The sequence below is a fragment of the Colossoma macropomum genome, unplaced genomic scaffold, assembly GCF_904425465.1.
Source record: "Colossoma macropomum unplaced genomic scaffold, Colossoma_macropomum, whole genome shotgun sequence".
NCBI classification, from domain to species: Eukaryota; Metazoa; Chordata; class Actinopteri; order Characiformes; family Serrasalmidae; genus Colossoma; species Colossoma macropomum.
In genome coordinates, this window is record NW_023494804.1 from 11,890,534 (window position 1) to 12,034,712 (window position 144,179).

Sequence of the window (144,179 nt, forward strand, 5' to 3'; positions counted from 1 at the left end):
TGGATCCTGCACACCAACAATGCAAAATATCGCTAAAAATGGTCATTTGGTATTCATCCACAATCATACTCGACAAGCAGTGCTCTATTTGACAGCAGCAGCTCAAATTTCTAAACTTAATGTTACACAGCACACTATTTAGCAAGGGAGTACGGAGCTGTTTGGGATTCAGCCTGGGTTTGATGCTACTTCTGACTGAAACACAGGCATTTAAAGCATGTAAGCTATTCATGTGACATTCTTTGGAATTTTAACTATATTGCCGTTTTTCAGTTAATCACATCCTTAGTATTTTAATTCAAGCCTGTGATATTAATGTTGGAGTTGTTTAGCATGTTTGCTATCTTTTAGCCTGTTGGCTCGGCACTCCGTGGGATCAGCAATAGAGTCAAAGATTAATCCATTAACAGTAGAGGGGTCTTTCGTACCGTGGCGCAGTAATACAGAGTTCAGTTGTTGTGAGGTGGTCATAACTGTGGTATATCGTGGATTTTACAACGGCTTTGAACACGGCTCAGCCATTCAGATTTTAGGACCGGAACTATCCGTTTTATATACCCATATATTTCCACAAAAGTTGCCATAGTAGGAAAAATGTAAATAAAAAAAGACATCACCGATTTGCAAATGCTTTTTTTACCTTTTTAAAACAGTACAAAGACAAGATGTTTGATGTTTCAAATAATTATGTTTATTATTATTTGTATATACACTTATTCTAAATTTGATGCCTGCAACATGTTCCAAAAAATTTGGGAAAGGGGCATGTTTACCACTTTACCACGTACATGATTTTTCCTTTTAACAGTGTTCAATGATCATTTGGGAACAGAGTACAACTATTCTTGTAGTTGTAAATGTAGAATTCTTGCTTGATATAACATTTCAGCTGCTCAACAGTCCAGGAGATTTGGTATCTTATATTGCACTTTATAATGCACCACATGCTTTTAAATGGAGACAGGTCTGGATTGCAGGCAGGCCAGTCTAGCACCTGCGCTCTTGCAATGAAGCCACACTTGTTGAAAAAAGCAGACGTTGAAACAGCCATTATCTAGATGGCATCATGCGCCAAAATGCATATGTACTCCTCAGCATTAATGGAGACTTCACAGATGTACAAGGTAACCATGCCATTGTCACTTACACTCCCCTATACCATGACAGACTGGCTTTTGAACGTTGCATTAGTAACAGTCGGGGCGGTTCTTTTCCTCTCTGGCCCGGAGAACATGACATTCATTATTTCCAAAAACAAACAAAACTGGACTTGTCAGACCACAGCACATTTCCACTTTGCATCAGTCCATGTCAGATGAGCTTTAGAATAGAGAAGCCTGTAGCATTTCTGTTTGTTGTTGATATAAGGCTTCCGCTTTGTGTAATAGGATCTTAACTTGTGGTTAGCCTATGTGGTTATATTCATTACCGAAGCATGTCAGTTTTTAATGCAGTGCCGTTGTGGATCGAAGGTCACCCACATTCAGTATTTGTTTTCAGCCTTGCCCTATACACACATCTTTTAATAACAATATGGACTATAAATGCTTAAATCCTAAAATCTTTGCAATCATGCATTGAGAACTGCTTGCGCAGTTTTTTCGCAAAGTGGCAAGTGAGCCTTTGTGAATGCTCCTTTTATGCACAATCTTGATCGCATCATCTATTTGCAGGCCTCAAATTTGGAATTTATCAAGTTGATCAGGTAAAATATTAAATATTTCTTCTTTGTGCTGTTTTCAGTTAAGTACTTGTAAAAGATGGTTTACAAATCACTGCTTGCTGTTTTTAAGTGCATTTTACCTACTATTCCATTTTTTTGGAAATAGGTTCGTATTGGCATTAGTTTTGTATAACGGAAGCCTTCTAACTGATAATCCCAAACTGGTCTATAAGGAAATGCAGCACAATTGTGGTTTAATATTACAGAATGTTGTATATTTTTGATCTTGTAAGGCAGTGTTTGCCAACCTTGGTCCAGTAGGCCCACTGCCCTGTACATTTTAATTTTTCCTTGCTCCCAGCGCATCTGATCCAACTGAGTTTCTCCAAAAGCATCTAAGTACAAAGATGATTCTTAAATGGTGGAGTGTGCATCACAGTAAACATTCTTTCTACTAATTATGATGATGTTTACACTAAGATGATTTTGGGAAACTGGTTAACAGATTTTCCTTTATTCACCTTTTTTCTTTTAATGTATTTTTCTTGATATAAGTACATTACATGTATTTGAATTGGTCTGAATGACTCAGTATATCAATAAAAATTGTACTGTCAAAATATTTCCCCCTCTGGGGTAACACGGTTTGGACCTGCCCTATTCTGCATTGGCTCCACTTTGGCTTCCACCTCTGGAGACTCAGCACTTGGACTCTCTCATTTTCACCTCTCTGTCTAAACTCTTGGGATATTGGGTGTCTGATTTTTAGGTTCCACACACAATGTTGTGCCATTTTATAAAGTTCTGAAAGATTCTCAGAGGTATCTGGACCTTAATACACTTTCTGAGCTACAATTGGACAGTCAGTGTTTAGGGGACTATTATCTTTTTTTGAAGGGTGGGGTGTGTGTCGGGGGAGCCTAAGCCATGACTAACAGTCCTTAGCAAAGTGATGTGCTTACAGAGCATACTGACTGGGAGCTTGATAATATGACTAATTCTCTGGGATCATATTACGGATAAGTGGGAGAATAACTCTTACATTTGGCCCCTGTGCTTGCAGTGGCTTCTTACCCAATGTTCCTTGAGGTACAGGCTAGCACCTTTTAGGGTGTGTTTACAACAAGTTTACAAGATGTAAGGCATGAGTTCAGGCATGAATTTAGATGCATTTCTTAAATGGTTTAACTTGTCATTAAGCTGCAGTCTATAGCAGACCAGATGTACCATGAAAAATGAATAAAATAATAAATTACTTAATAAAATAAGTGTGTCAGTAAAATATCTTTGAGACCGGGCCGCTGTGTCAGTAAAATATCTTTGAGACCGGTCGTGTGCAGCATAGCGCGAAAGCCCTGTTTCGCAACGACTGAGAACCGACAGACTGCAGGTCGCCTAGCAACGATGTGTTATTCGCATTTATAAGCAGCGCAGTTGATTCCTGGTAAGTTAACTCTGCAACGAGAGACTGTCAAACACAAAAGTTGTGAGGATGACGTCAGCTTCTCTTTCGAATTGTCCCGTTCCACTTTAAATGGTGCCGCATTTACATTCGGCGCCTCAGGCAGAATTTAAGGTGGAACGGGAAAATTCGAACAAGAAGCTGGAGAATGAGAAGCGACTTCAGCCTCGGAAAACAGTTGAACGTTGAAAGACATTTTACGAGAAACTGATCTACTTCTGAAGAAAAGTTTTCTGGCGGAGATGGGAGGAACGCGGCTATAGCTAAAGCTTAAAGCAGAACAGAGTAAGTCCGCGTTTTCGTTTATATTTTTTTAACCTAACTTATACTAGGACATTCGCACGTACTGAGACATACTGGACATAAATGTTGTGGCTGCCAAGGTGATCTGATTTTTGTTGAAAGGACAAAATGGCTCTTCTTAACATTTGGGCTGTGACTCCTGATTTAACCTGGCTTTTAGAGGGTGCTGGTCGGATTTCTCACTCATCCATGTGTCTTTCTGTTATGTACCGCCACAGACTGTCCGGGCACTGCACTTCCGCACTTCCGAGTTCCGCCTTTTGCGTTCTGCCAACATTACGTTATAAATTAAATATTTAGAAAATCGATTTTTGACATTTGTGAATCGATTCAGAATCGTTTACGTCCGCATCGCGATGCATCTAAGAATCGATTTTTTCCGCACCCCTGGTATTTAGCAAAGTAGACTTTTTAGGACCCTTCTCAAGAACAAATTTAGGAAAACTAATTTTGGTGAATGATGCCCATTGTTCTCTTTCTTGGAGAGGCAACAATTAAAAACATATGGTTGCATCTTATTCCACATATTAACTTGGACACAGTCCTATGTTAATGTTGAGAATATATCTACCCTTTGTGAAAGACAGAAAAACAACTTCTGACCAGTGGTACAGAATACAGCTTTGTATACGTATGCTACAGGTGTTAGTAACATTTAATAACACATCTGTAGCATACATATACACAGCTGTGTTCTGTACTACTGGTCAGAAGTTGTTTTTCTTTCACAAAGGGTAGATATAATTAGGTTCATTACAAATGCTGATTTGTCTTATGAGTACATTTATTCCTAAGGATTCCAAAATCATGATAGCTGAAAAGAAATACTGAATCTGAAAATGATTTGCTCTGAAGAAGTGTAGTTTCTTCAAATATGTCTTGTAAAACCTTATTCAGCCAGGTAGCAACAAGACAACAGCAACAAAAACTGGATTGCCAGTAATTGTGGATAATCATGTTATGAACCTAAAAAGATTTAATTCAAGTTTATTTGTATAGATTTTTTTTAACAATGTGTCATCACAAAGCAGCTTTACAGAAATCTAAGCCCCACTGAGCAAGCCAATTATGACAAGGAAAGAGCAAAACAAAAAACCTTGAAAGGAGTCAGACTCAAAAGGGGAACCTGTCCTTCTTTGGTCGACACCAGACAGCAAACAATAACACAACACAATAAAATATTAATATTTTTAAACTGATAAACTAATATTTTTATGGATTATCAGTAAGTTTTCTGTTTGTAAAAGTATTACCGGTTAAATACATAAATGCCAAATTAATGTGAACATTTTTCACATGGGTTCTAACAGTCTTTTCTATAAAAGGTTTGTAACAAAGTCAAGAGGAAAATTAACATTCAGTATCCTGTATTTGGCGAAGGATTGTACAATTGATGAAAGATCCGTTACTGAAATGCAAACTGATGCTTACTTTTTCTACCAATGCTTTAATGTGCTGCAATATACAGCAGCAGAGCATACATTTAGAGTCATGGGAACAGAAAACTTTTAGAAACATTGTAGGCATCATTCCTTTTTTGTGCTAGGGCCGACCAATGCTTTTTCTAGATTTGTTGAAGAAATAGTCCATTGTTTCCCTTTATAATGGGCTTTAATGATAGCACAGGCTTCAACAACTGCCTGGAGATAGCCAGCAGATGGCCTCACATCCCAGAGTACAATGAACAGTTTCAGTTACATGAGGACAATTGAGCTTCACTCTTCACTCTGAGCTTCAAGAAAAGGAAAAGTTTGGTTAGTGGTTTAATAAAGCCACAAAATGCAATACAACTTTTTTAGTTTCCTCCTGTCTGATAAGATATGCACAGTATATATAAAAATTTTATATGGAGGGTCCAACATAGACAACTGTGTGAAACCTTAATAAGTTAAGCTAATGTCTCCAATTTTCTTAAAGAAGAAAAATACTCAGGAGAACCAGTAAAGGGCTCAGCGTCACAGATGATATAAGCCTGTGAAGCCTCCAAGCTCACTGCCAGTTTTGCTTTCTTTCTTGTGCTGCTTCTCTAGTTAACCCCCTTTGAGTTTCTAGCCCATGCATATGGTTTTCATTAGAGCCTCGGTCTAAGCTGAACTGTATGAGCCCTTTCAGTACTTGAGCATTTGGTTCACCTGGCTGACATGAGACAAAGAGCAAGAAATGCTTCAAAATTATCCCTAAATCCATTACACAGAATTTTATCTAGAACAACTTTCAAAATCTGTCGGAGGGGCAGTCGTTGTAATTGCTGTGTTCACAAATTGCTGTATTTAAGATACACATTTAAGAATTCACACTAGTGCCTGTCATTAGTGTGCTCAGTTACCCTCTCTGGTCAGTCTTCCACAAAGCATCTCTGTATGTGTTTAGAGAGCCTTATACTGGTTTTGCTAAAATGCCCCCTTAGGTTTGGCTCACTTCAATGGAAGTAGTCCCATATGGTGTTAATCAGTGCCTAGAGGAGCTGACAGAAGCCTTGCTTGACAGAACGAGTTTAAGAAGTGTACATGTGGAGAACACCTCAGATGGACTACCCCTACACTCTTAAAGTAATGCTTTGGTAAAAAAAATATACTTTTCCCTTACCTCAAAAATGTAGTCAGTTTTTATAAATAACTAGAGATACAAACTGGGCACGAAATGTCCTTGCTGACTGGCCACATTTAGGATCATGACATTTTTAAATAACAGTTAATCAGAACCTGATGCAGTGAACAGTGAATGTAGATACAAGGGCCAGCTGGTATATATATGGACTCACCGAGCACTTTATTAGGAAAACTATACTAATACTGGGTAGGGCCTTCTTTTGCTCTCAAAACAATTCTTTGTGTCATGGGTCCCACAAGATGTTGGAAACATTCCTTTGAGATTCTGTCCATGTTAACTGCATCATGCAGCTCAGATTTTTCAGGTGCACTTTCATGCTGCGAATCACCAATTCTACAACCCCACTTCCAAAAAAGTTGGGACGCTATGCAGAATGTAAATAAAAATAGGATGCAATGACATGCAAATCATGTAGACCATATTTTTAAAAGAAAATACTACAAAGACAACATATCAAACGTTGAAACTGAGAAATCTTCTTGTTTTCTGAAAAATATATGCCCATTTTTAATTTGATGCAAACAACATGTTCCAAAAAAATTGGGACAGGGGCATGTTTACCACTGTGTTTCATCACCTCTTCTATTAACAGCACTCTGTAAGTGTTTGGGAACTAAGGAGACCGTCTGCTGTAGTTTTGAAAGTGAAACGTTTTTCTGTTCTTGTTTGATATAGGATTTCAGCTGCTCAACAGTTCAGGGTCTCCTTTGCCATATTTTTCATTTCATAATGCGCCAAATGTTATCAGTTGTGACAGGTCTGGACTTCAAGCAGGTCAGTTTAGCACCCTGACTCTTTTAATACAGAGCAAAGCTGTTATAATACATGCAGAATGTGGTCTTACATTGTCTTACTGAAATTATCAAGGCCTTCCCTGAAAAAGACGTCATCTAGATGGCAGTATATGTTGCCAAAACATGTATATATTGTTCAGCATTAATATTGCATTCACAGATGTGCACGTGACCCATGCCATGTGCACTAATGCAGCTCTATACCATCATGATTACTGGCTTTTGAACTGTGCACTGATAACAAGCTGAGTGGTCTTTAGCCCGGAGGACACAGTGTCTATGATTTCCAAAAAGAAATTCAAATGTTGATTCATCAGACCACAGGACACTTTTCCACTTCCCCTCAGTCCATTTTAAATGAGCTCGTGTCCAGAGAAGGAGGCAGCGTTTCTAGATCCTGTTTATGTATGGTTTCTTCTTTGTGTTTTAGAGTTTTAACTTGCATTTGTGGATGCAGTGACGAACTGTTTTCACAGACAGTAGTTTTCAGAAGTGTTCCTGAGCCCATACAGTGATTTCCACTACAGAATCATGTCTGTTTTTGAAGCAGTGCTGCCTGAGGGCCCAAAGATCATGGCCATCAAATACTGGTTTTCAGCCTTGGCCCTTGCATTTAGAGATTTCTACAGATTCTCTGAATCTTTTGATGTCATTATGTACCGTAGATGATCAAAAGTTCTTCGCTATTTTATGTTGAGAAACGTTACTCTTGAATTGTTGCACTATTTGATTGTGCAGTCTTTTACAGAGTGGTGAACCCCTCCTCATCAGTCTCTGCTTTTTAATACCCAATCATGTTACTGACTTCACCACCAGGTGTTTTTTTTTAGCTTTACACAACTTTACCAGTCTTTTGTTGCCCCTGTCCCAACTTGTTTGGAACGTGTTGTTGGCATCAAATTCGAAATGTGCAAATATTTTTCAAAAAACAATAAAATCTCTCGGTTTCTACATTTGATATGTTGTCTTTGTACTATTTTCAATGAAATATAGAGTTTAAAATGATTTGCACATCATTGCATTTTGTTTTTGTTTACGTTTTTCACAGTGTCCCAACTTTTTTTGGAAATGGGGTTGTGCTCCATCTCAAAGATGTTTTATTGGATTCGGATCCATTGACTGGGAAGGCCACTGAAAAACATTGAATTCATTGTTATGCTCATGAAACCTATTTGAGATGACTTTTGCTTTGTGACATGTTGCATAAACATGTCACAAAGCAAAAGTGGAAAATGGAAGTGTCTATAAGCAGCAATAGCTCAGCCACAAAACAGTAGACAACACAAACTCACAGAATGGGGCCGCCACATGCTGAAGCATATAGTGCGTAAAAATCTAATATCCTCTATTGCGTCACTCATTACAGCGTTCCAAACTGCCTCCAGAAGCAATACCAGCACAAGAAATAGGCATTGAGAGCTTCATGAAATGGGTTTCTGTGGCCGAATAGCCACACACAAGCCTAAGAGCACTGTGTGCAATGCCAAGCATTAGCTGGAGTGATGTAAAACATACCACCACTGGACACTGGAGCAGTGGAAATGTAGTCTCTGGAGTGATGACTCACAGTTCACTATATGGCTGTCTGATTCACAAATCTGGGTTAGGCAGATGCCACAAGAACGCCACCGACTGATAGGCATAGTGGCAAGAGAAAAGTTTGGTGGAGAAGGTATAATAGCCCGGGGCTGTTTTTCAGTATTTGGGCTTGGCCCCTTTGTTCCAAGTAAGGGTAATGTTAATGCTACAGCATACGAAGACATTTTAGACAGTTATATACTTCCAACTTCGTAGCAGCAGTTTGGGGAAGGCCCTTTCCTGTTCCAGTATGCCTGTGTCTTCATTTAGACGTGACCAGTTTAGTATGTAGAACTCCAGTGGCCTGCACAGTACCATGACCTCAACAACACTGAAAACTTTTGGGATGAACTGGAATGTCAGTTGTAAAGCAAAAGTAAAAATTGTTGCCAAGCCTTGTTGTCTAATGTCAGTGCCTGACCTCACAAATGCTCTTTAGACTGAATGTGCACAAATTCCCACAGACACACTCCAAAATCTCATGGAAAGCATTCCTAGAAGAGTGGAGTGTTATAGCTGCAAAGAGTAGCAACTCCATATAAATGCCCATGGTTTTGAAATGGGATAGCTAACAAGCGTGTGATGGTCATGTGTCCACACACTGTTCACCATATAGTGTGTGTGCATGTGTGTATATGTGTGTGTGTGTGTGTGTGTGTGTGTGTGTGTGTATGTAGCCCAGCATTCATTGTAACTATCATCCAACACCTGGTTTGGCTAATTAATCAGTTCTTCATAATCCTGCTTCCCATTGAGTAGTAGTATGGTTTGCTTGTTTCTGTGAAAGGTAAAATGCCAACAGTTAAACTTTACAGTCTGTTTCCAAGAGCCTTGCTTCCAAGTTTCTCTAACGATGAGTCATTTAAAATACAAGCTGAGTCACAGATGTGGCACCTCACCTCTAAAATCCTCAAATTTGGCCTGCTGTTTGCTGTTTTTTTAATGCATATTTGTACCACATAGCTGCCCACTAAGCGACATCCAGCCACCCCTGCACATGAAGCCCCAGGCTGAGTAAAACTCCTGGAATGTGTGGAAAAAAACTTGCTTTTCACGAATTTAGCCAACTGGCTAGTGAGCTACCTAAATTTGCTGGCTGGCTAGCTAAAATGTTGGTGAGGTAGCTCCTACCAGTGTTAGGTAAAAGTCTGAAGCACAAAAAAATTTCAGAGAAGTCATGGAGTTACACAATAACATTGTTAGAAAACTTAATGTCACCCTTAGATAAAATAAAAAAATACAAATATGAAAAATAAAAACTCCAATATTTATTGAACATTGGTGTATTTTAGAAGGTAGTATTTTTCCATTAATAAACCATTCAAGAGCACATTTACAGTGCTATAAAATACAAGACAAGTGTATTATTATCATAAAGATGACAAAATAGCCAGTAGCCCTGTCCTCAAGAGTTTGCACAGTCAACACTCAGTAATAGAACAACAATAATACAACCCCATTTCCAAACAAGTTAGGGCGCTGTGAAGAATGGAAATAAAAAATAGAATGCAATGATATGCAAATCAGGTAAACCATATTTTTAAAGTATTTTACTTAGGATATTTATATAAATACTACAAAGACAACATATCAAATGTTGAAACTGAGAAAGTTTTTTGAAAAATATATGCCCATTTTGAATTTGATGCCAACAACATGTTCCAAAAAAGTTGGGGAGGGGGTATGTTTACCACCGTGTTTCATCACCTCTTCTTTTAACAACACACTGTAAGCATTTGGGAACTAAGTAGACCAATTGCTATAGTTTTGAAAGTGGAATGTATGTAGTTCTTGCTTGATATAGGATTTCAGTGGCTCAACAGTTCAGGGTCTCCTTTGTTGTATTTTTCATTTCATAATGCGCCAAATGTTATCAGTGGGTGACAGGTCTGGACTGGAGACAGGCAAGTTTAGCACCCAAACTCTTTTACTAAGGAGCAATGCAGAATGTGGTTTGGCACTGTCTTGCTGAAATAAACAAGGCCTTCCCTGAAAACGACATCATCTGGATGGCAGCATATGTTGCCAAAACATGTACATATCGTGCAGCATTAATAGTACCTTTAACAGATGTGCACATCACCCATGCCATGTGCACCAAGGCACACCTATACTATCATGGATGCTGGATTTTGAACTGTGCACTGAAAACATACTGGATGGTCTTTAGCCCAGAGGACGCAGTGTTCATGATTTCCAAAAAGAATTTTAAATGTTGATTTTCCCAGTCCATTTTAAATGAGCTCAGACCCAGAGAAGGTGGCGGCATTTCTGGATCCTGTTTATGTACAGGTTTCTTCTTTGTGTTTTAGAGTTTTAACTAGCATTTGTGGAGACAGCGACAAACTGTTTTCACAGACAGTGGTTTTCAGAAGTGTTCCTGAGCCCATTCAGTGATTTCTACTACAAAATCATGTGTTTTAATGCAGTGCTGCCTGAGGGCCCAAAGCAAATACTGTTTTTTGGCCTTGTCCCTCGCATACAGAGATTTCTCTGGATCCCATCCCAACTTTTTTGGAATGTGTTGTTGGCATCAAATTCAAAATGGGCATATATTTTTCAAAAAACAATAAAATGTCTCAGTTTCAACATTTGATATGTTGTCTTTGTACTATTTTCAATTAAATTTAGGGTTTAAATGATATGCACATCATTGCATTTTGTTTTTATTTGAACAGCGTCGCAGCTTTTTTGGAAATGGAGTTGTAGAATACATCTATTTTTTGCAAAGGCAGCAGTATGTCACCATTAGAAACATTTCACTTTGCCACAGGCACAAATTCAGCTCTTAAAGAGACTGAGGGTAGCTGATTAGAATATTGCTGCAGCACACCTAACCACGCCAGAGCACCATCATTTTCCTCTGATACATCCAAATACATTTGCCTGTCCCACTTCTGACATTAGTGAGATGACCTCATTGAAGAGGCAGGACCTGGAAGCATTCTGGAAAATGTGCAATGCTCTTTATTTCCTGTACACACACTTAGGCCCTGGGTTTCCGTGAGTACGTGGAGTAATGCCAGTTTACTTCAGGACGTCTGTAATGTTTATTAAGAAATCTTGGTGTAAATGACAGAGATGGGAGTGGCTACTTGATTTACATGCTGCCTTCACTTTAGAAAAGAGTAAAAAAGATGTCACATTTAATTTAGCTGTTATTTTGTTTACACTAAGCATTTACCTTTCTGTTTGACTGTGTCATTAGCATCGCCATTAGCTTGGGAATTCACAACAAACAGTGAACCTCACTGCATAAAAAAAACTTTTTTTTGTAATTTTTCATATTCTGTGTTGTACACGTAAGAAAGGACAGTAACATTACTTAACGTACATTGTTACATCGGCATGATTTTAACCACAGAGCATAACAAGGCTGAAGTTGGCTTCATATTCACCAGCTTTTTAATTGATTTTTCCCATTCCACCTTAAATGGTGTAGCAGTTACCTTCTCGCGCCTCAGGCATTATAACTGCTGCACCATTTAAGGTGGAATGGGAAAATTCCCTAAACGGCCCTAGTCAAGCAGAATTAGTATTACCTGGGGACATGTGTAATTTGAGTAATTACTGACAAGGTCCATGATTGAAATCATGCACTGACAAGCGGAAGTCTTACAAACTTATTGCATTATTATTATTTTGTTTGTGTTACCAGTATACGATATCGTACTCCATACATAGTCTAGGCTAGACTAATACAGTTATAGTCTTTGTAGCATTTGTTTTTGATCCCTGTATTGAAAACAAATGCTACAAATGCTCCCTGTATGTTAGTGTTTTGTAAGCTTAGAATTATGCTCTAGAGACTGTGATATTAAATTAAATGTAACATTTAGTTTTGTGATATTTCATATAAAGACATTGATAAGAGTGAATAGTTTAAAAAAAAAAAACACAGTGTCAAGTAGCCTGTTTACGCCTTTGCCAAATTTAGAATTCATTCATGTACGTTAATCATTCCATAAATCATAAATTTTTCAGTAAATAAAATTTGCATAGATATTATGTTGTGGTCACTTATATAAACTGAGTTTTTTTGTCCAGAAAACAATTTCATTGGTATCTGAAAAGCAATGCCATTAAGAAGTAATTTTGTTCTTATATGTTTAACGGTAATTGGTCAGTTTGTGAATAAGAAGGAAAGATGTAATAAAATAATGACTTAACAGAAGCTACTATTAGTAGAAAAAAACAAGTTTAGAAAATGATATTTTAATAATATGTAAGGCAGTGGGGAACCCTTCAGAGAAGGCCTAATGATTTCTGGGGACTAAAAAAATACATTGTAATTTTTAGTTCACTATTATTTAGTATAATCATGTTTGTATGTAAACATGTTGAGCCAAAATTATTCACTGCCATTATCATATATAACCCTAGCAGTGTTAGCAAAAACTAGCATTATAATAGGAGTGTTTTTTAGTAAGTTTTGATAGTTTTGGCCCACAGTGAGGGCCTAGCTCTAACTGTCATAGTCACTACTGACGTAAGGAGATAGTGATAGCCTAACGATGCCACCTAATCACAGGTTGAAAACGTCATTCCTTCAGAATTTAGCGTTCCAAGAAAAAGGAGGCTGATAAGAAAAGACCAATTAAAGAACTGCCAAGAGTAGTATCTGAAAGTGGATTGCAGGTGCCCCAGCCAATGTGCAGTTTCTCAAATTGCTATGACTTTCAGCATTACTATAAAACAGGGGTGTTTAATCTTATCCACAAAGAGATGGTGTTGCTCCAGGATTTTATTCCAAATACCGTAGCACACCTGACTTTCCTCATAAAATCAATTGGTTTCAGTCATTAAACAATTGATCATGTGTGCACTCTTGCTTTGTTTGAATGAAAACCTATAGCCACATCTGGCTTTATAGATAAGACTGAACACCCCTGCAATAAAACTTCAGTGTTTGTTAATGCAGTAAACCACTCAATACAATTTAATACTATATGATATCTTCACGCAGTGTCTCAAAAATATATTTGTGTCTTTGAAACACTTTACAGGACTGTAAAGGACAAAAATGTTTTGTTGAAATGACATTAAATATTAAAAAATATAATAACATCATTAAAATGACAATAACAGAGAGGGGAAACAGAAAATCAATATAGGGAGTGGTAGGAGAGCAAAGGGCAATGGCAGTAGCTTTGTGTTAAACATAAAAAGCTCTCACAGTGACAGTCTTATGTCATTTAACCCTGTATGCTCCCTTATCTTACACAGTGCTGTGCTGCAGTTCTGCAAAGCACACGGTGCTGTGCTGGTAAAAACACACACACACACACACACACACATACACACATACACATACACACACACACACACACATATCATCTAAACCGCTTATCCTTCTGGGTCGCGGTGGGGTGCTGGAGCCTATCCCAGCTGTTATTGGGCGGAAGGCAGGATTGTGCTGGTAAACAATGCTGTGCTAAATGTCTGCAAAACACACGGTCTAGTTCTGGTACATCATGCTGTTCTGGAACACTGCAAAGCCCATGACGCAGTTCTGGAAGTCTGCAAGCATATGGTGTTGTGCTACTACACAGTGCTGTGCTGGAGGCCTGCAAAGCATGTGGTGCTGTTATGGTACATGGTTCCTGGCTTGCAAAGCACACTGTGCTGTACATTGTGCTGTTCTGGAAGTCCACAAAGCGCATCTTACAGTTCTGGTACACGATGCTCTTCTGGAAATCTGCAAAGCACATGGTGTTGTGCTACCATACAGTGCTGTGCTGGAGGTCTGCAAAGCACATGGTGCTGTTTTAGTGGCCTGCAAAGCACAAGGTACTGCTCTGGTGACCCACAAAGCACACAGTGCTGTTTTGGTTCACAGTGCTGTCCTGGGGGGTCAGTGAAGTACACAGTGCTGGGTTACATCCTAACAGTCTTTTATAAGATTTTACAACCTGTGAAGCAAAGTCAACAATTTACATGACAAACTTAAGGCATTTTAGAATACGTTTAAGGCAACTCTTAAATCACAATATTATGTAAATTACAAAAAGGGAGAATGTTATGAAAACAGATAATAAAACACATTTCACAAATTACTTTTATGGTTAATAGCAAACTATTCAAAGGTCTCTATTCCTGCTTCAAATTTGTCACTTGTAGCTACGTGTTTGGGCCCACACAAATTGGTTCAAATGAAACATCCAAGTGTTTACATTTACACATGATCTCTTCAACAATTAACCAAAAGACACTTTCCAGCTAAAACATCATATGTTAACACTAATTTAATATCAACACAAATCAGTCCTAAACTTTACCCACATTAATAGCAGCATTTTCATAAAAATGTTCAAAGCACATTTATGAAGAAAACACTGAAATGACACAGCAGGTCAAATAAAACTGAATGATGCCTAATGTTAATTTGTCAGCTAACTAACTCCAAGGACATCTGATCATGAATTCTACCTCTTTTGAGGATAATTCAGTGAATGTTACACCAATAAACAAAGGTTAGACTCCTCCCACCCAGTGCTGTGATTGAAGAATTTCATTACAAAGCAGAAGCACACCTTTTCAAAACTAATCAGGTATGTGAAGACTGAGACAAGCTGAACAAACAAATAGAATCCGGTGTGTTTGATTAGAACTTCTTATCTCACCAAAAATCCCTTAACTCTATCTTGAAAAAAATAAGTAATGGGCATGTCTTGTACTATTGCAGGACACAGACAGACCCCTCTCGAAGTTGCTTTTCTATAAATTGCTGAAGTCGTGTCTAATTTTCTAAGCGGCACCATGCTCTTATGCCCATATAAGGAATTCTGAGTCTAAAAGGAATTTCTGTTAAAGAATGGAGTTTTGAAAATTGCCTCTTTCGCATCCTGTGATAATAAAAAAGTTCCAAAGCTGATACATTTTGTCCTACGAACATTCTTCTTTCGAGTATCACTGGATCCTCTGAATTACGAGGTCGTTAAAAAGTCGAAATATGAATATTGCTAGATGTAAGCTAATGCTACTGTGCACTGATAGCATAAAATGGTTTTACTTGTTATACCCTTCTGGCAGCATGCACACAGCAATCTTCAAACAGCTGGTTGGCTGATTGCCCAAAGAGTACTACTCAAATATGCCCACTACAGACAATACACACTTCTGTACTGATGTGTGCCCATGTGTGCAAACTGCACCACACTGAAATAAATGTAAAAGGCAGCTGACATCTTAGACAGCTCAGATCTATGTGATGTTAATTATGCAATTTTGCAAATATTAAATCTGCAGGGGGTACGATTACATAACAAAGGCACAGAAGATCCATTCATAGCAGCATGCTTTACCAAATACACTGTTTTCAGTATAGCACAAAGGAGGTTTTGTATCCATAATGACTCCTGTACAGCCACTTGTTTTGCTTATATTTCTTATTTTCTTGTGACCTCAATCTTGAAAGATATTTTTCACAAATTTTTAACATGACACCCTGTTTGAGTCTGGTCAATAGTTTGATGACAGGAGGGGCAATTTATGTACTTGCAAGACTGCTACCAAGAACATTTCTGAACAGACAGGCAGTTCACAGCAGCTTACTTGGTAAGTTGTCTGAACCTTGAACCTCTTCTACTTTATTAGTATCTGGAACCCATCCACCATAGTGAGGGCCCCTGGGCACATACAAGACATTTACTAGAAAGAGTATGCTTTTAACAAGCACATACAACATGTGAGACAGTTGATGAAGTGGATCTGCTAAAATGTTGGCTTCTTTTATTTCTGTTTAAAGTAGTACAGTATTTCACCTTATTTTCAGTAAAATCTGTCAATGGGAAAATCAAGAAACAGTGATTGTAGTCCTTCCAGTTCTTTGATCCAAAGTGCATCACTGAGTTAGGTCTCAGCACCTCCAGGAAGCCAAGGTAACATAAGAACATTTATTTTAACATTTTTAGATTGGTTTTATTATTTTAATTTTGTCTTCACTCAATATTTCACTTAATAACATTTCCGATGTAATTTTTGACAGATCTTGTAATAAATGTTTTCTTGTTTTTATCATAATAGTAGTCTTTATTTTGTCATGGTTGAATATTTCCTAATACTGCTGATTTTATAGTTCCCATGATAAATGGTGAGCATGAAGTTTTAAAAAGATCAGGTGAGATAATGCCCAGCACTGCAGTTGCTCATGAGTGGCCTGTACCATCTTCCTTTCATTTGAAACTAGGAGGGCACATCCTAGCCTGTTCTCAACAATGACACAAGCTGTCAAGAAAAAGGCCCTGCCACAATACTGTATTTCTACTATACTTTTTACGGCAGCTCAACTGCTTTTGTATGTTTGCTGGATTATAGACATAAAATTTCTCTCTCATTTGACAAGAACACATCTGGGGCCTAAATGAAAATGGTTCATAGTGTGCTTTTTTGTAGACTTCTCACAAACATTCATGTGAGCTACATCAATTATTGTGTTCTAATGGTTGGTTCCAAAATAACATCAAGAGGACATCTTTCAGAGAATCAATTCATTTTCATGTTAATCTCACAGTGAAGAAGGGTCTAGATATACAGACATCTCAAAACAAACTTGAGTGTCCTTCAGAGATTGGTCCTATAAAACGTTAAAATATTTAGCAAATCAATGCTTATGAGTATGGTTGCTTTTTAGGGTTAGGATCCCATCTGGCAATATTAAGTGCATTTACAGCAAATACTACAGGAGGGGCCTGGTGAACGGCTAATTGGGATTTCTATATCCTCCTGAGACTACTACTCTTAAAAACACTAGCTTTCTCTGCAATTTGTTGGAGGATAAAGACAGATTTATATGCAAGTTAGACCACTTCTTGGAAGCCTTATGTATGAAAACTTAGTTTGAACAAAAACACTAATGACATCTTTTGCTAACTGCTTAAAGTGGTGAGGTTAATACTTCATGTTAATAAAACAAGCTTCTTGTATTCAAACATTACTATGATAAGAAAGAAGGTTCAAACCGGATACTGTTTAATTATTTACAATCTCCAGAGGGGTTTAATTTACTGCTTTAATTTTGGAATTCAAGACAATAATCCCAAATTTTCAGTGCATTTCTTGTATTGTATTCTGATGTGCAAATTAACTTGTGACTGATTGCAAAACCTCTAAACAAGAGGTACTGGTAGCAGGTCATAGATACAACCATAACTAGGGTGGTCTTCCTTAAAAATGTACAGCATGCCCACTAATGGTATATGGCAGAAATCATAACAGAAATAAATTAAAGGTTTAGATGATAAGGGTATGGTTCTTTTAATATAATATAATATTTATATAATATTTAATATAAGTCTCAACTTATATTTGAAAAAGATATTTTAATTTTTTAGAGTACAACCAAGGTAAACCTGAATGGATTCAAATGAATACATTCACAAGAATGATCACAAAGGAAGGCACATATGTGCAACAACATGGTCCACATGCCTTGTACTGAAACACAAATCCCACAGACATTTTGTTATAAGCAAAATGGTTCCGGTGGCCTGTGATGATGAGAGCATTAGGGCCCAAACAACAGCAATTGATGTTTACAAAAAAAAAAAGTTTGGGAGGCAGAGAAGTGTATAATTTGTACGTCAAAAGCAGTTCATGTCCCCATGCCTAAAAACTGTGCTTTAACAAAATGCCAGCACTGTCGGACAGTTGAGAAATCCAATCCAAATGCTGAGAAATTACAGATTCCTTGGTGCAGAGACATCTTCTTAGATAATGCCATTTCCAATTTGCCCTCTACCAAAGTTCTCTCACAGTTACTCTGAAAACAAAATGGTAAAAGCCATGATGATACAGCAAAAAGCCACATACGGGCTTTTTCGTTCACCTGGAAGACAAAACAAAAACAATTATATTAATCATAATGCAGAACTATTAAATAAAAAAAAAACAAAACAAAAAAAAAAAACAAACAAAAAACTCCACTACCATTGTATGCTGTAACTCACAGAGCATAACATACCTATTCTTGCACATTTCCAGAATATACCCAGAAATCTGTAGGGCAAAGAAGAGAAAAGTTTGTGAGACTGCTTTTTATGTAAGGTTATGATTAGGGTTATAAACTAACAGGCAAAAAAAAAATCATAACATTGCAGTTATTAATTGTAAGTATGAATATTCATACTTTAAACACATGGTCATTTATCTCTACTCTAATTACATGGAAACTGACTATGAATAAAAGCCTTAGGTATCTCACAGCAAATAATTAAAGACCTCAAGCTTTCTCGCTCACTTCTGTCCTTTAGTGAATGAATGTTTAGACTTTGAGAAGATCTCTAAACACCTTTTAAATTGTGATGGCAAAGGGAAAGCAAAGACAGCAAACAAAGAAGTACACTACAGAACAACTGGTTCATGACTACTTGCCAATGCACAAGTAAGCACTCTTTCAGCCATCTTCCTGAACAAAGATGACAGGTAGCAGGACCCTGGGATGTGGCATGAACAGAAACAACAAAACCCTATAGTCCTTTTTTTTGTTGGCAGGCTGGGGTTAAACAGTTGTTGGCTAAACAGAATTAAACAGTTGTCGGTTTCACTAAAATTAAACAAACATTTAAAATATTTTTGTCTTTATGTTTTGTGTAAATAACACGGTTTAAGCCGACAAAAATATTCATTACATTATTGTATTACTTGCAGGCACGGGACATCTATGCTTTCCGTAGCAAAACTTCTCGACAAATGTCCGAACAGATAGCAGTAGGACAGTGGGAACTGTGCAGTGCTGAAAACGAAAACTGTGAAACCGACACCAAGGCTAATTTTTGAGAGTTTCAGTGGGTACTAAAGTCTTTACAATAATACCCTACAATTCTAGATAAGCCATTTTAGAGAGAGCATTTGTTTGCGGAGATTATATCACTTGATTAAAATTAATGATAATTTCCATTTCAGGCCTAATATGTATGGGAGGCAAATCCAGCCAAAAAAGAAATTAAAATTAAAACAGTAAAATGTAAATGCAAACCTCTTTTTGCTGTTTCTTTTTCCAAACATCTGCGCAAATATCCTGCCAAAATTGAAAATGAAATGAAATACCTACGTTTGCAATTTAAATTTCTCACATGAGCACAAGTAATTTGTGACAAAAAATATATATATATACAAAAAATTAAAACAGCTATTTGTCATTTCATTTTAGTTGTTATTCTGGTATTTCATGGCCATATCTAAAATGAAAAAGCTAATAGAGAAAAGAAAATATGAGCTTCACTTCGGCTTTTCCTCATGAATTGCACAATACGTGTCAAAACTAAAATCAAAATGCAATGTTTGTGTTCTTATTTCTTTTTCATAGCAATAGGCTGCATATCTGACATATAAATAAGAACATAAACATTGCATTTTGATTTTAGTTTATACACGTATTGTGCATTTCATGAGGAAAAGCCAAAGTGAAGCTTAGATTTTCTTTTCTGTATTAGCTTTTTCATTTTAGATATGGCCATGAAATACCAGAATAACGACTAAAATGAAATGACAAATAGCTGTTTTAATTTTTTTTTGTCACAAATTACTCGTGCTCATGTGAGAAATGAAATTGCAAACGTAGGTATTTCATTTCATTTTCAATTTTGGCAGGATATTTGCGCAGATGTTTGGAAAAAGAAACAGCAAAAAGAGGTTTGCATTTACATTTTACTGTTTTAATTTTAATTTCTTTTTTGGCTGGATTTGCCTCCCATATAATAATATGTGGCAGGCATCTTGTTTCCTTTGCCTCAAACTGGAAGAAACATTTTCTTTTAGGAATTCTCCAGAGAAAATGAGTCTAGTGAAATACAGGGAGATTCACTTGAAAGAGGCCCCAAATATTTTATAATAACTCTCACTAGGATGAAGCAATCTGAACGAAACGACGTGCAATGTGCTCCTCAGGAGGAGCTTCGAACACGCTGGGATGCCCCTGCGTTGGAGCGATGATGTAGGCGCCAGTCAGTCATCGCGACATTTAACCTCCATTTGCAACTTCCGGGTGCATACCCCCATTTTTCTTGTGTCTGGCAGAAAACGGAGATCACTTCCAGCATCACATGTAATGCAATCAATTACACATACGTCAAGGTATGTAGCGTATTTTTTGGTTCAGATTGCTTCATCCTAACAGGAGTTACAACAGAATATTCGGGGCCTCTTTTGAGTGAATCTCCCTGTATATCTTGGGCAAAAGAAAATAAAGCCAGCAATAAACAAAGGCATTTGCTGACCTATCACATTTAATTAAATAAAGTCACATCTTCAATTTTAAAGCACTCAAAATATTGGGTATACTGACACAAATACTTTCTACTACCGTTTTCAGGCCATCACAAAAAAATGTAATCATCAACAGAAACCAAGATGTTTTCTTGATGCATAATTATTGCCTTCATGTCAGCGACGCATTTATCATCTTTTGAGTGAAATATACACTTAAAGTAAAACTTCAAGTGTATATTTAAACTTACATCTTAAAGTATGTGGATGCGTATGTGTAGCCATGCAAGCTCCGTAAACACTGACGGTAGAATTGGTTGTACTGAAGAGCTTAGTTACTAAATGTGGCAGCCATAGGACATGTCCGCTTGTGAAATTTCTGCTCTGCTAGATCTGCTCCGTTCAACTGTAAGTGTTATTATTGTGAAATATAAGTGTCTTAGAGCAACAACAGCTTAGCCATGAAGTGGTCATATCTGAAAAGTAAGATCTGAATCTGACTTCCACAAAAATGGTTCACTGACCACAAAACTTAACATAAAAAAAAAAGAAGTGCAGTACAATGTTTTACATATGTGCAAAAACATTTGAGCTGATAATGTAAAAAAAAAAATCTTGTTTTTATTTGTGGCTAATAACAAAGACATTTCTTCATACCCTTCTTGCTCATACTTATCAAAAGGACCAAATCAAAACATGTCACTAAAAAGGCGATTTTCAAACAAAATTGTAAGCAGTGTGAGCCTTTGGCAAATTCTGTCAGGAGTGGTTAACGGTGGTTTGTTCCAAAAATCACTTTGAAGACGGCTAACAACAAAGCATTCTACAATATTTCAGGTACATACCCTGTTTTATTCTTATCAAGCAGACTTGGTGCTAGTGCTCTGATGTATGCACAAGTACAGATGAGCAGTAAGATGACAGTGAGTAAGCTCTGGAAATTGAATATGGCAGACTGCAAAAAAGTACAAAGATATATGTGATTACTGACAATGTATGAAAATATCAAATCACATCTCCTTTAATTTCAGAGTAACCTTCTTTTAACTCTTTTTATATGGGTCAATTAATACAGCCTCTACACTATTTCATGAAAAAGCACTGGAAGGCAATATTTCGACTTGGACAAATACACTGTCTGTGGCAGTCACACCACCTAATAAATCTAGACACTAACCATTGCCTGACTAACACTACATAATCCCTGCGTCATGTCTTTGAAGAATCCGAACTCGGAAGAGTCTGCATGTTTGAACAACCGATCCTGGCAAAATGCGATACTTCAAATCTCAGTTACTCACCTAACGTTAGCTATCTAGCTAGTTAGGCGGCTAATTTATGATTAAATTTTACTCCGTTAGCTAAGCTAACTAGATACGTCCGCTTGTGTACTAGCCCATCCAATTTGTGCTATATTACGGAAGAACACATCAAATAAGCTAAGTAAAGACAGTAAATATATATTAGCTACAAACGACGACCGAGATTCCCAAATGAGCTTGTTAAACAAAGAAAAAAACTGTACGATTGTCTTACCATTTTGATAGCTCTAACAAGCCACCTCACACTTCCTGATACGGAGGAAATGACGATAGAGGAAATGACATGCGTCGCGGGAATAAAAGTTGTATGTTACTGAAAAAGAGGAAAAAGACATAGTTAGCTACGAGTGCAGTTACATTGAAACTTATCAAAATTATGTATTCAGTTAAACAATTCATGCCATAGACAGTCGAGATTAAGTGATGAAGTGAGACGATACAGCAGCGTGCGTAATCAGTAATTCGCTCATGGTATGTTTGCGGTACTTTTAAAATACATTTGTTTTGCTTGCTAGCTGGCGTTTGCTATTTGGCAAGCACGTTATTTCCTCAAAAATATTTAGTTTGATTTGCTAATTGTTTTATTACCTGTAGAGACAGAATTGAATAGATGCTGGACAGTCTGTAAACACTATGCATTTTCCTTGAATAACTGAATAAGATTTACACAAATTATGTAATCATGTATTAGGTATGAATTAACTGCATCATGGTGACACATCAGTGCTTTAAGCGTGAGGGTAGTCTTGTTTTATTAAGGGGTCGTGGTTAAAAGAAAAAAAGCATTCCTTTGTAAATGTTCTGCATTACGATGCAAACGTTTTGCAATCGCTTGCAAAAGCTGTGTTTTGCTTAAGCTCAGAGATGGAGCAGCTCATTAAATTTACATTGATCCTGGATTGAAATATAAGGACATAGTGTCGCTTTCAAAATCAAACATGATCATGCTATTAGCGAGCGCAAACTGAAACTGAGATCGAGTGTCCTCATACAGTGCTGAATAAACTCAACATAGACTGGCGAAGCTGGGAAAACAGCTTTTAACGTTAGCTATGCTAAACGCAAAGTTCTAATGTAAGCAGTGTCGTTGGGCACCTCTTGGTCCTACGTTTGCTTGCTGTCTGACAAGCATATGTTTTGCGAGGGTACGCAATGTAATTAACCTAACTTTTTTTAACCACGGCCCCTTAGGGGCTCCATAGTTTGCGGCACACGGGTTTGCACCCCTTTTTTGATAGACTGTGGTTCACGCTGTTACAAAAACATGGATTTGGACTGACACAAACATGACTCATACAGTCGCAAGTACCCTTATTTCCAACACATATTAAATGAAATAAAAGTAGTAGTAGGTACTATTACTATTACTTACAAATTTTGCTATAACTTAATTCAAGTAAAAGAAAACTTCCCTGAAATATATATGAAGATAAAAAGTGCCTTGTTTAAAAGTATTCATAACAGAGCTAATTTGTTAGCTGCAGCTAACTTGTAGTGTGTTTCTGGGGGTAAATGATATAGCTAGCCAACATAAATGTCTTCTTCATGAAAATGTACACAACTATTTTTATGTCACAGAGTTCACACTTTAGATAAGTGATTGACAACTGGTGAATCTCCTAATAGTAGTATGGAACATCTGACTTAAAAAAGGAATCACTGTCTGGTTATCACTGTCAAAGTCTGGTTATTTAACATTGCTGGAAATTATAATGTTCACAGATTTTAATTTTATTTATTTTACTTTATTTGATTTAGTTTGATGGGCTGTGTAAAATGAGTAGTGGAAAGCAGAACTATGTCATTCAAAGGCAGTGAAAATGCTGCCATTTTAAACTACTTCAAAAAGTATGGTTAATGGAGCAAGTAAGTAAAATAATGAGAGTATTTGTGATTTACTTCTTAGCATTGTGTAGTTTACAAATGTGTACACAGGAAAACAAGTGAAGTGCTGATACTCTGCATTGCTTCTGGCTGGATTCCCCCTCAACTCTTACACACTGGCTTATTTTTTTAATGAAGAAAGCTTCAATAACTGATGGTAGTTATTCCTACAAAAAAACAAAAAAAACAAAAAAACATTAAAGCTCTCACAAATGACAGGCCAGAGAATTGGTTTTCTATCTCAAAACTAATCTGATGACAGATGATTGTCTAATTTTAAAAAGTCAGCAGGGCTATACAAATTAAAGTTAACAGTTTCCTGTGCTATTTGGGTTTGTGCTTGTATAATTTGTGCTTATGTTCATCTCTTGTTTCTTGTTCTAATGTAGAAATAATGCTGCCGTTATATTTGCATTTTAGGTTTGTACACCTTCAGTTAGCTATGAAGGTCACTGTGCGTCAGATACCTATTGTCTCTAAACCTGAATGCACATTCTACCTCAAGTTAGAGTGGGCCAAAGACCTAGGAGCTGGCTTTGTTGTTCTGCTCTGTGATGGCATTTCTGCATGGAGTGGTGAAGGTAGGCCTTGATTGTTTTACTGACAGTGTCCAGTTAGGCATGTCAAAAGAGCTGAATTCCTCATTTTTTTCAGCCTCATTCATTCATCTTTAACTTTGTGTGTTGTCGTTAGTTTCTGAGGATGATGTAACCAGGGAGGCCCAGGAGATGGAGATGGCAAGGGAGAAGTATGTTTATGACCTGCAGCTGGCTCTAACAGGGGAGGGCCAGGAAGCCCAGAGCTACAGCTTCCATCTAGCACCTGAGAAAGCTGGTGGCCCTATGCTCCAGCTGTCTTATGAGAAAGTGCAGAGTGACGTCTCGGTGAGTGGCATGTTCTAGCTTGGTGCTTAAAAGCTGTCAAAAAGGGAGGCAGTTAATAAGCTGAGAGAGGATCAAGATGGTATAAAATGGGATTATTTACTATAAATTAAACTATTCATGTATCTCATGGCTCAGAGAGGACTTACTTAGACTCAGCTTCAAAGGATCCTCAGGCCTGAATGGCCAAGGAGCGCTTATTTCAGTCAGCGATGCTTTTTGTGTTTTGTATTTACTGGTGAACCTAAACCCTAATATGCAACATATAGACATTTAAAATTATGTACACACCAATAGTTTGATGTTCGTCTAACTTACACTCCTAATCTATTCTAAGACACGGTTTCTCACCCTGTGGACCACAGGCCTGTACTTAGAGGGATGCAGTAATTTGGGCAAGTCATAAAAACACAAGTGGAATAATGATCAACTTAATAATTAAAAATCTAAGAATTAAATGTTTTCACAGAACAACTAATATAAATATTTATAGAGATGTACAAATAAAAACGTTGCAGTACTGGGCAAATTAAACATCATCAGTCTGAGGCAACACAGCTGCAGGCACGCAATGCAGACAGCTAGATGAAGAGGCTTCTCAGGGGGCTTTCTTTGGTGTGGACTTACCACACCTTTTTCATTAGTTTGTTCGTTTTGACATGTCTGAACACTACATGGGTATTTGGGTCTGCGGCAAGCGGTTGAACAGGTCCGGCAGAAACCCGTGGGTCTTGGTGAACTTCAGACAAACCCTGTTCAGTTCACTGCTGATGAAAACGCCCTCTGTGATCAAACAAGGGAGTTCATCAGCAGTGCTGGCTTTCCTTCTCTTCTAGAGGCACGTCGACGCTGTACAGTCAGCATAATGACTGTTTTAACGACTGACTTTTCAGACACTGAGAACAAGCTGCTGTTAAAAACAATAGACAAGCCAAGAAATAATAGTCTAAAGTCTATTGTCTATTGCAGACAAGTTTCTGGAGGTGTACCAGTAAACTGACTTGTTGGTTTGGCTGAGCTTTTAAGCACTGTCATGCTCAGGGAATACTGAGCACAATTAAAAGCCTGTTTAATGATGCTGACCAAACAAATCCTAACTGGTGGCAAAACAAAGTCAGTGCCTTTGGGACAGACATGGGTGCCACAGGTGGAATAGGTGCATTCTTTAGAAGTGAGATAGAAAAACATGTTCTGTCATTTCACCACAGACTGGAACTGGCAATGCCAAACACTCAAAAGTCTCTTCCAATGATTGAAAAAGTCCATGACCTGCTACAGCTGGTAGGGAAAACGTAACACTTTAGCCCCAAAAGCAAGCATGAGCTAAGGGCAGTTGGTGTGGAGTTAGGGTGTACTCACCCCATACGCACACCTTCTGCAGTGAAGACTCGGAGGTGGTTTTCCGAGCGCTGTCCATTTTTCTGATCATGCCACAGGACAGGGCCAGTATACAGCTGTTCACCATCATATGGAGCATCTTTCTGACATACATCATCTAAACCGCTTATCCTTCTGGGTCGCGGTGGGGTGCTGGAGCCTATCCCAGCTGTCATTGGGCGGAAGGCAGGATACACCCTGGACAGGTCGCCAGTCCATCGCAGGGCAGACAGACAGACATACACAATCACACACTCACTCACACCTAGGGGCAATTTTAGCACGTCCAATCAGCCTGACTGCATGTTTTTGGACTGTGGGAGGAAACCGGAGTACCCGGAGGAAACCCACGCAGACACGGGGAGAACAGGCAAACTCCACACAGAAAGGACCCTGGTCGCCCAGCTGGGAATCGAACCCAGGCCATTCTTGCTGTGAGGCAACAGCGCTACCCACTGCGCCACCGTGCTGCATCTTTCTGAGACGTACAAAAATACTGATATTAGAGGGAGAGCACAGCATATTGCACAGCAAATGGAGAGTTTGCTCTTTGTTGGATTTTGTCACTTTCTCAATGATCTGTGAAAAGTTAAAAAATTTTGAAATACATTTCTGGCCAATTATTTTAACAGCCATTTGCATGTTCCAAGCTTTCATTGCAAGCATGCACAGCTTTGCTGTTTTGGCTAAGACCCCCCTCGAGTATGTCAGTAAAGGTTTGTACATACTAGGGGTGGGAATCTCTAGGCACCTCACGATTCGATTCGATTACGATTCAGAGGGCTGCGATGCGATTATAAAACGATTATCGATGCATCTCGATGCATCTTTTTTTTTTCTATACAGGATTTCTATTTTCTTACTGTGTCAGGACTTGGTACGTTTAAAGCAAAGTATTTGTAATGATCTATAATGCATTTACGTCCAATATGTTTTATTAATAAATCAAATGGAAGTGATGTGGCAAGTGAACTAGAAGGCTCTCATTCACTGCTATTGCTTGGAGCACATGAGACTTTTTAACTGTTCTTTGACACTGCAGCCTTGTTCTTCTATAGCCGCGTTTGGCCATTTCTTTCTAAGTCTCTTCAAACACGGAGGGTGTTGGATAAGTTGGCTCATTTTTTGTACAGAAACACCACAAATGTTTATGATGTCTCAGCAGCGTGAAATTATGACAAATAAGGCATGTGAATTCCAGTCTGGCTGTTCAGGCTGAGTCATGTTGCCGCATAACAGATGCATATCAGATTTCAGTGCTACTTATTAAAGCATCTCAAATCAGAATTGAAAATGTCAGATTTAATGTGTTTTTCGCTGTTTGCACTGCCACACAGATAACACATCTGTGTCACATGTGGAGAAAAAGATTGGATTCTGGCCACTTTTACCTGCTGTGTGAACAAAGTCTAAATGAACTGATTTGGTAACTTTGGCTGCGAGTTACTTAAAAATGTAGTATATGAAATGACTGCATATTTGGAGTATCATCTGATACACTTTAAACGAGAATCTTCTTTTTTTTTGTCTATTTATTAGCATTGGTTATATTATGGTGTGTTGAATTTGGCTCATGGATCACTTGGATGGAGTGCAACTTACTAAGTTAATGAACTGCTTTGGTAATTTTGGCTGCCTTTTATAGTATAATTCTGCAGTAAATGGACTTCATCTTTCATATGTTCATAGTATGACAGACTTGACAACAAAATGTGGTGTTTTTTTTTGGTCTGCTTATTGGAAATTTTTGTATTTGTTTTATAATTTTTGTAAGTTTTAAATTTGGCTTTTAAGACCATCAGTTTGGGATTCAAGTGAGCTGATTTGGTAACTTTGGCTGCCAATTACTTAAAAATGCTGCAGTAATTGGTCTTTATCTTTGACATGTTCATAGTATGACGTTCATAGTATTTGACATGTTCATAGTATGAAAGACATTAAACCAAAGGTTGCTGTTTTTGTAGTCTACTTATTGATAATTGGTAATTGGCATTGTATAAATTGCTTAATTAGACTTATGATAGACTGACAGACAGACAGACAGATCACTTTATTAATCACAGAGGGAAATTTTTCTTTTGCAGCAGTACAAAGCAAAGTAAAGAGCAAACAAGAGCAAAATGAACAGGAGCAAAGTATTTATAGACATATAAAAAGAAAGTAGAGATAAATAATAGAATAAAATATACTAAACAATAAACAAACAATAATAAGTCAGTTAGTTAGGGTGCAAATATACTAAAACAATTTTGCAACTTTGGCAGTAAATGACTTACATGCTACAGTAGAGTGACTTTTTAGTTTGTGCACAGTACGACAGACACAAATAATATCTGCTGTTTATGCTGTGAATACATATATGAAATTATTGTTTTAAAATGTAGTGAATTTGCGAATATGTTCAACATGTGGGATGATTGTTTTAAAACCCCCTATTATTATATCTTTGCATCTTGTTCCAATATTAGGCTTTGAACAAGTGTGCCAAGGTTGGTGTGAATCAGAAAATGCCTTATTATCATTGCTCTGTTGTTGTGAAAATGTATGTAAATCACCATCTTCGATTACCTGTACAATTTAGTCAAATACATCAGCAACCCTGATTCCAAAAAACTTGGGACGCTGTGTTAAATGTAAATAAATGTAAATGAAAGCAGACTGCAATGATTTGCAAATCTCATAGACCCATATTTTATTCACAATAGAACATAGAACACATATCAGATGTTGAAAGTGAGACATTTTACAATTTCATGAAAGAAATTAACTCATTTAGAACTTGATGGCAGCAGCACATCTCAAAATAGTTGGAACAGGGGCAACAAGAGACTGAAATGTAAGTGGTACTAATAAAAAAAACACTGCATGGGTTGCATTAGTGCATACGGCATGGACAGCTTACACATCTGGAAAGCTGAACAATATATAGAGGTTTTAAAACAACATATGCTCCACACAAGGTCTCTTTCAGGGAAGGCCTTGCATATTTCAGCAAAACAATGCTAAACCATATACTGCATCCATCACAACGGAAGAAGAGTCCAGGTGCTGTAGTCCAGACCATTCACGAATAGAAAACATCATCTGGCAAAGAAGACCCAGGACTGTTGAGCAGTGAGAATCCTATAGCAGACAAGAATGGGACAACATTCCTCTCCCAAAAGTCCAGCAATTGGTCTCCTCAATTCCCAGAGGTTTACAGACTGTTGTTAAAAGAAGAGGGGATGCTACACAATGGTAGACATGGCCCTGTCCTAAGTTTTTTGAGATGCGATGTTGCCATCAAGTTCTAAATGAGTTAATGTTTTTCATGAAATGATAAAATATCTCACTTTCAACATCTGATATGTGTTCTATGTTCTGTTGTGAATAAAATAAGGGTCTATTAGATTTGCAAATCATTGCATCCTGTTTTTATTTACATTTGTTCATATTTTACACAGTGTCCCAAGTTTTTTGGAATTGGAGTTGCATAAACAAAGTTGTTTAGACTAAAGACTTGAGTATTTTTGTCACCATTTGCATTTCTTTAATTTAAAGTCAGCAAGAGATTTGTTCATGTTAAATAATTTATATATGATTACATGTTGTAGTGCCCCCTGGAGGTCGATTTAGACCATAATTGGCATGCTTCCTCAGAGTATGTGGACATATACAGCTTAGTATTGGTACATCTGTACCAATTTTGGTCTCAATAAGACAATGTATGTGTGAAGTGCAGATAATGGAGTCATAAAAACTCAAAAAGCCCAGATGGATTCATTGACAAGCTGCAGAAATGCTGTGTAAAACTTTTTGCTTGTTATATCGCCAGCTAGCTATGCAGTTGCACCAAACTGTGAAGATTGTGTTCGACTCCCCTAGGGTACAGGCCTGTGGCTGTGCATGATTTTTGCAAAATGAGCTCCACCCTTATTTCTGGGTGGGGCCTACATGCTACACAGTGTCGAAATTCCAACATTTTTTCTCGTAGGATTCTTTTGACACCAGATTTGTGCGTATTAAGTGAAAACCCAGAGACTAGTTTGCGCTCAAAAATGTGTACAATTTTGCATGAAATGTAAATTATCTGAAAATGTGGGTGGAGCTGTATTTTTGAGGCTTTTTATGGGCCATTTCAGAACTAACTACTTCAGTAGAAAAAAAAAGAATTTTGTTTTTATGGCATGGTGCAGAAGATATGATCCACAACGTTTGAAGCTTCGCTGTAGTGCCACCATCTGGCCAATCAGACTGAGCTTTAGCGCTTGAGTAGTTGGAAGGGATTACCACTGTTGACTAAGTGTCATGTCTGTACGACTTACAAGTTGGTCTGCATGATTTGTTTTAGCAGAGGAAAAGAAGAAAAAAAAGAGAAGGTAAAACAAAATTATAACAGTTACAATAGGGTTCCAGAACTTGGTACTTAGACCCCTCAATATAGCCGCAAGCAGCAGTCTGCAGGTTCAAGCACGAACTGGCACAATGAGGCCTTCTGCCATTTTGACCAGTGCGGCCTGACAAAGTCTAATGCAGTTTACAGAGAGATGATGAAAAATGCAGTGAAGTCAGAGCTTATCCAAAGGCCTTCATTTGCCATAGTTGTTAAGCAGTGTTCTTTAAGCATGATACATGCTTGATTTCATATGTACTAATTTAATGAGCTTTGTTCAACATTACAAAGATTGCCAAGATGTAAAAAGTAAGCGAACAATGGTAAAATGTCTGACATTTTTGTGTTTGCAAAGTGGTTTGGTTTTCTAAAGTTTTATTACCATTTGCATGCCATAGTGAGACCCAATGCACTCAAAAGGCACCTTTTTGGCATACAGGAGCTAAGTGAAAAGTGAGTCAGAATTTGTCAAAAGTCTCCATATTATCATACATCAGGGGCCTTCAACAAAGATGCTCACCATTTTTTTTAATTTTATTTATTTATTTTTTTCCTTTTCCAGATTGACCTTTTGATCTTGGTATAATAAGCTTTGAATAAATAAGCCAAAATACCACAGAATGGGTTCAATTTCACATTATTGCGAAGTTATTCAGAGAACTGAATCAAATGGCACAAATAGTTTATCTGTCTTTTTAATGATTTTAAGTGCTTTTGTGCATTAAAGCACTCCTTTAAGGCCAATCTGGATCAAACTTTGCACAGCTCATCAGTCTCAATATGAAACTGCATTTACATTTTGTGATGATCAGACCAACTGCTGATGAGTTATAGCAATTTAAGCTAGCAATGCTATGGCTACAGCGATTAATTAATAGAGGAAGATCATAATGAGTAAAAAAAAAGTCAACAATTGTTGTTTTAAACTAGAGGCTACAGAGTATTTTAAGACCAATTTTGAAAAGTTAGGATCAAAATCCAGGGACTGATTTGAAATGTATAGATTTAAAACAAACAAAACAGTGATGCAATTTATTACACCTGCAATTGCAAAGTTGTTTGGAACACTGTACTAGATGATCTGAAATGAGTTGTCTGACAATATGTAGCTATTTGTATAAAATATACGTTTTATATTACTTTGTATATTTAAAATATGCTTTATAAATGTTATAAAAAAAGCACCCCCTAGTGGTCAAATCTTTTAACACTTTACTGGTTGTTAGAAAGTGCCTATCTAGTGCATATCTAATTTTTTTTATGCCAGTTGCGTGAGGTTTGAGTTAATACTATTCAAGTTTCATGATGACTGGGCAACGTTTAGCCTTCCTAATGCTAGCTAAAAGCTGATTGGCTGATGGCAGCCATAAATTTCAGTTGATCAACACATCCTTAGAAACTCACTTTTAATCTATCAAAAAGATGCAGCATGCAAAATTTCAGCATGATCAGAGATGCTAAGAAACAGTTATTTAAAATTTACAGTGCCCCTTAGGGATATACATGCACCACAATTGATAGACTACCTTGGAATCATGTAATTCTTCAAGACTTCAGTTTGTTTTTTTCAATGAAGGGTCCTCGAGTTATAAAATTTTTATTATTTATGACATTTTTCAAAAGGCTTTATTAGCAAATGGCAGCTGTATTGCTTAAAAAAGTCATGTTTTGAAATAATTATTTCAGGGTCAGGGTCTTCTGAATTTTTTTGATACCTGTTACATGAGGATGAAATAAAAACCTTAGGACTAGTTCACAAAAGTAGGTTATGCATATTTTGCAAATTAGCAAAAAATCTAAATAGGCAGAGCTGAATGATCCAGATTGCAAGTTAGTTTGTCTTGCGCTAAGGAATCAGGAAAATATGGATTTTGTCCTTGCATAGGGCTTTTTTAAACAAGGACACTGAACTTGTGTTATGAACTCTTTGGAGTGAAACCTGACTGTTTACGATTCAAAGTATGTGTCCAGCGGTGTTGTGTTTGCATTTTTGGCCTGTGTTGGCAGTCCATATGAATTTGCCGTGCATATTGGGTATCTGTGTGCTTTCACATTTAGACAGTGTCGAAAGGTGGATTCTGCCAAGAAAATGTCAAAATGCTAGCTTAAAACTGTTTCAGAAGAATTCCTCTTTGACAGGATAATGGCTTAAGCTTAACTGGTATATGTTTTTTTGGAATTCTGTAACTTTTGGAACATACTGAGAGTGGATTGGGTTGCTTTTACTTCATGTATTTTTTTGAATTGGTAATTAAAGTTTGTGTTGAGATAAATGTCAAATGATGAAAACAGTGGAGGGTGTGCATTGGAGAATTATTTTATGTCAAAAAATGGAACATGATTCGTTTCTGAAATGTATTAGCAAATAGCAAAACAAACTTTGCATGTTATGCCTTTGTTGTTCAAAAGTAAATTTACTTATCTTTGTTCACTTTAAATTGGACTTTAAGCACAGTCACTAACTGAACTTGAACACAACTATGCTTTTTGCAATGTAACAGCTGAAGAAGGGCCACTAAGGGGGGACATTTGCAAATGGAAAAGTTCAAAATCTGAAAATCTGGTGTTTGCCCTGCCCAGACAGCTCCTATTGCAGCTCAGATTAGATGATATGAAGTGTTTCAAGATGCTGTCTTTTATTATTCTAGCATTTCGCGTGACGTCAAACTGTATAGTCGGTGGCATTTTGAGGACCAAATCAGGGAGTGACTGTGCTAGCACAATGCCTTCAATTCGCTGCGCTTTGTGAATGATTGACCTGCAAGACACTACAGAAGACGAGAATGACGAGAGACTACACAGACCTTTAATTCAGTGTTATCAAACTCCAGGCTTGGAGGCCCCCCTGCACTGTATAGTTTTTGTTCTGCTGTACATGCCTCATTCAGCTCAAGAAGGGATTAATTAACTAATAATATAAGGTATTTTAACCAGGGAAACCACAATTATGCAGTGCAGGAGTTTCAGGATTGGAGCTGGGGAACTCTGAACTAACTGCACTAGCAAACTTACAAAATCACATCTGTTGAACCACGACGAACATTTCCAACCCACATGGGTGGTGCCACAATTCCAAAAGTGTTGGGGCACACATATTGTTTAAAAAAAAACAAACAAACAAAAAAAAAAGCTGGCTGAGTGCTAATTGATGCAATGCAATTAGGCCACTTACGAAAACTGCTGATGGTCGCTGATGCTTGGCCAAAAGTGTGCTCCACAGTCATTAATCAAACGCATAACATTATTGCTTGTCTTTTGTTATTTACAGCAGCTTGCAGTGCAGGAACCAGCACTGCAAATGTTCTGATCAGTAAACAAACACTGAATGTGTGAACGTTTGTAAAAAGTGAATGTTAAAGCAGGATATTGTGCAGACAGCACAGTGAAAATGTGCAGTGAAAAAAAAACATGCTCTGGTGTTCAAATCCCTTGAGAATTAGCGAGGTTCAGTTGTTTGGTGCTGCCTTTATTCAGGTGGAGTTTTACACGTCTAAACTGAACTAAAGAAAAAGTTGGACAGGTTCGCACATCCAAGACAGGTCTGAAAATGCCTCCCAGCCAAAACAGAAATTCTGTTTAGCTCTGCCGCTTAGTTTTACTCTGCCTCTTCGTGCTGATCAGTGCTTCATGCAGTTCAGGGAAAGCAGACGTTGTAAAAGGCATGTCCTGATCTCAGAAAGTAGTGGGGCGAATGCCTGCTCGCCACCGTGGTTCTGGAAGCCCTGCCCACCCATACGACATTCAGTCTTATATTTAACGTTTATGTTTCTCCATTGAAACATCATTTAAATCTCCAGAAGCAGAGAACTAAAGTTACACCCGGCTGTTTGCTAGCTTCATTAGGGGGACAACCATTTATCCCTTGGCTGATAACATTAGCAAAAATTATCTAAAGGCTGGCATTGTTCACATCTGTGTTAATTAGCTGATGTTGCCTTACCCTTTCTATAATGACGGAGTTCTTTCTCCTCTTTATGCAACACAATTACATCCTTTACCCACCCTGATGTGAAGAGCTGGTGGGCTTCTGTGTTTGTAAATGCTTAAAAATGTAAGACTCTCCAGAATAGGGAAAGGGGTTGTGTGTGAGGTAAATATAAACATCAGGAAAACACAAATTTGGTAGCTTTTCCGCCAGTTTAAGTGGGACCTGGAGCTCAGGGGAAACTGTATAAGGATTGTAGCCTGTTTTATCAACTTTGTCGAGGTAATGTTTTCTTCTTCCCCAAAGTAAAGTGAGTAATTTTAGCCATGTTTCACCTCTAGTTACGTTTGTGTGGAGCAGTGAAGCCAGAAATGCGGTCACAACAGAAAAATCATGACTGAAACCACAGACCTCAACTTTAACGTGGCTGTTTTAAAGATTTTGCAATATCATCTTCTGTTTCCACAAACCCTCTTTAGTGATGTCCCATCCCACAAAAATGAGCAGTCAGTAGTAAAACATGCATACCTAAAGCCAAAGATGTTCATTGCAATGCTGCTGGGCGGTTATAGGCCATTTTTACAAGAAGCAGAAGTGCGTAAATGCTGGGTAAAACAAATTCCGCTATTGTCTCATGGACAATTACCCTCAGAAATACCGGCATCGCATCACTTTATCTTCCCATGGAAATCATCCTACCATCACTAGTGTCACTAGTTGCCAAGATTGAAATTGAGGAATATTCAGAATTGTTGGAGAACACCAAACACACAACAATATGAGAGACCAAGCTAAACATAGGATATAAACTCTTTGTGGAACAATTTCTTCACAGCTGTCAAGGAATTACTGTGAGTACGGTAACATTCGCTAACATCTCCAGAGTGATAAAATCATGGAAGGGTGCAAATAACTACAACCAAAAAATAGATTAGCCATGTTAGCTGGGGATGTTGAAACCACTTGTTGATAGTAAACTAGTTGGCAAAAAGATACACATGCATGCTGGTAGTGGGCTGTGTCATGTCGTCATGGTCTGTAGTGCTACTGTAAACGTTTTCCAAGCAGCGGCTCCAGTGAATGAAAAGCTGTTCTTCTGAAAGCAGCTGTGAACAGCACCAACTTTAAAGAACAAACAGCCTTAAGTGTAAAGTTAGTCAGCGGCAGTGTCATAAAGGTACTTTCCCTCCAAAAGACAAGGTAATTGTTTCGTCCCTACCAAGCTGTGAATGTGGCATGGCTGGTTGGCTGATTGGCTCTTTTTCTTGAAAGGTTGGATTTTCTGTGGACACAGATGCCATGTTGAGCGTTACAAGCTTTCTTATTCATATTTCAACCAGTGACCAAACTCCTTCTTTATAGTGTCTCTGCTAGGCCAGTTCTTACCAGATGCGACGCAACACAGATTTGTAATTCAGAACAACTATACGATACTTCTTATTTCACACCGGACGCGACATACATCTCGCGAAGCAAAAGCGGTTTCAGTTTATAATGCATTGTTCACATAATACAGATGTCTGCATTGTTGTTGATTGCTCAAATAAAAATAATAAAATTGTGTAGATGACCTAAAGAGATAAACAACAGTAAAAACCTGACTCGCTGCTTTGACTGTTGCTAGCTTTTTCACCATGTGATGTATAGCTGTACAAAGAAGGGGAGATGCACAAAAAATATTAATATCCACTTTTTCCTCCGGGTGCTCCGGTTTCCTCCCACAGTCCAAAGACATGCAGTCAGGCCAATTGGACACGCTAAAGTGTCTCTAGGTGTGAGTGTGTGTGTGTGTGTGTGTGTGTGTGTGTGTGTGTGTGTGTGTGAATGTATATGTCTGTCTGCCCTGCGATGGACTGGCGACCTGTCCAGGGTGTACTCTGCCTTCCGCCCAATGACTGCTGGGATTGACTCCAGCTTCCCCCCGCGACCCAGAAGGATAAGCGGCTTAGAAAGTGTGTGTGTGTGTGTGTGTGTGTTACATTTGAATTAAGAAAATGTCACATATTGCAAATACGTTTTAATCTTATCTACTGAGCTAAGGATTGGCTGTATTACAGGTGATTTGAACATTGCCATTGTCTTATGTAAAATATGTATTTTGAAGAACTGTAACATTCTTTATAAATAGATATTTTGTTGCCTTTTCAAAGGCCAATGCAAAACAGTTCATTATAAAAAAGAGGCTGTAATTGCAATCATATTACCAAGTGGAAAGAAATCCTGGTGTTTTGTTTTTTTCACTTTTAATTATTGAGCATAAGGGTGAAGAATTGGGCTATGATATACAGGCATGCTGCTGGTAGTAAGAAGTATTGCAGGGCTAAACTGCTTTGACAGTGATGCTCTGATGTTCAGGGGCCTGTTTTGCAAAACATATACAAAATTGCAAAACATATGTACAAGATTTGTACAAGAATTGTTCCAACAGCTAAACAGTTTTCCGTGCAGTGTTGCGGTTTATAAGATCATAACATAAGAGGAACAATGGGCATGTGCATTTAAAAGGATAACAAAGAGCTTGTTAATTTCCTTTTCTTCATATGTAATGCAATAGCTATGCTGATTCAGGTCATATTGATTTTGTTGTATGGACAAATACAATTTATGAATTAAGATCTGAGAATTTCCAAGTTTAAACACATTAAATGTAATTGAAATGTTTTTAAAAGCAAATAAATAAAAGTGCACTCTGAATGCTGTTCTACACTGCTTGCAGTATAACACAAAACCAGAACAATATGATACTGTTTGAGGAAACCCTTAGCAGTGAACTACTGAGCTTAAATTAGAGGTAACTTAACCCAGATTGTACTGCATTCTGTGTGGCACAGCTGTTTTGTGCACAGTTGTTCCCACAGGACAAACTGAGATTGGTTCCCAGCACCCTTGCCGGGTATGATAGCTGCAGAAAGTTGCTGGTTGGTTGATTGATTGCAGAGTTGTAACTGACTAATGCTTTCCAGACCAGCTATGTAAAGAAACAATGCTTGTTCTGTAGAGCGGTCTACGTGCAGATCTTGGTTTGTTGTAATGTGGCACTTGATCTGGTGGTGTGTTCCATATACTTCTTTTGTTGCAGCTTCCTTTCTTTTTTCATTTTTTTTTGTCCTTTTCCTTTTTTCATGAGTGAAGGATTGAGATATATAGAATATAATATAATATAATTTAACTGCCGAAACTCGTGAACATATTTTGCAGATTTTTTTTTTTTTTTGGTAGGTCATAATCTGAGCTCATGGATCCTGAAACACATTGGGCCAGATTAATAAAAATGCAGCTTTACCAGAAGCTGAGAAAGTGACCAGATTTAAGAGCAAATAGCATGGCAGACATATGACACAGTCCTGCACAAAATAATGCCTGAACCACTCTGGAGATAATTTGCCTGGTAAGAGGGTGTGCGACAAATCATACATATGCACACAAATGATTAGCCAGCCAGCCAGCCAGCCAGCCAGTTAGCCAGTCAGCCAGTCATTTTGACTCTGAAGTACATTGAGAGTGGCCCTCATTTACACTGTAGCCAAGCAAATTACACAGGGATTGAAAAAGTTGAAATGAGATTTATCAACTAAAACAAATGAAAATCAGCAAGACAAGAAAACTTGAAAAAAATGAAAAAAAAGAAAATAACAGCTCAAATAGGAAACTATAAAATGTTATAAAATGTCAATATAACATATAATTAAAACAAATAAACTAAAATTTCAAAAAAATGAATTATTTACTAGAACAGTAAATGAATTAACATCAAACAGCTGCAATAAAATAGTGAGATAAAATAAAAAATGAAAAACAAAAATTAACTAAACTGAAACAATTACAGGCTATGTAAAGGTGGTTAGAGACTAAAGGTTTTAACTTTTAATAGTAAAAATGTGTTTCTCACAAATAAAAACAAACCAAAAAAAGTAAAACAAGTAAAAATTCAGTTATTAAGTGGTTGAGGGTGTAGTGGCTGCAAAGAAACAGGGGGTCTCTTAAAAGCAAGGCTCCAGACTAATGTCTTCCTCGTTTACCAGAGACAATAAAGTAAAGTACAGGATGATGGTTAAAGAGGCCCATTTTCATTGTTTATAATTTTAGTTTTGGGATCTACTAAAATAGAATATCATTTTTCTTATACTGTACATCTCTGTTCACCCTCTGTCTAAAACGCTCTGTTACAGCTCCTGTGTCTTTAAGCCAGTGTGCTCTGATTGGTTAGCTTGACCACTTTGTTGTGATTGGATATCCGCCAAAGCGGTTGAAAGGGTTGGTAGCATCCTCCTACAAGTTCCGCCCCTATACAAGTTTCACCTCTTGCAGGCTGACTTGCAGTCTGCAGACAGACCCTTCTTTCTTGAGTAACTGTAAACACTGTGCTGTGTTCTGCCATATCAGTTTGAGCCAGAGTGTGATATGAACAAACTGAAAATAAGGATTTTGTTACAATATTGCATTATCTTGTAACAAAGGAAAAGGGCTGAAATTCCAACAAGGCGTTTTAGGAAGCTGAGAAAATGGTTTCTGTGGGAGAGAGTTACTCCCCTCTGGTGTGTCCTTTGGGTTTTGTAACTTTTCAGAGCGTTTACATCCACATGAAGCTATATAAGATGCTAAAGGAAAGGGAAAAACCAGAAAAGCATAATAGGTCCCTAATAGGTTTAAGCTGCTTTGGGACCCTTCAGGGACAATTAACTTACATGCATTAACACTTATTAACAGTGTTTAATTTGTTTCATAAGTGAATTTTATTCTTCATTTTATTAATCAAATTTCTACTTCTGGCATTAGCTTGTCAATGGGAATTCCTATGTAACATTAGCATCAAGCTAACAATTGATACTCAAATAACATTTTTACTTTGTGTGTTGTAACTGTAAAATTTCATCGTACAAAGTAAAAATGTTACTTAAATGTCTATTCATGGAAAGTGCCCACTATACAAAAGTACTGGGCAATAGTGGGCACTTTCCATGAATAGAGTTTGACTTATGTGATTTTCCTGCTCAAACACACCTGCTATGTTATGTATGTATGTATGTATGTATGTATGTATGTATGTTGATTGATTGATTGCTTTTTCAGTTCAGACTTGGCATGGTGGGACTGCTGCCTGTGCCAGGGTCCACTGAAGTCATAAGGGATCTTATTAGCCATGGCCTAGAGCGCAGTGCATGTTTCAGGGCTAAGAACCACCACCTGCTTGAGGAGAACCAGAGACTTAGGAATGAGCAGGAACACATCACAGCAGAGTAAGTCATCCTGACACAGATTTCACTTTGAGACTGGTCCTTACATAGTCTTAAAGATGTTATATTGCCTTAGGCAAAAAGGCTCTCACTCAGGAATGTGCATTTCACTTTGATATTTAAATGAAAAAATGATATTTCATAAATAAAAACAGGTTGTATGAATTAGGCAGAAAAATGAGCTGCACATTATCAAATCTGAAATGTTATTTTGTTAAATATTTTCAGCATTAACCTTATTAGTTCATTATAATGGTTCTTGTTTTTTGGCAAGACAAAAATTTGAAATACATTTGCATTCAGCACAAATGTGAATCTACAACCATTGCACTCCTACATTGTGTCTAAGGATGAAACAGACAAATTATTATTAAATAATAACAGTAAATAATGATTATTCAAATGATGATGTGTGTGTCTGTGTGTGTGTGTGTGTGTGTATATATATATATATATATATATATATATATATATATATATATATATATATATATATATATATACACACAGTGCCTCCAAGTAGTATTCAACCCCCTGCAGATTTTGCAAATTCAACAAGTTGCAAATAAGTTAGAGCCTTCAAACTTTGAACAAGAGTAGCATTTATTACAAACAAAAAATACAAGTTGCTCAATTAAATTATAATACATTTTAAACATAAAAAATAGGATCAATTATTATTCAACCCCTAGGTTTAATATTTTGTGGAATAACCCTTGTTTGCAATTACAGCTATTAATTGTTTTTTAGGCACAGGTCTCTGGAATAATCTTGGCCCACTCCTCCATGCAGATCTTCTCCAAGTTGTCTAGGTTCTTTAGGCATCTGTTGTGGACTTTGATCTTGAGCTCCTTCCACAAGTTTTCAATTGGGTTAAGATCAGGAGACTGACTAGGCCACTGCAACACCTTGATCTTTTCCCTCTTAAACCAGGCCTTGGTTTTTCTTGGCTGTGTGCTTGGGGTCATTGTCCTTTTGGAAGATGAAATGACGACCCATCTTAAGATCCTTGATGGAGGAGCGGAGGTTTTTGGCCAAAATCTCCAGGTAGGCTGTGCTATCCATCTTCCCATGGATGCGGGCCAGATGGCCAGGCCCCTTGGCTGAGAAGCAGCCCCACAGCATGATGCTGTCACCACCATGCTTGACTGTAGGGATGGTATTCTTGGGTCGTATGCAGTGCCATCCTCTTGCCAAACGCCCCGGGTGTGGTTGGCACCAAAGACCTCGATTTTGGTCTTATCAGACCAGAGAACCTTGAACCAGTCTGCCTCAGAGTCCTTCAAGTGATCATGAGCAAACTTTAGATGGGCCTTGACATGACGCTTTGAAAGTAAAGGTACCTTACGGGCTCACCTGGAACGGAGACCATTGCGGTGGAGTATGTTACTTATGGTATTTATTGAAACCAATGTCCCCACCGCCATGAGATCTTCCCAGGGCTCCCTCCTTGTTGTCCTTGGTTCAGCCTTGACCGTTCGGACAAGGCTGGCCTCGGCATGGGAGGAAACTTTGAAAGGCTGTCCAGGCCGTGGAAGGTTAACAGTAGTTCCATAAGCCTTCCACCTCCGGGTTGTTGCTCTCAACGGTGGAAACAGGTAGGCCCAACTTCTTGGAAAAGATTTTGTACCCCTTGCCAGCCTTCTGACCCTCCACGATTTTGTCTCTGATGGCCTTGGAATGCTCTTTCCCATGTTGCCCATGCATGAAAGCTGTTCACTTGATTGGGGAGGGGCTTTTATAGTCAGAAAAGGCGGGAAAAAACAGATAATTAATCCAAGCATGTGAAGCTCATTGTTCTTAATACCTTAATTACTTCTTAATACTTGAGGGAGCCAAACAGAATTCTGGTGGTTTGAGGGGTTGAATAATAATTGACCCTCTGGTAAACTTTGCAAAATTTTTAAAAATTAACGAGGAATAACATTCTTTTTGCTGCAGTGCATTTCACATGTCCAGGCCCATCTACAGTCCAAATTTCACAATGCTAAGTTAACTCCAAATGTGTAAACCTGCAAAATCTGCAGGGGGTTGAATACTACTTGGAGGCACTGTGTGTGTGTGTGTGTGTGTGTGTGTGTGTGTGTGTGTGTGTGTATGTATGTATGTATATATATATATATATATATAAAACAAAAGCTTAGACAAATTGGATTTTTTTCCTGTGTGTTTGTTAGACCTTTGAAAAATATTTTTTTATAGTCATTATGGGTATACCCTACTTTATGTCTCACCCATCCTATCCTAGAAGCTCAACAAGTTTATTGCAAATGTATGACAGTGGATCAAGCCCAGTTATTACAACCCCATTTAGAAAAAAGTTGGGACGCTGTGCACAATGTAAATAAAAATAGAATGCAATGATCTGCAAATCATATAAACCATATTTTTAAAGGAGAATACTACAAAGACAACATATCAAATGTTGAAACTGAGAAATTGTATTGTTTTTTTGAAAAATGTCTGCCCATTTAGAATTTGATGCCAACAACACGTCCCAAAAATGTTGGGATGTGGCATGTTTACTGCTGTGTTTCATCACCTGTTCTTTTATCAACACTCTGTAAGTGCTTGGGAACTGAGGAGACTGACTACTGTAGTTTTGAAAGTGAAATGCTTTCCCATTCTTTTTTGATATAGGATTTCAGCCTTCCAACTGTTCAGGTGGTGAACCCCTCCTCATCTTTACTTTTGGAAGACTCAGCCTTCCTGGGAGGATCTTTTATACCCACTCATGTTACTGACCTATGGCTAAGTAACCACTAGGGTTTTACAAAAAACTGTACCAGCCTTTTGTTGCCCCCGTCTGGAACGTGGTGTTGGTATCAAATTCAAAATGGGCATAGATTTTCAAAGACCTTTGATATGTTGCCTTTGTACTGTTTTCAATGAAATATAGGATTTAAATGATTTGTTTTTTTGTTTGTTTTTTCAAGATACATTGTTTAGCCTTGAACCATACAGAATGACACTCATTCAAAGAAACTGTTTTGTCTTACCTAAAGGTTGGAAAAACAGTGTTCAGTAACGTGTCAGGCATGTACCCATGCTTCTGTAACACAATTGTTTTTTTAGTTTGTTTTATGCAGCTTTGGTCAATTTGTATAGTCATATACTGAAATCAAACAAGAACTCAGGTAAATTAGGAAGTGTAAATGCTTCATCTGTTTTGTTAAGGTAATATGTAGTATGATGATCTGAATACCAGTATAAACTGGTTCTTTCATCTTGTCTTTTTCTTATTTTTTGCATTGCTTCTTTGGCAGAAGAGCTCTTTTTTTGCAATAGTTAAAAAAAAAAGGTAAAGAAGGACTTTTGCCACTGTAAGATAATTGCTGACTACAATTTCAGAATTAAAGCTGCTGTTCTCAATACATTTTAATAATTACTTACAGCTTTCACTACACTATAGCACCTTCTTACAACTTCTTATGCTTCATGGTCACTGGTATCATTCATAACATATTCCATGTCCTCACTGTACATAATGATTTCACATAAGAAGCAACTTTTTCCTGCAACTGTTGTTGCTAGGGAATTCTAAGCACATGAGACACAAGGTTCCTATTGTTCCATGGTGAGTCATAATGTTTGAAGAACTCAAGATCAGTGAGAAAGATATATTTTTCCCAGAAAAGGGGAAATTTCTTTTCCCTTTTTTAGAAAAGACATGTGCCAGCACATGAGGTAATGTCACATTATGACCCAAAGAGGAGTAATCCTTGGCTGTGTTTTATATGTGTGTAGCTATTATGGTAGTGTCTTATTTGCCTGATGCTACTGGATGATAACAGTGACAACACCACCCAGAGCATAGACTTATTGAACAGGCTTTGAAATCCACTATTGCTGAACGTAGTAATCTGCTATTTTGATCAGAATCTGGTAGTGATACTTTAAAGCCAGTCAAAACATTTTAATGTCACCTATTTAAAGAAAATAAAATATATGTAACTCTAGACCTTCATAACCAGGCTTTTTTCATCTTTAACACATTCCTTCACAGAATGGAGAGGTATGTCCAGGGAAAGGAAACTTTGGAAAAAGATCTATACAGTCGCTTTGTGCTGGTCCTCAATGAGAAGAAAGCCAAGATCCGTGCCTTACAGACGAGGATCAAACAACTGCAAGACACTGTTGAGAAAGAAAAGCAGAGGTACGGAAGAATAAGATCAAGGTTTGAATTGAGGGAGGCCTTGGGGGGGTTCGCAGACATGCCATAGAAGTAAAGGGACCCTACACAAGAGATGCAAAATTAAACTTGGCTTCTAAAGGCTTAAAGGGTTTCATTTAGCACTGTTATGGCAAAAAATGAGAGGTGAAAAATAGTGAACAATTATAGGGGCAAACCACAAAAAATATATTGTGAAAATAGTATGCATCGGTACGTGGCAGGGTGGCTTCCTGTCTTTTTTTTCTATACTTAATATTGTTTTATTATTTTCTATGTGTTCGCACTAGATAGTTTTTATGAACCTAGGAAGTTTTTGAAGATCTTTGTTGGAGGAACAGCGGTTCTCTGGGGGACATGGAGGAGATACAGATGGGAAAGCGCGCTGATGCAGATGTGAAGCTCCGCCAGCGAGCTTTTCAACCTACGCTCCTGACAATTCTTTTGGCAAATCTCTGCTCTTTATTGCCCAATAAAATGGATGGCCTGCTTCTCCTCAATGGGATGAGCAAGAACTTTCGCACACTGCTGCCCTTTGCTCTACTGAGACCTGACAAAGTAAATCCATCCCTGACAGCGGATTACTTCTGCCGGGATTTCATCCACACTGAGCAGATTGTGTAACAGAGCTGTCAGGGAAAGCAAAAAGTGGCAGAATTTGCTTCTACATTAACAAAGGTTGGTGTAAAGATATCACAGTGCTGAATAAATACTGCAGCCCAAACTTGGACGTTTCACCGCGTGGGTTTTTCTCCTTCATTCTGGTCGATGTTTACACACCACCCCAAGCCAGTGTGAATGACGCTGCAAGCCCTGGCCAACCAGAAAACTGGTATGGAACAAAAATTTACAGACTCACTCTTTATAATCCTTGGGGATTTTAACAGAGCAAAATTAAACCACAAAAATATAGGCAGCATATTAATTGTCCCACCAGGGATAATAACACACGGGACCTCTGCTACACCATTGCTAAAGACTCTGTCCCCTGGGCAGCTTTGGGGCACTCTCATCACTGCTTGCTTCATTTTTTCCACCTTGCAGGCAGAAATTAAACTCTGCAAAGCTTGTAGTAAAAACAGTGAAGAAATGGACCAGAGAGGCAAAGCAAGAACCACAAGTTTGCTTTGAATGTACCAATTAGAGTGTTTTTGAAGCTGTAACCTGCCAAACTGACACTGTGACCTCTTACACCAGTGTTTGCGAAGAAATGTGTGTGCCAACCAAGACCTTGTACACATACAATAATAACAAGCCATGGTTAATGGCCAAACTAAGACAACTTTGTCAGGCCAAGACTGATGCCTCCAGGAGTAGAAAGAGGGCCCTGTACAAACAAGCCAGAAAGAAAGGAGATCAGAGTGGCTAAAAACTACATGCAAAAGCTGAAAAACAGGTTTTCAGCCAATGACCCTGCATCAGACCCTCAGGCTGCACTTAAGATTTGTAAAGTGGATGTGAGCCGGCTCTTCCAGAGACAGAAGATCAGAAAAGCACCAGGTCCAGTAGGTGTTTCCCCTTCCTGGCTCCAGTCTTCACACATATATTCAACAGATCCCTGGAGCTGTGTGAAGTCCCCTCCTGCTTCAAACACTCCACCATTGTCCCAGTCACCAAGAAGCTCTCACAGGACGAAGTGAGTACAGGCCTATCGCTCTGTCTGTGGTCATGAAGTCCTTTAAACAACTGGTGTTGACCCACCTGAACGATGTCACAAAACACCTGCTGTATCCTCTGCAGCTTGTGTACTGGGCAGATAGATCAGTGGATGAGTCAACATGAGACTGCACTACATGCTGCAACACCTTGATTGCCCAGGGTCCTATTTGTGGGCTTCAGCTAGGTTTTCAACACTGTCATCGCAGAAATCCTCTCCTCCTAAGTCTCCCAGCTTACTGTGTCCCCAACCATCTGTCAGTGGATCACCAGCTTCCTGACGACAGGAAACAGCAACTGGTGCAGTCAGAACAAATTGGAGCTGAACATGCTCGAATGCAGACACCCCTCAGCACTGCTCCTTCTCACAATATCCAACAGCCCTGTGTGAACTGTGGAGACCTTCAAGTTTTTTCAGGACCTGAAGTGGGACACCAACATCAACTTCATTCTCAAAAAGCCCCAGCAGAGGATGTACTTTCTGCGGCAGATGAGGAAGTTGGGTCTGCCACAGGAGCTGTTGAGCCAGTTTTACGCTGCCGTCATCGAAACTGGCCTGTGTGCATCCATCACGGTCTGATTCAGAGCAGCCATAAAACAGGACAGGGACAGATTGCAACGGACAAAAAAGTCAGCTGAAAAAATCATTGGTGCTCCCCTGCCCTCCCTCCAGGACTTATACTCTTCAAGAACCAGGAAACGAGCAGGGAAAATAATTACAGATTCCTGGACACAACTTTTTTCAACTCCTCCCCTCTGGCAGGCGCTAAAGAACCCTTTTATACTAAGACTGTCAGACACAGGAGCAGTTTCTTTTTTCATGCCATCACCCTCATAAATAGCTGAACAGTAATATTATCTGCAGGGCCATAGCTACTCCTGTGTTTTGTTTTGTTTTTTTTTAGTTATTATGTCCTGCTTCAGATTCATACCATTGTGCACCACAATTTCATTCTCATACATGATGTAGATTACTGTTGTTGGCACCACCACACACACTTATGTATATTGATTGCCCTTACATTATCTGTATGTTGCTTGTAAATTGTGGATTGTCTGTAAATATGTATATTACATCAATCTGAGCTCAGGACTAGCTTTCTAACCTTTCTCTAGGTAGACAAAGCACGTCGCTCTGGATAAGAGTATCTGCGAAATGCTGTAAATGTTATATTACTTGTACATATAAAGTCTGCATATTGCTTATCTACTGTCTATACTGCGTATATTGTACATTGTGTAATTTCTAATGACTGATTGATTGACACAGGTCACAGCATAGTCAGATATTATACCAGGACATCTGCCACAACTCGAACCCTGCATAAGATCATGTATTATAACCTTTCACAATGACATCACAAGCAAAAATATGTATAAAGTATGTATCCTCTTTTCATCTTAAAGTGATTATTTTAGGAGGCAACAGCCAGTGAATTTTTGTAGTTGACACATAAAGAACTACTTTGAAGAGCTCTGTTTTATGAAGAGCTATGTTTGTAAAAATGGGAACTGTATGTCCACAAGTATACAGACACCCCTTGTAATTTGTGAATTCTACTTTAAGGTGGTTCAAGCATTCAGTTGCATACACACAGGTTGTATAATCTCTATACAAAATCACCAACAATGGAATGAGGTCCTCTGAATCAGCCACACATGAGCCTAAGGTCAGCCCATGTGATGTTTTATCATTGGGTCATATTTAGTTGGAGAATGTAGTCTCAAAAAACTTTGAGTACAGTACTTTGGAAATTCTATGATGATACTAACCTGAGCAGTTCAATGAAATAATCAACTTTTCAGTGTAGGTCATAGGTCACTTGCCACAAAAATGAACTGTAACCCAGTTCATCTAAAATCTAATGTGTGGAGTAAAGAGAGAAAGAAGTCAATTTGCAACATGCATTCTCCAATTATGACAAAATACATTTTTCTTGACCGTGACACTACATGACTTTACACAGCAGCTCTAATTCTTAAAGGAATAATATATCGCTGCCATATTTATGAATTTTCGGTACAGTACCACACTTTATAGGCTGCAACAAAGTTCTAGCTATAATGCAATATTTATTTTAAATTGCTGATATGGTGTATTCCATGTACACCATTGGTTTCTATATGGGTCTTTGACATGTTAATGTTTTGTGTCCAAGTCTGTTATTTGCCCCCGAAAATTTTTTTAGGAATAGCAGTCTTCATTGTTTCCATAAAAAAATGCGTTTATGTTTCTTTTTGCCGCAAAAAATGTCAGGTGGTGCAACTGTCCAACCATATATATTGATTAAATATATATTATCAAAAAAGATAATTTAGTTATAGTTTGGCATGATTTTGTTAAACAACTTTAAAATAAAAACATGTTGCAGAATGAGGCAACTTTGAAAATACTCAACTTACTGAAAAACTCCACAAGTTCCTACTTCCTCAAATGTCAGGTGGCACAACCAATGAACAATGAACTTTTATTTTGACCTGCTTTTATGATGCACCAGGGTATTGTAAGAGTCCAAGTGACCTTCATGGTGCATTTTACTATGAATTTTACCATGGTCAGAAGAATTTAGTATGTCAGGGGGTAAGACCTCAGGAAGACTATTTAACATTTGTTATTATTATAATAATGTTTGTTTTAAAAAACAATTAAATATAAACCTATGTTCAAGAACAAAGGTTTCTACATGTGTCTAAGTAGATACCTGTTTAATTTGAAATTAGTCTGAAAAGTCAGGTGGCACAACCAAAGTCAAAGTCAAATTGTGACTTGCACTAAGTATATGCAAGATCTAAAATGCACAGACACTTTATTAGGATCACTTACTCTACACTCATTGTCCATTTGATCAGCTCTTTCTGTATTTTAATATTTTATACTTGACTTGCTCATGGGGGCTTGGGCCTGAATTTTTCTGTAAAGTTGCTTTGTGACAACGGCTGTTGTAACAAGCACTACATAAAAATCTTTGACTTGACTTGGCTGTTAGAGATTCCTACCTTGTTGGTCCACTTTGTAGAAGTAAAGTCAGAGATGATGGCTCATCTGTTGTTGCACAGTTTGTGTTAGTCATCCTCTAGTCCTCCATCAGTAGTCACAGGATGCTGCCCACAGGATGTTGTTGGCTGGATATTTTTTGGTTGGTGGTTTATTCTTAGTCCAGCAGTGACACTGAGGTGTTTAAAAACTCCAGCAGCACTGCTGTGTTTGATCCACTCATACCAGCACAACACACACTAACCTGCCACCACTAAGTCAGTGTTGCTGCAGTGCTGAAAATGGTAAACCACCCAAATAATAACTGCTCTTTGGTGGTCCTGTGGGGGTCCAGACCATTGATGAACAGGGTGAAAGGGGGCTAACAAAATATGCAGAAAAACGGACTACCATCTGTAATTGTAGAACTAATACGCACTCCTATATGATAAGTAGAGCTGATAGTGGACAGTCTGTGTAGATATAAGGAGGTGTAATTAATCTCAGATATCTTGGTTTGTCCTCTCAGAAGGAAGAAAGAAGCTGCTGGCAATGGAGAAAGTTGCCTTGCAGATGACAAACCTGAAGAAGAGAGTGACTATGGGAGCACAACAGAAGAGGAAAGGGAAGAGGACGCAAAAGCACCTCCTCTGAGGCCTTCCAATCAAGGTAGAGTGACGTTACCTTTGCTTTCAGAACGGAACCTCATATTTTCAAAAAAAAGTTTACGGGAAATAAAAAAACATTTTAAAATTTTAAAAAAAAGTCAGTGTGAACTGGGGAATTTTAGCAAAATACCCTTAGGATTTTGTCATGCGGTTGGGAGCATGTGTATGTTCTGATTTCATCCAAATAATATATGACAGGCCATCAACAGATCTCTTCACCAGAGATCATCAGGTAGGAATAGGCAAAGTCATAGCCTATCTCATTTTTACTATTGTATATCTAGACCACACTAATTACTAGGGGTGGGAATCTCTAGGCACCTCACGATTCGATTACGATTCAGGGGGCTGCAATGCGATTATAAAACGATTACCAGTGCATCTCGATGCATCTTTTTTTTTTCTATACATCATTTCTATTTTCTTACTGTGTGAGGATTTGGTAGTTTTAAAGCAAAGAAATGGGAGGAAAGCGGCAGTAGGCGAAGCTTAAAACAGAGTAAAGTAAATCTGCGCTCTTGTTTATATTTTTTGTCCTATACTAGGACATTATCACATACTGAGACATACTGGACATTAAATGTTGTGGCTCCCAAGGTGGTTAGATTTTTGTTGAAAAGACAAAATTGGCTCTTCGTATCATTTGTGCTGTGACTCCTGACCTAACCTGGCTTTTAATGCAGAGGGAGCCGGTCGGATTTCTCACTCATCCAGTAGTGTTTTTGTTGTGTGCCGTCACAGACTGTCCGGGCGCTGCACTTACCCACTTCCAAGTTCCGCCTTTTGTGTTCCGTCAACATTACGTTAGAAAATAAATAATTAGAAAATCGATTTTTGACATTTGTGAATCGATTCAGAATCGTTCACGTCTGCATCGTGATGCATCTAAGAATCAGTTTTTTTTCCTGCACCCCTACTAATTACTCTTTAAAGTCACACAGACTCTAGTCTTGCAGGGTTAATAGTCTTTCATTGGAATTTGTCACATATTTTACAATAATGCAAAGTAATCTGTATAAGATGATCAGATACTTATAGATCTTACCTTATGTCATGGTAATGATACAGGCATGAAAGTCATGTTTTTGTGAGCCCATCTGTTTAAACGGGCATTTATGTCATTTCGTTTGGAGAGGCTGAAAGGAAAAAGAGAGGGGGAGGCTGTCTTCACAAATGTAACAGCTTTGAATTAATAGCTGCTTGTAAAATACCAGAGCCAGCTGCTTCCTCTTTGTATCATACCACTAAACAGCATTAGTACAATTGCTACATATTCAGCTGTGCAACTCTGGGTTTTTGTTGTCGTATTTTGCATCACTCGTGTTCAACAGCAAACAGGCAAGACAGTCTAGCACCCACACTCTGAATATGCAGCCATTCTGCTGTGTAACACATGCCGAATGTGGCTTGCCGTTGTCATGTTGGGGAAAAAAAGCGTCTCTAAGGGCGTTTTCACACTTGTGCTGTTTCAGCGTCTGAAGTGTACTCAGACCGCCGAGTCATGGTTTCTTTTCCATATGTGAACACGCTAAATGAACTCAGACCCCCCCTAACCGGCCCCAAAAACGAACTGAGACCACCTCTCTCGTTTTGTGGTTCGATTAATTTGTGCATTGTGAAAACAAAACGGCCCCAGTCCGCTTTAGCTTTGCTTTATGGTGAAGACCTCGATGCTCGCCGTACACACAGCCACAGTCTTCACTTTAGCAGGTAAAACAGACCAAGGATCATTTATAAGGTTCTACTCAGGATAAAGTCAGTCCGTGATCTGCGACAGACAGCAACGCTGACTTATTAAAGCGATCAGATGCGAGAGCTCGCGTGATTATACCGTGTTAAAGGCTCGAGCTAAGCACGCAATTCTGAGCTGCTTTCACACTGAACGCTGAATGAATGAAAATTCGCCGAGTGGAGCTTCAGTGAGGAGCACAGCCGAAAACGGAGCCCACCACGGTAGACCCGCAAGGTAATTTTTCCAATTTTGCGCGATGGACTTCGGCCAATCGTTTCAGCGCGGCCAATAGGAGAGCAGCAGGCAGGTCTGGTGGTTCTTCTGGTCACCTGATAGCTCGGATTTATCCGAGAACGCGGCCCACTTGGCGAGCGCTGTGCACACCATGAGTGCTGTGAAAGGGGTCCGAGTCTAACGGAGTTGTGGTTTGAGATCTCAATGGACCAGAAAGAAAACTGAGTCCTCTTTATAAGTCACTTACATTGTGAACACAAAAAGAACTGAGGTCACTTGCAGTTGGTTCCCTTCCAGGTTCACTTTAACAGAACTCGGTTCGGTTCTTTTAAAACGAACTATATATGAAAACACTGTAAAATAGGGGTGCAACGATTATTCGACTTGGTCAACAATTAGTTGACAACTAATTTAATAGTTGATTCATGAGTGACATCACGCATGTTTCTCGCGCAAACTAGGAATGTTTTGACATTACCGCTTACTGGACAGTTAACACAAGTGCAATGGCAACCTCCAGAACAAAATCCTCAAGGTGTGGGAGCATTTCGCGCTAAACTCAGAAAAAAGGTTGTCAGTTGTGCTGTTTGTAAAGCTGACTTTAGCCGGCATGGGAGCACATCGTTCATGTTGGAGCATCTGAAGAGGAAACGCGTCGCCTCACGGGATGAAGAAAGTTCGTCTCTAGCTAACTAGCACAGCTATATTACAATGTTAATGTTAACAGCCGTCTTACTTCATGTTATGAGCTGTAACGTTTTCCATTTCGAAATACATGTCCTCTTGAATTGTTAATGTAGTTGGAACGGAGAAGCAAGTACCTGTTATTCACAGCGACCCTGTTCACTTTGTAAATAACGTTTACAGTTTTAAACATTGCATCATTGTATTAAAGTCGAGGCCACCGGTGCGTTCAAATTCGGCAGACACAGGAGAACGATTGCCAATACTTGTTTTTCGCGAATGTTTAGCACCAACTCTGTTTCAGAAGGTAGTTCTCCACGAACATACAGGGGAGCTGAATGAAGGGTTACCGTTGAAATGGAATGTTTACACAAAATCGTTCAGTTGTAACTGTTCATAGAGAACAAGCTTGCCACTTTCCCCTCTGCTTCATCAGAGCGCATCTTCACTGCAGCGAGGAATAACTGCTCTCAGAGGAGTGCCTCTAACAAGAGCACATAGAGATGCTGACTTCCCTCCGTTTCAATAAAGACCTGTGATTGTAGAATTTAGTTGCAGCAGAGTGCAGACAGACAGCAGAATGCACAAAGCACAGACTGCACTGTTTCAATTTAGTTCAAATTTAGATTGATTTTTTTTTATTTACTTGATTAAGGGAAAACTTATTGCTACTTTGCATATCCTTGATTTTAAATTTTGACAGGAAAATTATATTGGAGTTTTATTTATCTTTTGTATTAACGGGAAATTCATTAAAACAGTGAATTTTTGAATGTTATTCATCTTTACTGTCTTCATTGTTAGTTAGCAAATGCATAAACATCCTCAAGCTAAATTTAAAAGCAGAAAGCTATGTAAGTTATTTGGTGATTCAGCAAGTTACAATCCAAATAATTGATTATTCGTTTCAATAATCAATAGATTATTCCACCCTGCATGTGTTGTCCTAAAATGTGCTTATATCTTTCAGCGTTAATGGTGATTTCACAGATGCGCAAGTTACCCACTAATACACCCCATACCAGAATCTAGCTTTGCAGCTTTATGCTAGTTACAATCTGTATTTGTCCTTTACTTCTTCGGTCTAGAGAATACAACATCCATTATTTTATCTTAAAAGTTGACTCATCACACCACAATCCATGTTTCCCCTTTTTTGTCAGTCCATTTCAGGTGAGCTTGAGCACAAGGAACTCTGCAATGTTTCTGGACGTTATTGACATATGGCTTCCACTGTGCGTAGTGCAGTCTCAATTTGCATTTGTGGATGCAGACACAAACATTGTTCATGGACACTGGTTTGTCAAAGTATTCCTGAGCCCATGCTGTGATATACATCACAGAAACCATCTGAGAGGACTAAGGTCATGAGCATTCACTTGTGGTTTTTGGCCTTGCTTTTGATGCGCAGAGATTTTTCTGGATTCCCTGAATCTTTTGACCTTATGCACTGTAGAGGTTAAAATACCTAAAATTCTCAATTGCTTGTTCAGAAATGTTGTTCTTAAACAGTTGGACAATTTGCTGATGCAATTATTAGCAAAGTGGCAAGTCTCGACTTGGTTGGCAATATGCGGCTCCTTTTCTGCCCTGTTGCGGCCCCAAGTCAAGTCAGGTCAAAATTTATTTATATAGCGCTTTTTACAACAGGTGTTGTCACAAAGCAGCTTTACAGAAAAATCCGGGTCCAAGCCCCCATGAGCAAGCCAGTGGTGACAGTGGTAAGGAAAAACTCCCTAAGAGCAAGAGGAAGAAACCTTGAGAGGAAACAAGACTCAATCCTCCTGGTTGACACCAGATAGCAGACAGTGTTAGTATAAAATATTAAAATACAGGAGCAGGGAAAACAGGTGAAGCAATGGTTATACTTAGAAAGTCTGACTCTGTGCAGCAGCATCAACAGAAAGGGTCAGTTCATGCAGGTGAAGTTTGCACAGCAGAATAAGCCTTTAACCCTGACGGTTGGCGACGAACAGAATTATTTGCGTTTTATAAGCACTCCAGCTGGTTTCCATATATGTTCAATCTGCAATGAGAAACTGTCAAACACGTAAAAAGTTGCTAAGATGAAGTCTGCTTCTTGTTCACCAGCTTGTGTTTCAAATTTTCCTGTTCCACCTTAAATGGTACAGCAATTACATTCTGGCACCTCAGGCACCATTTAAGGTGGAATGGGAAAATTATAACAAAAACCTGGTGAATGAGAAGTTGTCTTCAGCCTTGTAAAAAGTTGAAAAGTTGAGGTGATTTACAAGAAACTATTCCACTTTTGGGAAGTTTCCTGCTGGAGATGTGAGAAAAAGCAGCTATATCTGAGCTAAAACTCAAAGCAGAGCAAAGTAAGTCTGCGTTTTCATTAGTATTATATTTTTCAGCTTCTAGTAGGACATTTGCACATACTGAGACATATTTATAGCCAAGATGGTAAAATGGACATAAAATGTTGTGGCTCCCAAGGTGGTTTGATTTTGGTTGAAAGGACAAAATGGCTCTTCTTAACATTTGGGTTGCCGACCTGGTCTAGGCTTTTCCGGAAGCTCCTTTTATACCCGAGCATAATTAGATCACCTCTTTTAAAATGTTTTCTGAACATTTAACAGCGTTGTTAGCCGTAAATGGCCTTTGTCTCAAATTTTAGAAAGTGCAGGCATCAATTTCAAAATGTGCTTGTATTTACAAACAAACAATGAAGTTGATAAGATAAAACATTTAATATATTTTGGATTTGTACTGTTTTCTTTTAAATACAGGTTAAAACTGATTTACAAAACACTGCTTTCTGTTTTTATTTGCCGTTTATATACTGTCCCAGGTTTTTTTGCAATTGGGTTTACAAATGAGAGATGATGAAGGTAATGTAGAGAGTTTATTATGAAATTGCATAACTCTGCAAGTGAGTGTCACAATGTTGTTATTGTAAAAAGAGCAAGGTTCTTAAACTCAAGTTTAAATCTTTATCTTTTGTTTTATGTTTATGGTTTAGCTGTTCCGTTGCAGGGTACAGTTGGAAAATGAGATATTGTTCTCCATTGTCTTTCTTTTTTACACGTGCATACAGTGGGGCAAAAAAGTATTTAGTCAGCCACTGATTGTGCAAGTTCTCCTACTTAGAAAGATGAGAGAGGTCTGTAATTTTCGTCATAGGTACACTTCAACTATGAGAGACAAAATGAGAAAAAAAAAATCCAGGAAATCACTTTGTAGGATTGTTAAAGAATTTATTTGTAAATTATGGTGGAAAATAAGTATTTGGTCAATAACAAAAGTTCAACTCAGTACTTTGTAACATAACCTTTGTTGGCAATGACAGAGGTCAAACATTTCCTGTAAGTCTTCACCAGGTTTGCACACACTGTAGCTGGTATTTTGGCCCATTCCTCCATGCAGATCTCCTCTAGAGCAGTGATGTTTTGGGGCTGTCGCCGGGCAACACAGACTTTCAACTCCCTCCACAAATTTCCTATGGGGTTGAGGTCCGGAGACTGGCTAGGCCACTCCAGGACCTTGAAATGCTTTTTACGGAGCCACTCCTTTGTTGCCCGAGCGGTATGTTTGGGATCATTGTCATGCTGGAAGACCCAGCCACGTTCCATCTTCAATGCTCTCACTGATGGAAAGAGGTTTTGGCTTAAAATGTCGCGATACATGGTCCCGTTCATTCTTCCCTTAACAAGGATCAGTCGTCCTGTCCCCTTTGCAGAAAAACAGCCCCAAAGCATGATGTTTCCACGCCCATGCTTCACAGTAGGTATGGTGTTCTTGGGATGCAACTCAGCATTCTTCTTCCTCCAAACACGACGAGTTGAGTTTTTACTAAAAAGTTTTATTTTGGTTTCATCTGACCACATGATATTCTCCCAATCCTCTTCTGGATCATCCATATGCTCTCTGGCAAACTTCAGACGGGCCTGGACATGTACTGGCTTAAGGGGGACACGCCTGGCACTGCAGGATTTGAGTCCCGCTCGGCGTACTGTGTTACTGATGGTAGCCTTTGTTACTTTGGTCCCATTTCTCTGCAGGTCATTCATCAGGTCCCTCCGTGTAGTTCTGGGATTTTTGCTCACCGTTCATCATTTTGACCCCACGGGATGAGATCTTGCGTGGGGCCCCAGATCGAGGGAGATTATCAATGGTCTTGTATGTCTTCCATTTTCTTACAATTGCTCCCACAGTTGATTTATTCACACCAACCTGCTTGCCTATTGTAGATTCACTCTTCCCAGCCTGGTACAGGTCTTCCTGGTGTCCTTCGACAGCTCTTTGGTCTTGGCCATGGTTGAGTTTGGAGTCTGACTGTTTGAGGCTGTGGACAGGTGTCTTTTATACAGATAATGAGGTCAAACAGGTGCCATTAATACAGGTAACGAGTGGAGGACAGAAGAGCTTCTTAAAGAAGAAGTTACAGGTCTGTGAGAGTCAGAAATCTTGTTTGTTTGTGGGTGACCAAATACTTATTTTCCACCATAATTTACAAATAAATTCTTTAAAAATCCTACAAAGTGATTTCCTGGATTATTTTTCTCATTTCGTCTCTCATAGTTGAAGTGTACCTATGATGAAAATTACAGACCTCTCTCATCTTTCTAAGTAGGAGAACTTGCACAATCAGTGGCTGACTAAATACTTTTTTGCCCCACTGTACCTACCACATTTTGTAAATTGTGACTATGTGGACAAAAGGCAAAGCTGCTAAAACAGAAACATTTGTTACTACAGAGTAAGGTATTGCCTATGGCTGTTAAATATAACCTTCCAGTCACAGTTTCCTGCCAGTCAATGTGAAAAAGGTTCAGGCACTCTGGGGTGTAATGAAATTTTCTCTGCTTATGCTTTGTGTCAGAGAGATGATGTAAAGTCTTTGGAAACAGTTGGCTGGAAGTCAGGTGGTAGTAGTTTTTGGAGCAGCTTATTGGTTCTTGGGATGTCTGGTTTCTAAGACAATGAGGCTGTTTTTTGGCAATGGAGAACAAAGGTACCAGCTGTCATCAGCTATGATTTTACACCACAATCAATCAGACTTCTTCAGTTCAGTCAGTTTTGCTTGATAGCTGAAATTGAGTGGTTAATACCCATTATTGTATAATGTCTTCAGTCAGACATGTGGGTATATGCATTTATTGTATGCAAATTAAATTAGCTAATAATAATGCATAGCTTATTTTTAAACCCTTTTGAGACAACTGCCAGATGCATTATGGTTTGGCTGCCAGCCTGAGAAATAAGTAAAGGCCAAAAGATGAATAAACCGCCTTTTGAGATATGTGGTAAAAACATTTAAATTGTGCTGCACTGTATAGAATGTTGATACTCATTAACTTACGTGTCTTCTGCTTTGTTTTTAAAAGTGTTTATAAGCAACCCAATGGATGACAGCCTAAATGATACCACAGATGTGGCACCCAACCGCAAACGCCGGCAACGTCATCTCCAACAACTGGAGTCTCAGAACAAGAGACCTGCTCTAGAGCAGAGACAGAGCTCAAGGTAAAACAGCTTCTCTTCAGCACATAGCAAATGTGTTAATGCACTGTCAGAAAAAGGTACAAGGTACGTACAATGTAAGTGTACCCACAAAGATACAATATTTTTAAGGTATAATCGTATATTTTAAATACGTTTTTTTTTTTTTTTCTTTCCCCAGGTGAAAGGCACATATTTGTACTTTTTTAATAATAGATCAATAAAACAAAAAGATTGGAGACAAGACAGGGTGTGTGGAGTCAATACAATTTTAAATTTATAATTATGTGCAATTATGTTCCCTGCTAAAGGTGCTGAAGACATACCCTTGAGAGTACCACCACAGTGACAATAGAGGTACCGCCCCAGTGACAGTTTAGTACCTTTTTCAGAGAGTATACTGGACTACAAAAAAGAAAGTAAAACTTTAGTTCATGAACAACATTATTGTTTTGTTTAGTTCAAACCTCAAAAACATGGCTGGTACCTCTGTCCTCCATTGTCAGCAATGGTCTCATTGTCTTGAAAACCAAACATCTGATCCATCTAGGGCAATTATGAGTATTGAGTATTACTATAAAAATGCAACATGCCAGAAGTTAATTTGAAAACTTCTGGCATGTTGCATTTTTTATAGCAATACTAAAACGTCTAATAGGAATAGATGTTTGGTTGCTGGCAAGGGAGGACAAAGGTACCAGCCATCATCAGCCGTGATTTCCAGATACCGCAATCAGGCAGACTTCTTCAGTTCAGTCATTTTTACTTGATGGCTGTAATTGAGTGGTTAATACCCATTGTTTATGATGTCCTTAGTCAGACATGTGGGTACATGCATTTATTGCGTTTATAATATTTGGTAATCAATAAATCAGAAATCAAGTTAAATTATTATCAGTAATGTTGAAATATAAACAGTGTAAGAAAATATGAGAATTGATTATAAATTGTGTTGGAAACAACACATAATGTGCATAACCATTGCAATGCTATATACACACATGCATTCTCTAAGCCGCTTATCAGTGGGACTTGGATAAGGTGAACATGTGGCCACTCCATCAGATGATCATTTTTGAAGCACACTTTCATGAAGTCCTGACATGTTAACCTTGTTCGAGTGCAAAACTATAGAGCTTCATTAAGCTATACATTTGGGGCTCTAGATGTCAGTTTTCTTCCAAGGATGAACTTTGAGATTATATTTCAGCATGAGCAATTTGCATTCTACCTGTAGTGATTCAGAATCTAACCATCATTCAGAATCTAACAATCATAAAAACCAAAGACTCATTTTGGTTATATCTAATCATAGCAAGTACATTTTTGAATAAGAGCTTAATTATTACATTGGAATCTAAACACTATTTTATCAGTTCTAAAGTTTGTACAGCCCTTGCCTTCATGAAACTATTTCTTTCACTGTTATTGCACAGATTAAGTGAAAGTGCGTATTTTGCTATCTCTCCAGTTACATGACATGCAACAATTTTGACCAGTAATTTGTAAATAACGTAATGCAATTTTTACTGGTATCTTATTTGTGAGATGCCAGATAATAATGTTTTGTCTAATACCTAAATATATGTATTTACATGTACATTTATAACACACATTGTACATGTAATGTGTATTGTCATAAATGTACCAACTAGTCCTTGAACAAACATTCTGGGTCTTCGTTCAAATAGATGACCAGGCTTTTAGGATGCAATCCCTTGTTGTGGTGTAAAGTAACACCAATGACCCACACCAGACTATTTGTTAAACAAATTACTTTATCTATAAGTCTTACATATCACTTACGTCTAGCAAAGTCTCAAGTTTTCAAAGAAGACTTTAGACGCTGGGTTCAGTTGGAGAAAAAAGGCTTCAGTTTTATTACAGGCAGAGTGCATTTAGCCTGGGCATTAGGCTCTGGACCCAAACACAGTTCCATGTTTTTATACAATTTTCAGAGATGAGGTAATCCCCTCTCACTCTTTTGATGTGTCATCATTAAATGCACTTTTTGGAGCCAGTAAAATTCGACCCATTAAAAAGGTCTAGTTCTCTTTTTTTATATCTAATCATTAAAAAATGCAAGCTGTATCTTTGGTACCCGGCAACTCCCTTTGTGCTTATCAAAACACCTGTTTATACACTGGCCTCCTTGTGGCTTAAGGTTTAAAGGGTTCACTTGAAGGCCTCTGCTGCTTAGAAACTATTTTGGTATTTATATGGTATTTTCCGACACACAGACAAAGTCTGAGGGGCTTTGCTGTCTTATGTATACTTTTCAATGTCCTATGTATATATCTTTTTATTAATGATGTTCTCTGCAATCATCATATTTAATTATGTTACAAATTTTCAGTTTATTCCATCACCCTCCTTACTTCAATGTCATCAAACTACAACAAGGGAAAAAATAAAGATAGAATGTAACCAAATTGTATGCAAACTTGTTACACATTGTTGCTGCCTTACATATTTTATGTGTAAGAAAATGAGTATTGATTCCCTTATAGTTAAATAGGCAACTATGTACACTTCTCTGTCGATTCTCTTAGTTACTCCATACTGTGGTTGTAACAAACTTCATGTGTATATGTGTTGTATTTATGAAGGAGTGTTTAATCAAAACAATATAGTTTACTTCTGCACGGCTAATTAAGAATAGTTGTGAATGCTGTGAATGGAGTCTTGGAGCTCACTTGGTGGTGCGAAGTAGGAGCAGCTCAAAAGTAGTGAGGTTGGTTCGTGTGTAGGCAATTGTCAGATGTTTTCAAAGTGCAAAATATACAATTTTTGTTAAAGTTTTTTTTTCTGGTTTGTTTTTTAACATTAAAACAAATATTAATCAAATAGAAAAATAGAATTATAGAAAAAAATATTAATCAGATATATTGTGATGTAGTAAAGTGATTTTGCATCATTTTGGAATTTGAAGCAATATTTTTAAGATATAGCACATCTGGGTATAAACTAAATATTTAAAATTATTAAACCAAGAATTAAGCAGATGTAACGCAACCTTGATGCCATGGCCTAGACTGACATATGTGTCACATATATGACACGTTCATTATTTTTACTTTTCATTGGTTTCATAAAAGCTTCATTTTCATGCTTGTTCATCATGCAACAAGTTCCACTTTATCTGCATACTCTACTGTGCATGCATTTTTTTCAGTTTTTTCGCTGCAGATTCCATTAAAGACAGATGTCATACCACTGTGGTTCAAACTAAGGTGGGTCTGGCTAACGTGGTACAGGCAGCTGTGGTCCGACTGAGCTGAGATGGTTCTGGGATGGGTGTTGCTTAGTTCTTACTCCATCATACTATGTTGATTTAGTGGTTCCCCGCTTCGATGTTCGTGAAACGCACCCCTATTTGAGAATCTGCTTCTGAGGAATAGGCGCTAACCCAAGTAGCCACCTGTTTTAATTAGCCGTTAGCTACCTGGCACTTTTTGGTTCAGGTCATAGAACACCTTTCACAGTGCGCTCAATTGTAAAATTGACTCAACAGATGACAGCTAAATAAAAGCTGAATATACCAGAAAATCCGAATAGACTAAGCTTGCTGAAAGTGATGAAAATTATATTTGTTTGATTTCATGCTAATTTCCAATGTGGAGAGAGAGACCAGCAGTTGTGTTGCTCATGCCACACAGATAAGAAATATGGTGACTGGTTGAGTTGAGTCACTGGTTGAGGGAATGGAAATAGCTAGCCACTGTTGTCCAGCGAGCTTCACTTTTAGACTGGGCTACATTCATTGAGGGCATGAACACAACATAACGTTACATTAGGTTGTTACAGTAAAAAATGGGAAAAAGTTTTCTTATCTAGCATTGTCAAACAGGTCTAGTCTGACTCTACAATTCAAATTCGCTTAAAATAAGAATCTGACAGGCAGATCTAAAATTATCCAGGTAATAATCCAGATAACAACCATTGCTAGTGGACCGATTGAGTAGCAGCAGCACACCCACTCTAACAGATTGTCTTTTCAAAATTGACCAATGATAAGGTATGCACAGCTGTCATTGACTAGTTTCTTGGATGACAGTTAGATTAAACAATCATGCTCTAGGCAGCATGGTGAGACAGCCAACAGCAATTGTTTCAGTGTGGTAACATAGCAACTGTAGGAAAAGATAACTTGTACAAGAAAAAAAAAGAAAATGTGTGTGTTTGTTTAATTTGTAGGCTGTTGTTTGACCAATTAATTAAATTATGTTTTCATTGCAGAGTATGAATAAAAAATGAATAATGTGTGGTACACACATGGTACAGTATATACTGGTGTATATGTACATATAAAATTTTCACCTTTAGTAAGTTTAAGGCCCACATGGAGGGGCGACGGTTGGTCATTCCATTCCTATGTAGGTCTACCAGTCTATTAGTTCATCTTATGCCAAAATGCCAACTGACCATATGTACATCATATGTACCATATGTACAGTGATCAGACACTTTAAACACTTCAAGCTGGTTGTATGCCATATGTGTGTTTTTGAATGTGGTGAGTGGTTTGTGGAGAGTCTGAGTGTGCTTTGCTTATCTCTATTCACAGTTTTCTCTGTACAGCGCTGGATCAACTCGGTTGTGTATAAAGCACTATATAAATAAAGTTGACTTCATTTAATTTACGCAAAATAGCAATAGGTTTTTTGCCCGCACAGTTTCTAAAATGTGGAATTTTTGTAGCATTGTCATTTTCAGTTTTCTGAACAGCAGATAAAGGCCTATTCCAGTTTAATGTAACACAAATATAAATTATATTAAGCTACATTGGAATTTATAAATGTTAACCCACTCTTAACCTTTTGTTGTGCAGTGGTCATTGTTTTTTCAGCATCATCGGCTCACTGGTAATCAGGTTTTATCCATCAACAAATGAGAATTGGAAGAGTCCACACTAATCATGCCATGACAAAAAGTTTCTGTTTCACTGCTCTCTTGAGGTTGAAATTTTCAAGCATGTTGCTGCTCTAACGGACTTAAAGCTTATCATTCTTGCTTCTTCTAATTCCTGCCTGGACTATTGCAATGCATTGTTTTTCATTGTTTTAATTAAATTAGCTAAATATATTGGCATTTTTCTGAAGGACTAAACAAGTTATGGCTTATTGGTACATGTTGTGAACTCGTTATTGACAAGCAAGTAGATGTGCCTTCTTGTCCTGATTGGTAGACAGGCAAATAGATGTCTCCTCAGCAGGTAGTTGCTGAGAGTGTATCCCGTCAGCCTGATAAACCCCTGTGCATGGAAGTGCATACACATGGACATGTGGATAGCCAATCAGAAAGAAACTCTCAAAATCCTGATAGTTGTGGCCAACTAAGCGTTGAGTAGATATCAGATGCTCCATGTAAGTGTGGGTGGAGTGTCTGAGGCTAAGACTAGGTGATCAACATCTCGTTTTTTTCATCCCTTTCTAGAACCTAGGATAGCCACAGAGACTGAATTTTCTACTCTGTGCATATATTTTGCTGACAGCTGCAAGAATTTGGGAAGAATTTCTCTAGTTATTAGGCAATAATAATAATAATTTTATTTGTAATGCGCCTTTCCAATACCCAAAGTGCTACAAAATAAAAATGCAACAAACACCAGACATGTGTACATGCTATGTGTATAAAGCCCTAGCCTAGACAAACAACTAAATTATTAAGCAGCAGTAGTAAAACTAAGCAAGGAAAATAAAACAAATAATGCAAAATAAAGTTGCGGCACAGATTGCTAACATCAAAGAATACATTAATCTGAAGGATTATTTCTAGATATTTTTTAAATCTTCTATAATCATCTGAAGTTAAGGCAAAAGGAATTTTTTGGTTGTGTTTGTTGCTGGAATTATAGTTTTTGATGTGAATCATTATCGTCACTTTATAGGCAAATTATTGTTTAGAATATATGTTGTTCTTCTGGCCTTGATAAGGCTGCATGATAAGCCTGTGATGCATCTTAACCTGGTAGTATTCCTAAACATGCTGGGTTTGTTTTTGTGTATATCTCACAACACTAAATGTATATGTAAAAGCGTTATTTTCCTCAGAAAGTGTTGCAACATTTCAGGTGTTGACCAACATTTGTCAGAGAAAGTTGAATGGAAAAATGTCATTCGCAATCTTAAAATATTTCTGTTTCCATAGCCTACATTGACAGGTTTTTTGAAGCATTAAAATATTTTTCATAAAAAATCCTTTGGATGGAAAAGTTGCTAATGAAGGCTTGTTCATGGTTGGATTGCCAGTATTTGTGTTAACAAAGTTTGACTTGAATTCTGTGAAATATGTCTTGAGGACTGCAGTGCACTGGTATCAGCAAGACATTTCTCTAACAGCTTACAGAAAACCTATAAATCTCTGAGACAGTAGACTTTTGAATTGTGAACACTAGTCGTATTCCCAGTTGTAGAATTGTCGGTTGTCTGTTTTGTGCCCCTTTATCCAGTCAAGCAGACACAATGATTTTCCCACAGCTTTTTTCCACTGTGTGCAAATCAAGTATTTTTAACTTCTATTCATTTGCCAGCACTTTTCTACAAGAAGTGGATGTCTCCCACTCCTTTTTGCTTTATTTATTAATGGGAAAATATGTGCAACTCTTTTGTGATTTTTCCCACTGTTTATTTGTGCATTAAAATCCCCCAGATGGATCAGATTTGTTGAGCAATAGGATAGTGCCTCATATCCATTGCTGCATCAGGGATTTAGGTCCTGAGAAAGAGTGTGGTGTTTCTCTGATTTCAGACACAAGTGCAGTCCTAAGCAAACATAGTTATTCAAACATTTGAAGATAATTTGATTTCATTTGATACAGACTACCACAATTCCATATTACAAAGCACATAAATAAAACAATGAATGAACTAAATGAGTAATAAATTCTTCATTTGAGGCAGGCCAGGTGTTATAAGCTACACCAAATGTCCATTTGTGTTTATTAAAATCATTTTTCTTAGATGACTATTATAAGTCAAGCGTTGTTATCTCATGACTGTTGATAGTAGGATTTTTTTCCTTGTTAACTAAAGTCATGCACATATTTTGTCATACTGACTATCAAAGTTTCCCCCAAATGTTCTGTTGATTGGCAGAAGGATCTATTCACATTACAACAAAACTGGGTGTCTCAAAGAGCTCCCTACTTTAGTAGTCAGAGTACTGTTTAGGGAATCATTGTCAAAATTGTTCCAATGCACTTGAACTTTTGTTCTCACAATTTACCATAAAAATGAGTCAGCCTTGACTGTTCACTATGCTCCCTGACCAGAAATAACGTCATACCTGAAGCTCGATTTTCCGAAAGTTTTTAAATGGAGAACGAATGCTGTATGTTTTCTCCTGCCCCTGGAAAAAGTGTTAAATATATATTTTTTTCACAGTTTTGAATAAAAAGGTCTACAAGTTTTGTTCTCGCAAGACACTTTATCACAGTTTATTATTCATCAGTTTTCTACTAACTGAAACATTCACAGCAACCTGTAGGCTACTTGGCGAACCAGTTGCATTTGTTCCTGTTTTAACTTGCTCATATGCTTTGATGTTAAAATTTACCACTTACTATCAAGAAAATAATCACACATTATATTAAGTGTAATAACACAAGAACATGTTGTATTTCATATGTATTGCGCTGAATTTATTCATTTTATGAACACAGCAAACAGTAAAGTAGCCTCACTTGCTATCAGGTTTACTAGGTCCATTCAGAAATATTCAGTTACATTGAACTTTTTCTTTTCTTCACTGAAAGGATCAGGTTTAATGTTACTGAAGTGTTAATTAAATGTCTATACAGTTGTCAGTTGACTGTATTTTAGCTATAGCTGCTATGAACTGAGATTTTTGTGATTTGGATAGCTCTTATTAGTTAAACATTTAGTGAATAGCAAACTTAGTGCGACGTTCATAGAGACCTGATGACTAGCCGATACTGATAGTCGACTATGGTTAGTTAACGTTTTACATAATGCTATATTAACATACAAATGAAAGACAAACAGATCCAACTCTGAAATGACATTTTACTATTGAGTCAGTAAGAATGTACAAGCAGCGCAAAATCTACATTGATGTTGTTCCTGCCAACCACCCCCCTCTTCAGAGGACTATTAGGACTTTGTTATTTATTTTGTAATATTATAAAATATTACATATGCATGAAGGTACAGTCATAAGTGGGGGGAAGGGAAACAAGTGATACAAATCAGAGAGCAAAAAAGGAAGAAAAGGAGAAAAGAAAAGAAAGAGGAAAAAAAATAAACACTTGTAGGTACATCATATTTCTAGTAGTTTGGCTCAATTAATAGCATTGCCCTTTGCTAGCGTTGTGTGCATGCGTGTGTGTATGTATGTATTCCAATGTATGATCGTATGGTGGGGTTTCTAGTTTGTGGGATGGCTCTGGGGGGTTAAATCTTGTGACTAGTAGTTTTGGAGGTTACTATATGGCTTTGCAGGGCTTTTATCAGAAGTGTCCAGGCTGGCTCTGGGTTATTGTTTTTGATATTGATGGATTCTGAGAGTTTTTCCATTGATATATAATCCATTAATTGGTTTTTCCAGTAGTTAATGCTAATGTTATGTTTTGTTTTCCAGTTCATGAGTATGGTTTTCTTGGCGATGGTTAGCGCTATGAGAAGCATTCTATTATTTTCTTTTGTCATATTGGTTGTTGATATGTCTCCTAGCAGGCAGAGTGATGGTGATGGTTGGATGTGGCTGACAAAGGCGTGGGATAGGAAGATGATGATTTCTTGCCAAAACTGATGAACGGGTGTGCAGTGCCACATGGCATGGATATAGCTGTCATTTGTGTTTTGGGTGCATTGTGTGCAGATTGCTGTGTTTGTGAATGCCATTTTAAACATTTTGTGTGTGGTGTAGTGCACTCTGTGGATGATTTTATGCTGAATAAGTTGTAGGTTGGTGCTCTTGATCATGTGGTGATTATTATTGCATGTCCAGAAATCTGCATCAGGAGCTAATGATAAGTCTTCCTCCCATTGTCTGAGTGGTGCAGTAATTGTGAGGTTTGATTTAGTTATTATTTGATATATTTTGGATAGTAGTTTTTTAGTAGTGGTGATGTTAATAAATTCTGAGATTGGAATTGGTAAGTCTAGTGTTTTTGAGTTGATTTTAGGACGTATTACTGATCTTAGTTGTTGGCATTGTAAAAAACTGAGTGCTCCTGATGCCATATTTCTGGATTAGTTGTGGGAGTGACATAAAGGTATCGTTGTGATAAACATGTTTAAGATGTGTGATGCCTTTTTCCATCCAGGTGGAGAAATTTAATGTTTTTTTTTATTGATGATAAAGTCCGGGTTATACCAGATGGGAGTGTAGATAGTTGGTGTGAGGACTGAATTTGTTATCTTGTGAAGTGACCACCAAGCTGTCAGAGTTGTTGCCACTGTTATATTGTTAAAACATGGGTGTTTTTTAATTGACTGACTGATAAATGGTAAATCGGATATTTGGATGTCTTTGCATAATGCCTGTTCTATATCGATCCATGATCTGTCTGTTATGTTGGAGTTTTTCCATTTTAGTATGTATTGGAGCTGATTTGCAAGGAAATAGTGGAAGAAGTTTGGGGCTTCTAGGCCGCCGTGAGACTTTGAGTTTTGTAATGCGGAGAGTTCAATTCTGGGTGGTTTATTTTTCCAAAAAAAATTTGGTTATTGTAGTGTCCAAAGATTTGAACCAAACAGGTGGGGATTGAATGGGGATCATTGAAAATAAATAGTTTATTTTAGGTAATATTGTCATTTTGATTGCAGCTTTTCTACCGAGAAGGGAGAGGGGAAGGATTGTCCAGCGTTGAAGGTCATTGGTTATTGTTTTGGTTAATGGATTAAAGTTAAGTTTAAACAACTGACAGTTTGGGGAAATGTTAATACCCAGATATGTGATGTAATTAGTGCCTTCAGGGATGGGTAGTGTTTTAATTTTATCATTAAGCTTATTCATATTTAGTAGAAGAATTGTGGATTTTGACCAGTTGATGGAATATTCTGAGATTTTTTTTTTAAGTTTCAGTAGTTTTAATAATAGTTATTGATGTGATTGGGTTTTGTAAAAAAAAACAAGATATCATCAGCATACAGGCTAATTTTGTGTTCCATGTTAGATGTTTGTATTCCTTTTATATTTATGTTTTGACGTATTGTGGTTGATAGTGGTTCGATAAAGATGGAGAAGAGGAATGGAAAGAGTGAGCATCCTTGTCTAGTACCTTGGTGCAGTGTGATAGGTTGTGATATAACCCCGTTAGTGTTGACTGTGGCTTTGGGTGAGGTGTATAATATCTGGATCCATTTAATAAATAATTCTCCAAATCCCATCTTATGTAGTGTGATAAATAGGAATTTCCAGTTTACTCTATCAAAAGCTTTTTAGGCATCCAGTGTTATAATTGCTGTTGGTATTTTTTGGTGAGAGGTGTAGTCAATTAGATTTAACATTCTGCGCATATTGGTAGTTGAATGACGGCCTTTGATGAAGCCTGTTTGATCGAGATGTATTAAATCATGGATTTCTGTCTCAATTCTGCTGGCTAGTGCTTTACTTAGCACTAGCCAGCACTACTCTGAATTCATGAGTGATAGTGGTCTATAGCAAGACGGTAAAAAAGGGTCTTTGTTTGGTTTAAGGTGAAGGGTGATGGTTGCAGTATTCATGTTAGCTGGTAATATCATGTTTTGTTTAGTTTCTGATATCATTCTGTGAAAAAGTGGGGCTAGGGTTGGCCAGAAATGTTTATAAAACTCAGCAGGGAATCCATCTGGGCTGGGAGCTTTGTTGTTAGGCATGTGATTTAGGGTATTATAGAATTCTTCTTGCGATATTGGTTCGTCGAGTGTTTGTTTTTGTTTGTCGGTTAATTTTGGTAGATTGATGTTGTTCAGGAATTTATTAATGTCTTCTAATTTAGGTTCTTGATCTGTTGAATATACCTTTTCAAAAAAAAACTCGGAAAAAGTATTGTTAATTTCTTCAGGTGAATGTACAGTTTCTCCTGACGAGTTTTTATAACTGGAATTATTGTTTTTTTTTCTTTATTTTGCTTAATGAGATTTGCCAAGTACTTTCCTGATCTGCTGGTGTATTCAATGTTTTCATGTCTTTGTATCAGGAACTTGGTTTTCTTATTTGTCATTTCATTAAGCTCATCTTTAAGTTCTCTTAACAAATTTTGTTTGTCTTCAGATGGGTAGTTGATGATCATGTTCTCCAATTCTTTAATTTTTGATTCTAGATTTACTTCATTCTCTGTTTCTTTCTTTTCTTGTAAGTAGCATGTAATATTATTTTTGCTTTTAATACTGCTTTGCCCGTCTCCCATAACAGTGATGACGAGATTTCTGGAGAATCATTTATTTCTAGAAAGGACGCCCACTCTCTTTTGATGTAGTTACTGAATTCCTGATTGTTGAGTAATGATGTGTTAAAGCGCCATGTAAAGGTTGTTTTGAGTCGTTGGTTCCCATTCCATATGTTTGAGATGGGGGCATGGTCAGTGATTGTGATAGGCTGAATTTATGTATGTGAGATGTTTGACATCAAAGAGTTGCTAATTAGAAAATGGAAAGAATTATGTGCTGAAGAATGGAAGGTGAATTCTTTGGTATTAGGATGTTTTAGTCGCCGTCCATCGGCAAGACCAAAATCGTGCATGAACTGTTTTATCGTTTCAGTGGAGTTCCAACAACGTGATGTAAATATGGGCAGATCTGTCCAAGGATGAGTCTAGAACTGTATTAAAATCACCACCTATTATTACTGAGGAATAAGATATGTTGAAAACCTGTGTGAAGAAGTCATGGAAGAATGTAGGGTTATCCGTATTTGGGCCATATACACTTGCAATGGTGAAAATGTTGTTAATCTTAATTACATTGTAACTACTGCCGAGAGGCTGGAATCATTGGAACCTTCAACAAACTGAGCTAGTTAAAATTTTTTCCTCTTCATGCTTGCATATTAGGTCCTATTCCTACAAGTTTCCTCAAAGAAATTTTGCTAGAAATAACCAAGCCTATTCTGAATATAATAAACTCCTCTCTTAGCCTTGGCTAAATTCCAAAAACTTGATCCCTTGATCCATGCGAGCTATCTCTTATTATTCTCTAACCAAGGAAATGTATCTTTGCTGGCTCTGCTTGATCTTGGTGCAGCATTTGATACAAAAGACCACTCTACTCTTACTAGATAGACTAAAAAACCTTGTACAAGTAACAGGAATAGCTCTTTCTTGGTTCAGGTCTTGACTGATCGCTTTCAGTTTGTGAATGTAGATGGCTTGTTCATACAAAAGTAAAGTATGGTGTTCCACAGGGTTCTGTTTTAGGACCTTTATTATTCACATTATATATGCTACCACTGGATACCATTAACACTACGCTGATGACACGCAATTGTATGTACTGACCAAATCAGATGATAAACTTAATCAGATGATAAAATTTAATAAGGTTGAGGACTGTGTAAAAGACTATAAAAAAAACAGTATAAAAAACACATGTTCTTCTTGGTCCAAAAGCTGCTAGAAACAAACTGTCTAATTTAACTCATAAACATAATTGTTTCTCAGTTGCATCAGGTACATCTACAAAACCTTGGTGTTACGATAGATCCTGATCTGTCCTTCAATGCACACATAACATATATTACTAAAGTAGCTTTCCTCAATCTTTGTAATATTGCCAAATTACAGAACTACAGAATGCCGAAAAGCTAGTATATGCATTTATTACCTCAAGGCTGGATGCCCTGCTGTCTGGATGTTCCAGCAAAAAAAAAGCCTTAACAAGCTTCAGTTAGTCCAGAATGTTGCAGCCAGAGTCCTTACAAGAACTGGAAAGCTTGACCATATCAGCCCAGTTTTATCAAGCCTACACTGGTTGCCAGTTAAATTCCGCATTGAGTATAGAATACTTTTACTGACATAGAAAACTCAAAATGGCTTTGCCACTTTTTTTGCCATTTGAGTGAATTTCTCTCTTATTACAAACCATCACACCTACATAGATCACAAGCTGCTGGCTTACTATTATTATCTAGAATTAATGAAGTTACATCAGGGGTAGAGCCTTTTCATATGAAGTTTTTCATTTAAGTTTGTTGACTGTGGAATGGAGGGCTGCTGACATCTCAGGGAGCACTCATGTCTCTGTTACCCTCTGGCTCTCCCTTTCAGTTAGTCTGTAATAGCTAAACCTGCCGGGTTCTCTGTTGCACTCTGTTGACACTGTATATTTTAATCAGTCTGTCTTAACAGAGCTAACTCTCTGTGTGTTCTTTGCTGAGCTGAACACCTGCCCATTCTGTGCGGTCTAATGCTGTTGAATTATTTGCCTTGATTGAGTGCGCACTGCTTGCCTGTCTCCTGGACCAGTTTGTACACCATGGAGCTTCAGGTACAATGCTGTGCAGACCTCACCTGCATGAACTGACCCTCCTGATGATGCTGGTGCTGCACAGACCCGAACTGTTTAATCATAGCCATTGCTTCACCTGCTTTCCCCCCCTTGTTTGTATTTTAATATTTTATACTAATGGTAAAACCTTTCCTCTGTTCATAGTGCTCTTTTTTTTATTGTTTGCTGTCTGGTGTCAACCAGAGGAGGATGGGTTCCCTTTCTGAGTCTTGATATTTCGCAGGGTTTCTTCCGCTTGCTCTTAGAGAGTTTTTCCTTTCCGCTGTTGCCATTGGCTTGCTCATAGTGGCTTGGACCCAGATTTTGCTGTAAAGCTGTTTTGCAACAATGGCTATAGTAAAAAGCACTATATAAATAAACTTTGATTTGACTTGACTAACTTACCAAAGCGGTTTAGCCCCCTGGCTGCGCAGGCACCCGGTAATGTTTGTAAACAGGAAACCCATCTATGGCTTTCTGTAATGTGTCTCATTACAGAATGGTGCCATTGCACCAGATTTTGTGTACACTTGCATGTATACACACACAAATTAGGTGTTGGAGAGGGAAAGAGTTTGTATTGGACTTGGTCTCACTCGTAGGGGTCTGCAGTTACTGGACTGGACCTTGCCACTTCTAGGGTTTAACAGACTGCTATTCAGTGAAAAATATGGCTGTATCTCTGTCCAGGGATAACACCATGTATACCATTTGTTTCACATGTGAAATCCTACGCATGTTCTTCAAATTTGTTTTTTACCTGTTCTTGGAAGAATTTATGTGTAAAGCAGTTTGATTGTTGTGTGGTGCTTTACATCAACAGAAAGCCCTCTCAGCTTGGGGTAATGTTGATGTGTTGATTTAGTTTTGACTTAACATTGAGTGTGTTTACATGCATTTAATAATCGATTGAGTAATCAGATAATGGAAAACTCCAGGTCTGCATGAGTCTAGCAATAATCAGATTTCTGCTTGTTAACATAAAACTCAAATGTCATGATGTGACTAAACATCAATCCACTTTACCAAAATATAAATATACATCATCTAGAAGATGAAGAATATTTAAATCCTTCATTTTGTCAGTCAAGTTAAACTTGATTTATAAAGCAGTTATAAAGGCGTCCAAACCCCCATGAGCAAGCCAGTAGCAACAGTGGCAAGGAAAAACTCAGTAAGAGCAAGAGGAAGCAACCTTGACAGAAACCAAGACTCAAAAGGGAAACCCTTCCTCCTCTGGTCGACACCAGAGAGCAAAACAGTAACGCAAGAGCAATATGTACAACAAATAAGGTTTTTGTATATAATATTAAAAATACAGAAAAGGGGAAGAGCAGGTGAAGCAATGGCCATGATTAAATAGTTTGAGTCTGTGCATGTAGCAGTATCATCAGGAGGGTCAGTGGCATGTAGACATCAGACCGCACAGGATGGGCAGGTGTTTAGCAAAGAAACACACAGACAGTTAGTTCTGTTAAGAGAGATTACATTATACAATGTTAAAAGGTCAGCAGAGACTCCAGCAGGACTAGCTATTACAGCCTAACTAAAAAAGAGAGCTGGAAGGGAACAGAGACATGAGGGCTCCAAGATGTCAGAGCTTCTCCACTCCATCATCAATAAACTTGAGTAAACGTGCGAGAGTAGTTTACCATAATACCATAATACATAATGTCCATGAACCACCAGGTCTGCACCTTTTAGACTTTACTAAACAAGTGGGTTTTTAGCCTAGACTTAAAGACTGAGGCTGTGTCCGAGTCCTGAACACTGACTGGAAGATTATTTTAAAGCTGGGGGACTTTGTATGAAAAGGCTCTACCCCTGATGTAACTTTATTAATTCTAGATAATAATAGTAAACCAGCAGCTTGTGATGTAAATAGGCATGATGGTTCATAATAAAAGATAAGTTCACTCAGGTACTCAGGGGCCAGGCTGTTCAGAGCTTTATATGTCAGTAAAATAATTTTGTACTCAATGCGGAATTTAACTGGCAACCAGTGTAGGTTTGAAAACTGGGCTGATATGGTCATACTTTGTAGTTTTTTGCAAGGACCATGGCTGCAGCATTCTGAAGGCTTTTGCTGGAACATCCAGACAACAAGGCATTAGAGTAATCCAGCCTTGAGGTAATAAATGCATGAACTAGCTTTTCTGCATCCTGTAGAAACAGTGCATTTCTTAATTTGGCAATATTGCGAAGATGTAGAAAAGCTATTCTAGTAATATTGGTTGTGTGTGCATTGAAGGACAGATCAGGATTGATTGTGACACCAAGGTTTTTTTTTGTTTTTTTTTTTAATAGATGTACCTGATGCAACTGAGAAACTATTAAGTTTAACCATTTATTAGACAGTTTGTTTCTAGCAGCATTTGAACCAAGTAGAAGAACCTCTGTTTTGTTTGAGTAGGAGGAAGTTACTCAACATCAAGTCTTTTATGTCCTCTACACAGTCCTTGATCTTATTAAATTGAAGTTTAGCATCTGGTTTGGTCAGTGCATACAATTGTGTGTCATCAGCGTAGCGGTGGAAGTTGATGCCGTATTTACTGAAAATGATACCCAGTGGTAGCAAATACAATGCGAATAACTAAAACGGAGCCTTGTAGAACACGAGCAAAGGATTTGCCTTTCACATTCACAAACTGATAGCAATCAGTCAGGTAACATCTGAACCAGAAAAGAGCTATTCCTGTTACTCCTACAAGGTTTTATAGCCTGTCTAGTAAGATGGAGTGGTCTGTTGTATCAAATGCCGCACTAAGATCAAGCAGAACCAGCAAAGATACGTTTGCTTGGTCAGAGAATAATAAGAGATCATAAACACTGTCTCTACTGTGATGAGGCCTAAATCCAGATTTTAACTTTTCATGAGATGGATCTGTAATTTTGATTGAGATAAATTTATTATTGACAGAAGAGGCTTGGTTATTTCTGGCAAAAATTCTTTGAGTAAAGTTGTAGGAATAGGATCTAATATGCAAGTAAGCTTTTGAGGTGGAAATAATTTTAACTTGCTATTTGTTGAAGTAAGGTAAAAGATTCCAGCCTCAGTAGTTATACTGTACACAAGATATGGACTAGCTTTGTAGGGCAGCAGGTTTATAGAGGTTAACTGTGTGTTTTGAATTTTTGCCCGATTGTTTTAATTTTATGATTTGAGAAATTCATAAAATTATCGCTGCTGTAGGCTAATGGCATCTGGGGTTCAGTAGGTTACTTATCTAGGATTATTTTTATTATTTTTAATCAGAGAGGAGAGAAAAGTTGAGCGTGCTGCAGTAAGTTTTTCTGCCTTACTCTTACTTTCTAATAAAGCGATATTATCTAGAGTAGAACAAAAAGTATACTGTAAGCCCATATCTAATTTGATAGGTTCAGACAGACAGCTGATAGAAGCTGATTTAACTGTTAAGATAAATTGCACTCATTTACACTAAGAACTACTTAATTCTGCATAGCTTACTCAGGTATGGTATCGGATTTGGTGACGGCAAGTACTTAAAATGTGTACTCGTACTTGTACTCAGTCTGAAAAATATGGTATCAGTGCATTCTTACCAATGAGCCATTGCTATTGCTAATACAAGTCTTTATAAAAACTATTGTTTTCCGGCAAATCATCAAAGACTGAAAGTGCTTTTTCTATACTACTCACTGGATTTTTATTGCATCCTCTCAAGCTTGAATTTGAAACAACCAGTGAAGTCTCAAGGTCAGTTGTTATTTTAAAAATCTTGCCTTTTATGCACTAAATGGCTACAAGATATGAATTAATCAGTCTGGCCTGACTTATTCTGACCAAAGTGTTTACAAATCCGTCAGTGACGCTCTGAATATCATTATATCTCTCTATGATTAAAGTAAGGAAAAAGGGGTACTAACATACATAAAGACTTAAAACTTTGCAAATATCTGTATGTTCCTAAATTACACAGGAAGTCAGGCATTATTTATACTGCATTATTTTATCCAGTCACTAGAGGGAGCTTCAACAATAATTGGAAATGGTGTACTTCAAAACATAGAAGCAGTCATACTTCTTACTGTATTTATCTAGTGTAAGAACAAATTAGTCCAAGTCATGCCTTCCACCGAGTCTAATAATAGCGCAAATACAAGTCTATGAAAATTAATCAGTTTTTGTTTTTTGTTAAAAAGGTTCAAATTTGTCCTTTATAACTCCTCCACAAGTTTTCATTTACTTTCCTCAAACCTGACCTTAAAACTGTCTGCGGGGTCTGAAGGTAAATAATTATTTAAAACATGGCTTATAAGCATACTGTGGCTGCAAGATTAGAATTAATTGCTGCGACCTGACATTTTGACTGAATGGGTTTTAAATCTTAAGTGTCTGATTTGTAAATTAATTTGAAACATATGTACAGAATCACAAGCTGAGGGTATATGCTAAAAGAAAACTCCTGTTCTTTTTCTTAATAATGACAATAAATAAAAGTTGAGAACAATCTGCTATAAATGGCACTTGATTCCTTAATTCTCAATACAATTCTTCTGAAATAACAGTGCTGCAGTGAGCAGCTTGTGGCTCACCTTGATTCCCCATCGGGGTAATGGACGGATCTATATAAAGCATAGGGTATATATCTTTTAGGGATCTTAATCATAGGAAATGGAGGTCTTTCTTAAAGGTCAACCATCTGCTGCATGTCTTATACGACCAGAGGCTTACACTTTGTACATCTGCAGATTGCCACTTGCAGCTATATTATTATAATATAATGTATTATTGGATTATGTATTATATATATATTTCAGTTTTAATCATTCAGTGGCCAAGTTGTATTTTTCTGCCTTTTTTTGTAAACAACAGTTGTTGGCCCACCACTTTTGAAAGTCTGACAGCACCCCTGGATTAATAAACTTTTTTAGAACAAAAAAAAAAAAAAGTTTTTTAGAACTCAGCAACGCCTTCAGTGTCTACGTAACTGCTTCCTCTTCTATTCTGTTAAGCCATACAATTAAAACTTGTGTTCTTGTCAGACAATTAATGTAAGGACATTACCACAGCTAATAGTAACTGGTCTGTTAAAAGAAGAATGATGGCAGTAGCTCTTGTCTGGTTATGTGAGGCACGAAGAGCCATAATACAGGCCTTTTACAGACACAGTACAAGGATCTGTGGGTCAATGAGCTTGACTGACAGTCACACCCAGATGGCGGGACACTGTGCCATACACATCTGCTCTAATAAAAGCCCGTATTCAAAGCATTCTTTTTTCCAATAATCCGGAGAAGAATCACTTTATTCATAGAATTAGTTTTTTTGCAAAGTGGCAAGTTCAGCTTGGACTCTCACGTCTGATCCATTTCAGAGTCATACATTTAAAATTCCTCAAAACAAAGTGAAATGTTACGTTAGCCAGTGACTCAGCATCCTTTCATGTTAATGTCTAGTTTGTGTTCCAATTTCATAGAAGTATCTCTCCTCTAGGACACAGAGAAAAAGCTCTAAACAGGGTTAGTGAAAGTAATGAGAAGTTCACAGAAAAAGAACAGACATTGCGCTTTAGAAGGGCGCATTTTAAGATGAGACAGTGAGTGAGTAAGGAGGGAAAGAAAGAGGAGGGATGGAGAAAAACTACAGTTTTCTTTCTTTTTTGAAAGAGTGAGAGAACTTGCAGTCTGCTTGCAGCTGCCTCATGGGATTGGCAAAACCTGACTACAGACAAGACTCAGCCATTCTTGGCTACAGTACTGTGTTGTTTAAGTGTGTGTTTCATGACACTTTATAGAAGTTGCTTTTGTTTGTTTTAATTGCAGGGTTTTGGTCAAGTTAATTTGATATTTGTGTTTTAAGATAATAATTTGGCATTTGTGCTTCTCTGTCACTTTGCTGCTGACCATTTAGAGAACTGATGTGTCAAGGTCGATTTAAGATTGATTTCGAGGTAGGACAAAAATATAAAGCAGCGCTTCTTAATTCTAATCCTAAGGACCCATAGCTTCAGCTATTTCAACTAGTCACTGCCCCCAACTCACCTGATCCAGCTCATAAAGGGCTGAAAAATTATTGAATGAGTTAGATAAGGTGTGTTGAGACAGGAAATGTTGCTGTTCTTTGCATCCCCAGGAGCAAGATTAAGAAATACTGATTTAAAGTATTCACAGAATACTGTATGTCTATTGTGATAACACTAGAACAAAACTGAACCATAAATGACAATTGGTTTATTTACTAGCATAAAAGCAAAAGTACTTGCGTAATAATAGTAATAGTGACATGATGCACACCAGATAGGAAAATCAGAATAAGTAATGATTAGGTGGAATCTAACCCCCTCTACCCAAAACAGAAGCACAGAAGAAGAAAAAAAAAAAAGCTACCCACCCATTTTTTTTATTAAATATTTGCTGACTCCTTACTAAGTCAAAATTGCCCATCTTTTCTAATTTTGTGGTTTGTGCTCATGCTCCACCCTCTCCCTAATATATATATATATATATACCCACACACACACACACACACACACACACACACAGTGGTGTGAAAAAGTGTTTGGCCCTTCCCGATTTCTTATTCTTTTGCGTGTTTGTCACACTTAAATGCTTTATAAATGAAGGTCTTTATTATTAAGGGAAAAAGAAATCCAAACCTACAGGGCCCTGTGTGAAAAAGTGATTGCCCCCTAAACCTAATAACTGGTTGGGCCACCCTTAGCAGCAACAACTGCAATCAAGCATTTGTGATAACTGGCAATGAGTCTTTTACAGCACAGTGGAGGAATTTTGGCCCACTTATTTTTGCAGAATTGTTTTAATTCAACCACATTGGAGGGTTTCCGAGCATGAACCGCCTTTTTAAGGTCATGCCACAGCATCTCAATCGGATTCAGGTCAGGACTTTGACTAGGCCACTCCAAAGTCTTAATTTTTTTTTTTTCTTAAGCCATTCAGAGGTGGACTTCCTGGTGTGTTTTGGATCATTGTCCTGTTGCAGAACCCAAGTGCGCTTCAGCTTGAGATCACAAACAGATGGCCGGACATTCTCCTTCAGGATTTTTTGGTAGACAGCAGAATTTATGGTTCCATTTACCACAGCAAGTCTTCCAGGTCCTGAAGCAGCAAAATAGCCCCAGACTATCACACTACCACCACCATATTTTACTGTTGGTATGATGTTCCTTTTCTGAAATGGTAAGGCAAGTGAGGCCTGCAGTTCTTTGGATGTTGTTGTGTCTTTTGTGACCTCTTGGATGAGTCGTCGCTGCACTTTCGGGGTCATTTTGGTCAGACAGCCACTCCTGGGAAGGTTCACCACTGTTCCATGTTTTCGCCATTTGTGGATAATGGCTCTCTCTGTGGTTCACTGGAGTCCCAAAGCTTTAGAAAAGGCTGTATAACCTTTTCCAGACTGATAGATCTCAGTTACTTTGTTTCTCATTTGTTCTTGAATTTCTTTGGATCACAGCATAATGTCTAGCTTTTGAGGATCTTTTGGTCTACTTCACTTTGGCAAGTCCTATTTAAGTGATTTCTTGATTGAGAACAGGTGTGGCAGTAATCAGGCCTGGGTGTGGCTAGGGAAGTTGAACTCAGATTTTCAAAGATGTGATAAACCACAGGGCAAGCAATCACTTTTTCACACAGGGCCCTATATATATATATATATATATATATATAAATATAAGGAAATTACAACCATTTTTCTACAAAGGCTCCTCATTTCAGGGGCTCAAAAGTAATTGGACAAATTAACTTTACCATAAATAAAATGTTCATTTTTAATACTTTGTTGAGAATCCCTTGCAGGCAATGACTGCCTGAAGTCTGGAACCCATGGACATCACCAAACGCTGGTTTTCCTCCTTTGTGATGCTTTGCCAGGCCTTTACTGCAGTCTTCAGTTGTTGCTTGTTTGTGGGTCTTTCTGCCGTAAGTTTTGTCTTAAGCAAGTGAAATGCACGCTCGATCGGGTTGAGATCTAGTGATTGACTTGGCCATTGCAGAATATTCCACTTCTTTGCCTTAAAAAACTCCTGGGTTGCTTTCGCAGTATGTTTTGGGTCATTGTCCATCTGTACTGTGAAGCGACGTCCAATGAACCTTGCTGCATTTGGTTGAATCTGAGCAGAAAGTATATTCCTGTACAGTTCAGAATTCATCCGGCTGCTTCTGTCTTCTGTAACATCATCAATAAACACTAGTGACCCAGTGCCATTGGAAGCCATGCATGCCCATGCCATCACACTGCCTCCACCATGTTTTACAGAGGATGTGGTGTGCTTTGGATCATGAGACGTTCCAAGCCTTCTCCATACTTTCTTCTTCCCATCATTCTGGTACAGGTTGATCTTAGTTTCATCTGTCCAAAGAATGCTGTTCCAGAACTGGGCTGGCTTCTTTAGATGTTTTTTGGCAAAGTCTAATCTGGCCCTTCTATTTTTGAGGCTGATTAATGGTTTGCACCTTATGGTGAACCCTCTGTATTTGCTCTCATGAAGTCTTCTCTTTATGGTAGACTTAGATACTGATACACCTACTTCCTGGAGAGTGTTCTTCACTTGGGTGGATGTTGTGAAGGGGTTTTTCTTCACCATGGAAAGGATTCTGTGCTCATCCAGCACTGTTGTCTTCCGTGGACGTCCAGGCCTTTTTGAGTTCCCGAGCTCACCAGTGCGCTCTTTTTTTCCCCTGAATGTACCAAACTGTTGATTTGGCCACTCCTAACATTTCTGCCATCTCTCTGATGGATTTCTTTTTTTTTCAGCCTAATGATGGTCTGTTTCACTTCCATTGAGAGCTCCTTTGACCGCATATTGTGGGTTCACAGCAACAGCTTCCAAATGCAAATGCCACACCTGGAATCAACTCCAGACCTTTTACCTGCTTAATTGATGATGGATTATCGAGGGAATAGCCCATGCAGCACATGAAATAGCTTTTGAGATAATTGTCCAATTACCTTTGGTCCCTTGAAAAAGAGGCAGCTACCTATTAAAGAGCTGTAATTCCTAAACCTTCCTCCAATTAGGATGTGAATACCCTCAAATTAAAGCTGAGAGTCTGCACTTTAAGCCCATGTTGATTTATACAACTGTATCTTAAATATGTTTTGGTAAACAGTTAAAATGCCAAAATTTGTGTCACTGTCCAAATATTTCTGGGCCTAACTGTATATAAATGTAGGACCACCTCTGCAATAATAGTCTTATAGTCGGACAGTTTTATAGTGTACCTTACAGCCCCCAGTGTGCTACATCTGACCACCCTCTCCCTACTTCACAGACATGGCCTTGTTTTCTCTTAATTAAATCCAGAGGTTTTTGTCATGCTGTGGGCCATGATTTAAGTGTATCATTGGCCTTTTTCCCCCTTGCAGACCTGCAGACAATCACCATCCTTTTTCTTGCTTCTTTCTTACTTAGTCTAAATATGAATAAAATCTGTTTTGTTTCAAAACTCATTCTGCAGTAGTCTCTTACAACCCTGTGCTGCCCCAATCTATGTTTTGAAAGAAGTGGCTCACACAGTTCATTATCAAGACCATACTTACAGGACAGCAGAGTTTAGTTGCCTTAGATACAGTGTCTTTGCAATAACTTCCAGATGCAAACTTGGCAGGAAAACCTCTTGACCAAGCCAGGTGTTTACTATAGTATTTAGAGTGTATGTGCATGTACTATTCAGATGGAGTGAGTGGTCTGCCTAAGATGTACTGATTTTCATAAAAAAACATTAAAGCATGAAGAGCTCATGAAATAGTAAATGTTTAGCAATTACCTTTTCTGGATTCTACAGGTTTAGTTACAAGGTCTACAGTTAGTTAGCCTTGTAGAGTTAGTTATGTGCTGTACCAATGGGGTGTGTGTGTGTGTGTGTGTGTGTGTGTGTGTGCGTGCATATATATATATATATATATATATATATATATATATATATATATATATATATATATATATATATATATACACACACACACCCCCACCCCATTTCCAAAAAAGTTGGGATGCTGTGCAAAATGCACATAAATACAACAAATAAATACAGTTGAAAATAGATGGCAGGAGTAAGTATTTGGTCTATTATTAGGACTAGAGAGATAACTAAACTTACCAGCACATAAGGCATCTCTATAAGCATACTAAGCACATTTAGCTTCCAAAAAGCATATTAACAAGTGTCTGTCTGACTGGTCGGTGTACACCACCAGGCTGATGAATTGGTTACCAGTAGGGGTGGTGATTCGATTCAGAGGGCTGCGATACGATGATGAAACGATTATTGTTGCATCTTGATGCATCTTTTTTTCTATACAGCATTTCTTTTTTTCTCACTGTGTGACAACTTGGTACTTTTAAAGCAAAGTATTTGTAATAGTCCATAATGAATCTTTTATTAATGAAACAAACAGAAGTGAACTGGAAGGCTCTCTTTCACTGCTCTTGTTTGGAGCACGTGAGACGCTAGCTGCCACTCATCTGTGATAAAATGCACTGAGTGACATAAGATCCTGTGGCAGCGGATGTCCACACAGCACGTTACAGCTATCCTACCCGTTTTCTTCAGTGTTTTCGTAACTTCATTGTTGGTGTTGTTGTAGAGTGTTTGGTTCACTGCATCAGTAAAATATTTTCGAGGCGAGACGCTGTATCTCGGCTCCAAAGTGTGCAACATAGCGTTAAAGCCCTGGTTCTCAACGACTGAGTACGAATGCAATATCCTTGGCAATAAAAGTTGCGATAGAGTTTGTAATTCACTTCGCCTTTTTCGAGTTGGATGAAAGCTTTGACATTGCTTGCTTGTTGCCAGCAACTCTAACCTGATTAATAATTACAGTCAAGATGGTAAAATGGACTCAAAATGTTGTGGCTCTCAAGGGGGTTTGATTTTTGTTGAAAGGACAAAATGACTTTTATTAACATTTGGGTTGCGACCCCTGCACTAGCTTTTTTATGTAGTGTGCATGCCACAGACTGTCTGGGCGCTGCACTTCTGCACTTCCAAGTTCCGCCTTTTGAGTTCCCTCAACATTTCCGTTATCAATTAAAATTTAGAAAATCGATTTTTGACTTTTGTGAATCAATTAAGCATTGTCCACATCCACATTGCGATGCATCTTAGAACGATGTTTCCCCCCGCTCCTAGTTACCAGCACTGAGAACTTTCAGCAGGAAAGCCGGGTTTGGTCTCATTATCACATTCACATTGTCTGGACACAGGGGGCTGACCAGTAATGTGTGTAGCTCGCATATGTGCTTCACTGTAGCCACTGTGAGCAAAAGTTCCATTTTAAGTTAGTCACTTCACAGTAGTTTGCGCCAAGGGAATGGAGCACTGCATATGTAGTCCAGCACCATGGGGAGCTCCCAGGGTGGCGGGTAGGTTGAGCAAGGCGGGCATAGTCTCTGTGCCCCTTTCAAGAAGGCCACAATCAGCTTGTTGGAGCCTGGAGATGGGCCATCGCTCTGAGCCCGACGGCTAGAGAGAGCAGCAACATAGCCTTTCAAAGTTCAGGGAGAAATTTCTTTCTCCAGTAGCTTCTGTGGGAATGAAAGCGCTGTCTCCACAGAGCATGAATGTAGGTCTGTCTGGTTCTTTGAACACCTGTCCATGAACAACTGCCACTTACATAAGGCACGGGTTAAAGAAGCTCTAGCTTTTAGCTAGATCCGAGGTGGCCCTAAGGTCCACAGCTATAGCTGGAGGAACTCTGGTCATGGATGCCTTTCCTGACCCACCAGCTGGTAAAGAAAGTTCCTAAGCACAGGGAACTCCCACAGAATACCCGGTAATAAAGATAGAAGCAGAAGAAATCAGTCATCTCAGCCATCGTGGCACTACCAAGAGTACCTCATGTTTTTCTCTCTGAACTCTGTCTAGGAGAGCTGGAATGAGAGGCAGTGGGGGAAATGCATACAGCAGCTCCCTCAGCTAGTCATGGGTCAGAAAAATTTCAGACTTCTGAAATAATTTATGCCTGTTAATGTTTTTTAATTGAACTATTTATGTTTGAACATTTAAATTTCTTTTAGATGTATCACTTGAGAATTTGGATTTTTTTTTTTCATTTCCCTGTAGCATATCAAAGAATTTCACTATTGAAAAACATAAAATTTAATGCAAATTTTGACAAATGCATTTTTTGTCAGTGATTAACAATGGCATATTATTTACTCTTTTCAGAATTAAATTTAATTTACAGCAATTCAGCTAGGAGACCATATACTGTTTCAGCAAGTAATCACTTGCCTGTAAGGCAGTAACATGCTGTATACAGTTGACTTTAGCCAAATCAAGATGCATTCTGCAAACTGTTGTGCATTTGATATCTACTAGTTAATGGTTGGTTCTCTCTGGTATTTATGCAGTCTCCAGTGATTATTTTGTCCAGTTTACATTAGCTTTTACCAAACATGGTTTCCCAAGCTCACATCTGGAACACTGCTGAGGTTTGGTGTATGTAGCCATGCTGTTGTGTTCTTAACTTTTTGAACCAATCACTGAGCTTGTTGGAGCAATCTGTCATATTTAGATTTGATATAAGCAGACACATGCAGAGGAAGCATGCACTTACAAAGTGCTGTTTTTAGAGAATCATTAGCTGGTAACTAATTGATAGATATTTAAAATCTGCACAACTCTTACTGACTGTCTTCCCTAGCTGAGTAACAAAAGAATGAGTGCAGCCCCTTGTTAACCAATGACCATGATGTGTGTTAACCCATTAACATGCAGCAGTAAAACTACCTTCCTGTCACTCCTGTCCCTTTTTTCATGTCTGTTCCTCCAAAGCATTGGGCTGTCTGTTTCCATATGTATTCTAGCATTCCATTGAACAAGGCTTTGCTTAAAAGGCTACCTGATCCTCAACACTTTCTGAACTTAATAGGAAAGCAGGGCCATAAATCATCTTTATTTTCCCCCATTTCCTAATTTATTACTTTAAAGAAGACCTCAAATGTTCTGTCAAGAGCACTGCAGAAGTAACCTATATGCAGCTTAAAGTCCAATTTAGATGCTAGAGGCAAGTACTGCAAATATCTCACCTTCTAATGAAAATAATTTTTGCATTAATATCCAGTATTATCACTCACTGATTAATTCTTACTGTCATTTAACATTCTTAATTTGTTTTTTCGAACATATGTTTGAAACTTTTTACTAGTCTTATATCATCCATTCCCTTATTTTATTATTACTACTCAAATACATGCATAAGTAAAGTTGTATGTGTGTAATGCTTTCCATCCGAATGGAGGTTGGTTACAATGCAGACTGAAACCACTAGAGTGAACTAATCAACCATTTGACCAAAAAATAAACATACCAAACTGTTACAGTATACATGTGACAATATCTGATTTTGAGCAGAAGAGTAAGCATTTACCCAAATGGGATGTATTATTATCACCTGAAGTAGCTTGTCAGAATTTACCTTTTGATTTGGTTGATTACACATTTCCACACATGATTCTCATTGCAAGTTGTCATATGTGTAATATTGCTGCTATTTTGATAGTGTTCACTGACTGTGTAATTACAGGAATGAGTTGCCTGAAGAAGCCAAAGCAGAAGTGCAGAAAGCTCCAGTCCAAGATAGTCCTGATCCTGACGACCTGTTTGATAACATCTGACTGCCTTCCAGAGATCTAACACAAATAAAAACAAGAAAAAACACATTTTTAAACTCATTTTTAATCTTTATAAATAAATTGTGGACAAATAAATTGTGGTTTAAAAATATATAGCTTATTAAATGAAAAGATGACAGTGATGGTGATAAATAGCCTAACTGACATTTTAGCCCTTGTATGCGCGATGTGAAAACTAAATAAAGAGCTGCATCAGTGACTGACTGCGTTCTGTGTTTACTGAATTCAGCTGTAATTAGTGTATACATTTAAAAAAGATCCGTTTTCAGCGGTTCTTTAGAAAAGAAGATGGTTCTGCTATTGTAACAAGCTTGACATTGTAACAACAGAAGAACCCTTTTGGTGCTATTTAGAACCCTTTTCAGAAAGGTTCTATATAAAACCATCTTCAGCACATTCTCCGTCAATATGACGCACAATGCAGAGAACCCTTTGTTCATGGTTCAATATAGCACCATTTTCTTTATTAAAGGACCCTTGAGGAATCATCTTTTTAAGAGTGTATAGTAGTGTAATGTGTCAGATTGCTGAAGCTGATCACGTCCACTTATCAGGATCAGTGTTTTTGCAGAGTCATGATACGCAGGGCGGGGAAAAAATATACCCTGGCCAGTAGGGCTGGGCAATAAAACAATAACGATAATTATCGCAATATAACTTTTCCTCAATAGAGCGATAAGAAATGTTCGATAAATTTTAGATATAATACACCATTCTCAAACTTGCACGTTCTAATGACAGCCGTGGCGTTTTCTATTGCAAGGAAAGTGACACTACTCTGCTTTCGCCACGAGATGGCGCACTTTTTCGACACGATTGGGAGGCGACTAGTAAAAGTTGCCAAATATACTTTAGCAACAGCTAAACGTGGAGTTATATATTCCCCGTCTGCTCTTCACAATGACAGCGCAGTTAACAGCACTCAGTCATATTTTAGTATTAGTGCATTCCCAAGCAACGAAAGTGAAAGAAATAAGTGGGTTCTTGTTTCAGTGGGTTCAGCGCTTTTTTTTTGTCTTGTTTGATCTACAGATCATCAATTCGCCGTGTTGTGCGAGTGACGGAGCACTGCTTCAAGTTAGCCAGCTGCTAAAAACAGCTAGCCTAGAAAGATAGCGCTCTCCTGCTCTCCAATGCCACACAGTATCCCCAGTTTACTTTTGTTTAAATCAGGGCTGTAACTACCATAAATCCACTTCTTTCTTTCACTTTCGTTGCTTGGGCATGCACTAATACTAAAATATGACTGAGTGCTTTTAACTGCGCTGTCATTGTGAAGAGCAGACGTGATTTAACGCTGCTAAAGCTTGTTAACTAGGATGTACGGAAAGAGGTGAGTTCACTCTGGGATAGTATAGTTACGCCATTTATCTTGTCACTCACACTTGGTCGAGGCGAAAGCAGAGTAGTGTCGCTTTCCTTGCGATAGAAAACTCTACGGTTGTCACTAGAACGTGCAAGTGTGAGAATGGTGTATTATATCTAAAATTTATCGAACATTTCTTATCGCTCTATTGAGGAAAAATTATATCGCTATAATTATCATTATCGTATATATATATCGTGTATTACATATATATATGTATGTATGTATATATATAATGTTTGTGTGTGTGTCTATCACATGTCTAACACATCAACATGTGCAGTATAACCTTCATGGGGTCCTTAGCTCATGGGGGCCCTAGGCAGCTGCCTACCTTTACCTAGTGCAAAAAAAACGCCCCTGATGATACAGGAACATAACTATGCAGAAGGTTAAAACATACGCTGCACAAACTGGTCTATGAACAAACCCAGAAGCTGCTTGTATTGTATATGATTGTTTTTTTCATGCCTTTAGCTCGAATGTTGGTGTTCCCTCAAAGTCTGATGATTAAGAAAACAGCAACTTCACAAATCACATGAAAATTCTAAATGTGGACTGTTTTCAGTTCAATTTACCCACTCAGTTATACGCATAATAGAAGTACGAGAGAACATGTTATGTAGCAAGGTGACATCTGTTGTAGGCCACCTTGTTTCATTCAGCTTGCTCGGTAATGTATGATAGAACTGTCCGAGGGAGTGTTTAAAAGAGGAAAGCACCATTCTTCTGTGTGCTGGATCGCTATCTTGAGACCCTCCTCTGCTCAATGACGAAAGCACGGGTGTGAATTGAATTTGAACGGGCAACCGGCTGTGTTTTTTTCTGTGATTTTCTTGATTCCTGACGGTTATACCACGGTGAAGGCAATTTGCTCGGGCTCTGTTGGAGCATCAGGAAGAGTTTCCCAAGGGTTCTTAATAGGATAACCTTTCGCGAATTGGGACAGTGGGTAATAGAAAATCATACAAGGGTTTAACAGTAAGCTGCTTCTTCTTCTTTTTCTTCTTCTTAATGTTGTTGTTGCTGTAGTAGTAGTAGTGCTATAATAATAATAATAATATTAATAATAATAAAATTGTTATTGTTATTGTTATTATTAAGACAGCCACAGCTTAATCAGTGACACGCAGCAAAGAGTTATTCTGTTTACAATGAGCGAAATTTATGTAGCCTATTGGTTTCATGCACCCTGAGTTTATGCGTTGCTGATTAACTGTAACCTTTTGTGCGTGTAAATCTCTTCATGTCAACCATAGCTGTGTGACAAGTCTATCTCAAATACGAGTTTAAAATACGTTTCCTACTTTGTTACTGCGTTCGATCTTTACGTTAGCACATCTCAAACATCTTTTATTGCCGCCTGCTCATGTGCTTCTTTTTGATGTGTCAGTGTAAGATGTTAACAGGCTGCTAACGGTTTACATCCTCCATCAGTCAGTTTGGCTCCTTTTGTCAGTATACTGCGCTTCGCCTGTCTAATTTAGAAGCGTCCAGGCGTCCTGTTTTAAGGAGTCCAGCTGCCTTATTATGCTCTACTGAGTGTTAGAACTTTGCATACTGTACCTTATACTTTATCTTATACCGTAGCAAGCAGGCATCATCATGAGTTGTAGTTCGTGATTTGATGTTTGAACAGTTGACATATTCTGTAGGTCTCCTTGATAATAAAGGACGTGCGTTCTGTCAATGCTAAATATTTACCTTATTTCTTATCCGCTGGTTCCTCGCCTGTTTCTTTTCTTCTTTTAGTTCGGACATCTTGTTTTAACGAGCCAACAATTTCTCAATAAGCCAGAAGACCTCATTATTTTGATCAACTTTTACGAAAGGATGCATTGTATGTGATCATGTCCGAAATAAGTCACTTTTAACATCCGGTTTACAGTAGGCAATCTTATTAAAATGCAGGGAATAGTACAGCAAAGTTAGCTTCTGCTGTTCAGCCCAGTACAAGGCAGTGAATAGTGTTATCTCACAGAATGGAGGGTGAGGGTGCTGTTGCATCTTATTCTATGGATTAATGATTTTTACATTGTTCCTCGCAGAATGGAGATGTTGGTGGGCATAAAGCACATCTTCTGGTTTGTCTCTCTTTGCAGCGCTGCAATACACGGGGGTAAGTCGCTGTGACAATACTGTTTTTCGAAGAAACTTTACTGTACTCTAGTGCTGTAGACAAGCTTTAATTACGTAAGCGCCCTAAAAGCGCCTCCAAACTGATCTTAAAGACAGCGATGAGCAGTGAGAGAACCGAGTCTTTAACAGAAAGGCACTTCCAGACCTTTCAGCTTCCTATTGATTTTGTGCATTTTCCTTTGCTTTCCTTTAATAACTGTGGAGTCGACTTTGGAAATGCAGTATTGTATTGATTCTGTTTTTTTCCACTGCAGATAAACCACACGATAATCAGCTAAACTGAACTGATTGAACGTTTTTTATTCTCCAGACATACCAAAATTGACTTTTACACAACATATTTGCTTTGTAAAGAAACATTTGAGCTGCTGTGTTACGCTTTGTGTAAAACCTTCATCCAGTTCATTGTTTGTGCTTAGACTCACACCAGCGGATGAGAGTAGAGAAGAGTCCTCCAGTATGGGGTTTTCTGGCAGAAAAGGTGGTTCTGCCCTGCCATTTTTCCACACTATCAACATCAGTGCCTTTGCCCAATTCTGCCCTGACCACCACCATCACTTTGACTACTACATCCAAATCTGTCACTGGCACACCAGTAGACCACCTCCGCATCAAGTGGACAAAGCTGGAAGGTGACACTGAGGCCACAGTACTGGTGGCTCAGGATGGGGTCATTAAAATTGGGCCAGACTACAGAGGCAGAGTGTCTGTGCCAAGCCACCCTGAGGGTGTAGGGAATGCTTCTCTGACTGTGGTAAAACTTAGGGCTAGTGATGCTGGAGTCTACCGCTGTGAGGTCATGCATGGCATTGAAGACACCCAGGACACTGTCTTTTTAGATGTTTTTGGTGAGTGTTATCAGTATGTTTTTTATATAGTATTGTTAGAGAGCATAATTTTTCAGTGTCAGCAAAAGAGCAGAAAACATATATAACAGAAAATTACACAATATCCTCAAAAACTAAATATAATGTCAAGGTTTTCAATATTTGGTGTGTGCCTGCGTTTTGCATATATAACAACTTTTCGAGAGACTTGCTTTCAGTTTGTCAAAGCAATCTGCAGGGTTATTTTTTTCACCCCTCCAAAAGTTGAGTCCTAGAAGTTGGTTAAATTTTTTTGCTTCTCACAATCTAAGTAATACTAACACATTCAGTAATGAGGTCTGGTCTATGGGGTGACTAGTGCATTGTCATCCTGAAAATTAATAACTTATGTTTAATGGCTCTTTTTACTGGAAATGAAATAAATAAAGAGTGGTTTCTGACTTCTCCACGGAAGGGTATAGTGCTAACGATGCACTGTGACAGCTGTGCAAAGCTGTACGACAGTGAAAGCAGTGCTGTGCTTTATGATGAGGTCATTGTTGAAGAAAGCCAAAACTGTAATGGTGTCATCTTAAGCAGAAGGCAGAGGCATTATAGTGCTTTTTTGCAATTCTGTAGTCCATCACTTTTAGAAACTATTACATTTTCATTAAATTGCATACATTAAACGGCCAAAGAAATTAAGGCAATATTCACCTTTATGGAAAATTATGAAAACAAACACAATTCTGTAACAGTGCTAAAGTGCTCTGTTTTGAGTAGTGACTTGCTTAGATGAGTTTCTTAAGAAAAGCTGGACAGGAGGTTTTTTGGGCCATAGGGGACAGGCTCCTGTCCCAGCCAAATAAACTCACTGCTGACATGCCTTGGAACCATATTAAATGCCACTTACCTTTCTGAACTACACATACGGTACTCTTTTAAAATAGGCTAAACTGCTAAGATCATTATCAGTATTTAAAGCAGATGGAAAACTGCCAATACGACTGAGTAAGCTGTTCAATATTTCTTATTGTCTAAAAAGCTAAAACTAATATATGGCTCAATCTGTTTGTAGCCACAGGATGGCCAATCCACTGATGAAAGGAAGGGGTTCTAAATAACATGTGTACAATGGTAGACACTGTCCATTGATTACTGTTTGATCTAAGGCCCTGGGACCTGCAGAGTAACATTGTTGCACCCATAATGCACCATTAGTACATAGGTTTTGTTAAATGTAATTGCATAAGTAAAAAAAATAGTGCTGTGTAATATGTCATTGCCATGCTGTTCAGGTTTGATATCACACAGGCAGAGTTCCAAAATAGCTGAAATGCACAGTGATTCCTCATTTCAGTTTAACAATGAGTGGTTGTTTTTGGTCAGTATTTAGAATCAGTTATACAAAGGCAGCATTCTTCTAATCAGGCCCCATGCCTCCAGGAAAATACATCTAATTGAGCATCTGTTTGCCCCAATAAGCTTGGAAGCCTGCTATAAAACTAAAAATAATCTGTAAACCCTGACATTTTATTAATATTATGTAAGTTATATCAAAGAAAGTTTTGGAACAAAAAGGCTTAGTATATAGACTGCCATTTCAAGACAATATGTTCATAGTACGGTATCCAACTACGGCTTTCATGAATATATTAAAATAAAAAGGTTACAGAGAAGAATAAAAAAAATATGTAGGAGGCTCACATGTGTATAAGGTAAATGTGGTCACATTGCACCAATATTGAGCACTGTACCTTTATACCTGTGTGTTTGTGTTGTTTTGGTTTACAGTTTGTCTGCAGCACAGTTACACATAAAACATGTTGGCTGATTTTTCCTGTTTAAAAGACAGTGAGATTGCTAATAAGAAATACTTGCGTCTCAGCTCCAAGCACATAGGAATAGAGCAAAAATCTGGAGGGCCCTGAGGATCGATTTGAGAACCACTCAAGGCAGTGCCTTAATCCATCATTAGCTATATTAACCAAACAAAGATAAATGTGTTTACTACTCACAGCTTTGCCCATTGGCACACATATTTCTACTAAAAAAGTCAGATCTATATTACTTTAGTTTCAGTGATTTGTATCAAACTCAAGGGGCACACAGGGTTGTCACTTGAAGTAAACACTAAAAGGGAATGTGTAACGGTCATTGCTACAGTTGAATGTAAAAGGTTTGGGCATGTCTGGCCAAATTACATATGTTGTTGATTTTTGAAGTGAAACGAAGTAAAAACAGCCTCTGCAGCAAACTATTTTAATAAATAACATTTTTTTGCAAATGTTAATGCACAGTTACTTTATATTTGATTCACATGAACAGTAGAAAAAAAGCAAAGCGAAACCCCCGTATAACAACAAAGCACCTGCAGGAAGAGCCATCAGAAAGAAACTTTGCATACAATCTAATCATAAAAGTCAACATTTAAAAATGCAAAACAATGTCCAGATAAGTCAGAGGCATTTCAAAAACAATTGTTGGAGATGTTGGCCACAATCACCAAAGGTATTTTTGGAGAAAAATAGGAAAAAGGATTTGTATTTAATGAAAAGAACACTTTGCCAACTTTTAAGCATGGGGTGGACCTATTATGCTTTATGGAAGTTTATAAAGAGTTAGTTCCGGCCACGCAAGCTGATTGGTTGAGAAGCGTTCTAACCTTGCTGTTATTTTGCCATAGCAGCACGTTTTTTTCACAAACACTGTATCACTCCGCTGAGACGCCGCTGCTAAGCAACAACTTTGACAGCTGTAGGAGACGCTCAAGCCATTTGAACGTTTTTACTTCTTACTTTGTGCACAAACAGAAAATGGATATTTTAAGATTACATTTGACCTACAGCCAATTTGGTCAGACTCTGAAGATAAGACTACACTAAATTCCGAAACTGTCATTACCACTGAGCAAGCTTTTCAGTCAGCAGCTGTGACAGAAGAACACCTAAACAACCCGGAATTAGCCAGAAATGAACCAAATACCATTTGCCAAACAAAATGGGCTGTAAAATGCTTTACAGACTGGCTGGAACAAAACAACATTAATATTGATCTAGCAAAAATTGACAAAACTGAGCTAAACTTGATATTGCGGCAGTTTTATGGCTCAGTCCGTACTTCAAAAGGCAAGGCATACTGTGCAGCGAGTGAGCGGAGTTCGTTACTCTGATGTAGCAACAAGTTGCTTGTTGAGGAGCTATAATTTGGCGGAAGGAACTGCTGGAAGCAAATGTGACACAGTCAATCAAGAAATTGAAGCTGAAAAGAGGCTGTTTTTTACAACAGGACGGTGATCCTAAACATACCATAAAAACTCACCATGAACTACTTCAAGACATGCAAGCTGGAATGGCCTTTTGTTATGCCCCAGTCTAGGGTCAGGCTGTTAAAGAATGGTGTGGTGTGAACTGTATTATTTGAGAATGTGTGTGCAATTTGTAAAAATGAGACAAAATGCCCCCAAAGTCGCCTAACTTGAACATAATATAAAATCTGTGGGTAGCTCTTTAACATACTGCACATTCAATAAGGCCAAAGAATGTTGCAGTACTAGAAGTGTTCTGCAAGGGCGAGTGGGTTAAAATTCCTACAACAAGAACTAAAAGATTTATAGCTGGCTACAAAAAGCATGTGCAAGCTGTGGTATCTGCCAAGTACTGACTTAGTAGAGTGGCACATGCCAAAATTACTACGTTGTTTTTTTCTGTTTTTAACATTAACATTTGCAGAAAAAAAATGTTTTTTAAATTATTTGCTACAGATGTGATCTTTTCACTCTGAAAATCAACAAAATATAAGTTGACCAGGGTACTAAACTGTTGCATACAACTGTATATCGCTGCTGTTGAAAACTTGTATCTCCAAAATGATAAGTATCTTGTACATTCACAGGTGTTGTATTTCATTATCGAGCTAGCACCAGTCGATACAGTTTCAATTTTGAAAGAGCCAAACAAGCCTGCAAAGATACAGGGGCAACCATTGCCACAGTAGAGCAGCTGACTGCAGCCTATGAAGATGGCTTTGAGCAATGTGATGCTGGATGGCTGGCTGACCAAACAGTCAGGTATGAATTCTGTTCAGATTTATTGGTTGTTCCCATTTAGCCAATTTAATTATTAACATTTTAAAATGAAATACACTGGAACTTGTTATTCACAGATACCCCATTACAAGGCCCAGGGAAGGTTGCCATGGTGATAAGATAGGGAAACCAGGCATTAGAACATATGGACTCCGAGATCCCACAGAAACCTACGATGTGTACTGTTATGTGGACAAACTTGAAGGTAAGCTATATTCTTGAAATTGAGTAAGTAAGATAAACAATTAATCAATTATGATGCACAGTGCAAATGAAAAGGATTTATGGGCATGAAGTTTAACATCTGAAGTACCTAATAAACCTTGAACAATATAACCATTGAAAAAAGGGCTCCAGCTTTGTTTTGTGTACACACAAGAAGAACAAAGGTAATACATCTCATGTCATTCCATCTCAGTATTATTTAAAGGCAGTGGCTGACTTGCATTAGAATATGTCTCCCTTTTCATTGTTTCTGCTGCAATGTTACTGTTTGTCAAAGTAAGCTAATACAGAGACCTGGCAATTGATGGGTACTTTGCTCTTATTTACAGCTTAGTACTTTCTTAGTCCTGTATTCAACTTCTTATTGGTGCCTTTTGATTCACCTCAGATTCTGCAAAAAAGTACATACTTGGAAAAAGCAGATGGTGAAGTTCCCACAGTCTGTTTAATATCCAAGAGAGACGATGCATTTACCAGATGCTGACAGCTTTAAAGTTTCAAGTATACTGAAACAAGTAGTTCTACACATAGTTCAAGGGTGCACAACAAAACTTAGGGGTCAGGGTCCAGCAAACCTCATTAACACAAAAGCAGAATAGTGTTATATAGTTTATTTAACATTTTAAACATCTACATAAAATATATCAGAACAGGGGCATAGATATTTTTGGCCCTGTGCCTTATTTTTTATAAAAACCTTGTATGTACTTACCAGCCAGTTTATTAGAAGCTCCTATAGTTAGGGACAGTAACTCATTTGTTGCAATGCACAATTAATGTTAGCCACCCTCTAGCCCTTCTTCGGTAATTTGTTCTTGATCCCAGAACCACTTTTATTTTATTTTTAGGTGATCTGACTCTTAACATAGCAGTGACTCTGACGTGTGTAAAAAAAACAAAACAACAACAAAAAAACAGCAACATAGCTGCACCTGATATTCTTGTACCACTGCCACACACATGACCATAACACTGCCATGTAAGTGTCAAAGCTGTGTTGAGAATGGTCTGCCACCTAAATAATATGGGACGACCAGAAACGGAACAATGATGAATATGGTAGATGGTGGTTTTGCAAATGTAAATGATAAGAGCTGACTCACAGTCTGTAATTTTACTTATTGCTAACTTTTCAGAGGGCCTGTAAGGTAAGTGGGTGTTGTAAAGTGTCCAGTTAGTGCAAATTGAGGGTCAGGGGTTTCTAATAAATCAAAGCTTGTATACAGTTAAATTTTGTGTATGCATGTGTGTGTATGTGATTTTCAGGTGAAGTGTTTTATCCTCCTATCAGCACTAAGTTAACTCTTCAGGAAGCTAAAAAGGAATGTGAGAAACTCGGAGCAGTTCTGGCCTCTCCCGGACAGCTACATGCAGCTTGGAGGGAGGGCCTGGATCACTGTGACTTTGGCTGGCTGTCAGACGGCAGTGCACGCTATCCCATCTCAGTGCCCAGGATGCAGTGTGGCAGAGGCTCACTGGGGGTCCGGACTATGTATCGTTTCATCAACCAGACCGAGTATCCGTTGCCCACCCAGAAACTTGGAGCCTTCTGTTTTAAAGGTGCACTTTTATCATTGTTTGACATAACTAATTTAACATGTAGATACTGAGCGCTGTGTGGTTCATAAGTATTTGTGTTGTGACAATTTTTGTTGTTTTAAATTTGAAAAAATGACTATGAGGTTAAAGTGTGAACCAGCTTTGAGGGTATGTACATCCACACTGACATGAAGAAAACATCTTTTCAACTTATAAACAGTTTAAGAACACTTTCAAAGATAGGCACAAACTTGTCAAAGACTACCGTAAAGACATAAACATACACACACGCTGATAAGGAACAGAAAGACCAGGTAAATGCTTATTAAACATATACATAAAAAATTTGAAGAGTTCTGGGACAAAGGCTTAAGGACAGTTTAGACAAAGATGAACCTGTACCAGAGTGAAGAGTGGTGGAAAGAAAGTGCGGAGAGAAAAAAAGAATCTATTTATGATACAAAGCAGACCACCTCATTTGTGAAACATGGTGCCATGAACATGTATGTTTGCAGCGAAAATGGCTTACTTGTATTAATGATGCAACAGCCGACAACAGCAGCAGGAAAAATTCTACTGGAGCATCTTAACTGCTCAGACCTCACCAAATATGTCATAACTCAACAGCACTTCACCTTAAAACAAAACAACAGCCTCAAACAGATTTGTTTAGCACCTGTGGAGTTTTTCAGAGCCAAAGTTTTTCAAGGTTATGTTCTTGAATAATTGTCATTCCTCTGAACTGAATACTGCTAAGCATTATACTTACTGAAGACAATCCTGAATGTGCAAAGTCACCAGACCAAAACAAGAACATAAACTGTCTGCAATATAGGTCTGGCAGAGCTTCACCAGGGGACATGTGGTTCAACATACATAGACATTAAAGCTGATATTCTGTATTTGACCTTCATATTCATGTTTCATTTCAAGCCAATGTGTTAGATTACAGAGCCGAAACAAAAAAATGTATTGACCAAATGCCACTTGTGGATGGCATTGTCTTTAGGTTACTGAAGATCTTTTAAAGATTTGTGATATACAAATTTTACTACGATTGCAGAAATAGTGCAGGTGAAAGTGATTTGTTGAATTTGTTACATCGTAACAGCTGTGACTCAAGGCTCAGCTTGATGCTGGACTCTTTGTGAACTCTTTCCCTCTCTGCTGGGTGGAAACAGGATCCGATATGCTCTCTGGGGAACTGTTTTATTTCAGCACATTCTTATTCTTCCTCTGTTCAGACTCTGTCTATGGTCTAGTTCTAACTTTTCACTTAAAACAGCATTTAATGAAATCTTCCGTTCCTCAAAACAGTTATTCACCCATGAGTACCAGTGACACCTAAATTCTATCTGTCACCCCTGCTGCTGGTTTTCTACACTCACTGTCTGCCTTGCCTCAATTAATAGCTAAAAGGAAATGAGAATAGTCCAAACAAATAGAACCCATGTAATTGGACAGTGCTGTTTTTTGTTTTGGTCTACACAAATGCAGTGTCCACCCTTTTTTTCACAGCACAGTAAGTAACTGGACACCTGGCTGCTCAGTTGTTTCTTGGCCAGTTTTGCTGCTTGATTAGTATGAGCTAACACAAGGTCTAGAGCTGATCATAGATGTGGCCTTTCTGATGCAAAGCCTCCCCTACCTTCATTATAAAATGTCTAGTTTATATAGCAAATGATTTCTATTTATTGCATTTTTTTTAAAAAAGTTATTATTCAAAATATAACACTAAAATGTCAATTTAAAAGGAAATTAAGGCCTTTATCAATTTATGTTTTATGATTCCTCTTAATTTTAATAATCTATAACATACAAATGAGAGTAAAACACTTTTTTTGTCACTTTTGTTCATGTATTAAATAGTTATCTGTCTATAATGAGAATGTAATCCAAGCTATTCAGTGAAACTCTAGTGAGTAACTTTGTAAAACAATGAAAATCTATTTTTTTTTGTGGTCATTATGCCCCTTGTCTTTGATCCCAAAGGTCAGGGCTGGCTGGATGGGTGGGATCTAATCTTACCCTGGGGGGCTTCTTCCCCCAAGTTACCCTATGTTAACAACACTGCTCAGATCCACATAAATGCTTCAAAACTTCAAATATGTAAGTTAAGCAAGTCACCCAACCTGAGCTCCTCTGAACATGCATGTATTCAGTAGGTGACAAGTCTGAAGACAAAAAGCCCGAAAGACAAACAGGAACTTAAAACAACTGCATTACAGGCCTGGGAGAGCATTTACCAGGGAAAATACTCAGCATCTGGTGATGTCTATGGTTTACAAACTTGAGGCAAAGGATTTACAACCAAGCTCCAAACATGAGTAATTTGACCAATTATTTATTATCTCCAAAAATAGGGGGCATGTGTAAATGACAGCAAATTCTATATAGTTCACCCAATTTAGATTAAATAGCTGAGATTATGTGCTTTATCCTCAAAGTCACTGTTTAAAACCAGTGTCCTGGAGTACTAAGCCAAAGCAGCAAAAATTGTCACAGTCCGGTTATTCACAGATTGCACTGTATTGTACTGTATATCTGCTATCTTTTCACTAACCACTTTCAGAGGCGTAAGCTGAAGTGAGCTGTAGTTTGTTTCTGAAAACCTCTGAAAGAAACTTTCAATGTCCCTTTTAAAATGCCCATCTGCCACAGCATGCTGTAAAACAAACAAAGCCATGGTGGGTATGCTTAGACAGGGCTTAAAGCCCTAGAGCAGTATACAAACAAGAACTGAGGAGGGGGAAGCCCTCCTGCATTGTTGGTAGATCAGTTCAGTTCTGCTGGGGGAAAAAGAGCCTCATGTTTTATATCATAGATAGCTGCTGATAAATGAGGACATGTCTATGGGTCACAAACTTGAGGCAAAGGATTTACAACCAAGCTCCAAACATGAGTAATTTGACCAATTATTTATTATCTCCAAAAATAGGGGACATGTGTAAATGACTGTGAATTCTATATGGTTCACCCAATTTAGATTAAATAGCTGAGATTATGTACTTTATCCTCAAAGTTACTGTTTAAAACCAGTGTTCTGGAGTATTAAGATAAAGCAGCAAAAATTGTCACAGTCCAGTTATTCACAGATTGCACTGTATTGTACTGTATATCTGATATCTTTTCACTAACCACTTTCAGAGGCGTAAGCTGAAACAAGCTGTAGTTTGTTTCTGAAAACCTCTGAAAGGAATTTTCAATGTCCCTTTTAAAATGCCCATCTGCCACAGCAAGCTGTAAAACAAACAAAGCCATGGTGGGTATGCTTAGACAGGGCTTAAAGCCCTAGAGCAATATACAGACAAGAACTGAGGAGGGGGAAGCCCTCCTGCACTGTTGGTAGATCAGTTCAGTTTTACTGGGGGAAAAAGAGCCTCATGTTTTACATCATAGATAGCTGCTGAGAAATGAGGACATGTCCCTAATGTCTAACAGCTGGATCTCACACCAGAGAGAAAAAGAGAGAGAGAGTGAGAGTGACCCTTAATGAGAAAGAGAGAACACAACGAATTTTAGTCAATTTTTTTCCTGCACCCCTAATATATATATATATATATATATATATTAGGGGTGCAGGAAAAAAAAAATCGATTCTTAGATGCAACGCGATGCGGACGTGAACGGTTCTGAATCGATTCACAAATGTCAAAAATCGATTTTCTAAAAATTTAATTTATAACGTAATGTTGGCAGAACGCAAAAGGCGGAACTTGGAAGTGCGGAACTGCAGCGCCTGGACAGTCTGTGGCGGCACATAACAGAAAGACACACGGATGAGTGAGAAATCCGACCAGCACCCTCTGCATTAGATCAGGAGTCACAACCCAAATGTTAAGAAGAGCCATTTTGTCCTTTCAACAAAAATCAGACCACCTTGGCAGCCACAACATTTATGTCTCAGTATGTCTCAGTACGTGCAAATGTCCTAGTATAAGTTAGGTTAAAAAATATAAACGAAAACGCGGACTTACTCTGTTCTGCTTTAAGCTTTAGCTATAGCCACTTTCCTCCCATCTCCGCCAGAAAACTTTTCTTCAGAAGTAGATCAGTTTCTCGTAAAATGTCTTTCAACGTTCAACTGTTTTCCGAGGCTGAAGTCGCTTCTCATTCTCCAGCTTCTTGTTCGAATTTTCCCGTTCCACCTTAAATTCTGCCTGAGGTGCCGAATGTAAATGCGGCACCATTTAAGTTGGAACGGGACAATTCGAAAGAGAAGCTGATGTCATCCTCACAACTTTTGTGTTTGACAGTCTCTCGTTGCAGAGTTAACTTACCAGGAATCAACTGCGCTGCTTATAAATGCGAATAACGCATCGTTGCTAGGTGACCTGCAGTCTGCCAGTTCTCAGTCGTTGCGAAACAGGGCTTTCGCGCTATGCTGCACACGACCCGTCTCAAAGATATTTTACTGACACAGCGGACCCCCCTTCTCGTCTCTACAACGAACGAGACCAAAACCGAAGTTATAAATCACTGAATTAAACGGGTAGGATGGCTGTAACATGCTGCGTGGACATCTATTGCCACTGGATGTTATGTCACCCTAACAGCGCATTTTATCGCAGATGAGTGGCAGCAGCATCTCATGTGCTCCAAACAAGAGCAGTGAATGAGAGCCTTCCAGTTCACTTACCGCATCACTTCCATTTGATTTATTAATAAAAGATATTGGAAGTATTCATTATAGATCATTACAAATACTTTGCTTTAAAAGTCCTGACACAGTGAGAAAATATAAATGCTATATAGAAAAAAAAGATGCATCAAGATGCATCGATAATTGTTTTATAATCGCATCGCAGCCCTCTGAATCGTAATCGAATCGTGAGGTGCCTAGAGATTCCCACCCCTACTGAATACTCAAAAATACTGATCGGTCCATCTCTAACTTAAAATATGTATGCAACAACATGTTGAAAGCATGTTGAAAGCAGACATGACTGCAGTCTTTCAGGTATATGGAAGATACAAATAGCAAATACAATAATAATAATAATAATAATAATAATAATAATAAGCTACTGCATAATATGAACCTGAGAGTTCTACAGAGACTCCTGAAAAGTCAGAAAAGTGAGACAGAAAGTCTAAGAGGATAACCAAAAAGAAAAAAGGAGATGCCACTGGAAATCAAAATCAACAATGTACAGCGGTCGAAGAAGCTGAATAAGACTATTAGTACTGCAGAACAAGGTCCCAGACAGGCCAATAAGAATCATTTTAGAGAGGAAATGACATTTTTTAGTGAGATGAAAAAAGTACCAACTAAACATATTGGCATAAAAGCCCAAATAAAACTAAAAAGTCCAAAACAAAAAGCTGAGTTTCAAATAAAAATTAAGCTTCAAAAAGAGGCCCAGAGACTTCTAGAACAAGTTCTTTTACAAGGACATGAAGTGAATCCTTCAGGGGCTAACAACAGAAATCAAAGTCAAAGTTGTATTTATTTATATAGCTCATTTTACAACAGGCGTTGTCACAAAGCAGCTTTACAGAAAATCCGGGTCCGAGCCCCATGAGCAATCCAAGGGTAACAGAGGCTAGGAAAAACTCCCTTAAAGCAAGAGGAAGAAACCTTGAGAAACCTTGAGAAGGAATGAAGACTCAAAAGATGAACCAGTCCTCCTTTGATTGACACCAGATAGCAAAACAAAAGCACAAGGAACAGAGGATAAGATTTTATAACTAATATGTTAATTAGTTATATTAATTAAAACACTGAATATAGAGAAAAGCTTGTCACTGGAGAGAGCTAATTTGATTAACCAATGATAACCAATGACTACTGTTAGAGACCTAATTAGACTAACAAAAAATAGATCAATGAATATCAGTCACTGTTACCAGTGAAAACCAGTAAATATTGTTAGAAGCATACTGCAGTGAAAAATAAATGAACACCAATGACTACTGTTAGAAGCCTACAATGATGATCTGTTGATGACAGTGAGAAAAGCTCAGAGTATTCTGAGGCAGGGGATGTATTCTATTTAAAATGTCTATGACTAAATAGTTTGTGAGACAGGTGAAGCAGTGCCTATGATTAAAGAGTGTGAGTCAGGATGGTCAGTGGCATGCAGGTGAGGCTTTCTACACAGCACTGGAGGGAGCAGGAAGCTCCATGGTTTTCAAACTGGTCCAGAAGCTAGACAAGCAGGGGGACCCAATCAAGGCAGATGAAGCAACAACATCAGACCACACAAAATGTTGTTCAGCTCAGTAAAGAAACTCAGAGACTGTTAGTTCTGTTAGGAGTGACTCAGAACAGTACATTGTTAACAGAGTATAGCAATGACTCTGGCAGTCCTAGCTGTTACAGCCTAACTAAAAGGGAGAGCCAGAAGGCAACAAAGACATGAGAGCTCCCTGAGCATCAGCACCCCTCAACTCCACCATCAACAAACTTAAGCGAATTCATGAGAGCAGCAGAACAACAGTACCAACATTCTTAGTTGACCATAATACTCTATGCCAGTGAACCCCCCAGATCTGCTCCTTTTATCTAACAGGAAAATCAAATTACCAAAGGTTTGGCTAAACAAGTAGGATTTTAGCCTAGACTTAAAAACTGAGGCTGTGCCTGAGTCCCAAACACTGACTAGAAGGTCATTCCAAAGCTGGGGGGCTTTGTATGAAAAGGCTCTACCCCCTGATGTAACTTGTGTATTATGTATTAATTCTATGTACTAATAGTAACAGCACCTTGTGATCTAAGTAGGCAGTTCATAATAAGTGATAAGCCCATACAGGTACTGAGGGGCAAGGCCATATAGAGCTGTATGTGTCAGTAGAAGGATTTTGCACTGAATGCAGAATTTAACTGGCAACTGGTTGATAAAACTGGACTGATATGGTCAAACTTTATAGTTCTTGTATGGAATCTGGATGCAGCACTCTGGACTAACTGATGCTTAATAAGGCTTTTGCTGGAATATCTAGACTTTACAGTAATCCAACCTTGAGGTAATAAAAACGTGAATTCGCTCTTCTGCATCTAGTAGAGACATTTCAGTGCATTTCTTAATTTGGCAATACTGTGAAGGTGAAGAAAAGCTATTCTAGTAATATTGTTACTACATGCATTAAAGGACAGATCAGGATCGTGACACCAAGGGTTTTTTTATAGATGTACCTGATGCAAATGAAAAGTTATTAAGATTAAGCATTAATTTAGATTTTGGACCAAGAAAAAGCACCTCTGTTTTGTCACTCAACATGCTGTCTTTTATGTCTTTTACACATAATCAATCAGATGTCGCACTAAGACCAAGTAGAACCAGCAAAGGTATATTTCCTTGGTCAGAGAGTAATAGTAGATAATTTCCATTTTTTACTAGTGCTATCTCTGTACTATGATAAGCCCTAAATCCAGACAGAAATGTTTCATTTACGTGATTCCTATGCAAGTAGGGAATTTAACTGTTGCACCACAGCTTTTTCAAAAATCTTTGATATAAAAGAAGATTTGAGCTCTATAATTTAATAGCTCATGGGGATCAAGATTAGGTTTTTTAATCAGAAGTATTAATTATTGATAGTAAAGACTCTGTTATTTCTGGCAAAGTTTGTTTATTTAAACTTGTAGGAATTGGATCTAACATGCAAGAAGAAGTTTTTAAGGAGGAAATAATTTTAGGCAGCTCAGTTTGCTGAAGTAAGGATTCAGACCTCTCTGCAGTAGTAACACAGTACTCAAGATCTGGATTGGCTTTGTAGGGCAGCAAATTTGTAGTGGTTAACTGTACATTTGGAAATTTTTACCTCATTGTTTATATTTTATTATTCTGTAAAATCATTGCTACTAAAGGCTGATGGTATCTGGAGTTCAGTAGCTGTTTGGTTCTTAGTTAATTTAGAGATTGTGCTAAATAATAATCTAGGATTATTATTATTTTCAATCAGAGAGGAGAGATACGTTGAGCATGCTGCAATAAGTGCCCTTCTATAGTCTATAAGGCTATCCAGGTGCACTGGAATACATCTAGTTCAGTCAGGTGCCATTTGTCATCATTGCTCCATTATTCTGTAATATCATTGCTACTAAAGGCTGATGGTGTCTGGAGTTCAGTAGCTGTTTAGTTCTTAGTTAATTTAGAGATTGTGCTAAGTAATAATCTAGGATTATTAGTATTTTCAATCAGAGAGGAGAGATACGTTGAGCATGCTGCAATAAGTGCTCTTCTATAGTCTATAAGGCTATCCAGGTGCACTGGAATACATCTAGTTCAGTCAGCTGCCATTTGTCATCATTGCACCATGGGGCAAGCTTTTTCTGCCTCATTCTTTTACTTTTTAGTGGAGCCACATTATCTAGAGTAGAAATAATAATATAATAATAACAATAATAATATCTAATTCGGTATGTTCAGACAGAGAGCTGACAAGAGTTAATAGCTGATAGCTAATAGTTGATAAAGCTACTGGCTGTGAAGGATGTTATAGTACACTTAACATGGTAGCGTGGTGATGAACATATATTACGGTTAAAGTGAATTTTATATGAGATTAGACAATGATCTGAGACTGCTGTGCTCTAGGGAAGAATGGTTAAATGGTCAATGTTTACACCAAAGGTCAAAATTAAGTCAAGTGTGAGGTTGCAATAATGAGTGGGCCCTATTATATTTTGAATGGAACCAACAGGGTTTAAGAGAGATGCAAATGCCTCTCTTAGTGGATCCTGCAGTTTGTCAGGGTGGATATTAAGATCTCTGACAATTATTACTTTATTTGAGAGCATTATTAAACATGATAGAAATTCAGCAAATTCTAAAACTCAGAATAGGGCCCTGGTGGCCTGTAGATTGTAATCAGAGAAAACAAATTCTTGTTTGCTCCTCACTCACTTATAATAAAAAAAAAAGAATTTCAAAAGAAGAGAATTTGTAACCTGGGGCCATATTAGAGAAACTTTCTCTTTTTTTGTCTTAAGATCTGACAGGTCAAGATAAGATTTTTCCAGAAATTTGTATTACAGAAGCAAATATTAATTTAGGAAATTTGTCTAACAGCATCTTATTTCAAGTTAGGAAATCTTAACTGACTCGATTGAAGTCGACAATCAACTGTTATGTGTGTTACCTTGCAGCCGACCATAAGTGCACAGCTAAAACGTAAACACGTAATCAAAATAATTAAGATACCATTTCTGGTGTAAAAAGGGTCAAACAAAACTAAAGTGCAATAAACTTGTTTTAGTGCTTCATGCTGTTTTCAGAGCATCCCCGTTCTCCAATTTCAGTTTCCCGAACACTTCAGCTGACTGTGCAAAGGTTTTTCCTCCTAATAAACAGCATGTTCAACTCAGTGTTCTTATTATTCATCGACATCGCTTTAATATTCTATGTTTTTTTAATCTTTTACCTTATAGATCAAAGCACCATTTTTAACATAGATAAATGTAACGTTATTATCCTAGTTATAATGAACTGGGCTGCCTGTCACTGCATAACTGCATAAAACAATAGAAACAGACATTTAAAACAGAAGTTAAGACACCTCTGGGGTTGTCTTGAAGTTAGAACAGAATTTAGGACATTTTGTCTAGTTATGATATTTCTGTAATTCTGTCTTCTTATCTGTAGTTAGGATAAGACTATGAACTTAAGAACTGTTGTTCTGTAATAGCCTCTGTCCTAAATTCAGTCCTAACTGAAGTTGTCTTGGTGACTAAATAGATTAGATTTCAGACTTCAGAAGTTTCTGTAATATGGCCCCTGATTTGTATAAATGGTTGCTAAGCCTCCATCTCAGCCATTGAAACAGGGGCTTTGTACATACAGTGCTATTGAAAAAGTATTTGCCCCTTTCCAATTTCTTTTATTTTTGCATATTTGTCAGACTTAAATGTTTCAGATCATCAAACTACTTTTAATATTAGCCAAAGATAAGCCAAGTAAACACAAGATGCTGTTTTTAAATGATGATTTCATTTATTGAAGCAAAAATGCTGTTTAGCCCTACCTGGCCCTATATGAAAAAGTAATTGCCCCTTAGCTGCTAAATCACCAGTTAACCAAATTCAGTTGACTACTGGGTTCAATTTCACTAGCCATTAACACCGTAAATCTAATACTGCATTCCACCAGTAGAACATCATACCAATAGTCAAACATGGTGGTGGTTATGTGATGGTCTGAGTTGCTCTGCTTCTGCAGGACCTGGATGACTTGCCATGAATTCTGCTCTCTAGCAAAAAACACCAGAAGGAGAATGTCCATCTGTCAGTTCATGACCTAAACCTCAAGCGCAGCTGAGTTATGCAGCATGATCCAAAGCATACTCGGAGATCCACCTCAAAAGGCTCAAAAGAAACAAAATTAGGATTTTGGAGTGGCGGAGTCAAAGTCCTGACTTGAATCCCGTTGAGATGCTGTGGCAAGACCGTAAACAGGCAGTTCATGCTCAGAAACTTCCAAGGTAGCAGAATTAAAACAATTTTGCAAAGAAGAGCGGGCCAAAATTCCTCTACAGTGATGTAAAAGACTCATTGCAATGTTTGACTGCAGTTGTTACTACCAAGTTTGCCGTTTGGTTGGGCAGTTACTTTTTCACTTGGATGATACATGTTTTGAATAAATCTTCCTTTTAGGTAAATGGAATGATCATTTAAAAGCTGCATTTTGTGTTAACTCATGTGGTCTTTATCTTATATTAAAATTAGTTGGATGATCTGAAATATGTAAATGTGACAAATTAGCAAAAATAGAAGAAATCAGGGGAGGGACAAATATTTTTTCACGGCACTGTATTTGTGGCCTATGGAGGTGGTTTCATTTAGAGCAAAGTACTCTTCAGGTGTAATCCATGTTTCTGTGAGACACAGAACATCAAAATCATGATCAGTAAGTTCATTTACAGTGACAGTCTTAGATGTAAGAGATTGTATGTTCAGCAGGCCTAGTTTTAGACTAAATGTGCTGTCATTGCGAACTGGTTGGACTAGTCTGCTGTTGATTAGATTGGTAGAATAAACTCTTCAAGGTCTGTAATTTTGTTTCATTTGGGGAACAGACACAGTCTCAACTGGGTGGAACCTATGTGGAGTCTCAAGGCAGCTAGCAGATCATCAGTTTAGCCTGTCTGCTGCCTTGCCTTGGCCCTGGTTTGTCAGCCACTGTCCCTGCCCTGGTTCTTCACCAACAGCTATTTAAGAGACTGTGTGTTATGATACAAGAAATGAGAGCAGCACTCTTCCACAAGGGGTGAATACTGTCCTGACTTAAAAGACCAGAATTGTTGTCCAATTACTTATATAAAGTCGACCAATTCTCTACAAAGCCCACACTGTTATCTGAGCACCAGGACAACCACTCGTTTAGCGACCATAAAACATCATCAGTACCTTCATGAATGACTATCCTAGAATACCTACAGCTAGCTAACAGCTTCAAGTTCCCTCTAATGTCCAGTGCCCTGGCTCCCAGTACACAGCTAACTGCTACTAGCACCCCTAAAGGAAAAGCTATTTTCAGGTGCCATAAAATAGAATCACTTATAACCAGAGCACTTTCAACAGGCATCTCAGGAGGTATTTCACTGAGTGGGGCAAACCTTTTGGACATGTGATTGGGAGAGGAGTGGTGCCCGCCTGGAGGGATAGCGTTATAGACTCTGATTAAAGAAGATAATTTTGATCCCTTTGAACTATCAAATTATAGACCTCTAGATCTCAAATCTTCCCTTCATATCAAAGATCTTGTAGCAAAACAATTAAGTTCCTATTTACATAGGAATCACATACATGAAACATTTCAGTCTGGTTTTAGGCCACATCATAGTACAGAGACAGCACTAGTGAAAATTGTGAACGATCATTTATTATTCTCTGACCAAAGAAAGCAATTGATCTTTGCTAGTCCTCCTTGATCTTAGTGTGGCATTTGATACAATAGACCACTTTATCTTACCAGAAAGATTAAACCTTGTAGGAGTAACAACAATAGTTCTTTCCTGGTTCAGATCTTACTTGACTGGTCTCTATTATTTTGTAAATGTAAATGGCGAATCAGCTCTTCTTGCAAAAGTAAAGTATGGTGTTCCATAAGGCTCTGTTTTAGGACCTATATTATTAACAATATACACCGATCAGGCATAACATTATGTCCTTGTTTCTACGCTCACTGTCCATTTTATCAGCTCCACTTACTATATAGGTGCACTTTGTAGGTCTACAATTACTGACTGTAGTCCATCTGTTTCTCTGCATACTTTGTTAGCCCCTTTTTACCCTGTTCTTCAGGGGTCAGGACCCCCATGGACCCTCACAGAGCAGGTACTATTTAGGTGGTGGATTATTCTCAGCACTGCAGTAACACTGACCTGGTGCTGGTGTGTTAGTGTGTGTTGTGCTGGTATGAGTGGATCAGACACAGCAGTGCTGCTGGAGTTTTTAAACACTGTGTCCAATCACTGTCCACTCTATTAGACGCACCTGCGTCTAATATTAGTGCACCTATATAGTAAGTGGAGCTGATAAAATGAACAGTGAACATAGAAACAAGGAGGTGGTGATAATGTTATGCCTGACCAGTGTATATGCTACCACTGGGTACCATTATCAGTAAACATGGCATCAATTTCCAGTGCTACACCAATGACACACAGTTATATCAACCAAACCAGATGATAAACTTCAACTTAACAAGATTGAGGACTATATAGAAGACATAAAAGACTGGATGTTGAGTAATTTTCTCCTACTTAACTCAGATAAAACAGAGGTTCTATTTCTTGGTCCTGCTAGAAACAGCGTTAATTTAACGCTTAAACTTAATAGTTTCTCAGTTCCACCATGTACATCTGTAAAAATCTTGGTGTCACAATAGAACTCAATCTGTCCTTCGATGCACATATAACAAATATTACTAGAATAGCTTTCCTGCATCTCCGCAATATTGCTAAATTAAGAAATGCACTGTCTCTACAGGATGCAGAAAAGCTAGTTCATGCATTTATTACCTCAAGGCTGAATTACTGCAATGCCCTACTGTCTGGATGTCCCTGAAAAAGCCTTAACAAGCTTCAGTTAGTCCAGAATGCTGCAACCAGAGTCCTCGCAAGAACCAGAAAGTTTGACCATATCAGCCCAGTTTTATCAAACCTACACTGGTTGCCAGTTAAATTTCGCATTGATTACAAAATTCTTTTACTGACATATAAAGCTCTAAACAGTCTTGCCCCTCAGTGCCTGAGTGAACTTCTCTCTTATTATTAACCATCATGCCTATTAGATCACAAGGTGCTGGCTTAATATCAGTACCTAGAATTAATAAATTTACATCAGGGTGTAGAGCCTTTTCATACAAAGCCCCCTAGCTTTGGAATAATCTTCCAGTCAGGGTTCGGGACTGAGACACAGCCTCAGTCTTCAAGTCTAGGCTAAAACGTACTTGTTTAGTCAAGCCTTTGGTATTTAGTTTTTCCTGTAGATCTGGGGGTTCATGGACATAGAGTATTATGGTAAACTGGGAGTGTTAGTGCTGTCGTCCCCCTGCTCTCACGCAGAGGGGCGCTGACATCTCAGGGAGCCTTCACGTCTCTGTTAACTTTCTGGCTCTCCTTCTTAGTTAGGCTGTAATAACTAAACCTACCAGAGTCTCTGCTGCACTCTTCAACATTGAAAGTTGTGATCAGTCACTCTTTACAGAACTAACTCTCTGTATGTTTTCTTTTTCTTTGCCGAGTTGAACAACTGCTCATCCCGTGCAGTCTGATGCTTTTGCTTCTTCTGCCTTGATCAGGTGCCCACTGCTCGCCAGCCTTCTAAACTGGTTTGACCACCATGGAGCTTCTTGCTGTACATCGCTGTGCAAACCTCACCTGCATGAACTGACCTTTCTAATGATACTGCTGCTGCTGCTGTACAGACTCAAACTATTTAATTATAACCATTGCTTCACTAGTTTTTCCCCATTTCTGTATTATAATATTTTATACTAATGCTGTTCGCTATCCGGTGTCAACCAGAGGAGAATGGGTTCCCCTTTTCACTTGACTTGACTTGACTCTAGCATTAGCTTTACTTTGCGACTATGCCACAGAGATGCCACTTATTCGCCCCGCTGTGCTAACTCTTCCAGAGGCACCCAGAGTGTCTATTAGCAAGTCTGAGCCCTGCTGTCTAATCCTGCACTTTTCTCATTTCTGGATGCACATCTCATAATTTCTGTCAAGCAAAAAACTAACATCTCACGAACAAAGTTAGTAACTCAGCTGTTACTAGTGACAGAGAGAGCGGCTAAGCCGAACATGTTGCAGTTGAGTCCTTTCCAAATGTGCCTTGATGGCATAATGAGAGAAAAAGTAACCTCCGAAAGTGGTTGTACTTTATTGCGAGTCATTTGTGACAACTAATTAAAAATGTAAATAAACAGCTAGAGACTAGCAACATTAGAGCAGAGAAGCAATTTTGAAAAAGAACTACATCCAATCACTTTCCTTCTCACTCACTTTCCTTCTGATTCTTCCTTCTCACAAAATGTTGTCTAATTACATGCTACATACCATATACAAGATACTAACTTTTTCCCTAACAAATAGGATGTATGACTATTTTCTCAAGAATTACATGGTCCTAGATAAACAAAAAGGGTGCCAAATGGCATTGCAAGATTGTAAAGTTCTGTTTCTCATAAGCAAGATGGTTGTTTGGTAAGCAATTAAAGAGAAACGGTCTGAATTGACTAAAAACAATTCTTAAATTATTTAAAAATAAAATAATATCGAAATAGCTACTTATTGTCTTTATTGTAGTTTGAAGAGGTTTGATGAGAAACTCAAGAAAGGGGGCTGGGGTAGTGAGAACTCTTCCCATAAAAGCACATACACCCACCCCACAAAGACGTGGCAGAAATTTTGAGATGGCACCTCAGCCACCCTTTTACAACCACAACTGGTCTTGAGATGATCAAAACATTCAGTGATGGCATATTTGAGTTGATAGATGCACCACAGCAATGTTTACCACTTGATAAGATTTTTAGGTGAAATTGCCAACAACTGGTGCACTTCTAAACCACACTGTGACTGCCTGCCCAATATTACTGCCTAACTATAACCTGGCGCAGGTATTTTCACGTTGAATTCCCTAAGCACTGAGTGAATTATTTTCCAAAAAATAGCATTGTGATTATGTGGGACATGGCTGTAAGCAAAAGGCTGAAAGCACAGCCAATCAACTAGACATAGTGGTCTTGGCTTCTATTGACGTATACCAGACAGGACAATGCTAGACAATGCTAATCTAACGAAAGATGCTGAGAAGAAGCTGAAAAAATAAGCAAGTACAGAGGTATTGTTGCTGAAATAAAAAAAATGTGGAACATGAAATGAAATGAGGGCCATGACGTTTGAAATGTGCATATGCAAACAAAGCCCAAGACAAACGGTAGATGGCAGAATACACATAATTAATATGTGGTTTCTGCTCATATTTTTATATTCAAGAGAACATGGTAAATTTGCCTTACTTTGCCCACAATTCTGTGTAACTGTAACAAACTGCACATTTGTGTGTGTGTGAGAGAGTAGATATAATTTTAGAGTTTGTTATTCTACTATAACTATATTATTATTTTTTCAATAATTATTATTATTATTATATATATTTTTTTGTTGTCATTATAATTATAATTAATATAATTGCTGGTAAAAAAAAAATAAAATAAGTGGGCATCCACCAGACACTGGGGGCAGGTGGACTATGTCGCTATGATACAATCTAAAATTGTAGACATCTTATGATGATTTGGCCACTCCTAAAGTTTCTGCTATCTCTCTGATATGTTTGTTTTGTTTTGTTTTTCCAGCCTAATGATAGGGCTTTACTTGCATCGACACCTCTTTGGACTGCATAGTGAGAGTTCCTGAAATAATGAGGGAACAGGCCACACCTGGCCATGACACTGTTTATCAGTGAACTATCCAATTACTTATATGTCTGTGAAAATTGAGGAACTATGAAAAACATGGTTGTAATTCCTTAAATGTTAATACACACACACACACACACACACACACACAGATATATATATGTGTGTATGTGTATATATATATATATATATATATATATATATATATATATATATATATATTCCCAGATGGGAATCTCTAGGCACCTCACGATTCGATTCGATTACGATTCAGAGGGCTGCGATGCGATTATAAAACGATTATCAATGCATCTTGTTGCATCTTTTTTTCTATACAGGATTTCTATTTTCTCACTGTGTCAGGACTTGGTACTTTTAAAGCAAAGTATTTGTAATGATCTATAATGAATTTACTTCCAATATCTTTTATTAATAAATGGGAGTGATGCGGTAAGTGAACTGGAAGGCTCTTATTCACTGCTCGTTTGGAGCACATGAGACGCTGCTGCCACTCATCTGCGATAAAATGCGCTGTTAGGGTGACATAAGATCCTGTGGCAATAGATGTCCACGCAGCACGTTACAGCCGTCCTACCCGTTTAATTCAGTGATTTTATAACTTCGGTTTTGGTCTCGTTCGTTATAGAGACGAGAAGGTGTCCGCTGTGTCAGTAAAATATCTTTGAGACGGGTCGTGTGCAGCATAGCGCGAAAGCCCTGTTTCGCAACGACTGAGAACTGGCAGACTGCAGGTCACCTAGCAACGATGCGTTATTCGCATTTATAAGCAGCGCAGTTGATTCCTGGTAAGTTAACTCTGCAACGAGAGACTGTCAAACACAAAAGTTGTGAGGATGACATCAGCTTCTCTTTCGAATTGTCCCGTTCCAACTTAAATGGTGCCGCATTTACATTCGACGCCTCAGGCAGAATTTAAGGTGGAACGGGAAAATTCGAACAAGAAGCTGGAGAATAAGAAGCGACTTCAGCCACGGAAAACTGATCTACTTCTGAAGAAAAGTTTTCTGGCGGAGATGGGAGGAAAGCGGCTATAGCTAAAGCTTAAAGCAGAGCAGAGTAAGTCCGCGTTTTCGTTTATATTTTTAACCTAACTTATACTAGGACATTTGCACGTACTGAGACATACTGGACATAAATGTTGTGGCTGCCAAGGTGGTCTGATTTTTGTTGAAAGGACAAAATGGCTCTTCTTATCATTTGGGTTGTGACTCCTGATCTAACCTGGCTTTTAATGCAGAGGGTGCTGGTCGGATTTCTCACTCATCCGTGTGTCTTTCTGTTATGTGCCGCCACAGACGGGCGCTGCACTTCCGCACTTCCAAGTTCCGCCTTTTGCGTTCTGCCAACATTACGTTATAAATTAAATTTTTAGAAAATCGATTTTTGACATTTGTGAATCTATTCAGAATCGTTCGCGTCCGCATCGCAATGCATCCAAGAATCGATTTTTTCCCGCACCCCTAGTATTCAGTATTTTTTTCAGAGACAGATTGCTGATCGCCTTTCAGCACAATCGCTTAATAGCGGATACTGATCGAGGGCAGGGCTGGATGCCACATTCAAACGAATACAGAGTCAGAGCGTGTTTAGGCCATGCCCACGTCGTGGGGGAAAACAGCTCTGCACTTTCTATGCACTTTCTGCATTGCGCTCTTCTTTTTATTAATTTTAAACTGAAATATACCAAAAAGCTTCCAAGCCGCAAAACGGAGCCAAAAAGACGTGATAGTAGGCTTAAAACTATCAACAAACGGGAGGGCTCCCTAGACACAGGGACTTTATGGGATCCTGATAGTATCCACAATTATTTGTGCAGCAGACAATTTGTGTCATGTAGGCCAAAAAGTTAATTAATTCTCAGATAATTTGTTGTTCGAAAATTTCATAGCCAATTCCCCAGATACATTTAGCTATCTAGATTATAGCAATATTGGCTTGCTCTATAGCTTCTTGCTAGCTAGCTAGCAACGGGGGTAATGGTAATAGTAGTAATGTAATGGTTCAGCTATACGTGAGCATTTTGCTCTTAGATGGCAGATGGCAATAGCAATATGATAAGTTAATATGTATTTGACTAATACAGAACAAGGAGGATATTGATAATATTAGTGCTAAAAATATGCAGCCTAATAGGAGGCTATAGATTTGAGCATTTTGATCATAATTTGATAGCTAACATTAGCTATCTAGATGACAGTATTGAGTAGCTTAGTCTACCCTGACCTGGTGATTTGATCAGGATCAGTCAATATAAGTGATGGCTGGCCACTCTGTGGGGTCATTTTTCCACTCTGATTTTGGGATAGAAAAGGGACGCTAAGGGAGTCCTATTAGATTTGATGATCTGGCCCTTTCTTTAGACAGATATTTAAATTGGCTGGTGTTTCAAGACATGGTGTCTCGCAATCTCCCATTCACTCCCTTTTAAACTTCGCAGAATGTTTACCTCCATAAGGGCCGTGGTTTTCCCTCTGATGATACGATGTGCTCTGTCTCTATAGGTCTGTGCAGGACTGAGTAGACGGAGTAGTGTCAAAGGGTGGCGTATGCAATAGAATTGGCATGCCAAATGGTTATTCCTGTTGGCTGATAGTGCCATCAGTTACGCATGCAGTTAGATCACAACTTTTTCACAGAGTCCCACTTACTTCCAGTTTAAGCGTTAGCAGGGTAAAACTTCTGCTCCATGTAACTACTGCAGAAGAGATTATTTAAGAGTTATTTTAATGTACAATAATACTCAAACACTGATTTAACATAAACAGAGCTAAAATGCTGTATGTGTGGTGTAGCCTTGTTTACTGCTGCTGTAGCTGCTCATATTCAAGCACTCTGTTCCTTTGTACAACATGCCAGTGATTTCTGTAATATTTATGTTTTAAAATGAAAGCAGCACTTTTATATTTAGTATGCATTTGATAGACTTTTTTTTAAATATTTAACTAGCTAACTAACTTACGCTCCCTAAAAGCCATCACTAACAGTAGCTATATTCTCAAGCAAGGTAGCTAGCTTCTAGTAGCTGCTAGCACCAGCTGGCTAACATGGAGCATCTGTCAACATTACAGAATGCCAGCGATTTCTGTAGCTTTATAAAAGGAAACCAAAACTTTTATATGTAAAGTCCATTTGATAGATCTCATTTGAGCTCTCTTGTAGGCTAGCAGAGCACTTCATATGAGTAGCAAACATTGGCTGGCTGGCTGGCTATGTTAGCAGTCTGCCACATAGCACTATTCTTTTAGTTTTATTACAACTTTTGCACCTGTAACGTGGCAGAATGATTCAGATGCTCGCAAATGTAATACGGCCTTTGCTAGTTGAATCATGATCCAAAATCTTAGTCGAACAGGCCTAGGTCAAATCCAAAAAAGACAGAAAGTACAAACAAACAAACATAACCAGGCAAACGGAGTCCAAAGGGCAAAGGCAAAATGGGCAAAGTCCAAAAACACAGAAAAGTAGTTAGATCCAGAAATACCAATCACCAAACTAAATGCTCAGTAGCTCTCATAAGATGCCATGCCTCTTAAAGAACTAAACTAAAAGCCCAAGCTTTATACCAACTCTAACTAGGCAAACAAAGACAGAAACAGGTGAAACTGATTAAAGGCTGAACGGTGATTGGAACAGGGTGGAAGGTCAGGAGTCACATGATGTCCCAGAGGATTCTGGGAGTTGGAGTCCATGGACGTGTTAGAGCTGGAGGGATGATTGACAGCACCAGTACTTCGGATAACATCCACCTTTCACTGCTTGAAAACACGACTCTCAGCTTGTATCTTAGCATCGCATTTATGCTGTGACATTTTGATTTCCATTTTCTGACATAACTAGTTGTTTGTGTTGAGGGAGAGCCATGGCATGTCTGACATAACTTGCCAGCTAATGTTAGCTGTTCATAACAAGCCGGTGTTAGAGAAATTACATTATTGATGGTTTATTGCTTGTAGCATTAGCTTTTTAAAGACATGAGTATAAAAATTACTGCTAAATGTTATGCAGAAAGCTGCTTTATGTTAGCCACATAACAGTTTTGGATAACAGTCACTATTCACAGTGGCTTCTAGCTGGCATAGCTAGCTAAATATAAACAGAGCCTATGAAATTCACTCTGTATGTACGAGATCTGCTTCCATTTTAAAGCATAAATATTAAAGAAATCACTGGCATTTTGGCAGAGACTACTTGATGTGAGCAGCTGCAGCAGCAGTAAACAGGTCTACCCCACATATACAGCATTTTAGCTCTGTTTAAATGCTTTTATATTAGTCTATGACCATACCACTGCGAAGCAAACCTAAACAATGAGACGAAAAATGGTTGCGGCCTCTATAAACACGCACATTATCCACTTAGTAAGTCTTAGAAATTAATTAAAATCTTCACTGGTATGAAGGAAATACCAAAAAATACAAAGCATAAAATAAGAAAAAGTTAAATAAAAAAAGAAAAATTTAAAGACTTGAAAGACATTTTAGATAGATGCTCAAAAACTTTTAACTACAGTGTTAATACTGACTGTGGTGAATGATCATGATATAAGAGCAGTGTCCAAAAACGTTTGGCCACAGGCTGTCTAAAGACTGGTGTGTGGTTTATGATCATGATGTAAGAGCAGTGTCCAAAAACTTTTGGCTACAGGGTGTTTACTGGCTGTGGTGTATGTTCATGATATGAGTAGTTTCCAAAGACTTTTGGCTACAGTGTGCATACTGACTGTGGTGTATAGTCATCATACAAGATAAATACTTTTGGTTACAGAGTGTTTACTTACTGTGGTGTGCATACTGACTATGGTCAGTAACAGTAGTTTGATTGCTCACATTACACAATCACTCTAAATATAGTTTACAAAAGATAGACAAAAGTAAGGGATAAAAGATAGATAGAGAGTTGTAGAGGGATAGATAGATCGATAGATAGATAGATAGATAGATAGATAGATAGATAGATCGATAGATAGATAGAGACTTGTAAAGGGATAGATAGAGTTGTAGAGAGATAAATAGAGAGCTATAGATAAATAAATGTAGAGCTATAAATAGAGAGTTGTAGAGGAATAGATATATGGATAGATACATAGAAAATGTAGATAGATAGAGAGTTGTAGAGGAATAGATTAATAAATAGTGAGCTAGATAGATAGATAGATAGATAGATACACTATATTGCCAAAAGTATTTGCTTGTCTGCCTTCACACGCATATGAACTTGAGTGACATCCCATTCTTAATCCATTGTGTTTAATATGATGTCGGCCCACCCTTTGCAGTATAACAGTTTCAACTCTTCTGGAAAGGCTTTCCACAAAGTTTTGGAGTGTGTTTATGGGAATTTTTGACCATTTTTCCAGAAGTGCATTTGTGAGGTCAGACACTGGTGTTGGACGAGAAGGCCTGGCTCACATTCTCCGCTCTAATTCATCCCGAAGGTGTTCTATCAGGTTGAGGTCAGGACTCTGTGCAGGCCAGTCAAGTTCTTCCACACCAAACTCGTTCATCCATGTCTTTATGGACCTTGCTTTGTGCACTGGTGCTCTGTCATGTTGGAACAGGAAGGGGCCATCCCCAAACTGTTCCCACAAAGTTGGGAGCATGAAATTGTCCAGAATCTCTTGGTATGCTGAAGGATTAAGTTCCTTTCACTGGAACTACAACTCCTGAAAAACAACCCCACACCATAATCCCCCCCTCCACCAAACTTTACACTTGGCACAATACAGTCAGACAAGTACTGTTCTCCTGGCAACCGCCAAACCCAGACTCGTCCATTGAATTGCCAGACGGAGAAACGTGATTCGTCACTCCAGAGAACACATCTCCACTGCTCCAGAGTTCAGTGGCGGCGTGCTTTACACCACTGCATTCGACGCTTTGCATTGCGCTTGGTGATGTAAGGCTTGGATGCAGCTGCTCGACCATGGAAACCCATTCTGTGAAGCTTTCTACGCACTGTTCTTGAGTTAATCTGAAGGCCGCATGAAGTTTGGAGGTCTGTAGCAATTGACTCTGCAGAAAGTTGCCGACCTCTCCGCACTATGCGCCTCAGCATCCGCTGACCCCACTTTGTCATTTTACGTGGCCTACCACTTTGTCATTCACAATCGCTTCCACTTTGTTATAATACCACTGACAGTTGACTGTCTTGACTGGACTTGTTGCACAGGTGGCATTCTATCACGGTACCACGCTGGAATTCACTGAGCTCCTGAGAGCAACCCATTCATTCACAAATGTTTGTAGAAGCAGTCTGCATGCCTAGGTGCTTGGTTTTATACACCTGTGGCCATAGAAATGATTGGAACACTTGAATTCAGTGATTTGAATGGATGAGTGAATACTTTTGGCAATATAGTTGTAATAATGCGCGGTCAGTCAATGTCGTCTTGGTTTCACTTTTTTATTTAAGTTGCGAACAGACGCCGTTAGCAGAGGCACTAACTTAGCTCAACACTCTAGCTTCACTCTCCGTTTGTTTTCTTCCTGACGTCATCTGGCCTATCCAATAAGAATGCACATAATGCGTATGCCTGACAGAAAGCTAGTTTTCACTCAAACCTTAACATTGCATGACAATAGTGTAGATAGATAGATAGATAGATAGATAGATAGATAGAGTGAAAGGTTCTGGAGACTCCTAGTAATACAGTTATATTGAGAGACAAGGAAAAAGAAAGACTTAAAATTGGTGCACTGACAGTGAAGAACTGGTTCAAGTCAGTTTAAACCTTGAAGAACTGATTCAAGCAAGTTTACACCTGAAGATGATGTTACAATGTCTCATTATAAATCTATTGGAAAATTTGTGCTAGTTTTTCTTTAATATCTTAAAAAGTATAAAGTTTAGAAAACACTACGTTAAGCGGTTCTTGAGTTATTGATCCTGGAAGAATCAGAAGGGAGCTCCCGTATGGCGCAATCATCTTTTTGATCCCCGGTGACACTACAGCCATTCGTGGTTGGGAGTCCAAGAGAGCACAGTTGGCCTTGCTCTTCCTGGGTGGGGAGGATGGCCCCTCCTCTCCCCTTGTCACCCAGCGTGATGCATAGGTGTCTGTTAGCTGACATAACAGAACTGGTGACTAGCTTTCTCTTCCAAGCTTGTTCAGCTGTCCAGTGATGTTGTGTTGTGGCAGTTCAAAAAGATGAGATTGCTAGCTTTACAGGAAGAAGCCTGTGATAGCCTTCCCCCTTCTACTGCTGATGATATTGTTTGACTAGGGGTGTCCTATTTAGTGGGTGGAATCGGATATGAAAATTGGAAAAAATCTGAAAAAACAAAGACTAATAATAAGAAGAAGCTAATGTATAACTAGAATATTTTTGGGATAGAGACAGAATTTCTAGTCTTTGAAATTACGTGCATGATTCCACCTATTTTGCTGCAATGTCCTATTTTGTCTTCCTGTCCACTTTTTGACACAGCCACTGACCTTTTGATATACTCGTCAAACTTTCAAAACGCCCACTGTTCCATCCTGTAGAGACTCATGTCTCCATTCAAATGTGTAGTGAGTGATTCTAGAGAACGATTGTTGATTTTGAACAGCAGAACAAATATACGCCTCCCTTCAGTGCTCCTTCAGAAGCTCTGACCTCCAAATTCATGGACGCACATTGTCAAGTCGAACAACACTTCTTTTGATCTTCATGGCCATAAAACCTTTTGCAAACATTGTACAGACAAAAAACAGTTAGCAAACTTTTGCTACAATTATTACTATGAAGCTAACCAGTTGAGATTAGCCATCACAAACATTAGCAATCGGGACAAAACAAAAACAAAAATGCCTTTGAACTCTCCATGAAGCTGAAGCTTCTTGTTCAGATTTTCTGGTTCCACCTCAAATGATGGCACAGTTACATTCTGGCGCTTCAGGTGAAATATGGCTCATATGTTTTATGTCATTGATCAGCTCTCAGGACCTGCTAAGAGATATTGGCGTGTTACATATTTGGGCTGAAAATTGGCTGATACCGATCGACCCTTCCACAATAATTTTACTTATTAGGACTTAACCTGCTTTAATTCCTAGAAATTGTTTAAAGGCATACAACATACATATGCCAAATCATTTTTGAAAAGAAGAGTTATGCTGTTATGCTCAACCCAGTTATGACACATCATCCTCTAGAAATGCTTTCTTAGAAGGCAACGATTCAAAGAAATGCTTAGATGTTGGCGCTACAGTGGGTTCCAATACTAAAACGCTCAGATACTACTGCCAAATGCTGCACTTAAATTGTCATAGTTAATACTGTGCTTATTTAGGGTGAAATTAGCAGCCTATTTTTGTCAATTGTGTGCACATCTAAAAGCCAAGTTCTGAACAGTGTTCTCTCAGAAGGAACTCAGTTGAATCTGACCTGTTCATTATCTCATAACTAAAATATCTTGCCTCAACTCCCTGTTTCCTCAGGACAAGATCCCACAACTGACCCCACAGAGATGCTCCAAACCTCGTTGCCCACAGTAACCGTCTCCATTATGGGTTCCACAACTCAAATCACAGACTATGATGTGGATGATTTGAGCCAGAGTATTAACCAAGTAGATGCAGTGCCTGATCGAGGAGTGCCTCATCTCACACAGCTGCCCCCTCTTCCCACCATGAAGAGCATTTCTCCTCAGCTAGACATCACAGCAGATATTGCTTCTACAGAAGCTGGCAGCAGAGGAGAAGCAGACATATCAGAAGCTGTTACACAACAAATGACTGTGGTCCAAGAGCCCTCTATCTCTAAGCAAGACACAAACAAGCTAGCTGTAGTGTATAAAGAACTCAAGGAGGGCTCAACTGAAAGGGAAGGCACAGTAATAACAGCTCTAGCCACCTCTGATACCCCTGTGAACAAAACCACAGTAAGCATGACTGAAGAAACACTGGTAACTGCAGAGAGTACCATCAGGATAACAGAAGAGGAAGGCAAGAGTGCAACAGCTGAAGACTTCAGCACCCAACCAGTAATCCAAAGTCCACTTTCTGGCACCAAGGGAAATAGATCTGCCTCTGCACCTCCTATTAATGTCATTGTAATTGATATGAAATATAATGTGTCAGGTAAGCCAGTTTTCTAGCATGTGACCATTGCTTATAGTTTAACAGGTATAAAATTTCCCTAAATAGTATAGAATGTGCCTCCTCAGCTCTTAGAAACTACAAGAGCTCTAGTGAACAGTTAGGTTCAGTGACCCATTTAATGATTCCAGGTAGTTTATGACTTTCTGGGGTTTTCTAAGCATTAAATGCTCTCTGTACATTTAGGAACAAATATTGCTTGTACAAAACTCAGAACATGAATCAAGAAAGACAAATAACAAATTTATAATTATAAAGTGTCCAGAATACAAAAGCTTGACTGATTTTCTCAGTAAATCTGATGCAAAATCCTTTCCATAGAACACAAACATGTTTAGTGATGCACTGCTATGGTAATTGTAGGCCAATGCCAATGTCCAACATTTTTCAAATAGATATTTATTGATGCCAATATATAAGCATTTATAAAATGTAGAAATTGGGACTACTGGAGAAATAGAACATTCATTTCTGTAGGATTAGAAATGCCAGAAAATGAATAAATTGCAAAAAGTGAAGTAGCCCAGTGTTGCCTAAACATTCTGCTCTTCTGAAGTAGAATAAATATCTCATCAAATATTGGTTTGAAATATCAGAACATCTAAAAGATCTCTGCTCATAAAGAGAACATGTCAGATTTGCTTATAGCTTTCAGTGCATCAGTTATTTTCAAAAAGTATTCTGTACTTCCCATAAAATACATTAACAATCATCAGTGCAGTCACTTCACTATTTACATTCCAATACCTTTCATGCTGTTCACATGCAAGTACTGTGCATATCTGGGTGTACACAAATATGTGTGTACATAAAAGGAAAGTTGTAACATATAATTGGTAGTTTTCAAATTTTGCTAAATGAATAAAATTTATTTTAAAAAGATTTCAACAAATTATACCGCAGTAGATAGATTCCTGGAAAATGAATCATTCATGGAAAAAGGAATAGTTTGAGAACAGCAAACCAGAATTTGAATTCCTTGACTGTTTGACTGAGGATTCTATGGATTAGACATTGGGTGGTAGATATTGAGTAAAAAGTTTGAGAGCTTTGGAATAATATTTTTTCCCCTCTTTTTTTATATAAAGCTGATCACATAGCGGGGATAATTGGAGAAGGAGTTCCCCTTGATTCCCAGTTTTCATTCTTTCCTAAGCCAACCACATCATCTCTTGAAAGCAAACATGGTTTGATTAGTGAAGATTTTGATGAAGTCCCTTCATCCTCTTTTACCACCAACCCAGTTCTGACTTTCATCAATGGGAAGCATGAGCTAAATTTTAAAGCGGAGACTGAGGAAACTCTGGAAGCAATAGGAGCTCAGTTTGAGACAGCAAGCCCAATAGTAAGTAAGGAGAAGCTGGAAGAACCTGAGATAGCAGTAATTACCTCTTCGGCAGTGGTAACTGAACTCAGTTCTTCAGAAAGCATTTTGCATGACACAGTCACAACTTCTGAGATCCCTCAAATTCTAACCACAAAAATTTTATTAGATGAAACACCAGTTTATGAGTCAATCAGCAAAACATCTACTTTTGATGAGGGTTTTGGCAGACACCCTAAAGATGATGAGTTGCCTCCCCCGGTAGGCTCTGCATATTATGTCCTGCCAACAACAGCTTTTTACAGTCAAGAGGAGGTGGTTACAGATGAATCAGAAATCCCTGAGTTAGAGAAGACTTCAACGACAGTAAGTATAGAGTTCCCCACCAAAATACCATTTATGGAATTTGCTATCACTACAAGTCACAGCAATTTTGATAGAGAGAGGCAGTCATACACAGATGACTATGAAGGATCTACATCATCAGCTGAGGATGGCTCAGCACAATATCAGTATTCACTTAAAGGCTCAAAACCAAGCCCACCTCCTGCCATTACTGTTTCATCCCTTCTTTCCACTGTCTCGCCCAAAGCTATTGATTCTACAACTCTAAGCCAGACTGTTACACTGATATCTCCCAGCACAGAAGGAAAAATTACAAGTCTTTTTTCCATCTCTAAGGAGAATGCGATGCCTGGATGGGTTACCTCTGATACTAAAACAGAGGTGGATGATGTTAAAGGAACTGAGATCCCTCTGTCAGTGCCAGAATCAGAGATGGTCAAAAGCACAGTTTTTTCCATCACTAAAGATGAAAACCACAGTGAGCAACCAGCTGAAACATTTTCAAGAGAGAAGGCTCTCACTGCAACAACTGTCCAATCGCATTTTATTCATCAAACTGCAGTCACTGAAAAGACTTTTACAGATGCTGCAGTACGCAAGCAATTTGAAGGTTCTGCCCGAAGTGAAACTGTGTCCAAACTTACCACACAAAGTCCATTGAGCGTGGTTACTAGTATCTCCACAATAGACCAAGAGAGGTCTGCAAGATCTAAATTCACTGCAGTTGATCATAAAACTACAACCCCTATCTCTGAAGATCACACGTCTGAGGCGACTGTTCTAACAGCCACTTTTTCTACACTCTTCACTGAGCAAGTTCTAACCTCCACTCCTGAGCATGTGCAGGAACATGTCAAAGTTGTAACTCAGCATTTTGCCACAGAGGAATTCCTCACCTCACCAGTTCAAGCAACTACTGCCATGCCATTTGATGAGGACTTTGATGGTGTAGGTAGTCTATCAGTAGTTGCTGTACGTCCACACAAGAAAAAGGTAACTACAGTAGACACACATGCAGGGGCTGATAATGTAACCACGGTGGTGGGGCACACAGTGGACTTGCCAGGTACAGTATTACATTGTTTCCTAATAATTTGCTAGTTTAATAATGTGATAGTGTGGTATTGAATTTTAGCAAGTAATCAGAGATTTCAAAGGTAGTATTTACAAACAGAATAATGCACAAAGTAATCTGGTACTTTTTTTGTTTTTTTCTCCTTCAGATTTTACATTGTGTGTAGTAAATATTTGTGACAATGGAGGAACATGTTTCTTTAATGGTAAAAGCAACATTTGTCTTTGTATGCCTGGATTCACTGGGGATAACTGTGAAAATGGTATGGTACTTTTAAACTCTTGTTTTTTGTCAGTATCTTATGAGATCACCAAAAGATTTTAAATGAAAATCATTAGTCATCATAATTTTTACTTTCTACAGATATTGATGAATGTCAATCCAATCCTTGCCGTAATGGGGCCACCTGTATTGATGGACATAATTCTTTCACTTGTGTCTGTCTACCCAGCTACTCGGGTGCTCTCTGTGAACAAGGTACGTCCTCCGTGTCATAAGATTCAGTGGTGTGGTCCAAAAACTGAAGGCAAACTCTTGGCCTGATCTCTAAAGACCGACATTTTCCTGATTTTGGCCTGTATAGTGAATGTGCTCAAGCAGAAAGACGATGGAATTTGGTCCAAGCCAAGACTTTCTTTCAGAAAGAATAGCAATAGGACACATCTGGCAAGTCTGGAATTCCATTGTGAGTGTGGTATAGTACAGAGAATGCAGTGTGGTGCCAATGATTCATGGGTTTCTTCGAAGAGCAGAGAATGCATTGTCAGAGAGGGCACTATCTTGGCTCTCCCGGTCAGCAGCTTTTCACATGCTCAGAATTGGTCCCTGAGATCATTTTCTGGCTTTGCACAACTTCACTCTTGTCCAAGATTCGTTCCCCAATTTGAATTAGGATATACTACTGGCTTCGTAAAGTTATCATGTGAATAATTGAAAGAGTGATCAAAGGTGCTGAATCTGTAGGTGACGTATCTATTTTTGGCATGGCAATAAGTTTACTTTCCAAAATATTTTCTTTCATGATTCAAAAACATTTTCTTTTTTCTAAAAAAAAAAAAGGTAGTAACAAAATCATGTTTTAATATAAAGAATATTCATTTTACAAACTACTACCAGACAAAACAGTGCACTCTCAAGCTAAAACAAAAATCACGTCAAACATGGGAACATTCTCTGTGGGTGATCCATCGTGGTTTTCATTATAAGTAGCAGTCACTCTCTTTGCATGGGGATGAACAGTGTTTAGTAAAGGTGGGCGATATGGCAAAAATATAATATTGCAAAACTTCAAGAAATTTTCACAATATATAAAACAGTATTTATTTTTTCAGACATCTGATCAGTTGGAACAGAGAATAAAGAAGCAGTAGTGCTACATTTATTAAAAAATACTATCAAAAACTATGAACAATCAACAATTTTTATTCTAGCTAGCTAACAGGCTAAAAGATAGCAAACATGCTAAACAACTCCGACATTAATATCACAAGCTTAAATTAAAGTGCTTACAATATGATTCACTGCAAAATGGCAATAGAAACATCTAAAGAATGCCACTTCAATGGCTTATGTGTTTTAAATTTCCGTGTTTTCATCAAAAGTAGCATCAAACCCAGGCTGAATCTAAAATGGCTCTGTACTCCCTAGCTAAATGGTGTGCTCTGTAAGTTTAGAAATTCTAGCTTCTGCAGTCAAATAGTGCACTGTTTGTTAATTATGAATGTGGATGAATCCCAAAGGACTATTTAGTGATATTATGCATTGTTTGGGTGCAGGAGTCAGTATTTCAATTCCTAGGTAGTGCACTATGTAGGGAGCTGACATTCAGCCCCAGTGTGGGTAGGGCCACCGTCAGATTGGCAGAAGAAGACTTGCAGTGGTAATTTGATGACCAAAAAGTATGTAGTTATAAAGTGAAGGTTTTAGCATTAAACAGTGCTATGTTACAATATGTTCACTGTTATACGAAAAAAAGTGAAAAAGTTCATGACATGATCGGAGTACACAGTGATGGGCGACCAAACGTCGTTCTCCTCATGCAGCGGTCCATGGTTGCTTGGCAATGATATCATAATCTAAAGGAACTACATTTCTTGGTGGAATATTTGTTTATTTTGATTATTATTAATAACTTCAATCATTGTTTAAAACATGTATTTTAACAAGGGTAGATCCCCTCCGCTTCACATCGTGCCTAAGAACACCATTCCCCGTGATAAAATCGCATTTTATCACATTAACAATAAATTTTGTCATATTGCCCAGCCCGAGTGTTTAGTCCGTTTGGTGAGTGGTCAACTCTGTTAATGTTAACTTAGGCTGAGCTTTATTCTGCGTTATAAGTCTTATGGGTCATATGGTTCTGGCTCAGTATAGTAATGAGGCCCTAAAGGCTTATGAGAGCACAAGCCCCTATATTGCAAAAACAGCTGGAAACAATTTTTACAACATTCTGTTTCCCTCTGAGACATCTATAGAAGCACACACATTGTCACAATTCTACCCATTGCACAAAGGGAACAAACCACCATCCTTCAACCCATACACCTGTAAATGTCTCACCACTCCGCCACTTCTTTTCTTGTGACAGAGTTGTTAGTTTTCTGCTGTGAAAATAATCTGATCATTTACATGAGTGCACCAGCTTACCTACCTGAACATTGTGTAATCTAAAATTGTATAATATATATGTTGAGCATATACTATTGTAGTACTCAAGACCATAAATTAACAGTCTTTGTCTTGTCTCAGTCTCAACATCATTTTGACTCTGTCTTGTCTCAGTCTTGAGTTAAAGTGAACTTTAAATTGATTCTAGCCGAGTGTAATGCTTCTGTCTGTGGTAATTTTGAACTTTTTTCAAACAATATTGAACATCAACAGTTCTTTTTCTACATGTTTAAATAAAATTTGCTTGCTGCTGGTTGAGTGTCTGAATGATCCATTCCATGACGATTTAACTGGCTATTATTTGTTTATTGTTCTACCACTTTGTTCAGTGGTTCCAAAATCCCATGAGGGTCGATTGAAATGTTACTGTGTTTTCATTTGATAATAAAAATGGATGCATTTTATTTGGTGCTGTCAGAACAAAACCTTGTGAAATTAGAAACATACATGAAATTAAATTTACACAAAAATGACAAAAAATTTACCTCCTTAATTAGTTTCAAGACTTAAAGCTTTCACCTTTCACCACCCCTTTGTTCCCACTTTTCACAAAGTAAATAGTTATGTTGCTCTTACAAGGTGTGCAAAAGTCAGAAACCACCCTTTATTTATTGACGTTCCAGTCAAAATGTATATTAAGTACTAGTTATTCTTTTTATTTAGGAGACATTTCATGAGGTAATAGGTTGGAAGATCCTGCATGAGGAATTGCATCAAAGGAAATTAAGTGAAAAAAATTATTAAAAGATAAAATGGGACTGCTAACAACCAAGACCTGATAGACCACCAAAATTGCACCATTGGATAAACATGACTTAAAGCTATCATCTTTGAGAGATAGGAGAAAATCCACAGGTGTTTCTGTCCATCCTCCCACTATAAGCAAACAAAGTGCTATGGATCTGAAAGGATGCGTAGCTGTCAATAAAAGAAAAAAAAATCTGTAAATCAAAAAAAGAAGCTGCCAGTGATCTTAGAACAACAAGCTGGTCACCCCAGAGTCCAGACCTCAGCATGATTGAATGTGTTTGCTATTCTTTAGATTGTGAGAAGCAGAAAAAACTTCTGACACTGAACTTTGGAGATGTGGAATAATGTGTCTGGAGATTTCTTTGAAGAACTGAAAGCAGGTCTCCCAAAAGAATGGAAGCTGTAATAAAGCAAAAGGTCTGCATCCTAATTATTGAAAACTTTTATATTTAGTGGTTAAGGCTTCTGTGTAATTTACTCTTAAAGTGGATCTTTTCCTCTTTTTTCTTGATGCTGAAAACTTAATTTGTATTTAATGGCTGTTTTTACTGGAAATTTAGTAACTGATGGGTGGTCTCTGACTTTTGTGCAGTACTGTGTGTAATTTGACCAGATTATAACATATCAAGTCACTTTCAAGCGCCCTTGAGCACTGTATGTTTCAGTTTATTCCTACAATTAAAATGATTGATTGTTTAAGTGTCCCAGCTAATGCCTTCTGGGCTGAGTTATAACAGTATGAAAATTCTGTACAAAATGCACAAAAAGGGCTATAATGACTCTAATGAAGTGCTGTTGTGGACTGTATTTGAGCTCATTTACTCGAACTGTTTATGTGGCCTTTTCTTGCCAGTCACAGTGGATGTCACTATTTGCTTAAGCACTGTAGTCATGGGGGAGTTTAGAGCGAGCAAAACGTTTAGGGGCATCATTGTGCAACATTGGATAAATGGTGTTGTGTGCTAGGCTAACTTAATTAGTATACTGGTCAAAATAGACATGGCTCTGTGACTCGAGTTTTCTGCACCAGCAACTGATTGTCTAAAAGCCTCACTTGTTCTTGAAGAACTTGAAGAAAATATATAACAGATTCAAACATCAAGAATCTTGGTTGATTTTCTTTTGTATCCCACAGACTGGCCTTCTCCTTGTTAAATAAATATGTACAGATTTAGTCTAGTTTAATTCTCCTGAGTTCATGTGCATCTCTGTGAATGTTCAGAAGATTTTCTAAACAGGGACGTTCCTACAGCTGCCAGTTCAGTTCCTGATTCAAAAAACAACCTCAAGAAAGCCACTTAAAATGTAATTGTTAGTAGCCTGACTCTCTATTTTTAGGCACCTTAAATCTTACATCTTTTTCTTTTTTATTTGTCTATATGAGCATTCATATATTCATATATAGGACAAAAATTGTGTTGAATATGTTGGACAACCAGAGAATAAACGGTTTAAAGCACAATGTCATGACCAATAAAATGGTCCTGATTTTGTTACCAAAGCTTTGTTTCTTTTTATTTAAACTGAACGAGCAAGATAATTTCTTTTTGGTTGCTGAGGTTAGGGTTAGGTGTAGACTTAGGCATAGAAAATCCTGATTACATATAGATAGTTACATTGTATATAATGTGGAACACACATGTAACCCTCAATCCGAGCATTGTGCATGCACCTCTGATCTCTCTTTTGTTTGCTGACTTCCTGATCCACAGATACGGAGACTTGTGACTTTGGCTGGCATAAGTTTCAGAGCCACTGTTACAAGTACTTCACTCATAGGCGCACCTGGGATGCAGCTGAGAGAGAGTGTCGCCTACATGGAGCTCACCTGGCCAGTGTGCTCTCCCATGAGGAGCAACTCTTTGTCAATCGTAAGTCTACTGTTCAAATCATGTTTGTCAAAGGATATAGTGGAGCAAATTAAGCTTTTCAGAGAGGTTTTCTTTACATCTAACCTTGTAAATAAAATAAATGGATGATTGAAGATCGCAAAGGTAGATACCGAGGGAGAGAGAGGGAATCCTGTTTTCATGATGTGTGGTTTGATTAGCCGATTTCCTGCTTCCCTGCTGTGGCCAGGTAATTTATGAAGGATGGCACTGCAGATTTTGCGACTTTTAACACAGTAGGGGTTTGAGAAAACAATGAATTTATGTTCTTGCTCTGAATTGCAGTTGGAATTTAATCACTGTAATCAAAGAAGTTTGAAGCAAGATAAAGAACAGGGAAAGGGTATTTTGAGTATAGGAAGATAGGATAAGATAATCCTTTATTAGTCCCACAACGGGGAAATTCTCAGTGTTACAGCAGCAAAGGGATAGCAAGGCACTCAAGAAAAGAAGTAACAAGAAGAGAATTAACAAGCAAATAATTAACCTTTTAACGTTTTTACAGTATGTTATGTGGAACATTTAAAGACCCTAGTGTATCATTTCTACAAAATACTGTAATGTAATTTTTCTACAAAATACTGTAATGTAATCTGAAACTGCTTGTGAATTTCAAATATCACACATATTTTGCATCTGTTGTCTTATAGATCTGATATCTGATACATCAGTGTTTTAAATAAGTCTTGGTGTATTGTGTACACTCATGCGTGTGTACATTAACAATACATTTGAATTATGTGTGTCGGCTTACAATTTGAGGAAGAAATGGATTTGCTTGTTGATGACCTAATGTAGCAGCTTAATGGATGCATATTTAATGGTGCTCTAGGTTTGGGTCATGACTACCAGTGGATCGGATTAAATGACAAGATGTTTGAGAATGACTTTCACTGGACAGATGGCAGTGCCATGGTAAGGCAGGCTTTTTATAAATTCATAATTTTCATTATTTGTTTGATTTATTCATTTCCAGCTGTACACAAAACCTATAATGCTGCATAGATCTCTGCAAGCCTGTTGTCAATAATCTAGGTATCTATTTTCACTGATTGTCTAAAGCAGCAAACACTAAATGCAGAGGCTTCCCATCCAGAGCCTTAAAAATTATATTCCTAGGTGGTTTTCATACAGAATTATCTCTTGCTATTGTAAGCAGAGGTAGAGAAGAAAAAAAGCTGTTTTTGTATTGCAGAAATTTGTTTTATCTTCCAAAATTACATGTTTAAGTAACATGTCGATCATGTCTTTTTCCACCTGAAATGAAGCTTGCATTTGTGTTCAGTTGAGGCAAATGAAGCACAGCATTGCAATCTGTTTTAAAAATATGTCATTCTTTTGCTCTTCTTAATGGGGAAAATCCCATGTAACTCTGCCAGATGTGCACACATGTGCAGGGTTTGCGATTACATACAACAGAGTGTGGTTTTAGCGCCCCCGTGTGACCAAATATTGTGATGCACAAATCGATCAAAGTGTTTTTTAAATATGTTAATGTAGTGATGTGCAGAGAGAAACATACAGTCATGTAACAGCTTCTTAGGTTTACCCTGCAGATGCTAGCTTTTCTGCTTATATGAAAGTTGCAAAGGGTTCATTTAGACCCTTAATTATCTTGTTTATAATAATGATATGATGTTTTTCCTTCCACAACAAAAAAGTTTGTTTTAATTGAAATTTCACAGTTACTCATTAAAATGGCATGATTTCGATTTTTTTCTTCTGATTTTACTCAGTCGTGCCTAGGTGAAATGCATTTATCTAAAATAAATAATTAAATGGTGATTCTTTTGTCCACTAAACATGTTTTGCATCATTTGTGAAAGTTCTTCATCTCTTTCCCAATAGCAATATGAGAACTGGAGACAGGGCCAGCCAGACAGCTTCTTCTCCACAGGTGAAGACTGCGTGGTGATGATCTGGCATGAGGCAGGTCAGTGGAATGATGTGCCATGCAACTACCACCTGACTTTCACCTGCAAAAAAGGCACAGGTAAGACTATCCCTATTTTATCCATTACCATTGTAGATTACTTCCTTTTGTACAAATTAGCATAAGCACAAATGTATCATTAACAGTACTACCTATAATTGAAGTATCATAGTCAGTAATTGGCGTTCTTTTACTGATTGTGTTACTCATTTTGTACAAAGCATTTGCTGGCTAAAGGTGTACAGACCTAAAACTACTTATCCTTTTTGTTCTCCTTTTCTGTCTACTTCTTCTTTTTCAATCTGTCTCTTTCTCTCTGTCTCTCAGTGGCCTGCAGTCAACCACCCATTGTGAAGGATGCACATATTTTTGGTAGCATTAAGCCACGCTATGAGATCAACTCTCTAGTGAGGTATCACTGTAAAGATGGCTTTATCCAGAGACATGTACCCACCATTAGGTGCAGACCGGACGGCCACTGGGACAAACCCAAAATCATATGCATGAAGCGTAAGCCTCCTTACCACTAGTGTTTGTATACTGATTTGTAAAATCTAGAAATAATAGTAAGTTTATAGAAGTATGCATAATTAACTGTAGTATGTGAAAAGATGTCCATTTGTATCTTCCTCCTCTCTGTTTTTTCACGCAGCATCTACATACCAGAAGACTTACTCCCAATATTACCAAGCCAATAACAAAAACCGCTACAATGGGTGGGTGCAGCAGAACTGGGGCAAAAAAGGGGAACAGACCAAACACTGATCTCCACTCAAAATCACAGGCAGAGGACACGCTTCAACACAGAGCAATTCTACAGTCTAAAGGGACAAACTGACAAACTTGAATCATGTGCCTTTGAATGTTTTATTTAATGCTCATGATCTATAGTTAAACAAATAAACAAGGAATTGTCTTACAGCAATGCAGAAATTACATCATTGATGAAGTACACTTGCTATCTTTGACTATGCAATACTGTAATTCTATATTAAGTCTTAAAGTTTATAGTGAAAAGGTGGAGAGTACCTGTCAAAAAAGTAAATAAGGGCAAATTAATTGTGACGATCTGAACTGTAACTTCTTAGTGTAGAGGTTCAGATTTTTTTGTTCCTTCTATGCAGTAAAAGGCACGAAACTACAGTATGCATACCAATAGGCCAAGAGTAACAAAACAGAAGAGAAGTCACAAGACTTGAGGAAGACAATGCTCAAAGGACTGCAACTCATGACTTCATCACTATCCTCATCCTCATCATCCTCATCTTCACAACACAGGAGGAACTACAAGAACCAGTTTGCAGCCTGGCATCTCTTTTTACTCACAACAGGTCTTTGTTTTCCATTAGCATAAATTGTGTTCTTTTAGAATTAGCATAACATCAAAATGTGTTTTTTGTGGTGATGCAAATAAATATGTGGAATTGTACATTTAATCATACTTTTTTATGACTTTTACTGTGGAAAGATGAATAGGCCTACTATATGTGATTAAATGAGTCAGCCATTTTTGTGTTAGACAGTATTGCAAATGTTACAAGCCATAAGAGTTTAATTTATTTCAGAAGATACAACAATGATTGAACTGAGAGATTTTAAATAATAAAAATACATTACAAAGACACATTGAATTCCTCATTTTCAGGTTGGTTTGGTTATTTTTATTTTTTTCTGTTTTTTAAAAATATCTAGGCCAAGGAGAATTTATGATACATAGTGTGTAGCACTGTTACGCTGTAACAGCCACCATAGTATGCCAAACTGTCAAGCCACTAGTAAAGATGGTGACCCTCAGAAAATACAGGGCTTTTCTTATTGTCATGATGACTAAAATGTAATCAGTATGAACTATATAAAGTCCAGATTTAAGTCCAGATAAAGTTGCTGACAGCAGATAACCATGTGTGCTTCTTCGTTTCCATAATTCAGGGTGGGTAACTGAGGTCTGGAGTCGAGCACAGTTTGCTGATTTCTCTAAACTAAACCTGGTAATTACCTACTGAGCTGAATCAAGTGTTGAAGCAGGAAATTCGCCAGACTGTGCAGGAAACCAGCCCAACACAATCCATTCAATAATAGGCAGACAAATATTTTCAGAGCCAGTTAATGCACTTATATATTTTCTGATAACATAGCTACTATTGCTGTAAAGTTTTGTTAAGCAATAGTCACTAATTATTACTGAATGTGTTACTTTATTCTAAGGAAATTCTTCATTCAAGTAATTCAAACAACTCATTTGTCTCATGTTTTTATTTTTCTTTTGATTCTGAGCCATGGAACTCTTTACATAGATACAATCAAATCCCATTTTTTTATGTTTTATGCACACAAAAGAAAGTGTTTTGATTTTTACATTGGCTACAAAAACAGACCAAACCAATCAAAATGCCTAAATCTGTAAACAAGGCACCTGTAGGCTACAGTTGCCAGTGAGAAAAGTAAAGCATGTTGATACAGAAGTAAAGACTATGTTTTGAATTAAGTCCAGTATTCTCAAGAGCATTTTCTTTTAAAGTTAGCACCTAACTAATATAGCACATGCCCTTCTTATGTAAAATGGCTGCTCAGTCTTGCGTAAACATAGGCAATATGGATCTTAGCTTGGCAGTCAGTGTGTTTTGTTTCCAGAGGCCATGATCAATATTATAATGCCTCCCCAGGTTTAATGCATCACTGCCAACTCAAAGTAAATATTTAAACACAGCATGCTGACTATGCAGTGTGTAGTGCCATTGCATTTTAGGTGTTCTTTAGGTAACCTTTACCTGCAAGGTTTGTTTGCATTACGGGGGAAATCACGTTGTTTTTTTCCTTTTCTTTTTCTTCAATTTATAGTGGCCCCTACTACAGTTCTGTCAGTAGCCAACTCAGTATATACTCTTGAGATATTCACATGCATTTACTAAAACCATGGATCCAAATCCATTCATGTAAAAGAAGAGTTATTATGGCACACTTGAATGTGTGCAATGTTTCAATTGATGACTATCTACTACAGTCCAGTGATGCCCTAGAAAACTAATGGAGTAAGCTTATGTCTTTGGCTTTATGAGCAGATCCTGAAAGGTATGTAAAATACAAATACAGTACATAAAAAATTACTATAAAAAGTAAAATTTGTGTCTGAATCACAATGGTGCTTTTAATATTTAGCAGTGAACCACACATTTCTCTTCTTAGTTACATTGATCCACCTAATAGTGACAAGATCAATGCATGTTTTAGTTTTTTTGTTTCCTACTCTCAGGAGTTCAGCACTGTCCTAAAATATTCAATAAAGAGAAACAGATGCAGGGGCTATATAAATAGGACATTCTAAGAAACAGATACTTAGCAGAGATACAATTATAAATGCTTATTGTAAAAATCATAGAACAATGAGTGTTTGTCATTTCAGTATGACATATGTAATACTGGATGTTTGGTCCACAGAAAAAATATATATATTTTTAAAACTAATTTAAAAAACATATGGCCTGAAAATAACACTTTATACTATAGCACCCTGAAAGGATGATTAAAAAAAATGTGTGTGCGTGCGTGCGTGTGTGCACGTGTGTGTGAGGTGAGAGAGAGAGAGAGAGAGAGAGAGAGAGAGAGAGAGAGACTGAGTAATTTTGCTTTGACCAAATGGTTGGCTGAACTTATCTTTGAACTGGGCTGATCTCATGGGATATGATGCTACTGAACAGAATACGTAGTACTGTATCTATAATTTGAAGCTTTCCTGCCAAATCAGTCCAAGTACATTCTTTAAGTTCAATGTCTAATGAAGAGTACAATATTATTACTGATATGTTACGACATCTTTATTTAGTTATCCAGTCTCTCTTACTCTTGTGATACTACATGCTGTCTCTCATGATAAACAGCAAATCAGTATATATCAGTAAACAACCATTCAAACTTCAAAAATGTATTGTGGCTTATTTAGAAATCTACAATTATGGTATTCGTATCTTATAGAGTAAACTTGTTTTTGAGAAGCAAGGTCAACTTTTTTTCCAACAGTCCTTCAACCCTCAAAATCTTCACCTCACGTCCCACCAAATTCTTACTGTATTACCAATTATTTCCAATTACAGTATTTGGGAAAACACCGTCACAGTTTTAACATGCTCTCATACTGACTTCTCCTCTACTCTTCCCCTCTGCAGAAAACTATGCTTCACATGGGTGCTTCTCAGTTCTGCCTTTTGAAGCAGTAGACACCGTAAAGTTTGTGCTTCTTGTCCGGAAAACCTGAGAAACGCACAGCAGCCTCCGTGGGACTGCAGCGGCGGCGTGGGCGGGAGATAGGGTAGCGCACACTGCCATCAGCCAGCCAGCCTGCATCACAACGGTCGTAGCCCAGCAGCTTCCATGCTGCGTACATTTGCCCCACTTTGGCAATGTGAGCACCATCTTTCTGACATGCCAGAACCGCCTCATCATACGTCATCTTGGAAGAGGGCGTCAGATAGTAGAACCGTCCTACAGAGCCCAAAATAATGAGAGACATTATATTGTTGAAATTAATATTATTTATATAATAGTGTTAATTAGGGCCCGACTGATATACAGTCAGCTCCCTGCTAAAGATGGGGAAAAAAAGGATAATAAAATGCTAATAGAGAAATCTAATCTTTAACAGAAATAAAAAATACACTTGGATGCTCTTCAAGGTAGGTCCACTACAGCACAGATTGTTTTAAACCTCTTAGCCATTGCCTCATTTACAAAGCTAAACACACTTTAGTCTCATTTATGTATTCTCTTCACCATGTTGATGAATGACTAAGGGAATTTGGCCTCTGTATAACCTCATATTTATACTCCAGTGAAACCAGAACTCATGAACTTACACAGAGAGTTTGTGAAAAAAGTAAAATATAATTAGGAACACGTTTCACATACATTTTGTTCACAGGAATTTCGAGTGCCAATAATTGTGACATATGTGGTTTAAAAATGTATTTTTGATCATTGTTTTTGTTTCCTTAGAATGTTTTTTTTTCCATTAAAAGTTAGATTTCTCAAAAATATTTAGTGTAAACTTCTTTTTACCAAGGGTGCCAGGTATTATGGAGCTAACTATCAGTTGGCTGATAATATCAGCTAATAATGCAGTCCAGCAGATTTATTACCATTAGAAAAAATTGTGCTGATGAAGTTCTGATATGTAGTTGGTCATTTTCTAATGGAATTACCATACACTATTAATTGGAGAAAAAAGTTCATGTCTGAGCATTTGATTGTTGCTCTTTTGCCTGTATAACTGACCTCTTTGTTGGCATGTATAATGATGATATGTTGCCTTCGCTACAAGATCTGTTTCGGTGAGGCACAATAGGAATAGGTGACACAACATAGGGCTTATGAGTCGGTTGGGTTCTACAAGCTACATTGCTGTAATGTCAACACTAGTAACTTGCTAAACCAAGCTATAAACCTTTGGACCTTAATGTTAATGGTGTCTTAGGTCTTGGTCCTATTAAATATTTGCTTTCTATCTAATTACTGAGGATAGATATATTAATCTGTCAGAAGGAGTCTGTATTGGGGCTCCCTAATATGATAGTTTATTCATAGCAGTAGCTGGTTCCTCCTTTATGACAATGATCAATTACTCCATTTGGACAGGGAATTGCCTAGGTTTTGCCCCAAATAGACCACCATTTCTATAATGTAACATGTAACACATGCTTTAATACATAAGACAATTTATTTTCGTATTTTCACAAATCGATTGATGACACACCTTTGTCGTTAGAAGTAAAACAGAATACATCATATCTGTTGTTTTCCTTGTCTCGCATCCCATAATTTCTTACACCAGGCACAGTGTTCTTTCCTCCACATGGTTCTCGAGGTTTGGTGATTGGGTACTGCACTGATCCATCACTAAGCCAACCAGCATTGCACCAGTCTAGCCCTCCTCTCCAGGCATCATACAGCTGATCGAATGAGGCCACAATGGCATCCTGGTCTCGACAGGCCTTGTCAGCATCATGGAAGTTCAAGTTGTAGCGACCAAGACGAGGGAAATACGGGAACACAACACCTGTGGGGAGAATTAACAGTCAGTGTCTTAGCTGCCACTAGCCATCTGATCCAACAAAAGTAATGAAGCTATAAAATAACTAAATAACTTTGGCAGAGAAGACCATGCCTGAAACTAAGTATAGCAAACATGTAGCATTACAGCACTTTAAGACATTAGCATAATATGTAATATATCATAATAAGACAGACGAAACACACCAGCAAAAGAAGGTTTGAAAAACTATTAGAAAACTACTAGAAATTGCAGCCTATGTTCTCCGAGTTAAAATGTGCTCACTTGCAAATGTGTTTTTTAATATGTTGCAAAATGACACTTTGCCCATATCACACAGTCCTACTCCCTGCTTACATTATATAACATTATATAGAGTGCAAAATACAGAGTTCATGCTGATGCTTACCTTGGAGATCGAGTGAAACCACTCCTGTGTCATCCTCCAGGCCATCAATGACCTCACACTTGTATTTCCCATAATCCTCTAATGTTATCTCAGTAATGACTAGAGAGGCATCATTCTCACTGGCTCCTTGAAGATGCACACGGCCATGAAAGCTACCATAGCTCTTCTTATGGAAACCCATAGCTACAAAGACATCAATCTCTTTCAGAAAGTCTGAAGTCAACTTAGTCCATTTGATCCTCAGTTTGGGATTTGGTGCAGATGAGGGGTCCCTCTGGAATGAGCATGGCAGTGTTATGTTGCCCCCTCGTCGAGAAACCACTCTGGCTTGCTCTGTCACAACTGACAGTCGAGGCCCATTTTCTGAAAAGTTAAGGTAAAAGCACTGAAATTCTGAGAACAAAAAGTTTGAAGTGTTTGAAGAAGAGAAGGATTAACTTTTTTATGTTCTATATATTTGGATCATGAGGACAGTGCCAATGACAAGACAATCCATTGCAGCTCTGTGAAAAAGAGCTAATTACATGGCCCTGTTCCATTAGAGTAAAGATAGCTAATAACTTACTTAACGTTTTTAGTTGTAAATTTAAGCTGTAAATGTCAAATAAATTGATAAATCTGATGCTTAAAAAACAAATCCTATGCCTGTTAAATATCATTGCCTTCTAAAGAAGCAATGACTTTAATTTGGTACAAACTTTAAGATGAGGAACATGACTTAGGTAAACAAACAACCTCTTGGCTGCATCTCCATCAACACTTTTATTCTCTGTAGTTGAGGGCGATGTCTGGTATATGGTCTAGGATGTATCTGCTGCCTCTTTGTTGGTGTATTGTTTAAAATCCAATATTTTAAGGCGTTTCCAAACAGTGCACTGTCATTACTGAATTCACAATAGGCTTCTAAGGCTGTTGTGGTTATGCAAATATATGAATCATGTTAGATTTTGCAAAAGCAGAACCACCCCTGCTTGTAGAAGAGAGCTCTAGATGTCCAAACATTACTCTGGTGGAAATGTAGATGTGTCTAATCCTTCTGCAAAGTAAACAATGAAACCACCAAAAATGTCACTAAAAGCTAAGGCCACTAAACCCACCTCTAGCCCTAATTTAACCCAACCAAGAATTCACACAAGCTTGCTCAGGCTAATTAAATTAAATTTGCCACTGTGAAAATCAGTTTGTGAAAAACACATTTGATGTCATGTCACATAACTAATAAGCCAGCCATCTTGGGTTACTTGTTGACCTGATCAAGGTTGATAGTGTGAAAGAAGGGTGATAGAAGGTGATAGAAATTATGTAGGGTGGCAGTTTAAACATGTAAACCCAATCCTACGCAGGCCTAATAGAGTCTATAACATTCTACCAAACCTTTGAATTCCATGAAGTGACACTTAAATGATATAAATGTCTTAAAGATGGTAGAGGGTGGGTACATCCACTGCAGTCCTCAGACACTCCTTTATGTCTTCCTCAAGCTTACAAGCAGGCAAAACACACTTCCTCCAACTTCTGACTTACCTGAGATGTAGATAGTCCTGTAGTTCTCCAGGTCACTATACACCTGGTCAAAGTTGTCTGCTTGGCTCAAAGAGAAAAAGCCGAGGAGAAGCAGCGTGATCATCTTCCTAAATAGCACCAATGGAATCACTTCACTACAAAAAAAAAACAAAACAAAAAAAAACAAAAAACAGACAGAACATGGTAGAGTCACTGATTCCAGTTTTGACAGAGTGTATCCTCCACTGCAAGTTCAAAGTGTGCACCTAGCCTTTTTGCAACCCTTTAGAGCACTGGTCTTGTGTGACCTGCTTCTGAGCCTTTTTTCATCTGCAGTAATTCCCCAGCGAAGGACTGTGCTTGCTCTAGCAGCGCAGTGCTCATGATGTCGTTGTCACTATCACTATAATCCCTCATTTTGAGCAAATCCACGCGCATACACAAGAACCCGAGCTGCTACTAAAATAAATGACCAGAGCTATAAACTTGGAATTTACATGTGTGAGCAGAAGAGAACTGATCCCCTCTGCTCACATATGCAGACTCCAAATAACACCAACTTCGATTTGAATCTTCACCCCAATGCTGAAGGAGTCAGTAACCTGCCCTGCACTCTCTTTACATCAAAAAACTTTACCTATCTGATAATATAGGTAAACCAGACACACTTTTTGAGCATAGTTCGTCCCACTACAGCATTGTCCTTTCGTACCACAGCAAAGCATAAAGAGAGAGCAGGGTATCAGACTCACCATCTTACGGAGTGAACACTCCAAGCCACTAGTGTACTGTATGTCCAGACAGCCATGCAAAAGATCTGGCCTCTCTCTCTCTCTCTCTCTCTCTCTCTCTCTCTCTCTCTCTCTCTCTCTGCAGTCACACTGATTGATCTTTTTTTCCCTCTTCATTTATTTCAGAGTGCTGACGCACTGGCAGAGGGTGCCAGGTAGTCCTTCTGCAGTCAGCAGAACAGAACAGTGCTCTCTCTGCAGAGCAGAGCCTGCACCCATCCACCCCCACCCCCAACCCAACCTGCAAATAGTCATTACGCATACCAAGAATCCACCACTGATAAGACAGTGAAGTGTCCTATTCCATGAGAGAATAGCTATAATATGCTTGGTGTAAACAAATGCTGAATTCTTTGTTTGCAGCAGAAAAAAATGAACAGCAATATAGGACACTGCAAGAAAAAGTCCTCTGCGATGCAAAATAGGTCCAGCTTCAGTGTCCAAAACAAAAAAAGCACCATTTTAGACAGGAAGAGAATATACTCCATTAGATTTGCAGTGCTAAAGCAGTCCACCATACTGTTTTATGGCAGTTGTTGCAGCTGCAGGAGTTTTTTTCTCACCCCAGGTTTTTTTCCCAGTCCCAGGGGCATCTACGATGTAACGACTGCCAGATACGAGCCTTTTTTGTGTGACAACACTTAACTAAATACAGCCCCCTTTGACTCTGGTCAACAGCAATCATGCTTTTGACAGAAAATTATGTCACAAAACACATTCCTCTGTCACACTGTATTGTTTATAGTGAGAACAAGCATTGGGAAAACAGGCCCAAGCTTGAATGTTATCAGAGATGGTCCTTAGTGGATAAATTACAGTGGGATGGACTGCAAAAGGACAACAGAAATAGTAGTTCTGTGCTTCTAGCTCTAGTTCTGCAACAGGGAAAGATTACAACTGTTGAAATCCACAAGCTGTTAGAAACTGGTCCCAACCTTCACTGGAGCATGGTCAAAGGAAAGCCAGTAAAAACACTGACTCATTCAATTGATTCCACCTAATCGAATACATGAAGGCCCTGGTATTGCACACTTCATAAGTTTTACAAATGTGGTAAGATTAAATGTGTTCAAATGTATTTATTGTTTGGTCATACACCATGCTCTGATGTCTTCTTTACTATCTAGAATAGCATTCAGTGAAAGTCTAAACTAAGGTTGGGACTTTTTGCTGCTTATGCAACAAAACCAGCTTCTATGGGGACAGCAACATAAAGACAGTCAGCTGTACGGCCACGTTCCTGACTCCATGACCAATTAAAACTGTGAGCTGCCAGACACAGTATTATTTGTAATGAAAACAAATGACCTATTGACAATGCTAGGTCCAGGAATGCTGTAATGTATTTACACATGCCCATTTTACTCAGGTCAGGTTTTAGGGCAGGCATTATTCAAAATGAAACAACTGAACAGTCCTTGTATGGAGATATACAAGCTTTTGCTATTATTAAACATGTCTGCTTGCCAAACTGAACTAAGAAGTTTAGTCTGCCATGTTAATAGTGCCCATTAACCTTGCTTTGATCTGGCATTTGCTTTGAAATGAACATTTCTGTATACATTCTAGAATTGTAAAAGGCAAAGGGTAATGCTAATAAGTTGCCTTGTAAAATACAGAGCAAGAACAGTAAAATTACAGTCTCCCTAAACTAGAAATAAAGTCAACTTTACACCTTTTGTCAGCATGGTTACTATACATTGAAATACATAATCCTAACACATATACACTACCTGGCTACCTAACATATTTCTGCAAGTGAAAAGAAGCCAGTCATAGGTTGTGAAAAATAATGCTGTCAAGACATTTAAGAAGAAATAATCAGATTGTAAGTGTTTAATCTATCCAAATACATATTTATATTATGACATATTTCATTGCTAAGTAGTTTTATTAGCATTCTAGCCCAAAAAAGAAGATATTACTTGCATTCTGCTGGTCACTGAATGATTGCTATCACTGATCAATAACTTGTTCTTGCATGTGTACTGAACCAGGTTTAAATCAATGAAAGACCTTTCAACAGACCCTTGTTGCAATTTAAGACATCTGCAGTGAATGATATTCAAAACACACTTAAATCAAGTTAAACCATCCTAGCTTCAGTGCTGATAAGTGTGCTTTTCTTAGGCAGTAGTCAAAAAACGGCTTATCATCTTAACCTCTAAATAGGCCCACACGTGAAAAACTTACTTTGTAAAGGATAGCACTTGAGCATAGTGTTTGTCTTCTAAAAAAACAGTCAACCCCTAATCTACTCATCAGTCAATGATAATTTCCACTTTTAAACAAGGTGCATCTTTTGAAGACCATGACATCTGTCTTCACCGGAGGAATGACGTATTGTATAGAAGAACTTCTCTCAGAGGGGACCTGAAATGAGCCATCAGTCAGAAAGAACAGATTTAGAAAGAGACTGAGGGAAGACCATGGTGCTGGTCACTTCAAAACCAGTTTATATGCAGTACAATATGTGTAATTTCATAGATTGTTTAGTTTTTAGGAACAAGTATAATTCACATTTACATTTCTCAAAGCTACTTAAACATTTATCATACCTTTACCAGGCAGTCCACATTGTCTTATTCAGAGTGCAGTACTAAGCACTTCTTTAACATTAACATTCTACCATGTTTAAAACTGGCCCCAAAGACCGCATAACTGAAAAACCATTTCATAGTCTTAACCACTTTGTCAAATGAGGCTATTTGAAACATTTCCATGAATTTCCCTGAGGGTCATGTGTCCTTGCCCTCTAACAATTACTGCAAAGTGAGGTGACTTCATCGTCTCAATTACATATGTCATACATGTAACCTGCGGGTGTAGTACATACCACTGATGTCAGGAACTTCCATTACACACACTGATACTTTTTTCTTTTCTTAAGTGCATTGGATAACTTCATTATAAAACTTCCAGGGAAATATAAAGCCAGGTTGTTTACATGTAATTTATGGAATATGCTCAGTGATTACATGTCTTAGCTCCCTTATTTTTCAAAAAGAAAGATCTCACTAGGAATTGTAAACTTCACTCTGTTGTTTACAGATAGAACAAATATGGACAAACCATTTAGACATTTTAACTGGTTCTTGTATTTAACTTCCTAACTGTGTCTGCACCCAGAACTCTGTCTAAGAATCTGAAGAAGGCAACATCCCCCAGCATCTTCCTGCAGAGTTCTTAAAACTGTGGAGCTGAGTGTTTAATTGTATTATTCTGAAATTTCAGACTGAAATAGATTTCCTGTTTCAGGGTTTTATAAGCTGCGTGAAATAAACTTATTTAATGGTCTATGATGAATATCTGTCAAGCAGATCAGTGTATGGGCGTCTTTTTTTGGAGTGTCTTCAAAGTGTTGTTGGAATTTTTGTGCCATCCAACTATAAAGCCATTCAGAGATGCTAGATGACATTTATGGGTGAGCTTCTTCTAGCTGTGATGGATCTACAGTGTAAAGATGCTTAAACATTAAAAATACCATCAATAAGAATAACATTAAGTCCAGTAATCAATTTATTGCCAAGTTGGCAACCAATATAACAGTATGATGACATACAGTAAGATAATGTAGTCAGTTAGAAGGCTTCCAAGACAGAAGCTATCCATGTTAAATCAACATTGCTAATGGTCTTACAGTGCTAGGTAAGAACAGAACTTACCTTTCAATTCTAAAATTTTCAACAATAAAATACCTTTCACATAAATTTTAGCAGGACATTTTACAAAGAAAGTTGAGTACTCTGAACACATGGAACAGAAAGTTTTTTACATAAATAATTTTTGCTGCAGCAATGTTGTACTGTACACTATTTCTGTGTAGCTGGAGGAAACACGCCCCCATTCCTTGATTCTAGGTTTGGTAATGAGCCTTTGACAGGGCAGAACTACCTGGATGTGTTGAAAGCACAGATTTCATCCAAAGGTGGAAACATTTAAGCTTAGTTTAAATATAACATATGAACATTCTGTTGCAACCTGTCATGCCTGGAACTTCTTCAAATCATAATCTTCTTGAAGTCCATAATGTAAAACTCTGTCCTTTCTGACATCTCAGGACATTTCAAGTGATTTTTGTGTGTATTTGAATACAGAAATATTCAAATATCACAAATAAAGTACTTGTTTGAAAAAGGACACCCCTCCACCCTGTGGTAAATGGGGTAGGTTCACTCTAGTCCACCCATCGAGGATCTCAATTACAACTCTGTGGGTTTTGACATCACACTCACACCACCTTAGCTCACACAAAGACCCCTCAGTATGGCTGAATATTGCCCCCGCCACTCCATTGGGTGGGCAGGAGTAAGCATCCTGCTTCCACATTTCCACTGAGTGTGTCTTCCAATGTGTTCCCTTACATGATTAATGCAAATAGGTAGTTTATATATAGAAATAGACTAACCAAATTCACAAAAAGGATCCCACTGAAACTATCTGACAAAACATGACTGTTTCTGTAGAGCTTTCCTTTAATATTGTTTTTTTGTTGCATGATCATTTGTGCCCAAAAAATTCTACAGGCCAAAGGCATGTTATAACTTTCATTAAAAATAGCAAATTCTTGCTTCCATTGTTACTCAGGATTTAATATTACAATGTTACCTTATCCCCTTGTATGCCTACATTTCCCAATGCAGCTTCACAGTCCAAAGTACACTTTGCTTCCTCAATCTTAGTAGGAAAAGTATGTTTTAACATACTATCACAATCAAACTGACCTAGTATGAATACACTTTGACTGCATGTGATTTCTCAGCCACAGGGCCTAGTGCCATCAGATAACTCACGCTTTAAACAGCTACACACCCTAGACTATGCTTAAAATCTCCAGGACTTCCCATAATTCAGCCAAATGTTATATTTCTGCAAAAAACAACACAACTAAGTACTACATGTGCCAAATGAATTTGATTTAGGCCTGTGGCTTTTTCTTTTGTTTTAAATCTCATAAGTGGCACTGCAAATGACACAAACTGGTCAGCGCATAGCTGAGATGCCTTGGAGTACATCCCCATGTGGGGAAGTTTAGCAAAGCAGGAGGCTGGCTGAGAGGAGGCTAAACATGAAATCACTTGCATGGCTCTAGGCTGTCCATTTACAATAGCATGGCACTAGTGAGGGGGAAGGAAAGGTCACAAGGAAAGAACTGTAGGATTAACATATGCTGGCAGCCTTGCTATGACCAGGCTGGAGGTCACATTGCCCTGATCAGCCTTTTTGACTCCATGAAAGAAAATTGTAAAACCCAACCCTGCAAAAACGCGTAAGCTGAGATAAACACTAAGGAAACAAAGTTAATGTTTATGTAACTTATTAAACCCCCAGCGCATTGCCACCAAAAGAGAGCAATTAGATTATGTGAAGAAATTCATGATAACACTTTTCTTTTGTGTAAGAAGGGGATCAAATTGTAGGAAGCCTATATTTTTTTTTATTTCAGTTTGGCAAAGGGCCCTTTGCCAAACTGGTGGTATAAAAGTATGTGATGCATATATGCCAGAGCAAGCAGAAATGTGACTTGAGGCCCGTCCATTCCAAGTGGAACATCTTCCTCAGCAAAAGTCTGAAAAGAAACTCTAAAATCTTAACATGTTGCAGCTGAAATGGTTTTTAAGCAAAATATCCTGCTACACCAATGTGACAGAAGCTTAACTCTTTACAGCAGCAGAATACTTCATTCATGTGATAAAGCAGCTCATTTTAATGCAGAACATTACACACTCTCAACCACCAATATTTGTTTAACCAGCTATCCCTTTCCTTCAAACTTGCCTATATTGAACTGAGCTCTTTGTACAAACTTTGCCTGCCCACTTATTCCATAAGAAGATTCTGACGTTGCATAAGGTCCACAAACAGGCTTTTCATTTATAAGAATGTGGGCTACACTCACTGGTTGCTGTGGAGCCAGGGTGTCTCATCATTCACTGAGAATTAACAAGGGGAAGTTGTCTATGTGAAAACAACTGGCTATGTTAATAAGAGTAATTATATGAATTCAGATTGACCACTGTGGGAAGCCACTGAATTGCTTTAACATGAGAGTCAAATAAATTAAATA

At 38.1% G+C, this 144,179-nt stretch overlaps 4 protein-coding genes across 9 annotated transcripts in view; 2 read left to right on the forward strand and 2 right to left on the reverse strand.

Moving 5' to 3' along the window:
- Positions 1–16,119: 16,119 nt before the first annotated feature.
- On the reverse strand, positions 16,120–22,234 carry tmem167a (transmembrane protein 167A; the record flags this gene model as incomplete). Its single annotated transcript, XM_036595629.1, has 4 exons — positions 16,120–18,236; positions 18,372–18,406; positions 21,460–21,569; positions 22,151–22,234. Coding segments are annotated over 4 exons (300 nt in total), but the record flags the coding sequence as incomplete, so codon positions are not given.
- On the forward strand, positions 22,205–84,443 carry xrcc4 (X-ray repair complementing defective repair in Chinese hamster cells 4). Of its 5 annotated transcripts, none has more exons than XM_036595799.1 (8): positions 22,205–22,407; positions 24,241–24,401; positions 24,514–24,704; positions 39,446–39,612; positions 43,616–43,765; positions 48,940–49,079; positions 57,077–57,215; positions 84,132–84,443. In XM_036595799.1, the coding sequence occupies exons 2-8, from the start codon at positions 24,263–24,265 to the stop codon at positions 84,220–84,222; spliced, it is 1,017 nt and encodes a 338-aa protein (XP_036451692.1). In that variant the 5' UTR covers positions 22,205–22,407; positions 24,241–24,262; the 3' UTR covers positions 84,223–84,443. The 5 variants fall into 5 exon arrangements, with proteins under 5 accessions (XP_036451692.1, XP_036451693.1, XP_036451695.1 ...); XM_036595800.1 differs by having other exon boundaries at positions 24,326–24,401; XM_036595802.1 differs by having other exon boundaries at positions 24,330–24,401.
- Positions 84,444–86,282: 1,839 nt separating this feature from the next.
- On the forward strand, positions 86,283–130,993 carry vcanb (versican b). The gene is made up of 15 exons (XM_036594922.1): positions 86,283–86,587; positions 87,655–87,725; positions 88,165–88,593; positions 92,446–92,620; positions 92,716–92,843; positions 94,130–94,423; positions 118,724–119,365; positions 120,472–122,118; positions 122,276–122,389; positions 122,491–122,604; positions 127,260–127,418; positions 128,269–128,351; positions 129,285–129,429; positions 129,697–129,879; positions 130,022–130,993. Exons 2-15 carry the CDS (start codon positions 87,656–87,658, stop codon positions 130,132–130,134), a joined length of 4,296 nt encoding a protein of 1,431 aa, XP_036450815.1. The 5' UTR covers positions 86,283–86,587; position 87,655; the 3' UTR covers positions 130,135–130,993.
- A 2,423-nt stretch (positions 130,994–133,416) lies between these two features.
- The window catches only part of hapln1b (hyaluronan and proteoglycan link protein 1b), an 11,814-nt gene continuing 1,051 nt past the window's right edge, over positions 133,417–144,179 (reverse strand). Inside the window, exons 1-5 of one of the 2 annotated variants that reach the window (XM_036595786.1) lie at positions 138,074–138,319; positions 137,343–137,476; positions 135,819–136,181; positions 135,113–135,415; positions 133,417–133,845 (exon numbers count right to left, since the gene is read on the reverse strand). In XM_036595786.1, coding sequence (XP_036451679.1) covers positions 133,556–133,845; positions 135,113–135,415; positions 135,819–136,181; positions 137,343–137,476; positions 138,074–138,129 — 1,146 coding nt within the window. In that variant the 5' untranslated portion in view covers positions 138,130–138,319 and the 3' untranslated portion in view covers positions 133,417–133,555. Of the gene's footprint in view, positions 133,846–135,112; positions 135,416–135,818; positions 136,182–137,342; positions 137,477–138,073; positions 138,320–144,179 lie in introns of those variants that run through there. The other variant, XM_036595787.1, reaches the window with a different exon arrangement.

Bases quoted from the DNA above. Each gene is read 5' to 3' on its own strand.
- xrcc4 (XM_036595799.1), top strand. From the start codon at position 24,263: ATGAAGGTCACTGTGCGTCAGATACCTATTGTCTCTAAACCTGAATGC. The intron at 43,766-48,939 runs GTACGGAAGAAT...TTGTCCTCTCAG, and splicing joins GTTGAGAAAGAAAAGCAGAG to AAGGAAGAAAGAAGCTGCTG. The intron at 49,080-57,076 runs GTAGAGTGACGT...TGTTTTTAAAAG, and splicing joins TCTGAGGCCTTCCAATCAAG to TGTTTATAAGCAACCCAATG.
- vcanb (XM_036594922.1), top strand. From the start codon at position 87,656: ATGGAGATGTTGGTGGGCATAAAGCACATCTTCTGGTTTGTCTCTCTT. The intron at 122,119-122,275 runs GTACAGTATTAC...TTTCTCCTTCAG, and splicing joins GCACACAGTGGACTTGCCAG to ATTTTACATTGTGTGTAGTA. The intron at 122,390-122,490 runs GTATGGTACTTT...TACTTTCTACAG, and splicing joins TGGGGATAACTGTGAAAATG to ATATTGATGAATGTCAATCC.